The sequence below is a fragment of the Tetrao urogallus genome (genome assembly GCF_951394365.1).
Source record: "Tetrao urogallus genome assembly, chromosome: 3".
Classification (NCBI taxonomy): domain Eukaryota; kingdom Metazoa; phylum Chordata; class Aves; order Galliformes; family Phasianidae; genus Tetrao; species Tetrao urogallus.
Genome location: NC_136815.1, coordinates 63,470,585 through 63,614,763, shown reverse-complemented (window position 1 = coordinate 63,614,763; position 144,179 = coordinate 63,470,585). Strand labels below are relative to the sequence as shown.

General features: G+C 39.4%; 2 protein-coding genes across 2 annotated transcripts; both read right to left on the bottom strand.

The window, feature by feature from the left end:
* Positions 1-52,951: 52,951 nt before the first annotated feature.
* TMEM245 (transmembrane protein 245) lies at positions 52,952-123,130 on the bottom strand (the record flags this gene model as incomplete). Its single annotated transcript, XM_079533571.1, has 18 exons — positions 52,952-52,997; positions 53,927-54,121; positions 56,851-57,025; positions 58,692-58,792; positions 78,532-78,677; positions 82,506-82,628; positions 88,076-88,207; positions 91,117-91,215; positions 91,989-92,079; positions 94,492-94,574; positions 95,907-96,011; positions 102,188-102,211; positions 106,287-106,456; positions 110,843-111,052; positions 113,111-113,218; positions 114,153-114,254; positions 115,088-115,205; positions 122,528-123,130. 18 exons carry the CDS (start codon positions 123,128-123,130, stop codon positions 52,952-52,954), a joined length of 2,631 nt encoding a protein of 876 aa, XP_079389697.1.
* Positions 123,131-134,811: 11,681 nt separating this feature from the next.
* FRRS1L (ferric chelate reductase 1 like) lies at positions 134,812-141,971 on the bottom strand (the record flags this gene model as incomplete). Its single annotated transcript, XM_079533669.1, has 5 exons — positions 134,812-134,984; positions 135,443-135,689; positions 139,183-139,321; positions 139,797-139,881; positions 141,767-141,971. The coding sequence occupies 5 exons, from the start codon at positions 141,969-141,971 to the stop codon at positions 134,812-134,814; spliced, it is 849 nt and encodes a 282-aa protein (XP_079389795.1).
* Between the last annotated feature and the right edge of the window lie 2,208 nt (positions 141,972-144,179).

Genomic DNA, 144,179 nt, shown 5'->3' with positions numbered 1-144,179 from the left:
ATAATCGAAGCAGCAAAGATCTCAGCACCGTCATTATTATCGCAGATGGAAAGGAAATGAAGTGATTTAGTTTATGCCTGAGGGAAAACAGTAATTAATCAGCTCGATACAGGGGGAAAAAAGAAAAGGATCAAATTCAGTTTAGTGAGATTTACTACTTAGGGTAATTACACTTTCGAGAGCTGAACTCCTGTACAGTGAAGGATCTAAAGGAACCTAATGGAGAACTGAGAAAGAGAAGTTCACGTATTTCCTCTAGAAATGCTCAATATGACTTGAGGCCAGAGACACCCCCAAAATAAAGCAAACAGTGAAATATCTCGTACACCAACAGCTTCTGCCTTAGAGACTATGAGTTTCGCCAGTTATGGACTAAGCATAATATCCTCACAAGTCAGCAAATAGCTAAATAATTCATGATAGCATAAGCAGTTGACTCTGTGCCATTGACAAAGTTACACAATTACAAGGAGGCAGGATGGACACCTTGAATACACATTGTGATTGCAGGATTCAGGCTTAAACAAATCGGGGAAATGGAAAGCCACTTCAAAGCTAAACCTCAGAGGAAGCATTCCTGGGAAAAAAAGTAATATTTCTACCATACGTCATGGCAGTACAGCCAAGGAAAAAGCAACCAAAGGTCTACAGTCTGTTTGTTCCTGAATGTAGTTGAAGAGAAAAAGTTATTTTGCACTTAACACACAATTCACTTTGAGAATGATCATTTGAGAAAGCATTAATCAGATCTCTTTCTAGGTACACGCAGGCTACCTAACACTTCATGGTCAATTAACGCATTCTAAAAACCAGGAGGTTCAATAGCAGCAGTTCAATAGGTTCAATTTTAAATTTGCAACCTTTCCCCTCCTTCACCTAACAGCGTTTCAAAGGCATGCTGGTGTTCAGTACAAAAAAAAAAACAACACAGTGACCATCAGCAGCAGCTTTCTATAAGTGACTGAAAAACAGACTGAGATCAGAATGTCAGAAAGAGACCATTACCATTCTCTGGTCTTACCTTGTGCTCCTTCATGTGATTAAAACCAAGATGGTTTAGGTACTAAATAATCCCTAATTTGAAGATATGACTGCGGAGGAATTACACATTTCACTATAATTAAAGAAGCAGATATCTGGAGAATTTACTGCATCGCAAACAAAAGCTACTCTAAACTGAAAATAAAACAACAGATGGTGAGCAAGACATTAAGAAAGCTGCCTCCTTAAGCTAATGAATTTCACTGGAGATTATCAAAATAAGTGGAGTGGAAAGCATGTCAAAGCTGAGGAAAACGTAACAATAAATCCAGAGTAAAAACTGAGAGTAGAAACCCTCAATACAACCTCAGCTGAGCGTGAATGCAGTCCCTAATGCATGAAAGAAATATCCCATGGCAAATTGTCTAAAACAGAAACTGACTGTAAACCCTTTCCCACCATAATCTGAAGTGTTCAAAAACGAGAAGTAAAAGGAAGAAGAAATCAGTTAAGAAAACAAAATCCACACTGGTCCCCATTTAGTCACAAACACTACACACTGCACATTCCCCACACAATCTACCTGGTGATTATTTGCTGTTTTCTAGAAACAAACATCCATTTACATGGTATCTACTTGGCTGGACAAAGACCTCCTTTTATAAGCCAACGGCCAGTTTGGATCCCACTATTAGTGCTAACGGCTTCTGCCAATTAAGTTGAAATGATGAAAATGGAAAGAACACACAAGCAGGCACAAAGTTAAATCCAACTAAAACCACATTAGTAATAATCTCTGAGCATTTCACATTGTACATAACCATCGTTCACGTGCTGAAGTACATCTTGCAACCTCTGTGTGTCTTCGCTGCATCTTTTCATCCTCAGAGGATCTTGCTCATCTCCATGCCTGCACACAGTTTACACTGGGTGGCAACTGCTGAGCTGCTAACCCAACTCTATTGTTCTTAATGTCAAACAATACCTTTTTCTTAGATAACCTTCACTCATAGAAAAATGTGGAAAGAAGTCTCTGTTTAGAAAGTAGTCTCAACCATTTCCACACACCCGAAAGTCACAAAGAGAAATGAACAATCAATGGATTATCATCCTTACTTTGTCCTGGTAGCAAACCTCAGGCTGGACATTAGCAGGAAGTTGAGGTGTTGTTCGGCAGTGCACAAGTGTTGTGACATTGTACTTCAAGGACTGCTTTGTATTAGTAAGCTGACATTCATTTCCTACTCTGCCTATATGATGCCCAGTTTTGTAACCTGAGCCTTATTAATGGAACAGGTCAGGTTTGGTCCCTGCTGCCAAAGCAGGATTTGAATGCAACATATTTTTCATTCCTGGCATTTCAGGGAGGTTAGAAACAGACTTTTAATGTTCATCAAGGAATGATGAATGACATTACTCAGAGGCAGCACCGTGATATAAATTAGCCCAATCTATGATCTAGAAGCCAGGCTGTTTCAAATTACAAATTGTGACTGTTCATATCACAGCTGTGAATGTCTTACAAGCAGGGAACTATATTCATTTCAGTTATTTCTGATTCCATCCTTACTGGGAAGTAATAGTGAACTTCCTTAGCAACAAGTAACTGCACCTGGGGAGTAATTCAACTCTTCCTGAGGCAGAAAGAGGGATTCAGTCTATCTCACCCAGGCAGCTAAAAGGCATATAAACTTGAGCTATTTCCAAGCTTCTCTTTATAGCAAAAGGAGACAAAAACAAACAAACAAAAAACCCCACATCATAAAAGTTCTAAGAACAATCACTGAATCACGTTACTTCCAAGGTAACATCAGTGATGACACCACCCAGAAACAAAGAGCCATAAAAGATTTCTTGTGCAAATGCTGCCACTTCAGAGCATCTCAGAGGTTTCCAAAGCACTTTTTCCAACTTTGCTTCAAAGATTCCACTTCGATGACAGCACCAGTTGCTCAAAGCAAGTACTACTTAATTTATCATACTATAAATTATTTTAATCAGACCTTGTATATACGTGCATGTGTATGAAGTACATCAGAGTCAGTGTGGTGGAGTTACCAACCCTTGAGGTGTTCAAGAAAAGGGTGGACATGGCACTGAGGGACATGGTCTGAGTGGTCACAGATGCGGGTTGATGGTTGAACTAAATGACTGTGGTGGTCTTTCCAACCTATGAATTGCAAGGAAAAAAACAAACAAACAAACAAAAAAAAAAAAACAAAAACAAAAAAAAACAAAAACAAAAAAAACAAAAACAAAAAAACCCTCCTTTTCTTGCACTTTGCTTTAATGATGACTTGCTAATTCATAATATGCTTTAAAAAGCATATTATGTTTCAATTTGCTTGTTTCAAAATATTTCAAAAACAGTAAGATACAAAGAATGTGCTACATCAGTACTGCATGTAATTCCTTTGAAGTATTTATTTTGCTACTGTTTCTCTGCAACACAGTAATTGTTCACATTACTAGATCTCCTCAACAGTGCAACCACCGTCCTGAGCCAACCTCTAACTGAGAGTGAAAAAATAAATCAGAGACTAAGTATCTTGGACTTCAGAGAAGCAAAGCAGGATACTTTATGTTACCTGAGAACTTTGAGAACAAAACATCTTTAATTCTGCCAGAATATTTTAATGAAACTAAGCAGGCTCCAGACAACTTCTGCCACATTTTCTCCACTGAGAGTTTTTTATCTATAATCTGTAGCATCCCCATTCTTCAGTTAAAGAAGTTAAGAATCAAGCTTTTGTGATGTTTTTCAGGCATTTTTGAGACACACTCCCTATTAGCTTCCATACTCTGGCAACTACATGAGAATTACTTCTCACTTTATGGTGAGAGGGCTGAAAACCACGAATTTAAAGCTTACATATTTGTGAATATATTTTAAAAAAATCACAAACGTACAGAAGTTGGCTATAGATTTTGGCAAGCTTGAAGAAAGAAAAATTAAATGAATTATCCAAAAATCATATCAAATAGATGTGCAAAGTCCCCAGAGAAACCAGTTCTCCATTCCATTCTGCTCTTTAAAAAAGTTGTCCCAGGTCTGGGACTGAATCTTGCTAATTGAAAAAGCTTGAAGTCCCAGCCAAGGGACCAACAGAAGTAGTAGTCTATAAACACGGTGTGTTTTAGAGGCAACACCTTGAAAAAAATGATTATAACTCTGTTCTTTCCCTGTCACTCACAGACCATTCAAGAAGTTGCAGTTCAAGCTATTATACCACCCACTGGCATAGTTCTACAACACAGTGAGGAGTACATGCTACAGTTTTGCTTACAGGTGCCTCAGCCAGTTTGTAAGCGCTACTTCAAACAGCATGCAACCGGACAGCACAACTATTACAGCTGTATCTTTGAAAGGTTAAAAAGATGTATCGTAGAATCAGTCAGGAATAATGTTATGGAACCGTCACACTAAGCATAATGTTGTGAAGCTGTCACGCTAGAGAAACAAGTGCTTTCCAATCATAAGAATCAGTTGGAACAGACTCTGGTGAAGAATGTTTATCTCACAGATGCCCCACTCCTCTCCTTGTCTATTTTTGCTTCTCCACTAGCTGCAATAAGACCTCAAGAAAACAAAACCACCCAAACCAACCACAGCCTCTAACAACTGAACATTCACTACACTGATGCAGCACAACTTTTGTTCCGACCGTGCTATGTTTAAATAGCATAAGTGTGAAAACAACTCCCAAATCTTCCTTCCTGTAATAGCGACCAGCAAGCACTGCCTACACAAATAGTTCTCATAGTCACTACCTGTTCAGCCTGGAGAAAAGAAGGCTCCAGGGAGACCTGAGAGTTGCCTCTCAGTAACTAAAGGGGGGCTGTTAAAAAGAAGGGGACAGTCTCTTTAGCATGGTCTGTTGCGACAGGACAAGGGCAAACTAAAGGAGGAGTGATTTCATTCAGACACAAGGAAGAAATTCTTTATGATCAGGGTCTCTCCTGTTGGAGAGGTTGATAAGCAGGGATTATTGCAGAAAAGAGAGCTTCATTAGATTCTAGCATGCCAGAGTAATTGCATAATAAAAACCCAAGCTACATCCATTCAAGTATTCATCTTTGGTCCGATAAAACATATTTAGAGATTATGATTCTTAAAACTAGTTTGCTATATTCTGCATATCTCTTGATGCTGCAGCAAAGTTGATAGAATACTTACCAGCTCCAGAAGCCCTATAACTTTACAGCATTTAAGCAGCAGGTTTACACTGGAAACATCTATTTTTTTTAACAATTTTGACAATAACTGCAAAGAGCTACATCGTTGAAATAGCTACTGAAACTGGTCAACTGATTCCCCAATACACAACATCAATATTCTTTCATAAACTCGAAGAAAGTCAGGGGATTATGTATTAGGAAATGCAATTCAATCTCCTGCCACCATGTTATTAAATAGCTTCACAAAAGAACAGTGAAACATGGCACACAAAAGCAATTAACCAGTCCACTGTTTCTGAAAAATTAAGTGTTAGAAGTGGAGAAACTGCTCTCAGCACTTCCAAGTTTTTCCCTAATAGAAGTACTAGCATCAAATAAAGATGGTGAGGGTAAAGCATTCCCCATGCTGCTGTACAAAACAGAAACAGATTTCTGGGAATTATGCAGCATATTTGAGTGCAGATGTCAGAAGTACCAAGTCGCTGGCGTGACCACTAAAGGAGAGAGTGGGAGCAGAAGCACATCTTTGAAGGAGATGAATCACACACTGGAAGCTGTCTCTTATTACCATGTGCTATAAGGGATGTGACTGAACAGCTCCAACTTACATGTTTGACTTTGAAAATCATCTTTCCCTAGCTTGGCAAATGAACAGACAAAGGAGTGGTATGTGTCTTTTCTCAGAGTATCCACACTTTGTTCTGCTTCTCAGTTACTCTTCAAATAATTTTGGGTGGGATCCATCTGTCTCTATCTGCTTTAAGATTCCCAGGTTGAGCAAAAGTTAAGCACATGACCAATTAAAAATGAGATATGCAGGTTTAAGCTGTTCACCATCAGATCCTTCATAGACAGTGCGAAAAAAATATTCAACCAGCATATTTCATAAAACAAAGGCTGTCCTAATACAAAAATGCAAAATCATCACAGGCCAAATCAGAAAAATTAATTTGGCAGATACTGCTTGGTTCTGGCACATAAGAACTAGAAGTCCTATCCAGACACATGGAGAAGGAGATGTGAATTGTGATGCAGGCCTATTTTCTTCCTACAGGGTGGATGTAAATATTGAAATATTCAATAGATTGTGGAAAAATCTTACACTGAAAATAATGGATGTTGGCAGCAGGAATCCTCTCTGGCTATGGAAGGTTAAATAAAACCAAATTTGGCTCGGTAGCAAGTCTGGATGATGACTGAGAGAGACCAGAGAGCAACAAATCAGATTAAAAGTAGTGGAGGATTTACACAGCTCAAATACAGGTGGGGTAGATAGGACAGCTGGAAATTATCAGTAAAATTTTCAAAAGCACTTTTGAGCAGACACAGCTTCTTCAGTCATTTGCATGCTTACGTGGCCTCCATAAGAAGCAGCAATTTTAGTTAGAGAAGAGGAGCACCAGATAAAGATGTTCCAAATCAGGTGTAACACAGGTGGTACAAAGCACAGCCTACTTTCTCTGTAGATTAGGCAGATTTTTAAAGAGATATTCCTGAGGAATTGCTGCTGGACCTGAATTAACCCAGTGCTAGAAAGTTTTCAGTCACTCAGATAGTTTATCCTCTTTGAATCTTTCAAAAATAAACTGCAGGGACAATTTCTATTGTGTTTATCTGATATATCAAAGAAAAGAGGAGCCCTAAAGAATTTCAAATTGAGTAAGCGTGAAGTTATGCAAGCCAGCAAAATAATGCAGAGAATCCTCTCCTAGAACTCAGAAAACCTCTACAAAACAGACATGACTGCTGAAGACTAGAAACAAGACCAAGACAGCAACTGAGCCTGTGGTGTGTCACTGTCTACCCAAGGAGCAGAAACGTCGCAGCACAACAGGATACTTGTGGGCCTGAGCAGCACTGGGGTGCTTACAGAGATACAGAGGCACAGTAATAATTCCGAATGTGTACCTCAATTGGTCATAAGCAGATTCTTGGAGTGCTGGCTGAGGACTGGTGCTGATGAAAAGGATCCATAACTTAACACAGAAAAGTCATATACCCAAGCACGCTGAGGGCTAGATTTAATAGTCACGTGCAGATTAGAGATTGGCTTCCAAAGCAGGGCTTCGAGCAGGATACAGTTTGAGAAGGGACTTAGATTAACCCCAGATCACAACACTGCACAACACGCTGCCCTTCTGCCACCCTTCGCTAGGCCTCTCCTCTGCGCAGTCAGGCATTCATCAGGCACAGACCAGCTCATGAGAGAGCTGGCAAACCTGTGATTACAGTCACGTGAAAATTCACTCCCACTGCCATCTGTGATTTGATTTCTAGTCAAAACAGGGAGATAATTCTGCACACAGTAACATCACTGGCACCGCTATGAGAAGAGAAGAAGCAAAAACTCACCAATGCATTGTCAGGGAGGTGAGCCAAGGGTGACCGCGGTGCAGGCAGCAACCTCACCAAGCAGGGCAGCAGGCCCAGAGCGTCTCACTGGGCAGGCCGAGCCAGGTGCTAACAACAGATTGCACCAAGCAGAACCCAGCACAGCCAGGGAGCAAACCAAGCATGCTTCCTGGCAGCCCAGCCAAAGATGAGACAAAAATAAACCAGCTGTACCTGCAGCATAGCTCAGAAGAGGATCGACTCAGCGTGGGTACACTGGGTGAAGCTTCTGGTGGAGGCCGCAGGTGAGGCTGGTTAGGGAAATTAATGACTTGTGGTACACTGAGTGCCCTGACAGGGACTTCTGCAGGAAAAGAAGTTCTGATTCAATGTTCGGTTTTGTTTCTCACTACTCAGACCTATTTTAATTAGGAACATTATATGTTGTGTTTTTTTTTCTCAAGTTGAATATTTTGCCTAAGAAAGTGATTTTGCCATCCTTACTCTAGCTCACGAGCTTTCCCATCCAATTTTCTCCTCCATCCTACTGAGGAGGAGGATAAGGGAGCAGTGGGGCAGACGTTTGGCTACTAGCCAAGGCTAACCCAGCACAGCACAAAAATCAGTCACATAACCATCCCCAAATGCTTTTCAAATTTATCAGCCCTCTTCCCCCGATCCTACAGTTTGTACAAAAAAAGCTGAAAAAAGTTAGTTTATAGATAAACAGATGGTGGGAAAAAAAAAAAAAAAAACAACGATTCTGAATTCTCATTCCATTGGAAAATGAAAATTAAGTTGAACAAATGCAATTAATATTTTAATAATAATAATAACTAGTTAATGTAATTTAATGAATATATTAATTAGAATAAAATGAGGCAGTAGAACTGTATGCGTGAGCAAACATTTTTCCTCTCAATCTGTGAGTCCTAACTTCTCTCCTGCAAATGAGATATACCTACTCACTAAGGCAAAGGAAAACAAAAGAAAAGAAAGAAAGAAAAGAAAATAGAGCTAGAATGACTGTCTTTTGAGAAAGGAGAAAGAAGGTGTTGCAGTGAGCTACCTTTAAATTGCCTCCTTTTTAAAACAGTAAACCAGCAAATAGGAGAGTTGAGGTCAGTGCTGAACTGAGCCTGAAGGGATTATTATTAGGGATTATATAATTATTATTATTTTGTTTTTCTTCCACAGGGGAAACCTTAATCACTTGCTAAGCATGGTTAAATGGGGAAAGTTTCCATCCAGGCACTCTGGGCCACAGTGCAGAAGTTAAGTCAGTCTGTTAAGTCTTGCTGATTTCTGTTTCTTCCTCCTGTAAGAGTCACTGAAACAAACAGGAGGCACAGCTTCTTTTTGCCAGCTGAAGGTCTTGATCACTACAGAAAGGCTCCCCTTGTGCTCTCTCTCTTTTTAATCAAAGATTCTTGCCTTCTTAGTCATACACTAAGAAAGGAGCATGATTTAGGCTGGAAAAACAGCTTCCACTCAGCACTTAACTCTGGTATGGTAGGTTGGAAAGAACAGTTGAAACCCCTTCAGGCTGAGGAAGGAATTTATCCTGGTCACACACACTCTCAGTATGTGTTCAAGCCAATTAGGCTGTGATACAAAAGACATGTATAGGTAGAGTGTCACACTACTCTCACTGCTTTAAAAACGATGTGGTCAAATCTGCTTCTTGTGAACGATTCTCTGTAAGCAAGCATTAACTGAAATCTATTTAATCTGATTAAGCTCCTGGAAGTTGGAAGGATGAATGCACACTTTTTGAACCCTTACTACACTCAGGGGACATCAGTGCTAACAGATTCAGTCTGGTAAGAGCAAAGTTCAAACACAACTCCAAGTCTCTGCAACTACAACATCAGTAGGGAGCTACTCACATGGAATGATGCTTGAACTCCTAGTTCTCATGGACTGTGCTTGCTTTTGAAGAGGAACTGACCCTCATAATTCATGCTTCTTTAGCACTGAACTGAATGATCCTGGCCAATTTTCAAGCTGAAAAACAGTTTAACTTCTTTGTGTGGTTTATTAACCAACCTCATTTGCAGATTTACTCGAGTATGGCGATTGTTTATCAAATTTCTTATCTGTCATGTACTCATCCTTCTCCTAGGCAGTTTGACTTCTAATGTTCTTTTAAAAAATGCGGAGTCGCAGAGTCCTCAATCAGAAATTAAATTACACCATGTGTGCATTCATGATAAGCAGCACGCCCACCTGCGTGCAAGAAATCCCAGGGTTAAACAAACAATTCCTTTACTGAAAGAAAAGAAGTAACAACAAAAACTTGGCAAGGCCAAATAATAAATCAGATACTTCAGCAGCAGGACTGACCCCATCCTCTTCCTCAACATCTGCAAGTTGCTGCTAGGCCAGCATTAACAGTTCTTTTTTCCTAATTATATCCTATTAACCAGGCTTGAAAGAGTCTAATTGCAGATAGGTCTGTCCCTCCACTCAGTGGAGCCACATTTTGAAGTACTCCCTATCTCAGAAGAATCAATCACAGCTCTGACACTGAGCAGGGCCTTAAGGATGCCAGTTCTTAGTGATGCCAGTAAAGGCAGCAGGCTAAGGTCTTCAAAGTAACGCCAGACCCCTCATGCTATCCTCTGCTTTAATCAAAGCCCCTTCACTTCAGCTTGTCAATCACAGAGAACACCTTCTTTAGGGTCCCAGGCTTTCAGCTACGCAGAACTATCATTGGCTTTCAACTGTGTGTCCCTAAATTGTGGAAAGGTGCACTCCTTTGGTATTCCCAGCAGTTCTGACTCCCATAGCTGCATTTATCCTCTGCTCAAACTCACAACCAGAATGAGACCAGGATGCATATCCTTCCCTCCTGCTTCCTGGTATCCCTTGAAGGAACTCGCTAGCACAGGCAACAAAGGAGCCACATGCCTTCCAAGACCTCTCCCCCAGTCCCATGCAGTGTTTATAGGTCTGTCAGTGGTCAACCTTACACATGTTGCAGAAGACAGTCCAGGACACTACGTCTAACATGTCTACTGGCTTGGAAAGAAACTTCATCACACACTTCAGCCTGAGGCAAGAGAGCAGTGCCCTCCTCTTTGGTATGTATGGAAATGACAGAGTTGTACCAACCTTATTTTCTGAGTGAAATAAAGTTTTAACAGGAGTGTACCCAATTCTATCAGAATCTTGAAGGGGATCTGGTCTACCCACTCTGTTCCTAAGGTTGCTCCTTCAGTCTGTATTCATCTAGGAATCTCTCTTGCTCTTGCTCATATTCTCAACCATGTCTCAGGACAAGTTGCTGGTGAACTAAACATCCCTTTTTTCAATCAGAACTGAGATGTATAAATGTTCCTAGCTTTGCATTTCTTCAATTCAGGTTAACTTCTCAAGCATGCACGATCAAGTCCTCATTGGTTCAGTAAATTTTATATGGAAATCAAGGACCATAAAAACACGGAAATCCTGGGTAACACAAGACAGAAAAACACAGTGCAGACACTGTGATGTCAGCACATATGTCAGTAGGGTTTACTAGCCTGAGATGTGCACTGAATTCTCTCTTAGATCTAGACAAGCGAGGCTTGTCTGCACCACAGACTAATTCACCTCTCTGGTTTCTAACAAGATCTTCAGCTTATACACAGTAGTAGAAGAGACCCTTAGCTAACATGCCAACCAGACAGCCTACCTAAAGAAAAAGAAGAGCTCCTTTTAGTACTTATAGGCAAGAAATTCTGGTAACTGAACAGTTAACCCTGATAGTAACTCACTAACTAAAATTTGGGGGCACTTCTACATAGCTAAATATGAATACATAGGTTTTTTGCTTTTTTTCCCCAGGCTTTCTATTTAAAAAAAAAAAATTCATTATTTGGACAGCGTTCAGCAGAAATGAGTCTCTGTCTTTAATTAAAATTTAACAAAATACATTCCTCATGCTGGTTGTCTGTACTTCCCTAAACAGTCTCTTTATCCTTCCTAATGAAGTAAACAGCACAGCTACAATTTTCAGGAACAACTGAATATTTTTGTTTTTACCACTAAGCATGTCTTCATGTTCGTTTCCTAGGTTGGAACTAATGTCTGCATCAGGAAAACAACACAGCTTTCCTGTAATAAGGTTAGTAATGCCTGTGATTAATGACTTTCAGCATGAGGTTTATTTTCCTCTTGCTTCCCTGTCTGAAACATTTGAATTTTTTTCTTGTTCATCTTATGTCAAAAATCACCAGTTCGGTTCTTAATTAAAGCACTCAGTTGTTAAGCCAAATTTGTTCCTTGCCAAGGTGGGACTGGATAATGCTGGCCTGTTACTACATCTTTGTATTCTTTCCATCTCACACCTTCTAAGAAAGAACTCCCTCATTGCAGACCTTCATACTAGCAGATTTTTGTACTAGGGGTGGTTTTCTCATTTTATCACTTGCTCATTTAGTTATTCCAAGTGCATGGTCTAATCTGCTACCTGACACATCTCAATCCTCTATTCAAATCACTTCAAAAAGGATTCTAAGCAGACTACTCAATTAGCATGACATGAATGAAAAATAAAAATGAAAGTTTTGTGATCTAGTTATATTCCATGACTACCTTCATTGTATTATCTTCAGTTCTGATTTCATCAACAAATCTGTATTCAATCATTCTGGCCAGAAATATTCTTTGTTGCTGTCATCCCTCCATTAGGTAAATGTATATAGATATATAGAATGTATTTTTTTTAATATATATATAAATAAAAAGCAAGGTATTTGATTGTTCATCAGACAAGAGGCTGCCCAAGACAAGCAGCAGCACAGCCAGTTGTGAGAAATGACAATGACATAGAGAAGGGGACTTCACATCGATCAGTGTTTATGAAACAAATGAGAGTTAATTCCTCACTTTTCACTATACTGGCTCTTTTAAATCAGCACAAATGAATCGCTCAGTAGTCCCTGTCCTAGCCCATGACTTAAGAGTCACTGCCTGGCTTCTAGCTACCCTTAAGAATGCAAGGGACTGAAACACTGCTTGCCAAAATTCAAACAGATGGGCATCATCTCACAAATTATTTCCTTCTTGCAATCAGCAGCCTCAGAAGATGTAGCACACAGACACTCTGACCTGCTTATCACACAGACAGCTGACTGTCATCTTTCAAGGAGGTTATGATGATCTACCAGATTACACTCTGGCATCAAACTGGAATGTGAAGCTTCACATCTAAATGGCTTCTAGCAACACGGGTTGCAATGGGATCACTAGGAAAAATAAAAGCATGCAGAAATTAAAAAAGGAGGACTTTCTCCCAGGACTAACTGAATTTCTTACAAATATTATTGTGTGATTCTGTGATTCTGTGATTAATCTATAATTAGAAGATATCAATGTGAATACTCAAAACGAAAACAGAAGGGTTTAGTGCAAAACAAGAGAAAAAATTCTATTAAATGAGTTGGCTCTTTAGAGAACAGACGCAGTGAAGAAATACACGTGAAATGAGGGGAGAATTCATTAAACGCCTGAGACAGGAGAGTCGTCAAGTCTGTACTGTGTTTCTGAGGCTTCGTGTACAAGGTGGAAAAAGCCTCAGTTAATATGAAGTACTGCCAAGGCCTTTCGCCAAATACAACAAACAGTGAAGGCAACAGTGGGAAAATCATTCCTCAACAACAGGATATGTGCAAAATGTCCAGGGCATGATACCAAAAAGCTATGTGTGACCAGGAAAACCACAGGAAGTAAAACAATCTACCTTGCTAGATGGTGCTAAATGTCAGCCTTGACAGAAAGTGAGGGAGAATGGTTATCACTTAAGGGCATGAGAAATCGCCTGATTGGCTTTCTCCCAGTACAGGGACCCTACATAGCCTATTGAGTTTCTTCATTTTTGACACTAGTAATTCACAGCAAACTGGCAGAAATGCTGCTTAAGGCATTGCAAAGATTAGGATTAGAGGGGTCCAGTACATATACCAAGTCCAAACCACCAATGCTTTTACTAGAAGGGGTGTAGGACCATGCTGGGGAGCACTGAAGGTAGTGAGAAAGTACAAATGTAGAACAGTACTTTGCTGAGATGATAGCAGTAGTGTGATGAACTTATTTCTTCATTTGTTTATTTAAAACACTTATTTGAATGCTGTATGTTTGGACAAAAAACAGCTACATCACAAAAGTCAGAGAGAGGAAAGAAAAAATAATTTGAAAACTTTGTCATTCATGACAAAAATCAATTGGGATTAACTACATGTTTCTCTCAGAATATGTTCTCTCTGTGTTTCTGACAATACAGAAATGTGCACCATCACATCCAACAGCCATACACTGACTGGGACAATTCACCATCAGTTTGGGGATACAACAGTGTTTAATATACATTCAAGTCATTTTTTACAAGACAGTTTCCTGTCCACTTGAGTTTGAACCCCAAAATGCTACTTAGAAAGCAAGGATGGCAAAACAGTTTTCAAAAGCTCCTGCTGAATATGCAAAGTAATTTTGGCAGGGAGAGGGGGAGAAGTAGCTCATTCCGAGCTCAGTTTCTGCAACAACTTTGAGAAATCACAGCACAGACAAAACCTTGCTCAAAATAATCTTTGTTTTCCCTCACAGTAAGGTTTTGTGATTTCTATGTTACTGACACCCTGAAGTCAGTAAGGCTTTCAGAAATGAGCTGTTAATGTGTTAACATGTAGGCTACTTCTGTGTCTGCTAAATGACAGAATTTGAAATACAAATTTGATTTGTCCAGCTGTAGTTCTCTTGCTGGAATCTTTCTCCAATTGCTGCAAAGCAGAGGAAGTTCTCAGACATTGGTGAAATACCTCTGATTTTTACTAATACTTGCATTCAGAGGGGAGAGGTCACTCTGTAATGATAAAAATGAGCTATCACCTAGGAAGCCAGCTATGCTGGAATTAGAATTCATGCTCATCCTCTCTGGAACAATCCGATGGCTTTTCTTCTCCTTCATTAGCAGAGAGAGGCTGTGAATGTAAGTATGCAACAGTATAATTTAAATAGCAGATCTGAAGAGGAAGGAGGGTGATAAATGCAAGTAACCATTATAAAAGATGACTGTAAGGAAAATGCCAGCATTGAGTCCTTTCACTCTTAACATATTTCCCTGAAGAAAAACAATACAAAAATTAATGTTGAAAGAATCTGCAGTTACAGAGGGAAAAAAAAGTGCCTTTTGGAGTATTTGCTCAAATTTTTCTCTGTCCACACCTAAGGGAGACCTGGGAAAATAACAGTAGACTTTTTCCTGTGTAAATCACTTATTTAGAAACCAGCACAATGTGCCTAGTTAGCAGCCACAACAATATTTAGATGCCATCTCTCTTTCTAATGAGAGCTTTTCCATAAGAAAAAAGACATTTCTGAATTAGGTTTTACTGTGAGCTTGAGACATCTCTGATCTCTTTTGGTGTATAGTAGGCTGCTTACTAGGAGTAAAAAAGATTGCTTTCAAATGGAGAGAATAAAAAGAGTCTGTAAGCAGATCTGAACATAAAATGATGAAGTCCAAGAGGGGATGTATCCTTAAGAAATTCTTGAGGGTCTGCTAAAGAGTCAACATACCTGGCCTCCGCAAACCCTTATCCTTGACATTGGTAGGGAGCTCAGATGCTTCTGGCTCCAGTACAGCATTCTGACATTAAGTCTCACTGTCAGCTATGGGGTTCTCACAGAGCCATTAGAATTTGGCACGAAGCTTTCCAAGCACTGCACCAAAGGCCATCCATCAGCTGTCTTATCAGCAAATGGGTCACAGAGGCTTCTCATTTTGGAAAGAAAAGAATAAAATTGAATTTAAAATGTAATCTGCCACAAGGCTTTTGAGGAAACATCTCTGATCTGCAAATCAGAACTAGAAGGATAGCCCTTAAAAGTTCATCTTCTGCTCTGCTTATTCCCTGAGAGGACAAACTTGTATCTCTGTAATGTCACATTGGCGTGTCCCCATCTGTCACTAGTTTTCAACATCAGCAGTCCAGGTTAACTAAAAGGTGACCTTCTGAGCATTATTTGAATACACGTTTCAGGTGTGAGTATGTGTCATTTTCTCACTGGAAGAATGGCTACTTCCTTCAGAAATACCATGGATACAAAGAACTGAAACATCTACAGTAAGAGTTGAATAGTAGTATTTGCATATATACATTTTTAACATGAATTTAGATATCAGTGTGGTGTTGTCACTGAACAGCTACAGCCTTTTCAATTTCATAGTACTTCTCGGACAAGAAACGGGATCATTGTTTGTACTTCACATGCAAAGAGTTATAGCTAAGCATCTGCCCAAGGTCATGCACAAAGCCTGAGTCAGAGCTGAGAACTGAACTCTGAGCACAAAAATATCCTTTGTCTGTTGAGAGAAAACCCAGAAAATTCATTTTTCTAACTCTCAGTGAAAAACAGGTGTTTCGCTGATGTGGATTTGATAGCCCAGTCTACGCCAGGAATTACAATAAGATTCAGATCCAAGGCAGGACAAATCATGTTCTGCCTGCAGTTGTCAAGGCAACAGCAGCCCGAGGTGTTCTAGCTACAGAGGAGCTCAGTAGCTCCAAATCTCTCCCTTCAGGAAGCACTTCTTGGCTGCTTTATGGCCACTCTGTGACATTCTGACTAATCCTGCTGTGAAGAGACTAGATATGCTCAATTTGCCAAAGAATGGCAGCATCGCTTGAAAATAATTCACAGAACTTACAACACAGCTTGAATATCTGGCATGCTGAAGCCAGGAGTTACACATCCATTTGAACAGCAAAACAAAGGATTGCACTTTTTGGCCAAAATAGCCCTTGGCAGGGCCCTGGGTCCCTTCTATGTATGCAGTGCCACAGAAGGTTTGTGGAGCTGACAGAAAAACTTCCATTTTAAAGTTGGTCCCCTCTCAAGTCAAGAAGGATCAGAGACAGATTTCTTGAGAGTATTATTCAGAGGTGAAGGGAGACTAATGAAGTGGAGGAATCAAACAGCAGGTAATGATGCCGGGATACCAAGAACTGCCATTGCCTGCGTTTTTCTAACTCTATAGCTCTAAAATCGTTACCAAATGTTTCAGTACTTTGAAACTGAGTGCTGTGGCCCTGAGGTACTTCAAAGTTTTACTCACCTAAAAGTCATGGGACAATTTGTTAGAGCAGGAGACCATCAGGTAAGGGTGAGGTCATAAATTGGTAGAAGGGCTGCATCACTAGGTGGTGGCTGAGGTACTCTCTGAAGCCTCCAAGTCTTTCTGTTGCACCTGCATCTCCCTGTTACTAGCAATACCCACTGTGACCCAACCCTCAGCACATCTGCTCAGGAGAACCCCCCACAGGTCTGGACCACAGCACTGTGCTCACCTTGCAGCAGGATGAAGCAAGACCAGGGCTAACTGTGGCATGACACAAAATCTGCCCCATCCAAACCACATGGGGCATCTACACCACTGATAGGACAGTTTGCAGGAAACAGGTTTTTAATTCATAAAGGTGCTGTAATCTTGGCACCCATACAGTGATACAGGACTCAGATACTACTGCAGAGCAGCAGTGGTGCTCAAGGTGCACTATTCCCCTAAAGGAAGTATTATTTTTTTTTAATTGGACAGGAGGGGGGGGTTGTTATTTTGTTTCTTTTTAAATTCATTTCTACTAGCACAGAGAGCAATAAAGAAAAATTAAAAAAAAAAAAAAAAAAAAAAAAAAAAACAGAAAATGTCTTTCAGTTCTGTTTGCACTTATTGTCAAGATAGAATCAATTCTTTGAGCTTTGAAATATGGGTTTTCACACAGTCCAAGAAAACATCTCTGTATTCTGTATTTAAAAAGAAACAATTTTTTTTTTCTATCAGGTTTAGTATTTTTACAGTTTATTTATAAGATGTTAACGATAGGTAAGATTTAAGCTGACAGCGTCTCTTCAAGTTAAGACTAGTTAATTGTACAGTCTAATAAATGTAAACATTCCCACAAACATGAACTTCTTCACATCTGGACTATCTTAACATGGTTCTCTTTAAGAAAAGGTCATCAGATCTCTTTACAAAGCTGATACAGGAACGGAGAGCCATTCAAAAGCTGGAGCACACTTTGAACCTCATTATTATGATGGAAAGGAACTGGCTTTCCAATCAGCATAGTACATACATACACATACACATTCTCCCCATCTATTGCCAGTACAATGGCATTATTGCTAGAAATCAAATTCTTAAAATGGAGATACTAAAGAAGGTTAACGGGCAGACAAGCCCAAGAAACGTGGCTTACAATATATGGCGAGAGCATGACTGATTAGGCAAAGTTGCTAAAATAAAGTGATTTAAATAAGCCTGAAGTGAAACTTTGTGAAAGAGACAGGAGAATCCCTTTCAGCTGCTTTAACGTTAAAAAACTCTTTCAGTTGACTGCCATTATCACTTGCAACAATAGTATTGCATTCATCTTTCTTCCATGAATCTTTTGAAGGGAATCAATGCCATTTCTCACAGAGGAAGAAATAGAGAGATTGGTCATGCGAGGCCAGCATCAACAATGTAAAGATAGCCCAAGCACCTGGTGACCTCACTCTGTGCTCTGTCTGCCTGGTACACTCCATGCCCCAGGAAAAAGCAAAGAAGGGGCCTGAATAGCTCAGAGGGGTCATCATTCTCTACATCCTGTCACACAGAGCAGGAAAGCTGCATTGCCTGTTACTTCTTGCCAGCTAAATATTGAGTCACTATCCTTTGTTGTTTAGGTATAGACTGTTCAGGTGACGGTGCCCTTTGGCTAGTCCTAGTGTTTTTGCATGCAGAACCTCCATTCCAGCCTAAACCTTACACACAGCTGTCTACATCAGATTGAGCAGTCTATTTTAACTTTCCAAAAATAAGAACTCACATCCTTTAAAAACATTGACGTTATTTTCACTGCCAAGGTCTTTCCCTGCCTCCTTGACATCTCTTCCTGCATTGGGATGTAGGATGAAATTCCCTGCTCTTTTGAAGGGACTGGAAACAGCTATAATATACAAGGAGAGGAAGGGAAGTTGCTTCTTGCAGCTCTTAAAGAATGCCCTCCAACTGTCTGTAATTTGTCCTCAGAACTGTCCTTGCTCTTTGCTTCCAGTCCCCTCTGGCTTTAGCAGAGCTTTGCTGGAGAACATCCAGTCATTTACAGGAACAAAAAGTTTAAAAATAAAATAGGAGCTTTGATCAAGTAAAAAATTCAGCGAGGAAGGAAAAAGGGAAACACAAGTAATGACAACTCAGGCGGAAAGCAAAGCAAAAAGCAGATTCATTTTGAGCTGACAGACATTTCTATGCCTGCTTGCAAAGCCAAAACCTTCCCTGGTGCTCCTTCTACTCCCAAAATGTCCTGCAATAGCATTGAAAAATATGTTTTCTTTTCATCTCTGACTCCTCCAAGTTCGAGTATTCTTTGCTTTTTCATTTGCAAAATGTTTTTCTTTTTGTTGTTTTTTGCAGGAGCTTTCAACTGTACTAAATTGTGCACGCACAGACTCACATCAGAAGTATCAGTTCTTTAATTCCTGTTTACTGTCATCCAGTTCTCCCTCTCCCTCTGCCCATGTATTTACTGACGTCTTATAATGCAGTAGCCATTTCTAGCTGCTGCTAATGGCGAGATACTTCATTATTTTTCTATTATTAAGGAGATAAATAAGCTACAATACAGACTGGGCAAAGACCACAGTGGCTCTGGAGAGTGCATTTCAGCCAGCAATCTGGGTATTCATACAGACCTCAATATGTGGATGCTGCTTAAGCCAAAAAATTTGCAAATGAGTTCTGATCACCTCCTTTTGAGCCATTTACTAGATTTATAGAAAGTAACAGTAAAATCATTGCTACATCAGTGAAACGTAGAACTGAACAGGAAGAAGATTTCCCTCTAAAGAACTACAAAACTACAAGGCTGATGTGACTAATTCTTTTGCTTGATAAACTTTCAGATCGTGTTTCACTACTGAAAGGACAAAAAAGCACAAATAATCCAAAATCAACACGTGGCTCTGGAAGTGTCCCTGGGAGGACACCCTTTTTTCAGGTTCAAATATATTATTTCACCTGTGGTGATTGTGGGAAAGCAAAACTGTGGCAAAAATATCAATGAAAACAAATGCAGATGGTGGAAACACAGGTGCTTTTGAGCAAAACCGTTTCCATTTTGATAATTACCTTTATATCCAAAAGCAAACTCTTTTTAATCCACATGCCAATTATATCAAAAGAAGTTGCATGCCGGTTTGCTATTCAGTAATTTACAAAAATGTTCAGCAAAAAAGGTTCAGCCAAAATGTTTATTTTTTTAGAGCTATAATCTAGCGGCATAGATTAATACTTACTATTTAAAAATGTCTGCATACGTATGTATATATGGATGAAAAAATCCGTTCTGTCTGTAGAACTCTGTTTTATAAAACCAGAAATGACTACCAGATCATTTACTTCAATCTGCTATGCCATAAAAACCTGTCAAGCCTGCTTCAGCCCGACAACTTACATTTTGCTATGGCACATCTTCCAGTGAGGCATCACAGTCTTTACCTGCAAACTTCAAGAACCTGTCAGCTTGTCCCAATAGCTAATCACTCTCCCTGTTTAAAACACGTGCACTGTTTCTCTTATGAGTTTATCTACCTTTCAGTTCCACTTATCTTGAAGTTTCAGCCTTTCCTTCTCGTTATGATTCTCCTGCAAGATTAAAGGGCCTTTTCAGAACGCATCATTTTCTTCTTGTAAAATCACTTGCAAACTTCACTCACCTGGTTAACTCTCTGCAATAAAGCTCAGCAAATTAAGTTCTAGTGGTCTCCCATTGGAAGGCATACGTTACCATTTTTTGGTCTTGCTTTGAGACTCTTTCTCTATGTTTTCAACATAATTCTTGAAGTGTGCACAGGAGAACCATGTACGCCATAACCTTCCATATGCCAGTGAACTCCCATATACCTTACAAGTTACGAAACCAAGACACTGAACTTGGATTAGCCCAAAGAGCAAGAACTCGCATCAGGATATGAGTACATGGATTGCTCACAGACCTAATTCTCATGTCTCATACATGGTTAAAACTCACGACTTTACTATAGCAGCAACCAGGTAATCTGGTACAAAAACTATTTCCAACATTTGATGGATTTGTATTAAGGACAGTAGCAAAGGAATGATGGAACTAGTGTGCATGACTTTCTTCCTCCTTGCTAAGCTGTCCAACAGAAAAGTGCTACTGTTAGTGAGAGACAAGGTGCACTGGGATGGAGTTCAGGATCAGATTAAAAACAGCAGCCACTCATTCCAGCCTCCAGTAGGTTACCAGACACACAGCCTTCCCCCTTGAGCACTGCAGTTCCCCAGCAGTTCCCCCATATTCCTACCACTCAAAGAAGCTGGAGACATGCTACCCCTTCTCATTCATCTTCGCACTTAGACCTTGCCAGTGTCACTCATCTGTAGCAACAGACAACTTCAACACGCAATGAGAACAGACCATTTTCAAGTAGATTTCAGTGGCAGTGATTCAAATCTCACCCTTATCTGGACTTACACCCAGCACAGATAAAGTCTTTGCCTGTTTCTGTCTTTAATTCATAAGAAACATCTTCACCTTGACTTAAAACTCAAATGTCATAAAAATTTCAAGTATAAGCAAGGAATTAATCAACGAGGAAACACTGAATTTTCCACTGTATATATAAGTAAGGTGGCCACAAAATCTCACTGACTGTCATCATAAAATTCAAGATGAACGATATAAGACAAATGCGCCTATACAGGTGGGTCGTATGCAATCCTTTTTAGTGGCTGCATGCGCCCATCTAAGACCTGGCTATATTCACCTACTATTTCTATTCAGATCTGGTGGCTTTCACAGGAAACTGGAGGGCTGCTGAAGGATGCTTTCATAACTGAGGGGTATCACAGATTTCCTGCACAGTGAGAGTTAGAGGGTTACGAATGCTGCTGCTTTGTGCTGCACTTCAGAATCCTTGAGCAATCACTCCAGAAAACCACACTGCAAATAACAGTGCTCTAATGCTGGAACAGACAGTATGTCCACTCACAACAGCATTGCTCTCTAGTTATCTTACAGAAATGCTCATACTGAATCAAAATCAGTTGACAGCTAAGAACCTGTGTGCCAGTTACAATATATTAAGTTCTCAAGCTGAGCAACTCTAATTCAGTTTTTAAAAGCTCGGCCAAAATTTCATTCCATATCCAACAAAACAAGAATGTACATAGGCATTAGTTTCTCACCACCTTTTGCTACAGGCATTCACAGCTTGCATCGGTCTTGCTGGCTGCAGTCCAGGAATTGCTCCTACTGCATAACAACCATACAACTCCTTGGAGGGTTGATATTCAATTTTCTTTCAGCCCACTCTGTTGGATTCTTTACTCACAGCTATGTTAATTGTTGTACAAAATCTGGAATGGATCTTTGCTTCCCTAGATGTCTACCCCCTGCATCTCTCCCGGGTACATGCAAAGAACATGGCTGAATCCTGCAATTTAGAAAAGGTTATGAAGTGGGTTGTGGTTTGTGTTCCTTTTGTTGTACATTTGTTTTTGGTTTTGTGGAAGTGCATGTGGCAGCGGTGTGAAAGACATTTGTAACGTCATTAGCTACCTCTTCCCTTTAAAGCAAGAGGGTAAGAGCAAAGAATCTCATGAGTTCACTACCTATAACCCAGGGATGGGAAAAGCACTCCAGGACAATAACACAGTTCTTCGTAAGGCAGGAGAACCTAAGGCAATTCAACCTTCTGCCAAACATGACAAATATTTCCTCATGGGAATTTAGAGAGGAAGAGGAACCACAGAGAGAAAAAAAAATGTCACTGAAACATGTTAGTCAGCTTCTAAGAATCAAAAGAGAAGTTACAAAGATAATGTCATGACTATAATGATGTGTTAGAATGCCTCACTTTCAGTTGAAAGTTTCCCATTAAGACCTGACTCTGGAATGTTCAGGCTTCTTTTGTACTTGTCTGTAGGATTTGGTATCATTTCTAATTGTCTACAGGGCTTAGTAATCATAATGCTCAATGAAAGAGAACAACAATTTTCAGATATATGTTTGAAAATGCCTTCCCAAATAACTGCTTCCAACATAAGGAGGAAGCCACGTCTTCTTACCCAGTTTACACTACAGACCTATAAGGACTTTTGCTGTGAGAATGTCTATAAAGACATTCTCTTGGAATTTACATGAATTAGGGCTTGCATCCTATTCTCCAATAGGGTCTCACAGATTTTCTCACAAACATGCCAAGTGTTCTGTGTATAGATGCAGCTCTAGTCACCACACTACACATTTCTAGAAAGACAATCTACTGCTTATGATACAGTGCTGGCAAACTGGCACTTTGAGCCAAGGTTGAGAGACATGCCCTCTACAGGTCCTCACACATCAGTGACAGACCCTTTTCTCTTACTGTAATTATGTTAGCTCAATAGAGAGAAGACCAGGACAGCTACCCCAGGAAAAAAGTGCCACGATCTCCTACATCTACTGGCTATGACTATTCAAGTCCATGATTGAGTAAGGATAAGCAAGCTTTCCTTTTTACAGTTTTCAACTGCACAGTTTCAATATTTTCAAGAAGTAACTGTTTTTGTCCCTAAGCCATGGCTAATCAGCTCAAAATCAACAGTTTGTACTTTAACTGTTGGCCAGGATTAAACTCTATTTTGATTTAGGCCATGGGGTGCCATGTGGGTGCAGTAAACTTTCTGTCTTCTAGATTAGCTCATCACTGCACTTTTCAGTAATTAGCAGACTGAGGAACAGGCCAGATCTATATGGATTATGGAAATTAACCTAATTACAACTTCTAAGAAAATTCCTTAAACTTCCCCTCTCCAGAGGGCATGACTGTGCAATTATGTATGAGAGTTTTTACTCTAGTTAACTTTCCACAGAGTTTAGCTTTACATAGAATCACAGAATTGCTCAGGTTGGAAAAGACCTTAAAGATCATCGAGTCCAACCATGACCTAAGTTATACTACCCTAAGTTCAACAGCCCACTGCTAAATCACGTCCCTGTACTATAATAAAGAAAAAAGAAAAAAAAATACTATTCATGAACCACTCGTGGTTTTCTTTTTTTTTTTTTTTTTTTTTTTGGAATAGAGCCAAAGTAGCAGGATAATATTACAGAACACAGACACTGTTACAAATCACAGATGGACTGAAGCAACAGTAAGATGTATACAAACACCAGTTCGATAGCGCAGAAATTTCTGTACGCTTGGGATCTCCCTCTTCAGGGCAACACCTGAAAAATGTACAGAAAAGCAATTCCATGACCTCCTATAATGCTCACAATGTCAGTATCTTTAGGTATTTTCCCCAGTGGCACCTGCATCAAGACATCTTTTACCAGCATTACATTAATGCTGTTCTATAAAGAGGAGCAGATTGTTGTGTTTGTGAGCATTATGTTTAGAGCAAGACGGATATTATCTTCTGATCTGCATACATTTTCACCTTCATACAGACCTGTACAGTAGTTGACTGCCATATTATCCCAGGAGTATTATGTGGTTAGAATGGTCACAAACAGTTCTGAGACCCCTCTAAGCAGCTTTGGACAGGTTCTTGTGAGACTTAACCAATGAGAAACAAAATAGAGAGTTTGTTTTCTTCAGACTCCTCCAAATAAGAGTTCTCACCACACTACCCAAACTTAAGGTAAAGGCAAGGACTGGCATAATGAACCGCCCACTATAGGAAAATATCAGGTTTGAGACCATGTGTATGTGCATAAGTCCATGGGACCTGACAAAATTATAGAATGGCTTGGGTTGGAAGGGGCTATATGTTCATCTAGTTCCAGCCTACTGTGATGGGACCACTCACCAGATCAGGCTGCTCAGGGCCCCGTCCAGTTCAATGGGGCCCAGCTGGGGCATTGAACACCTCCAGGAACAGGGCATACACAGCTTCTCTGGACAACCTGTTCCTGTGCTTCATCACTGGAACAGAGATGCATCCAAGGAATCTAAGGGAGATGGCAGATTAAGTTGCTAAATTGTATCAATCTGATGAAGTTTCAACTAACTGGAAACAGGGAAGTTTAAGCTCTTATTTTTAAAACTAAAAAGGAAGATTTGGAGAACTACATGCAGTCAGTCTCATCTCTGTACCAGGCAAGATCATGGAGCAGATTGTTCTGGAAATTATGCTAAGGCACATAGAAAACAAAAAGGTGATTGATGATAGCCAACACGGCTCCACCAGGGCAAATTGTGCACGACAAAGTTGGTAGTCTTCTGTGACAGGGTTACAGCATTGTTGGATAAGGAAACAAAAACTGGTGTCATCTACCTGGACTTGTGCAAAGCATTTGATGCTGATCTGCAAAATATCCTTGTCCCCAAACTGAAGACAAAAGGATTTGATTGAAGGACCACTTCGTGGATGAAGAACTGTCTGGGTGGTTGCACCCTGTGACCGCAGTCAGAGGCTTGATGTCCAGGTGGAAATCAGTGACAAGTGGCATTCCTTAGGGGTCAGTATTCAGACCAGCATTACCTAACAGCTCTCTTTTTGTATGGATAATGGGATTGAGGGCATCTTCAGCAAGTTTGTCAATAACACCAAGCTAAGTAGCACATTTGGCACACTGGAGCAAAGAGGTGCTAACCAGAGGGACTTGCATAGGATTGAGAAGTGGACCATGTGAACCCAATGAAATTCAACACAGCCAAGGGCAAGGCCCTGCACCTTATCTGAGGCAAACCCAAACATGAATATAGTCTAGGAATGAATGGATTAAGAATACCCTTGCAGAGAAGGACTTAAAGATGTAAAGCAGCAGTGTGTGTTTGCAATCCAAAACGCCAGAAGTACCCTGGGCTGTATCAAAAGAACCGTAAGGGAGGAGATACTCCTCATCTACTTTGCCTTCACGTGAACCCATCTGGAATACTGTGTTTAGTTTTGAGGCCTGCATCATAAGAAAGACATGGAACATCTGGAACACGTCTGAGGAAGTTTATCACGGGGCTGAAGCACCTCTCTTACAAATAAAGTCTGAGAAGGTTGGCATCGTTCAGCCTAGAGAAGGTTCTGGGGAGACCTTGTTGCAGCATTTCAGTACTTAAATTAAGCCTATAGGAAAGTTGCAGAGGGACTCTTATCAGGGATTGCACTGTCAGGACAAGGGGTAATTGTTTTAATTTAAGAGAGTATATTTAGATTAGGTATTAGGAAGGAATCCTTTATTTAGACAGTGGTGAGATGCTAGAACATGTTGCCCAGAGAACTTCTGGTTGCCCCTTTCCTAGTGGTTAAAGGACAGGTTAGATAGGGCTTTGAGTAACCTGGTCTAGAGGAAGGTGTCCCTGGACATGGCAGGGGTTTGGAACTAGATGATCTTTAAGATCCTTTTCAACCCTAAATATTCCATGATAGTATGATATGAAAATCAGAAAATACATTGCCTGGTAAAGATATGCATGAGTACAGCAAGTTCACTTTTCCTGTAAAATCACTGTAAATAGCATGATCCATATCTTCATTTTTTTCCTCATAAGTTCAACAGGAGACAGATCTCAGCACTGCAAATATATTCATCCTTCTCTCCAGAAAGTAAGATGCAGTTAAAAAAAAAAAAAAAAAAAAAAGAAATGTGCAGATTGTAAAGAAAATTTTCAAGAACTATCACTTTTTTACCCAAATATTTTTCATCATCCCTAACCATGAGTTAGACTGTCTGCCATCTTATCAGTGATCTTTATTCAGTCTGAAGTATTCGAAGGACTCCAGGAATATATGGTTATTGTTTTGCATTTAGCGTGCTTTTTTTTATCATTTAAGCTTGAAAACAGAGAAGTTCTATTTTGACCTAGAGGTACAATTTGCTTAGAAATGTTGTAACATGTCAAATACAGACAGCTCTTAGGTAGACATGATTTAGAAGTAAAATTAGGTTCATTTTCTCACTTCACTTCTTCAAATGAATGTAAGTACATGAGAAAAATGAACATATTTCAATGACTGACTGGCAAGTGGTTCACTAAGAGTTGTTGTAATTTAACTGCAAAAGCTCAAAGTTAACTCAAATTTAGACGCAATAATTGAGAAAGTAAACAGTATTGATTTTAGCTCAGTATCTTCTTTCCATCAAGGACAGAGAGAAGTGAGTCTTGAAACTTTCTGACTGAATCAATTCAGTGGAACTAGCCTTGAAAGATCTCCTTTCAATCACAATCGTATACTGTTAGTGAGAAAATAATACTCTAAAACCAAAGCATATTATAGAAAAAGATGGCCATGTAACATATATTTATTTGTGGAAAAAAAACAAACCACATCACTCACGCATGCACTTTTTAATAATCACATTTCATCAATCTGTCAGTCCTGTCCAGAAGTGTGTCACAAATACCTCTACAAGTAGCACAAAAGTATCAACAGAAACTGTTTCAGACAATGGATGTCACACACGTGACATCTGCAAGTCTTATAAACAATCTCTTTAATACATGTACATACCTCTAAATACGAGACAGTAATTTATATTCAATTGTGACCTTGGGAGGAGGCCAGTGGTGTCACAGAGCATTTCTGTGGCAATCAGGGCTTACAGAAAAGTATGTGAGCAATTTTCTTTTTTAAAAAAGAAAAGGTCTTGTTCACCAGGGAAAATAATTTTCTAGTAGAACTTCTCAGAGGCAAATCAAAACTAATGGTCCCTGATCATTCCAAAATTTTTGTCTAAATAAAATCCTTCCAAGCCGGTGAACCAAATAACTAAGAAACATATAAACAGCTTCTGAGTCACCCATTATGTAACGAAACACAAAAAGGTGAATTTGGTAAAGGTGACATGGAGGAGAAATTATTTGGAGTTTCCAGAAGCTTTACATAATGACCCTCAGGGAAGGTTTATTTGGAAAAGTCAGTTAAACTACTTTTTGTTAGCTCACAGCAGGAACCAAAAACTGAAGAGTAACAGAAACCAAACAGACAAGCAACCAACTTCCTCAAGTTGAGCAAAAATCGATGGCAAGTCACACCAGGATATTTTCAGAGACAAGCAGCAGCTCATATGTTTATTAGTGAATCACAAAGAACATTAAACCAAGCTTCTGGACAAGATCAGTATTTTCTTGTCATTTATAACAGCTAGAAAGAAGTTTTGAGAAAATAATAAAAAAAAAAAAAACCAGAGTATTTGGGAATCCAGCAGCAAAACGGCAGAAAAAAATTGTGATTTTTTTTGTTGTTCTTACTGGTTGTGGTTTTTGTTGTTGATTTCATTTGAAGTAATTTGAGCAGCATCAAAAAAAATCAGCACTATTCTCACACATGTGCATACATTTGGATTTTTTTTTTTTTTTAAACTATCTCGTAGACAAGACTGTGATGGCAACAGTAAATCAGCAAGACAATTTTGTGGCAGCAGATGAAGATATTAGCCTGGAAACTACTGGATAGCTCCAGGTGGACAAGAACACAACCAATGCAGTGACAGAATCAAGGACATAAGCAATGAAATGGATGCCACGAAATGTATCTACAAGCCTGAAAATAGTGAACCAACATTCATTGAAACAGTGAAACAGATCATTCAACTAAATAGCACAGGTGGACAAGTACTGTCTTTAACACTTCTGGACTCACTGGACATGTTGGAAGGGCAGTGAATAAAAGAAAAAGATAAAGCCTGAAGAAGGTCTCTCAGCTGAAAGAAAAGCTTCTGACAGGGCACAGTACAAGTCTGAATAGCAGTAACAGTATCTGCCTCATGAGCTGCCGGCATTTCTTTCAGCAGGAAATAAGAATCTTGGGGTGGCAAGAAACATGTCAGGGCACTACAAGTAATTGAGGCAGAGATCAGCAAGACAAAGGCAAATCACTACAATTTGGAGTCCTCTGAGTTGCCAGCAAGTCGAGTAACGCCAAATATGACTTGGAGAGGGAGCAGCAATTGCAGAAATGAACTGAGCCACCCTGTAGATGTATCACCAAAAAGGTCTGGGGAATCCGGTAACAACCCAAGCTGAAAGACAGATCTAAGATTCATAAAGATCTCAAGCAACAGCCAGACCTCGTGAATATATAAACAAATAGGAGTAATGCTGCTGTTTTTAGAAGCCTACATGGAACACAGAGAAGCATGTGAGCCATGTTTCAATCTGTATACAGTGATTAATTTGAGGTCTGATCATTATAATTCCTGTATTTTATTAACATTAATGTTGCTTGTTATAATACCCATTATTATCACTGTTTAGGAAAGGAATTCACAGGACTGTGCTTAAAGATCCTCTTTGCAGTGACCTGGAAGCAACCATTATATTATATATATTCCCAAGATATATGTAAGTTGCTCCAAAAGTAATGCCTCCTGTTTACTTCCATGGAAACTACAGACACAAAGAGCACAATAACACCATTTGATAGAGAAAATTCTCAACTACAGAACACTATTTTTCAGCATAGCCACCACCTTTAGCTTTGCATTTTCACCATTGATGAAGACAAGCCTTCTTGCCATGCTTGCAAACATCTGCACCAGAGGAGGTGACCCACTACCACTGTCACCACTGCTGAAATACACCACCCACTGCCTCACCATGCTCACATCCATTAGTTGGTCTCCATTAACATTCAGGAAACGCTGATGAATATCAGCAGGTACAAAATTTTTCTGCGTAGAAGAGTTCAGTGGCAAACTTTAGCTTCATATGCACCTCAACTCAAATGCCATTTTGACAGACTACCCTTCTGCTGCCATCTCTCATATGATAACAAAATATAACAGAATATTGGCAGGAAGCTTCAGCCTCAACTGCCACATCACCAACATCCATCTCTGATGGGGTTGTGGGTCAACATAATGAAATAGGAGGCATTACTTATAGAGCAGCCCTCATAGATCAAACATGAAGGAGAAAGTAGACGGAATGACATACTTGTTAAAAAAAAAAAAAAAAAAAAGGGAACTATTACCTAGCATTCACCTAAATTCTCCAGATTCAACTAGTCATTGTTACACATACACTCAGTGTTTACACAGCATGCTACCAAAAACAGGAAGATTTATAAATCATAGGGATGCAGGCTACCTCTACACTTGTGAGAAAATTGGAACTAAAATTCATTTCCATTTTCCACCCTCATATCTAGATGCTTTTTCATCAGAAGGCCACAGGGCATTCCCAAGCTAGCCAAGTATCATTATTCTCATTTTGGAGATGAAAACAAACAAACCCTATGCAGAAAATTATTTCACTAGCATCATGTACCAAGGCAATGGCAAAAAATGGAAATTAAGTTAGAGGAATCTTGGGAAACCAACACTGTGTCCACAGAGCTATATGCCATGCTACCAACTTAAGTGCTTTAAATCATCATTAAAGAAATGTTGGATGGTTTTCCATCCCATGCATCATAAAGTTGGATTCTATTTCCAACTGTCATTACCCAGGTTTCCTAGGTCACTTAAAATATACTTTCAAACTTTTTTTTTTCCTGCTGCTGATGTTTTCAAAGAAACAGCCATTGCAACATAACCACAAAAATGGTTAGCAATACCTTCCTTAGTAACAGAAGGGACACAACTGCTTTGGTTGGATTTTTCTTCATTGAGTGCCTTTTAGCTTGGATCTGTTCTATTCTGTTTCCATGACTATCTGTATTTGTGTCAACTCTATTACAGAGATCTTGTACCTACCAGATTTTTTTCATTATAAGGTCACAAACTCAATCTGTTTCTGTGAACACAAAGAGCAGTTCAAAAACTGTCCAAGGCCTCACCCATTCTGAGCTGCTGCTGCCTCTGTATAGGTGTATCAAGTGACATTTCACAGCATTCCTCAAGGCACCCAAGTCCTTCTCTTGAACAGAAGTGGAAGGTTCAGGCACCGACCGCACTCTGCTGCAGCTATGATCTTGCAGGCAAGGACTAACTCAAACTCCCACCTCCTCCCTTGTTCTCCTTTCTCCATTAGCAGGTCTTAAACATTCTGAGTTGCAGGATATTGTAGCTTTTTGATGGGTCTACAGCATCTACCTTTCTCTCCTCAGCAGCAAGGTAGCTGGATCCTTCCCAGGATTTACTGAAATACCACAGTTTATGACAATTTTTGCTTGGGGCTCAGTATTGGCCCTAGCAGCTGATCTCAATGCAGCCAAGCATTTCTGACAATACTATCTCCTGTAGTTTATAACTAAGAAAACCTTTTAACACATAAAACAGAACTGCAAAATACAAGATTTTTTTTTTTAGTAAGGTGTTTTCTAGGTAATTGTCAGTTTACGCTGTTGCCTAAGTTATAAAGCAGCTGCTTTTCTAACAAGATGGGTGTTTACAACTATCCCAGACACAGTTTGTAAGCTATTCATGCTCAGCTCTACTTTTAAAGTTCTTTGACATTTCTTCTTTCCCTCTCTTTAAAGCACAGAACTGTTGAACTGATTCTGAACAAAGAGTTAATCATCACCTATCTTCCCCCCTTCCCTGTGAAATTCAGAAACCTGGAAAAGTTTACATTCATCATCCTGAAACTTGCTCTATACAAAACCTGAATTTCATTTTACTCATATCTGCATATCACCTACATTAAAAATACAGGTATCATAAAGGATATAAAACACCTCTGCAAGTTTTGTCTCAGAAGATTACTCCAAAACAAAAAAGATCTGGTATGACATTTCTCCATTTATAAATCCTTTGTCTCTTGCCCTGCATCTGCCTCATTTCTGATCTTCACACCTGTTCATCTTCTCTCCCATCTGCCTGGCATGCTGAAAATAATCACACACAGTCTCCTACCACTGCTGCCAACATCACTTCGTCCTTTGAATTTCCTTATCAAAGTGCTTTTGCAATGTATCTAGTGTTAGCTCCTCCTTCAAGGCTCTCCAGTTGCACCAAAATGGTATCAAAACTCATCTTCCAGAAATCTTCTTACACTACGTTCAGGTGTTGCTCACCTCTTTCAACCGTGACTCCTTATCTCCCTGCTGCACCCTTGTGCAGTGCTCCTACCAAAATCCAGTTCATCTTCCCTCACATCCCACATACTCAGGCTCTTCAGTCATCTCAATTGGGGTGGGTGTGATCACCACACCTGAACACACAATCAGTTTGATGTATTTTTGCTTTGCATTCCAAACAACAGCACACATGTTCAAGAATAGACAATGTATTTACGTAGCCTCAGCTATGTTTCGCATTTGTATTAAAATCCATCTGTGAAAAAAACCCACAACTTTTCATGAAAGACATACTGAGTAGTGATTTGCTCTTCTTCCACAAGCACCTCGTAAAAAAATCCATTTAATTCATCCACAAAAGGGTATCGGGAAATGCTTTGGGATAATGTTTCGCCCCACATTCTCTTTCAGTACAAGGATGGCACAATTCTTAAGAGCAGGACCGAAGCTGAGAGAAGTCCTTTTGTGCACTTGAAGAGCTACTGCACTTCATAGGCTCAGGACCACGGTTTGTTAGCTTTATTTCCCTCATGAGCATGATTTGTCTTAAGAAATCAATACCAGCTCCATCTCCCTTGCTCCTCGAATTGGAACATCAGTGCAGATAGCATTTACATAGCTGCTAGCCAGCACAGCATCTCTTAGCACCAGGCAATAATTAGTATTTCATCACTAACCAAAAACTTCTTTAATTCATTGCCTGCACCTTGGATTCCTCCCTTTCCTCAAAGTTGCTGACCCTCATTTGGAAACAAAGAAATTTATAGGTTCTGTTGTAACACAAGGCTAGTAAATTACTGTAAAAGGATCACTTGCATCACTGCAAGATGAGAGGCAGCTTTGGGCTCAACGGCTTGTGTTAATAGAAACCAAAGCAGCCGAGGGAAGAGGAAAGAGATTTGAGAGTTATACAAGTAATAGTATACACATATGTGTGTGTATATATATATATACACACACATATATATACACACACACACAATAGTTTTCAAAATATGCAGCAGTGGGGAAAAAATAAAGCAAGAGAATATGGAGCAGAGGAAATTCTATCATTTTATCTGTCCTTCATCAGCCCCATTATATAATATCTAGTGAAGGGGTATTTATTAATCAGCCTTGAAATTTTCTCAAAGAGCTAACACTGAAAATCTCAACACAAATTTCATTATTGAGATGCAACTTCAACAACTCAAAAATAGGAACAAAAGATTTTCCTTTAAATGCACTGATCTACTCCTTCGCTTCAAAACTCTTTCAAATACAGACTCAGGTTACATAGCAGATAGGTTAAGAGAATGTCATGGTCCCTATAGAGAAACAGTGGGGCTGAAGTAGTCATTGGTGAACATTTGATCAGGCAGCACATAACTCAGTTCCACAGTGGCAACCTGCATTCCTACACTGTAAAACATGCAGACCCATCATTACACTGATTCAGAGAAAAGATTACAAATTGGCAGTTGCATGCACCAGCTTTATTCACCAAAATAGAAAAATGTGCAGATGTTTGATCAACACACGGATGTAATTACAGCTTCAGATTTTTCAGCTACAGATGAAGAAATGATTTCACTCCCCACAGTACTTGCTGAGACAAAAACACAACACCTACAAAACTAGCTGGACAGAGAACTGCCCTCCAGTTCTTTGCTCATCCAATAAAGATGATTTTATTATTTTGGATAAATGTACTTGATATTAAAAAAAGCTTTTCTTATTCATTTCACTGCAAAGAATGCATAAATCATCTGAGTCTTGCTGCCCTTAGCTGTAGTGAAAGATGGCAACTGAAAACCAAGATAAAATAGCATACACCAGGTTGGTTCCCATCTCTCCTGCACCTCAGAGCACTCCTTTGTTAAAATACAGGCTGAATTACATCCTTCCTGCAACTGAAATCTCAAGATGATCATATGCTTATACCATAGCAACTCCATGTTGGCTCTCTTTTACTACACAATTTCTAAGAAGTATTGCCTTCTGGCTTCACGGGGAAGACTGCAAGTATGATTTAGAAAAGTGAGAATGACTTTTAGAACATGAAGTAGATGCAGTGGTTTCTTAACTTTTCCTCTTTTCTGCTGTTAAAACAAAGGTTATAATGGAAAGTTACAGCATGTAATATTTATACTTCTGTGCTTTATCATGCATGCAAAAAATTTCCTTATCTTTTCCAGAGGTGACACCTTAGGGCTCAGACATGCAACCAAGTTACCATGGATTAGATGAGCACTAAAAATAGCTGGTGGGCATGCTTTAGTAGCAGGGTGCAAGGTTAAGGCCATTCTGCTGAAGCAACCTTTATTAAATCAACGTCCCTTGCATTTGCCTCGGGCTGAGAGTACACAGAGAGATGTGCAGAAATGTCAGAACTCAGTCCCATACTGCAGTCCTCAGTTTTGAGGGTGTGACTGTCAGACAACTGCTTGTTAACTAGAGTCGGAGATCAAGGAAAAAGGCAAATATCTACAAACCTTCCTCTCCCCCTCAGCAAAGCCATCCAAAGGTTAATAGTGGTAGACCACTCAAAAAGACTGCTTCCTATACCGTATGAGCTACCAAGCAGTTCATGTCTTGTGTCCTTTGAGTCTCTTCATTCTTTTGGCCAAAGACAAGCAAGATGGTAGAAGAGAGCAGTAAAAAGTTACAGAAATGCCTGAAAAAAAACAATGAAAACTTGAACAGTTGTCTGTCCCATTTCATGTGAAAGCTGTAGTGTAGATTTTCATAATAATATTTTTACAAAGTCCAGAAATAAAAAATGAATCAAATGCATGTCAACTCTGCTAGATGCTGAAGTAAAGCTTTCAAGTGACCTTTACTTTTAAATGTTAATTATGCATCAGAAATCTTCCGAGTTCTGAATTTCTAGTAAGACCAAGCAAATCAATATAGATACTTTCCCTGAGAAATAACAGCCTTACTTCACAACAGCGTTACTCTGTTGATTGGACTGCATAGTAAATGCTGAAATAATCCACTGGAAGAAGTATTTTCTCCAGTATTGTTGGTTTAGGAGTTAACCAGTAATTGTATCTGATGAGCACACTGCTCCCAGGATGAAACTCTTTGCTCACACTGAAGATCATGAGATTATAATTGTTTATCAAGCGTCAGTGAAGTGTAACTGTAATATATGCAGATACAATACATTTGTCCCAAGGGATTTATGGTACACTTTAGAAAGATAATATGGTTTATCATGCCACAGTGAGAAATTAGATAATCTCAGTTCAAATCAGAGCTTTTTCTTGGAGTCACTATTTGTTCTAATGATAGAGTGAGACCAGTTTCACAAAGCTAGCTTCCAAAAACCAAAAAGAAACCAAAAGAACCAAAAGAAATATCTTTATTTGCCAAGGTTGTCAGTGGACCCCTATTACACAAAAGCTTTTAGAATAAAGAATATTAAATATATAGGAGAGCTGGAAACTCCTAGCTTGTTTAAACTACTACAATAGTTTATTTTAACCCATTCTTTCTTCCAAATCATCTAATTTCAAGCTAAAGATAGGACGTGTAGCAATGTCTTTACATTAAAATACTTCAGTTTGAAAAAATTCAAAGTCTACCTGTTGCTTTGGTTGTAGAGTGCATTTTTGACTCCAAGATGTTGGTGCCCCTGGCAGCACCATTCTGTTCAGGAAAAACATACTGCAATTGCAAACCAAGGGCAGCCTTTGGTTAAGGCTACCAGCAAGTGATTATATTGGCTGGTAGTGCATACTAGACACAATTCTTTAGAGAATTCTTATGACCTTACCTGTTATATTTTAATTTATTGAAGTCTGCTCACATTTCTCAAATATGTACTTCTGTAAATAATCATGTTGATGCAAAACTATACTTGTTCGAACTAATCTTCACACTAATCATATCCCAAGCCTACCTTTGCTTGTAAATAACTCACATAACTACTCATATTTAATTCCTAATTTATTTTATTTTAGTATAGTCTTCCCCAGTACTTATTTCAGCTACTATTCCAGGCTGGTTTGAAAAGGTAGTCTCCAATGAATTTTTGGGTCCTTAATAGGCAAGCATTCTCCTTACCATTCACTACATTCCAGAATACCACATTTAACTCTTCCTTTACCTGATCACACAGTATTAATCCAAGTCAAAGTTACCAAGATGAGTACACAAAGTTTAGAGTCTTGAAATTGCTACAGAGTTTGCTTTAGACTGCTGTTTAAAGACAAAATTGTATTCAGGTCACCTCTCCTGCAGTCAAAAGCCACTACAGCAGTATCTGCTAAAACTGCCTGAATTGGCGTCAATACTGTTCCCTTGGCTTACAGAAACATTTGTCTGACAGAATCATCATAAACACACACGAAGCCCAACAGTCCCAGAATAATCCTTACAATCTTCCTTACCAAAAAGGATTTTTCAGAGAAGAAAAAAAATATCTATTTTGACTTTTTTGCTTTCTGAAACAAGAATACTACTAAGAACATACCTCCACATTCCATTTTTGCCTATTACTGAAGATAACCCAAAATTTGTGTTTTAATCTAGCACAACATGCCAGCAATACTTTCTGTTCATGAATTTTTTCAGTTCTTTTTCTTCCTCTGAACCAAAAGCTTCCCAATTCTATCTCCCTAAAAGGAACAACCCAAAACTTTTCATAGGAAATTCTATTGGAAGTTTCTGAACCGATTTTGTTTTTTTTCCCTCAGAGAGGTGAAAATTCCACACCAACATTTCAGGTAACTGATGAGGAATATTCAAGTAAAAATTACTGGTTTGATATGAACATCGCTTATTTTCTGAAGTGATCAAGTTCTCTATGAGATGATTACCTTTCTAAGGAACTACAGCTCCTAGAAAGAACATTATTATTGGTACAGATGTAAACGACAAATAAAAAACACTGCTTTCACATTTTAATTTATCTAGGAACTGTTGAATTAACAAATGTACATTTAGAACAGCAGTGTGGTTAGGATGGTATTAAACGGGTTTATAATTAAAAAGATTATCATGGTGGAAAGAGACAGTGAAAAATGAAATGCTCACCCATGTCCTAGTCTGACAGCAAAAAAAATCCAAAGGAGGGATCTCCAGAAAGAGATCCTGCCCCAGTGGCAGTCAGCCCTTAAATGGGTTCTACGAGAGGTGCAGCCAGGCTCCACCCCTTCTGGTCACACAGCTGAATTGCCTCCACCCTTGCTCCCACAGCTGACTTAGTGCTTGCCTCAGGTGATCAATCAGATCCCATTACTCAGTTGATGTCCTGGAAACTAAAGAAGCACAAAATGGCTTGGGTTGGAAGGAGCCTCAAAGATCATCCATGGGCAGGACTGCCACCTAGCATCTCAGCACCCAGCCAACCTAGTCTTGAATATCTCCAGCTTCTCTGGGCAACCTGCTCTGGTGCCTTAACACCCTCACTCTAAAAACAATTCTTCCTAATACCCAATCTAAATCTATGCTTTTATTTTAAAGCTGTTACCCTTGTTCTATCACTACATGCCCTGATGAAAAGTCCTTCTCTGGCTTTCCTGTAGCTCTCCTGTAAGTACTAAAGTGCCTTTATAAGATCTCCTTCTCTTCTCCAGGCTGAAGAACCTCAACACTCTCCAGCTCTTTGACAGTAAGTTAAACTAAAAACTCCTACAAGTTTTTTCTCTCGTTCTCTTCCAGCAGACAGACAGGCATTCTTTGAGCACTACCCATAGGATATCTCTGGCGAAGATGTGTTTTACATCCATTTTCCCAAATGCTTGTCATTATTAGGGAAATACTATTTGGCTTAGAACTAAAAGCTGAGGACTCTGTCCTAGAATCAGGTTTCTGACAGAAGCCAGCAGGGAATTACTCTTTTCTTATAAATCAGACAATTAAGAGGGTTGCCTCCAGCATCTTTTTTATCTATCTGTTAGATATTTGAACACCTGCCTTGTACCTGAGTAGATTTGGCACTCTTTTCTGACACAACAGGGTAGGTCTCTTTCCTGCTCACTGCTTCCTCCATCTACAAAAGGGAATATAGCTTCCTTTTTCAGATTAATCCCCCTGTAGTAAATCATTAAGAGTGAGCAGCACTTTCTTTATATCAAACTGCCACCAGAGCAGGGTCTTCCTTCCATCCAGGCTTCATATATGGAAGAAGAGTAAACTGAACTTGTATCCCAGAGGAATATTTAAACCAACAGGATAGCATACAAGAGAAAAAGAAAACAAACATATAACTGATATTGGCTGTCCTTCCCACTAGAATGGCTCTCTTGGGCCAATAGACCAAATACACACACACAGAGTAAGCCTACTTTGAGTACATACACTTAGAGAGAATCCAAGGAGCAATACCGAGTTACAGACTTGGAAGAGCTCAGGTGCACATCTGTTACTGAGCTGCTTGTGTCTGCCAAGCCATTGGGCTTCTAGGCTCATCCAAGAACTAATTTAGGGAAATATAGAGGTATTAAAACCATCAACTCCTACAAATCTTAGCTGCCTCTTAAAATGATCTCAACAGTGAGACTGGGCATAAAAATCCTAATTCCCCTTCCAGATCTGACCTTTAGTCTACACCTCTATTCTGAATCTCTTGCTTGAACATAGACCAATGCACACAATTAACAACCTCCATTGCTTTTCAGTACCTTGTGCATGTCAAACAAAGCAAAGGGTCAACTGCAAAGGAAGAAAGAAATGAAAAATAAAAGAAAATTTAAACAATCAATGGGTTGGAATGAGAGCCCAAAATGTCAAGCATCTGTCATGACTTTGAGGAAACCCCGCTGCCACAGCACCACCATAACCACTAACAGAGCCATAGGTGATGTTTTAGCAGGTAAAAAAATGAATACAAACTGCAGCAGGCAACAACAGATGTTCAATAGTTCACAACCATCATGAGCATAACACCATCCTAGAGGAGTTACGAGGGTGCCCACTGTGCCACAAAACAGCACAAGCCCAGATCTGGGATGGCAACGTCTGCTCCCAGATGCTGCTCTCTCTTCAGGGCCCACAGCAACAAGGCCAAGGAGAAACATGGCGGTCAGGGAAGGCAAGGCAGATCCTTGCTGTGTCTCCACTGATGGTCTCATCCCTCCTGCAACACATTGGCTCCTTGTTGGCTGGCCCTGCCTAGTTAATTCAGGTAGCAAAACCTGACGGAAAGTCTTTGCCATCCTGCCCTGGTCCCTTCAGCTGGTGTGTTGCTGGGTTTCTTAGTTTTCGTGGATTACGAGAGAAACAATTGTTTTAAAGACAAAAATTATAAGAAGTCTTGATCCAAATATAGGCAGAGTTCATGAAAAAAGTCAGCCTCTTCTGAATAACAGCACCAGCACCTCTGTATCGCTTAAAGATGCTGCAGCCAGCAACAGTTTACCCTGTTCTTCTTCTGAACTAGATTTCGCAAGAAGAAAAAGAAAAGCCAACAGTTTGTTCCAGTAGGACTTTCCCACACATTAATTAATTTAATAAATTGACAAATTAAGTTGGCAAAGCTACAAGGTCGTCCCTGTGCATCCTATGGCACTAGATTAGACTATTCCTTCACTGATGGGCATTTTATACCAGGAGGAGAGATGGACACTACATGTCAAAAAATATTGACTCTAGTAGAAAATGAGGGAGCTCCTACACACGCCAGAAAACTTGACAGCATTTTCCAGAACCACAAGCGACAAATGTTCCTGTTAAGGGAGATCAGGGCATGGCATCGCTTTCTTGAAAACAAGACAAAAAAAGCAGAATGTTTTTCACTCAACATCCCAGATGCTTATTTGGAAAACATAAAAGTCAACAAGCTAACATCAAAGTAAAGCCACACAAAGCTGAAAAATATATCTTTCTTCAGCATGACTCATGAACCCATTTCCACTCCTAAATCCTTAGGTATAGTAAAAGGCCTTTTTGCAACCACCATTTTTATGTTACAATAAAAAGATACAATAAAGGACAAAGACCAGTACGATGCAAGGAGCTACAGTGAAATCAAAGGTGTTGATCTCACAGTTCCCGAGAGAGCAGGCATTTTTTTAGCTTTGCAGGAAACTACAGATGCTTTTAAGTATATGAGGAGGCTTAACTGAACAAAATTACAGTTTTCAGCAAACATTCCCCATACTGGAGCACTCACAGATTTTTGTGCCTTTTGTAAAGGGATTGCTCTAGCTCTTCTTTTCCATCCTATATAACAGAAGCTATATGTATTTATCATTCAGAAACTCAGTTGCCCTGGACACAGATTTTAGTTCCTCTGTGATAATTAATATCATAATCAGTGTGACTTTTGCATTTGTTAATTAGTGTTAAAACATGTGCTATAATTACAGTCCAAATTTATTTAGAAATAGAGTTTAGCCCTCTGATATTGCCATTTTTATACTACTTGAAAAGAAGACTCTTTGTATTTTAAATTTAATTTGTTTCCCTGCAGAACATTATCAACCTACTACCAATAACTCCCCTCCCCCTTTGTCATTTTTGCTTATCTCCAAAGATAGTGTTTTTTAATTGCACATTAGAAGGAAAATTTGCCAAGCCTGAATCATTCATTTATTTTGCTTCGAAACCTTTTCTACCAGCTAACATCCTTTTCAATGCATGAGCCTCAGGTCTAGCTCAATTTTCTCCATTCTCCTGTTAGTGTCAGAGACACGCACCCAATATTCTCATTTTTACATATTCAAAGATTGCATTTGTCTTAACTGTCATCCAACACCAGTTGAACCATCAGGTCAACAAAATCCTTTATAGTCAATCAAAATGGAAGTATTTCCAGAGACAAGACTTCTCGTGTGCATGACGGTTCAGACAACAGGAATATCCTTTAATCAAATGATCATTCCAGTTTAACCAATAATATCTTTCTTGTATTTTATTTAATACAATCACTTACAATCCACCTATTATAAAAGATAAAAATATAACTGTAGAAATAAGCTGATTTGTCCTGGAAGAAAAGAGCACTTTTGTCCTATGGCCATCCCTATGTTGAATTTTTCCCGTCTGGGAGAACTTAACCCCAGAATCCTTTCTTCAAATGTTTTTTTTGTTCCTGAGATGAAGAAAGCAATGGCATTTGAAACTGCAAAGGCAACCCCAATATTCTTGTTATGGTACTGAGAAATTTCCATTTAGCTACTTTATAAAGACCAGTGCAAGGCAGCTCATTCTGACCCCCAAGTTAAATATATTGGAATATATTTATTATCATATATATCAGTTATATATATATATAATTATATATATATATTATATATATATATTATGTATTATATATATTATATATAATATATCAGTTATAATATAACTGATATATATATACTATATATATAATATATATACTATATATATATATAATGTATATATATATATACACATTATAATGTATAAATATATATATTATATATATATATTATATAATGTATAAAATAATATATATACAATATAATATGTTATACTATATATATAATTATATATATATAATTATATATATATATTATATATATATAGTATATATAATATATCAGTTGCTAGAGGACATTCATTTACTCTCATAAGAGAGCAGAATGCTTTGAAGGCAAGCTTTTTGCTGCCTGCAAGTCAGGGGAGATGGCAAGCAAAGAGATAAAATTCACTCTGTAGCTTTATTAGGAATCCATAAGCATCAGGTTCACAACTCCTCAGATAAATCCAGCTAGAAAAACATACAAGACTTCATCAATTTGCAATAATTGGTAATAATCTGAAGAGAAAATTGAAGTTATTTCATCCTTGAGAAAAACATTCATTTAATTTAAATCTCATAAAGAAACTGGATTTATAGCATACAGGCTGCTCCTGGTCAGGATGTATGGAAAAATGAGAGAACAACCACAGCAATGACTTCAGTGGTACAGCAATGGCATCTCCCTATAGCTATCTATTGGTAGTATTTTATAAAGAAAGAAAGAAGTTCTTACATGTCAGTTACAGGCCACGGAGAAATACACAATAAAATATTTGACATTGATGGTGTGGAAGATGCTGTCTCAGTTCTTGAAAGTCTACAGCTAAACCACACTTGATGAAAACCAGCAGTTTGGATTTCAAAAAATGAATTAAAAACAAGAAAAAAAAGGCCCAAATTCTGTAAAATATTAACTGAAAGATGAAATCTATCTAAATAAAACCTGACATTGCTGCCTCCTGATGGTGCTACCTACATTTTATGGCCTCTTGTTCAGTAGGAGCAGGAAGCAATGGTTTTTTTTGTCTGCATGAATTGAAATGAGCTGAAACGAACTGTCAGAACAAAGAAAAACTGTTGGAATGTTTCATGGAAAGATGGTTTTCTGAGGACCCTTCTTTGAGAGGAATCTGAGTGAAAACTTCATTCGATGCAAATCAAATCTACATTTCCCTTCTTTTAGAGATACAAGGGCTGCTCCAAAAGCAATGCCTCCTATTTTATGATGTTGGTCCACAATGTCAAAGGCAGATGTTGGTGGTATGGCAGTAGGGGTTGAACCTTCTTACCAGCATTCATACATGTGGTTGCTGTGTGACAGATGGCAGCAGAGGGGCAGTTGACAAGACGGCATCTGACATGGAAGTGCGTACGAAGTGAAGGTGTGTCAGTGAATTCTGTCACGTGGAAAAAATGGTACCCACTGACATTCACCAGTGCTTGCTGAACGTTTGTGGAGAACAGTGGATGTGAGCACGGTGAGGTGCTGGGTTGTGTGTTTCAGCAGTGGCGACTGTGACAGTGAGTCAGCTTCACCGGTGTGAATTTTTACTAGTGTGGCATGCAGGCTCTTGCTCATTGCTGTTGAAAAGGAATAGCTAATGATGGCAAATATGTGGAAAAACAGTGTTCTGCATATGAGAATTTGCTTTATCAAATAGAGTCAGTTATACTCTTTGTATCTGCTGTAATTTCCAAGGAAATAAGTAGGAGGCATTACTTTTGGAGCAACCCACATGTTTTTTGCCAGAACATTTATGACAAAACTTACAACAGAATTCCACATGGTGCTTCAAGAGGGCTACGTGGTGTTTTTCTCCCCACAACACCAACATCTCATTGTCGCCAAATACTGCAGCGTACCTCCAATCCCAATCAGCAAACAAAATAACAGTCATCCTTTAATTATCAATCAATTATTCTACCACTTTTTTTGAGACCTCTCTTTCTGAGAGGTACAACCTGTATGTGGGCACTTCAGGGGACTGCTATGCCTTGCCACTTGCTGGGTACATGTTGTATTGATATATAGTCTATGAAGCCTTCATGTCATCATTCTGGTAAAAATCTTAACACAGTTCTGGCCAGCAGAGCTGCCACTGCCTAACTCTGCCAGTGTAAAGTTCAGCTCTAGAGTTATTGAGGACAGTTCTTTTACTGAAAATCAATGTAGTTAGACATATCTACCTGGATCAAGTCTCCCTTAGGTAATAATCATAAACCTGACTCTTTGTGGCATCTCAGAGAAGAACTATCTAAACTGCAACAGTTCAGTTTCCCTCATTGGTAAAGCAGAGAAAGAAGAGAATTACATATAAATACTTCTTTGTCATGATATTCCTTGTTAATCAGGTGATCAGTTACTTTCTTTCAAGTTTCCACAGGAAATGCGCTTAGCTTTTCAATTTGTAGTCTCAGATCAGGAGCAGCAAATTTAACTCAACATCACAAAGCTGAATGCCGCAAGAAATTCAGACAAGCCAAAATTACCAAAGGATGTCTTTTCTGAACAAAGCTCGACTACATTCACATCCCTGACAATGAAGACAAACGTGTTTCTTCTGAGAACTGAGAAACACAAAGATGCAAGATCAGCACCCTCACCTCTCTCCAGTTCTTAGAGCTGTCAGCAACAGCAGTGACACAAAAATGATGTGCCCAACAGGGTTACATCAAGGTTTTCCAACAAACGTTTTTTCTCATTAAAAAATAAATAAATAAATAAATAAATAAATAAAACAAAAGCCTTAAGTCAGCACAGCCAAAACTAAATGGGAGTTTTCCTAAAACTCGTCAGACAACTTCATCTGAAAGATGCATATCAACCATATCACCAAGATTTTTTTAATCACAGTGTGCTTTCCTCTGCTATTTATCTTCCTTCATAAACAGAGGCAGATGTTTGCCTGTCCAATAGCCTGCTTTACTCACCTCAGGCATGAAGATGAGATTCCAGCTGTGTACCAAAAACACAAATGTGTGCAGTGCTCTAGGTGCTCCAGAAACAAGCAAACAAAAACAATAATACAGGTGTTAGTGCACACTTGGACCCCAGCATTCACCTGCATGCACTGCAAGTGCCTTCAACCTCTGAAAACCAGTTACATTGAAGGAATGAAGGAATCATAGAATGGCTTGAGTTGGAACTTGAGGCTTGAGTTGGAACGAACCTCAAGGATCATGAATCTCCAACCTCCCTGCCTCATGCAGGTCCACCAACCTCCCCATTTAATACTAGACCAGGCTGCCCAGGGCCCCATCCAACTTGGCCTTGAACACCTCCAGGGATGGGGCGTCCAGAACTTCTCTGAGCAGCCTGTTTCAGCACCTCACCACTCTCATAGTAAAGAAGATACATATATATATATATACATATTCAGAACTTTAGGGAACTGCATCCTCAAATATTTGAGGCCCTCACCATGAAAATAGCGGCAGCATTACATTTCCAAAGATTATCTCATGCAAAGAAACAAAGAACCAGTTTCTGTGACACACAGTGTGAACTTCTTTGTGAATTTATGCAGGAAAGTAGTTAGCATGGAGTTCTTTCTGATTTGGATGGAGGAAGAGAGCTACTAACTTTTGACACAAAGCTATGGCAAAGGAATTAAACATCCTTCAATCAAAGGGAAGAATAAACTTAATATTTAATATGCAAGCTCAATTATTTTTACAAGTTATGTTAGGATTACATTACATATTTCAGTCACCTTGTGAAATTTTAAATGGCAGCATGAGATACCAGTTCAGTGGTTTCCCAAACTGTTTTCATTCTTTGTACAATCTTCTCTGTTATCATTCACTGTGTGCTTGGATTTATGTCAACCAGACATAAATACTTGAGTCTCTGGGGTATTTTTTTCTCAGAATGATAATTGCTATTTTTACGAGTGGTAAAGCCAAAAGACTGCAATTGCATTGTGAACAAGGGACTTTAATGTTCTCAAGATGGAAAAATAATCTTACCGACTATTTGCTTTCAGCGCTGCTCAATTGAAAAAACGTAACTGCATTGTGTGCATCACTGAAGTCTTCTAAAAAGGTAAGGGTGAGAACAGTTGAAAGTAATCTTCAGAAAAATTTACCAACATTCAGTAAAACTTGTTCAGTAAAGCAATTGCATGGTTTGGCCTCACTCAGCAGGAAGAGGTAATTCTAATGCCCACTTGAACTCAATGTCAACTAGAAGAGAGTTTTGGGGCAAGGGTTAGAAACCAACTGGTAGTAAAAGCAACTCTTTGGAGCTTCTGGAGCTCTAATGGGAGCTTTAGCTCCCATTAACCTATCTGCTGCAGATGTCCCTGTTCATTGCAGGAGAGTTGGACTAGAAGATCTTTAAAGGTCCCATCCAACTCAAACCATTCCATGAATCCCTAAGAAACAATGGATTCATCTTTGCTAGTAGCAATCAGCTGCTTGCCACAGATTTCCTGCCACTTTTCAATTAAATGCTATCAGTTTAAACTCTTGGACACAGAAGCTTTTATTCCCTCTTCCCCAGCAATTAATGTTTAATGCTAACCAAATTGCAACAAGCAGAACTGAGGAGACAATGGAGGTGGTAAGGCCCTCTGAGGCTCACACACTCAATGCATGACCTCCTCAAGAGTGTAAGGGGAGTTGTAACAAACACTGTGTAGGCAAAGCTGACTCTGTTCTGAAGTTAAAAGACTAATTAAAAAAAATAAAAATAAATAGGGAATCAGTATGGGCCAAATTAACTACAGTATAAATGACTGTACCAGAGAATCTTAACTTGCATTAACAATCCAATTGAATTCTGCAAGAAATACATTTATAGTTTGAAAATGATGAGAGCTTCTTACAATGAAACCATTACGTTTTAAATGGTTTCTCTGGTCAAGCTCAACATACATTGATAACATATTTCTTTCAGCACTGTTTCAGCTTTTCTATCTACCTGATCATTCTTTCGTATCATCTAGCTTCCCACACCATGGAGTTAGCAAGTCATATTGCACCTACACCTCCTGATGCAACCTGAGGGAATAGCTAAGACTAAGCAAACTGGTCCCTTCACCAGTGCTAAGGGTGCTGAACATGAGAAAAATCAGTCATTTGCTCTTAATCTGCGCACTAAAACTATTTAAAGAAATAGAGAAAAAAAAGAAAGTGAAAACAAAGGAGTTCTTTCAGAAGTGCATGAGCTCTGCACGGTGGGCTACAGGTTTGCAGGTACGTTTGTCTTACTTCCAACTTACCGAATTCTGAGTATCTTGGAAGCCCTGGTTTTCAAACAGAATAAAGTAACATTAAAAAAAAACATTATTACATTGCTAGCAAAAGTCGCCCCAAATCCCTGCCCACACTGAAATAAATAACGTCTGACTCCTTCAGAGAACTAAATATCATTCATCTTTCTTTAAAGAGACATTAACTAAAATGGGCTGTGCTATATGAGTTACTTGAGGGCAATGAGTCTGGCCACAGCACAGTGAGAAGGCTGAGTGGAACATCAGCCATACCTCTTTCTAAACGAAGAGAGCAGTCATGCGAAAAGGATTTGATCACTTTTGCTTTATAGTCAATAGAACGAGCTAAAATTATGCTCAGACACTGCCATTTCACAGAGTAAGCCACAATGAAAGTAACTTGAACTACCTTCAACTGCTGAATGCAAGCTTTCACAGGGTCTGGACACATGGTCACACCACTGCAGGCAGCCAAGCCAACCAGTTACTGCTGAGGCACACACCTGACAGTGGGAAAAGTGAAGAAGAAAGGGAAGTATGGAAGTGAAGGAAGTGATGTTCAGTGATGCACTGCCATATCTGCGCTTCACCTAAGGCAAGCCTCAGATATCACCAGATTAACTGCTTTTGTAGACCAAGGGCTCCATCATTAAAATCCAACTCCGTTTTCTTCAACAGCATTTTATTTCAAAATATATTAAACATTTTGTGTTTACAAAGGACTGCAGTGTGAACACAATATTAAGTTAAAAGCTTCTTACACCAGCTACGAAAAAAAAAAAAAAGAAAACCCTTTATTAGGAAGAGGACTGGTGCATACAATCAAAATTAACGAAATTAACGAATTAACCTCTGCAGTCTATACGAGTACTTCTCAACCTTAAACCACATTCTGTGTTCCACCACCAACGGACACAGTGATCATTTTTCCAATACTACACATGCAAAAACAGGCACTGACCAAAACCAACTATGGAAACATTAGTCACAAACATAGTTCCATTCTGGAATTGTATCATGTGTACATTTACAGACAAATTTGAGTCAACAGACAGAAGTTATTGCTCCAAATCCACCCAAGTTCTGGTTAGAAATGCACACATCAGAACAACCTGCGCTCTGTAACACAACAGATCTGCTTCTAGATTGCAGCAGGATCTAGCCAGTCTTTGCACACAATGTCACAAGTTCCTCTGGATTTGGTTTGGTGAAATTTACCAAAGAGAAAAAACAAAACTTCCCTACTCTTCTGACCAAAACATCAAAAACTAGTTAACTAATGTGTAGGTAAGCATCTTGTATTAGTAAAGAAAGCTTATTTCCAGCCATCACTGAAACATAGTCTTTATTTTTAAAGGTAACAATCTGAACAACTTATCTGCTTGCAGAATATACCAGCGATGAAAGTGGAAACTGAAAACACTGAACTATCCAGCCAGCCAAACAACATGAAGTTGTTGTTTTACTGATACTTCCTCACAAAGCGTCAGTCTGAGGCTATGACTGGCAGAAAGGAAGGCAAAAATTTGGATGATGTTTTCCCAAAAGCACAGTCTGGATGGCAGTTCTTAAGCTTAATGAAATTCTGTTCTGCGGCTACTTTTTAGCTTTGTGACGCCTCTTACACTTAATCCACAACAAACCATGAGAAGTGACCACGACTTAAGGTTCTCATTGAAAGTCAAGAAGCAAAAAGTGAGGCTAGGAAAGTAAATCAGTATTTTTATTCTAAAATCGTGATGCTGAAAATCTTTCAGATATGTATGCGGATGCCTGAACGCTCAAGCTGCATTTATTAGCTAGCAAATGCATCCTGCTGCAAGCAAATATGCCCTGCTTCTGACTCAAACCTACTTCTGGAATCGCTGCATAATTCTATATTTAAAAAACAACCTCTAACTTATTAAAACACCAATTATGTTCGTTTGGACTCATCCATACGCAGAGCACAATAAAGATATTTTCACACAGAGGGTGGTGATGCACTGGAACAGGTTGCCCAAGGAGGCTGTGGATGCCCCATCCCTGGAGGCATTCAAGGCCAGGCTGGATGTGGCTCTGGGCAGCCTGGTCTGCTGGTTGGCACCCCTGCACATAGCAGGGGGCTGAAACTGGATGATCATTGTGGTCATTTTCAACCCAGGTCATTCTATGATTCTATGATGCACTTACTTGCCAACTAGCTATTCCTTCCTGAATTGGACATGCTATTTCAGCAGGGATATGCAAAGCATGCCCTTCAGGGAATCTACCCCAAAACTGCACATGTGCAAATTCTTCCAGGACCAGTGATCTCTCAGCAATGGCTCACCAGACAGAAGAGCAGTCTTTCCCAACTTCACATCAACTGCAGCAAAACAGTTCTACTCATCCCACCAGCATCTGCTTGGCTCCCCTCCAACTTCCTTTAAAGTAAACATTAATTCTAGAAAATGGTGCTTGTTTTCACTACATACAGGCACTGCTTTCTTCTCAGATATCTTTAAAAAGACCCCTCTCCTCTCCCCGTCTCCCCCAAAAAAGACAATTTCAGTTCAAGTCCGATTATGAGAAAGATTGCTCCTATTTATATAATGGTGCATATAAATACATACATTTTTAAACCCACATGGAATCCCTGAATATGATCAACACTTCTGTCACTGCTTCTGGTTTCAAAATATCAAGCTCGTTTTCCACATTCCAATTGTTTTTTTGTTTTTTTGTTTTTAATTTTCCAATTTTCTTACTTAAAAGCTATTTTGGAGATTTTGATCATAAAGCACTAAGGGCTTTTAATAAAAAGGACAGATAAATAGCAACAGGTTAAGGACCCAACCTCCACGAGATTTGTTATTAGGTAAATTTAGTTTTGTAGTAGTGTAAACTAGAAATAAGAAGGGAACTGATCTGCCAAAGCATGCTTCACCAAAAAGTGTTAAGACATAAATAGTAATAAAATTGAAATAAAAGCCCCAAAAGGGCTTTTATTTCACTTTGAAAGATGATCTGTGTGTATGATTAAGAGGCACCAGGTTTCAATGAAGAGTATTTATTTGGAAAAGTAATCTTTCCATGCCAAGTTGCAAACTGCAAGGAAAACAACTGCACCTTTAGAACGCCTCTTCCATTATGAAACCTAATGAATGCTAACTCCAATTCCAACAGTTTTCAGCACCTTCTGAAGAAAGCTTGGCTGTTTCCAGAAGCGATTTACATAAAGGTAGCACTACATATATTGAGAAAATTAAGCTGATACAATAGGAACACAATGTCTGAATAAAAGCATCTGTGGAGGCACCTTCTACCACTGATGCAAAGCCACAGAGTCTCTGAAGAATGCTATTTTCCCATCCTTTGTATGGGTCCACAGGGAAGGCAACACTGTACAGAATTCTGCCACTAGTATTCAGCATCAGTAATTTAGTTCTGCTACTGCTTTTACAGGGGTTCTGGGCTTTTGTATATTCAGACTTCCTGAAAAACACTGAACATTACAGCCAAACACCTATTTCAGAAGTTACCGATAGTCGCTATGTTTAATATTGGAAACAGCACCCAACCTTCCCTTCACAGTCAATGCTCTTTTTTGTGTTTTATTCAGATTTTGGATTTCCTAACTCAATAACCACTGATGGAATACATGAAAGTACATCTTCCTCTCCAAAGTCTTGAAACAAATCCATACATTCCTTGAAATGAGGCAAGCTTCAAGGCACCTTAGTTGAAACAAACTTGTATACTACCGTGTACACGAAGATCAGACTTATTCCAATTATGAGACAAATGGGCATAAATTTGATTTCTAAAAGGGCATACTGTATGTATGTATTGCATATTGTATGACTATAATAATAAACTTCTTTCTTTTTTTTTTTTTTTTTTTTTTTTAAGTAGTTTCAAAATAAGCCATTACTGCTCCCAGCTGGTCACAGCGCACAGCCATCAGTGCACAGTGCTGGAAGTCACTGTCTCGTGCTACAGCTGGCAAAACAAGTGTATGCCAGATTCTCATCCTTTGCAACTTGCTGTATTGTGCTCAATTAAGCCACTACCTACAGTGACCTGAAGCTAACAAGCTGGGCTGTAAATGGGCACACACGAACTTCTGCAAGTGCTGCTGCAGTACAGTAACGTTCAGCTAAGGTAAAGGAAGGAGAGAAAGGGCTAACTTTGGCACTGTGCAAAAACAGTTAAGCAATTATCACCAGCCCTTTGACACTGTGCTTACTTGCAATGAGCCTGATCAGCTAGCAGAGAATGGTAACAAACATTATCAGTGTACTTTGCAATACCATGACACAGTACCACCCAGGTTTATTACTACAAGCATTCCCTTCTGAACTCTAAATCACTGTCTTTGTTCTAAATTGAATACTAACTATACCAAATACACCTAAGTACCCGCCCCTGGAATGGCTGCTTACAGCAAAGCTAAAGAACATCAACTTCTCACCTACAAGGCATTAAGAAAGAGACTGTCACTGCTAAAGTATGCTTTTTAGTATACATATATATATACATATATATATATTTAAATATGTCAGAATTCAGTGAATATTTCCTATCCTAAGAAGGTCTCATTGGAGATTTGCTTTACCATTTTCTTTTCCTTTTGGCAGCGTACCGTTGCTGAATTACCAAGTCACACAACTTATTTCTGTATCAGACACAGCACGTAGCATGAGGCCCTTAAGCTATATTACCTGAGAAAGACTATACTACAGAAAGTTCTCCTTGGCAAGTCCTTGTGGAATTTGAAACAGGAAGCATCGAGTATGAAGATTCATTTCAAAGAAGGACAAGCTAACAGACTCTGTGAGAATTTCATCCTCCCTACAAAATGATTTCTCTTCAAACTGGGAAAGGAACATTTCAAAACTGCAATGCACATCCTCAGCTGATTTCACTAATTTGCCATTACCGAAGATAACTGAAAAACTGAAAGTTTTAATCTTTGTAGTAGAGACCCTTGTTTGATCTAACACAAATGATCACACACAAATGGGAGGGAGGAGAGGAGAACTTAAAAACAAGCAAACAAAAGATTGCCTTATGACGACTCTCTACAACGACTACGTTGCCTTAGGATTCAAAAAGGTTGTCTCAGAAATAACTGGGATAAAAAATGCTGGCAATTTAAATGTCTTGACCAGTGAGCAAAGAGAAGCAACAGAAAACCAGAAATACATTAAGAATGCATTTTTCTTGCTAGTAATCTTTAAATGCTCACTAGATGAAGTTAGAATGTGAAGAAAGTATTTCAGTGCAAAATTCTGAACAATAACAAGAAGAATAAAGAAGTTTCCCAAGTGTCATGGTGGTCTCATTTAAACTGGTTAGAATGCTGCAGGAATATTTAGGGGCAGCCTCAGGTTGTCATCCTCTTCCTTACCCAGCAACAATTACAAAGGATCTTAGTAAAGATGAAGCAATCCACAAACCCAAGGAAATTAAAACACGGGATGGTTACATAATTCAAGCAATACACTCCCCATGTTAAGTTAATTGGAATTGATCTCTCAGAATTTCAAATATTAAATAGGATGCTTCCATACTTCGAAGAACCACCAAACCAGCAGTCAAACCACTAACTCAAGCCCGAGCCTGTCCTCCAAACACATACCTGGAAGTCTGCAAGCCCCAAACCAGCACACGTGAAACCTCACGTTTTGGCATAACATTTCACCACTAAAACCACAGTAGCTAAGTTAGAGAATTATGTTGTGTATCAACAGTTGCATTATGGTAAACAATAAATGCGAGGCATGCCTGTATTCTGCATAAACCTTGTCAATCAAACTGAATTAAATTCAAGAGAAGTTACTAGAGACTGAAAGGTGGTTCTTTGGTTAAGCATGTGCAACTGCTACTTTGTATGAAGAGCCTCAGTGCATTTGTGGAAGCTTTGACCAAAAAAACACTTTGTATTCGCAAAAGTATAAAGATCCATTGTGTCAAAATATTTCAACCAACAATACAAAAGGCCTTAAACTTCACCAAACTTGCAGTTTCAGCAGAATTACACATGAAAGAAAAACACTGAAGCAGTTTGTTTCTGTGATCGAGGCAATATACCACTTCAAGAATTTAAGAACTCTGCATAAATCACTAAGATATTTGGCCAGAGGCTTACAAGGAGAAAAACAAAAACAAAAAAACACAACCCTACAACATAACAAAATCTCTACTCTTTCCGTTTCCTCTTTTGAAATACACTATTTGTTTGAAAAGTAAACGCTACTTGGTCACAGCATTTGAAAACTGATATAAAACAATCCCACTCAAGCTCTTTTTATTATTGGAAGAAGATGTGATAACTGTGCATTACCTTAGGTTTAAAGTATTTAAGGCCTTTAATCAAAGTTAGCTGATACTGTGACCCCACTGGACAGTGAATAGACATCCGAATATCACCAGATCTGACCAGAAATAAGGACAAGATTTAAACTACTTACACAAGTCCTATTTCTAAACGACAAAAATTCACATTTCTCAATTTGTTCATCTACTAATTGCAGGAAGATACCAGAAATACTTGTCTTCAACAACACTAATTTTCAGTGCTCATAAAGGGATAACATTTATTTGTTCTTATGAGTTAGAGATGATGGTCAAAACCTCTAAAGAAATACTTCAAGGAACAGCAAACAATTGCATTCAATCTTCATTTAACAATGAGTGGTTTACACCTCTGTTGCCATCAGATTAACAGAGAATAAATATTTTGGATTTAGTTTTCTTTAAAAATACTACAAATTAATAACACAAATAACCCAATAAATAAAAGCCAAGTAAGTCATTTCAGCAGATAACAACTCCAGTGGATACATCTCTCCACTTAGCCATTCTTTTTAAGAAGACAGAAGGTATACAAAGTGGCTGTGGAACTGTTGGCTAGTACACAAAGCCATGGGAAGTTGACATTCTCTCTCAAAGAGGTGAAGTGCACAGTAATGTAAGGCCAGCAGATGTTCGAGGAGTGGTGTCTCCTAACACTCAAACGATGCATCCCTGTGAACTGCCCCGAGCAGAGCAGCAGAGCGGCAAAAGGCCATGGCTGTTGGGAGCTCAAGAAAGACCAAGTGTGATTCTCTCATCTTGAACAGGTGCAGCATAGCTCCTTCATCATTCAGCAGCCATTTTTGTCTCCTCGGGACTTTCTCTAGCTGACCTGCAAAAAAACCAAAAGGACTCAAATTTGTTGAGTGACTTCAAATGTCTCGTTCCCTATGAATTAAACAGGAAAAAACCAGACGTAAAATTCTGTATGTACTGCCAGAAGCTCTATGTATAGTGTATGTGGAAAGTCTAGGAACATAACATCCACAAGTCAGAGTGTACAGACAGGTTCATTAGTGTTTTTTTCCTAAATTACCCATATGAAAGATGACAACATTATTCATGTGAATGAAGAAAAGGATTATTGCTCACAAGCATATAATCTCTAAGATATATGTATAATGAGCTAACCTATGTAATTAAACAAAACAGTAGAGACATTACAATGCCTACTGTCATTAATAATTTTACAACATGATTTCCAACTCTAATTAAATATTCAATGAGGAATTTATTCATCCCATCCCTTAACTGTACAGATTAAAAATACATTTCTATATTCCACATTTGGTAACTTCAATAAAGAGATTTATCAAGACCATACTTTAATGGAATAACGGCATGCTTTGTAGTTTCATGCAGTCACACAAAGTGCAGTATCTGCAGACAGGTCTCTTTCTCAGACCAATAAACACTGTCTGGTATCCATGAATAATAGTTATGAACAGGGAAACAGGGATGGTCAGTTATTTTCTAGCACAAAGGCAGTGCATGTAATACAAAGCTATTATTAATGAATTCTCTTAAGGAGCCTTCTGTAAGAAGCTCAGAGATATTAAACAAACATTTCAAGTTTACTTATTTTACAGTAAATATTTTTCTAGAATAAAAGCTGATCATTCTCTGAATATTTCCACACACGCGTAGGTGTGCAGATGCACAAATATACACAAACTCATGCTTACATTCCCTACACCGATGTGGGCATACGCTGATCCACTTGAAAACTGCAATATGTAACGTAAGACATTCAACGCTTACTGGTAAATCTGTAGTGGACATGCTGCTTGTGATGGAGTGGGCACTGAATTTGTTGGACTAACCAACATGGCACTATATATGTTGGAGGCAACCACAAGTATACAAAGTAGAATTGGTCCTATGATGGCTCCTTCCAGTCCCAGGTAATATGCTCCACCAGCTACTGCAAGACCCGTTAGGTAAGGATGACCACCTCTGGAATTACAGCACAAGCAGAATAAAGTTAAAACAAGAATGACAAACAACAACACTACTGACTGCGGATCTGAAATGCAGATTAATCACACCATTTCATTAAGCTTATAAAGCGATCTACTTATAGATACCCATATTCAGACTAAACTGCTGTTTGAATGACTGCATAAATGCCCTAAGCTGCATCTTGTACGACATTCACGCAACACAACAAACATTATCTTCATTAGTTCCACTCCACGTCCCGTGGGCAGACACCTTCCACTACTACATCAGTTACCCCAGGCACCATCCAATCTGACTGTGAACACCTTCGGGGATCTGAAGGAGTTAACAGCACAAATATTTCCATTCTGAAAATGGAAAGATGATTCCTTATGAAGACTATTCATGCTTCACAGACAAGAACTCTTACATTTCAAGATAGCTAGCAGTATTTACTATGAGCATTCCTCAGCAGAGACATTACTTTATACAATGATCAGAATATTTAGTCTTTTGATCAAAAGGCAGGATACATCATTTATGAATTGTAGAATGGTCTGGGTTGGAAGGGACCTTAAAGATCATCTGTTTCCATAATACTGCCATGCGCAGAGTTGCCACACACAAGATCATGCATTGGACCTGGTTGCCCAGGGCCTCATCCAACCTGGCCGTGAACATCTCCAGGATGGGGCATTCACAGTTTCTCTGGTCAACCTGTTCCTGCACCTCATCAACTCTGAGTGAAAAATTTTCCCCAAATATCCAATCTGTATTTTCCCTCTCTGCTTATGATCTCATAAGATCATGATAGAATCTGAGCTGGGAGGGACCTCTGAAGGTCATATAGTCCAACTCCCCTGCAATGAACAAGGACACAGACTAGATCAGGTTGCTCAGAGCTCTGTCCAGCCTGACCCTGCACGTCTCCAAGGACCAGTCATCCACACCTTCCTGGAAAACCTGTTCCAGTGCTTCACTATCCTTACTGTAAAAAACTTCTTCCTTATATCCATTCTAAATCTCCCCCGTTTTAATCTGAAAGCATTTTCCATCATCCTATCACAACAGATCCTACTAAAGAGCCTATCCTCTTCTTTCTTATGGCTGCTATCAGGTCTTAGAAAGAGACTTACCACATCATACACACCTATTAATCATGTCTTTCTTGGACCAAATTCAACATACTGGAAGTGTCAAGTACAATACTTTTTGAGAAGACAGACTCGACCTTAACATCTTATACTTCTCCAGCAGAAGACACACAATTAGTTTATAAACCTTTACAAATTTGGAACAATTTTTTCCAACAGTTGCATCACTTCCAAGTTTTTTTCTGGCTAGTTTGCCAATTCAGACCACGTATCACCTGATGAAGTAGGACTGCAATATATATTTAATACATTTGGAAAACCTTGCATAACGTAATTATAGTGATTTCAAATAGAATTAACCCAATTTGCAAGACAGCAGATTTATGTAATGGTAAAATACAATTTTTCTCCACTGTTAGAAAATCTATTCTTGCCACATATATTTTCTGAATGGTGAACAGAGCCTGCAACCCTACAGTCAAAAATTTATTTCAATAAGTAGAAGAATTATTGGCTAGTTAAATAGCTATTGGCCTTAAATTTATCTGTGGTTTGTTGTTGAAAACAAATGTAATTTGATTATACTTCACCTGTTAGCTTTCACTCCTGGAAAATAACTATTGCTACAGTCTATGAAAGATTTTTAATATCGATCTCACTATCACGAGGTTGTCTGTTTAGTTTAACTATACTTAAAAGTTATAGGAGAAAAAAAAATAATCAAACTTAATGCTGAACTTAAACATTTAATGTTCTTACTCTACGTTAATTTACTACAATACAAATTAACACAAATGTGTTCCAGCACACAACCGTACCTGGAGCACGAATTACAGCAAAGACTGGATCAGCACTCACAGTCTGTCAAAGTTCTCAATTCACATAGTTTACTACTAGGCTAGCTCCTGATGACCAAGATGGAAGCAGTGACTTTAAAGAGCACATTTTTTTATCTATAATGTACATGGCTGTGTACACATCTTGCACATATGAACTTTGACAGTTCGTATCTTTGTCGGGTCTGTAGAACTCCAGCATTTTCTCATTTGAATTCCATGAAGGGATTCATGAGGTGTTTCAGCAGCATTACGTGTCAGTCGACATTTCAGCAGCATTTCTAGTACTCTAGATACAACTGCAGATGTTGATTCTCTGTCTCTATAGTTTGGAGTTCGCTTTTCTTTATTCAAAGCTGAAATCAGGAAGCATTCCAAACACCCAGCAAGATGCAGCCAAACACCTAGCAAGATTTTTCCAGAAACCTTCTGTGCTTATCTATCAGAAGAGGAAAGCAAAACCAAATGCTGTCTCGTTATAAGCCTCTCCCTGCATTCAGATTTTCAACACATTTAAAGATCAATTGATAATCAACAGATTTTTACGCAGGGGTACAGCGGCACAACATGAAAACTGGCTTCAAAACAATTTTCTGACTGAGAACAAGCTCAAGACATTTGAAACAACAAATCTGACAGAAAAGAGGTCTGCAAAAGTAATGGCACTTAGGCCAGTTTTACTACGAGATGGTACCACTGCATGTCCTTCTGTGCTTCAAGGCACTGCTCTGCAGATTCACAGAGGTAAGTTCAAAGGCATCACTGCTAAGCATTTTTACAGTATGTAAACTTAAAAAGTTTTCAATATACTTACCCTGATATATCTGAATAAATGGCTGTATCTACAAAATAGGTTGGCAGCAGGTGAAAAACCAAGAGCAAAATGGCTTTGCATCCCTCTCCTTGCACAAGCCACAAGTCTAGGACTGCAGGGATGGCTGCCCAGTACGTCCCCAGAAATGGAACCGCTCCAAGGATTGCTGCTAACGCTAAAGAACACAGGAGGAGGAGTGAGAAAAAGACCAGGGAAACATACTTCACAAAAATTCTGACTTTTGCCACACCAGTAGTCTCACTTCTATCAGCTGCTGTAAATAAGATACTGAAAAGACAGCACATAAGGCTCTTGTTGTTTTATAACTGTGATTAAGGAAAAAGAGAACCACATTCAGGAAAATGGAACTATTCCCCATACAGAAAAGCCTTACCAGCTGTCAGTCACAGTTACTTCCAATTAAGAAAAAATGAAAGACACCAATCATTTGCATTTCAAGCTTTTACGTAACCACAGACCTAGCAAATGTGGACAAGAAAGTATACACTGAGAAATTCTTAGTGAAGCACTGTAACTTACCAGACCTCAGACATTACAACGTCAGCTGTACTGTGAGAAACCAAGCGTAAAACCCCTGACTTCAAGTATTTATATCTGCACATCTTTATGCATGCATACAAGTCTCCACCAGGCATACTGCCTTCTGTTTATACAAATGCTCCTTGTAATCTCAAATTACGTAGTACTGCTGTCATCTTAATTAAATCCAATATGAGTGACTGCAGTAGAGAAAAAAGTTTAATTTTTTTCTTTCTTTTTAGCCTCATTAGCCAGAATACAAAACAAGATTTTCCAAGTTGCCAAAACAAAAGTAATGATTATGTAAATATGTCTAACAACAACCAATATCTTCAGGGTAGCTGGAATTTGTGATACAGCTACTGGCTGCATTTCTTGTTTCGTTTTTTGTTTGCAGGTCCCTTTTTGTTGCTCTGTACATGAAGGTGCAAGTGGCTTGCTGTTTGGGTTTTTTTAGAGGAATAGAGGGAAAACAGGAACAGAGAGATTTTCAGTGGAAATTGTGCAGCCATTTTCATAGCTAAAATTTGTGGAGGCTGGTAAAACCAGAGGCTGGTAATGCTGTCAGGAAACAGCACTGAGAATAGAAAGCATGCCTCTATTGAGCATTTCCATGATACCAGTACTTGCTCTGTTTAGGTATCCCAGAAACATAGCACATACAAATTATGGAAAGATCCGGATTAAACAGAATGGAAAAAAATTACAACCAGTAAAAGAAACAGAAGTAAAATATTTTTCTGGGGCTATGCTATGAAGACAGAAAAAAGTATGGCTAAGAGATAAGACAGCAATCAGCAACTGACTAATTTGATCTGTGGTAGTTTAATTCAAACTTGGAGGAATCAGTTAATGATCAGGAGCTCTACAGAATCCCTACATATCACACAAAAGTATTAAACTTGTCACAGTACTTCCTACATCTGTTTGAATAATAAACAGGAAATAAAAATGAAGTTACGTACTGAATGGGTATAATAAAGATAAAAATTTGGAGCAGCTACTCACTAAGTTCAGATCATATACTGAGTCCACTGACTCGGCTGTCATGGTTAAAAAAAGTGAAAAATAAAAACCAACCCAATTCTGTAGTCAGAAACTACATTGAGACATCTGCACAAATCAATAACATTACGGTTGCATACACAACTCCAATTCTGATAGTTGCCAGTTTCTGATAGAACATTCACTAAAAATAACTTCAGGACTAATCCTGTCAGCAGCATTTAATCCTACTGCTCTTGTACAATAAAATTATATAATGCTATGTATAAATAGATTACGATTGTTCAAATTCTTACCAGATGGTATGAAGACTATGTTAATCCCAAATATTGTGTGAGTCAGCCAAGTGTAGAGTCCATAGAACCCAGCCATTTTGAGGGAAGCATCAAATACACCTCTAAAACAATCACAGAAACTCTGTTAACTCTTATTGGCAGTACCATTGTGGGAACAGTGAAGGTATCTTTACATGCATCTTTAACTATAAGGCGCTCTGATAAACTGCAAAGCCATCAGTGCCATAAATCACACAACTCAAAATGTATACCTTAGGTCTGTCCTATGAAAAGGACAAACATTCATCATATTTATCAATCGTCATCTGCAGGAGAAAATAAACAAACAAAAAAACAACATACCAGACAGTTTTTTTTACTACACAGCCTGGGTTTCTGGGATAAATTCCTTGACAAAAGTTGCTCAGGAATCAGAGCACATTCTCTAGAAAAAGTAATCTTTTATCTATGAGAAACAGTACAGTTCTATTTATGAGCTACTTTTTCTTTGTCCTTTTCCATTTCTATCTCTCAATTCATTTTCTTTATCTTCTTGTATTTCTATACTTGCTCACTCTTGTTGGAATAAAACAAAGGACCCAGAAGTGATACAGGCTGCCTAAACTCTCACTTTCTTACTCATATACACAGTTTTCTACATGGAAATAACTGAGCACTTGGCATTTATTACTGGTCTTGAACCTTAGCATCTTTATATTCCTAGATTTTAGGCCACTTGTTATGTCACACTACTGAAAAGAAAATAAAAAGCCTTGCAATGTAATTAACTCCTGGTGAACTTACATCCAACTTGCTGGCCACAAAATGAAGTATTCCTCTGTTAAGTATCAGCATAGCTTCATGAGACAGCAAGCAGGCAGCTCAGTGCTGTGTCATTTTTACAGCGCTGGCACATTCACTAAAGTGAAATATTCTGTAACCGAAAACTCAAATATCTCACGATTGTATTATGCTCATTTTTCACTCCTATTGAGGAAGACACTGCCTCTCTTGAAAACACTATTCCAGCTTGGATCTAAGTAACTAAAGTCCCTCTGTTATCTCTAAGTTCCTTCCCTCAAAGAAGTCATAAAAGTTACACAGAATCACAGAATGGCTTGAGTTGGAAGGGACCTCAAGGATCATGAATCTCCAACCCCCCTGCTGCAGGCAGGGCCACCAATCTCCATATCAAATACTAGACCAGGCTGCCCAGGGCTGCATCCAACCTGGCCTTGAACCCCTCCGTTGGAGCATCCAACGGGACATCACTGCCCTAGTGGTGTCACACACATCCTTCCTAGCAGCAACTATAAACATAGTTGGCTGATGTTAAGTTCCCATCTTACATTTAACACAACAGAAGTGATGAAGTCAGATCATAAGCTAGAAGATTGTCACTGCAGCTTGAGCAATAACAGTCTGCCTGGGAAACAGCCCCTTCTGGAAACAACCACCCCTAAGAACACAATTTCAATCCTTTGTTGAATTGATAAAACCTTCCCTGCTTCCCAACCACCAAACAGAATCTTCTTTTTCAGCCATCAGCAAGACTTCCAAGATTGGCATCTTTGGGCTGTATTCTCATTATTAGCCCCAGGAACAGTGTATAATTTTTTTGCAACTCTTTCCCACCTAAAAGCACACATGGATTCCCAAGTGAATGCTGAACCAAATTACCTTGTTTAAAATTCATCCACTGGAATTTAGGAGTGCATAGTAAGCCCTACAAATCCACATGGTCTTAGAATGTGAGATTCTCTTGATAGACTAACAAGAAACAGCTGCTGTCAGCCATTTTCCCAGCAAAAAAAAACAAAGGTGGGAAAAGAAAAAGAAAGCCTTAAGCAATTACTTGAAATAACAGACCCAGTACTTGAAGATGATAGAGAAGAAGTGCTTAAGCATTTGTGAGGCCTCAGCAAAGACAGCCAGAATACCTCACAGATTGAAAAAGCTTCAATAACATCACAATGGGAAATTACACACCTATATGCACATATAATCTGCACGTTTTGACTAGTGAAATACTTCACATTTTAGTCATACATGAAGCAAGCTTCTGGTGTAGTAAGAACTATCAAGGAGAGAAGGATCCCAAAACCCAAAACCACAGAAAGAATGCTCAGTGTGAATTTGCACTAAAAACTCACGCTTCAGCTGCTCAAAGTCTGATTTTTCTGTGTTTTCTGTGACATTTATGCTCCTTCAGAGGCTATCAAAAAATGGCTGGATTGTAAGAGCTCAAAAGATGAACAGTTTCAATGGAGATTTTGGCCATGGAAAACGCAAGGTAGCTGGTGCGATTAAGTGCAAGCTGAGCTGCACTGATCACAAGACGGCAGCAAAAACACTTCTGGCTGCAGTAAGGATACATTTGTTCCCTTACGCTTTTGTCCAGCCAACCTCCACAGCCCTGTCGATCTCTTAAATCTTAGGTCTGTCCCACAGAAACACCTGCCCGATACAAAGAAGGTTGGTTACCTCATGATCACTGAAGCCCCTCATTGGTGATGCAAAAGTGTAATTTTTTAATACAGTTTTCCACATTCTTCCAAAAGCAAATCAAGCAACCAGAAAGAAAAAAAGATAGAGAAAAAAAAACCCACCAAAACAAAACAACAAAGCCAGAAAAATTTGTATTGTCAGAAGAAAATACTAAATCTAAATATTTAATAGCACTGATGAGAACTCAGATATCAGCACACTATAATTAAATCCTCAAGTAAATCCTTTTCCTTTCAAACAGAAGTTGTGGCACAAATACATTTCAGTTATTAAATATGCTTTAAGGCTGCCCTTGAAGTATCTCCTTATTTTGCCTGTAAAAACATTTCCTGTAAGGTAGAAGAAGAAACAAAGTCTTAACTTCTATGAGCATGGCTCTAAAATACATTTCACCATACAGGATGCAATGCAAAGCCCTGACAGATATCCGAAATACCCTGAAACAAGCAGTCACTTTAGGTTTTCCTCCAGAGACCTCAGAAAAAAGAGTGGGCAGTCTCTTATTATTCTAATTACAAATAAATAAATAAACAGGAAAATTATCCCAATGGCCCAAAATAATAGCTGTGAATTTAACCATGTCAAGGAACAGCTACAGAACTATTCAAAACCAATCCAAGACTAAAACTAATCTGCCCTTCCACCCAGGCACTTTTTCTGAACTTTTCAGTTCAGGCAAGCTTCATTTTTATCTTCAGATAGATTTTATTCAAGTCTAAATTCCAGTTCAGACATGTTTTCTGCTGACGTAATCATGCAGTTTGTAGGAAAACTTTACATTGTAAATCCACAACACACAGATGCAGCAGCAAAATAACTGAAAAGTTAATTCCAGACAACAGCTATGGCTAAACCTGATGTCATTCTGCAACCTTCATTAGTTACTGAAGTTTGTAAACCATTCTGCAAAGATGGGAGGAGCTGTGGTAATTTATGGGCACAGATCACAAATCAAAGTGGGCTTGAAAAGGTCACCTTAAAAAAAAATGCAGTTCAAACAACGAAAAAAAATAGCGTATTTCAGCAGCAAAAATAAAAAATAAAAAGTGTGCAATAAATGGAATCACCAGCAGCTCTATGTAAAGAGCTAATGATTGCAATAGATTACAGGCAAGTCAATATCACATTAATGCAAAAATAGGAAACACTGTATGACCTGCACATACACTAGCATTGTCTATGAGACACATCTCTAGTACCAATTTTACTTAGCAATGTCCAGGCATCATCTGAGACTGCTGTCCAGACTGATTTACTAATGCTTCAAGAAAAATGCATGGGTGCAATCTACGGTGAAAAGCAGAAAGAATGATGGGCAGTCCAGAACAGGTGATCTCTGAGCAAAGATATCACCAGAGAGGGAAATCTGAGGAAAGGACAAAAGATACCAAAGACAGCTGCAATGATGAAGTAAATGCTGCTTCTTCCCCACTGTGGGTTGGACAAGAAGGAGGATATCTGAACTAGAAAAAGAAACGCTTCCGTTAGATGTTGGTTTAAACTTCTTAACATGTAAGCCAGGGCTGTCCACCTCTGACCTTTCAACACCAAGTTAGAGTAAGGTGCTAGCTGCTGTGATATGAGACACAAATCCACATGTCCCATGTAATATGTCACAGCAGGTCTGCAATGCATGCTCATGGCTGGCAAGAAGTATACATCTCTAAAAGGCCATAGTATGTATCTCTCCAGATAGTACAGTATGGCATCTCTCCAGATCCTTGCATCAAACTAATAAGCTAAAAGGAGAAGGCATCACTCAGTGCAGAAGACCTGTGAGGTGCCAGCGGTGAAGTGCAAAGTGAGAGGAGACTGCATTTGATTTCATTCTCCTTCTCTATTTCTTTATGCCTGCCTCCTCCCTCAATTGCAGAAAAAAAGTGGATCCAACCCTGTGGCTCGGGGGAACTCCAAAGTCTCTTCAAGACTCATGTTTTTTACTTCTATCAGGAACACTAAGAATTGAATTTTGAAGACTCTAGAAATTCACATTCATTTGACCTCAGGGTTATGGCAGCGTAAAACGCTGAACAGAACGTTTACAAACAGCGCAGTTTCACTATTTTGCATCTGGGATACCTGTGGCATGCGAGCGCCAAACGCTGAATGAATTCATTACCATCTGTACAAAGAGTAACTTCCTGATGAAACTAGGACAGTAAATAAACTTTGGTTCTTAGCACCTTTGGGCATACACACAGATTCCTTTCATACATAAAAATAATTCTACGTTTCAGAAATCAGATAATCCAATTACATTTCACATCTCATACAGGTACTGTATTTGGATGAGCCGCTCCAGCTATGAGCTATCATCTGCCAACACCTACTTTATAAGCACTTCAGGCAACTTAGTGTAAGGCACACTTAAGACATACGTGTTTTTATAGAGTTCTGAAAAGTAGGTAAAACTGGGGGAAAAAAAAATCAGAGGAACATGAGTCACACTTCACATTATTGAGATTAGAAATGAATTAACTTCTGTCAAGTTGTCAGATGTTTCTGCATAATTGGCCTAAACTTTATTTCACCGAAAAACTAAGGAACCGCTTTTAAATTTCACAAGGAAAAATGAGACCAATGTATGGGTTTAGAGGGGGGCAGGCGTAGAAGTTCTCAGAGAATTCTGGTCGTTCATTTTTACTGATTTATTGTAAAAAGTCTACAGCTTTCCCTTTGCTTCTACTGCAGTTTACGTTAAATGGATGCTGGTCTCCTAAAATACACAGGTGAATCCAGGTGCACTTCACAGAGCCTACACGTAAGGCCTGTTCTCCATTAGTTACATGTGAACTGGCTCCCATATGAAGATCTCCAAACTTTTCAAACTTCTGCTGCAATAATCCCAGTTTGAAGGAAACAAGATGAAGGCTCCTGGGATGCAGTGCATGCCTCAAGTCTCAATTCAGAGCATTCACAGTTTTGACCTCTGAATTCCCTTTTCTCCATCTTCCCAGAGCATTGGAGGAAAGAACGCATGGGTGAAATGATGAAAATCAGACTAAAAAGGTTAGAGAAAGAATTTGGTAACTTCAGAAGACAGCTATGCTAGTTACTATTATAAGGGACTAAAAGTTGGACAGAAGTGGCATTTGCTTAAGAAAAATGAAAAGAATTAGTGTTTCTCTAAATACCTAACGAAACATGCGGCAAGCCATAAAATGGTTTACAGCGATAAGAATACCCCAAGTAAAGAATATTATTAGAAAAAGTCAAATTCATTCTTGAGTGCCAGGACTGAAAGAAGTCTGTTCACAAAATACTCTTAAGCCCATTTTTTTTTTTTTTATCTGTTTAAGGGTTCTGCTCTCTTAGGGAGACAAAAAAATCCTGATTATTTTTCAGCTTCAAATTACACATGAAAACAAGTGGCAAGATAGACTCCAGCTGCGAATAAAGCAGAAGTGGCAGTAAGTGTTTTTTTTTGACAGAGTTTCATCTCTGGAGCAATATAAATGTGCAAATGATTTTCATAGATGACTCTATGAGATGATTTTAACAATTCTGCTGTTGAAATAAATTTCTCTGTAGGAATGATGCAACATAAAAATAAAAAAAGAGAGGAACTGAATCTAACATAGCGGTTCTAGACATCCCACTAATCAGATAAAGACATAGAGTCTTGAACAAAGCATAGGTCCTTCAGCTTAGGTCTTGGGCTGCTGGATGGAAAGTATCAAGGGAATTCCTTGTTCTGCTTTGCTTGAGCATGAAGCTTCCACTTCACCCTGAACACTGTCATCTCAGCCCAGGAATTCTCACAGGTTTACGTTTCCTACTTTCTCCCCACCTCCAGGGAGAGGCTGAGCATAGAGCTGTGTGCTACTGAGCCACCTGCTGGGGTTAAAGCACAACAATCCTGGTGGCACTGAATTCTGTCTGTACTTCCTCAGTTCCCCTTTTTAATTCCATCTTTCAGCTTTCTGCGCTGCATAGCATACATTCTTAGCAATTTGCTACTGCTCACTTTGTACACTCCTGTCACAACACCATCTACAGCCGTTCTGATTTCTGAGAGACTCTTCTGCTGTTCCCATCTAAGAACGGCTTTACAAGGTGACTTCCTCCTCTTATCTTCACAATAAAGAACAATGCAGCATCATTCAACAAAAGCCCACATAAATCTTGTTACCGCTGTGTACTCCTTGCCTACCCCTCACCAGCCCTAGGCCCTCTGAGCACTTCCAAGTCTTAATGCATGCATTAATCAAACTCTTTTCCCACATCCCACCATTTTTTGGCTTATTTGGAGGAGGCGCAGGGGAGACCCCATCACTCTCTAGAACTGCCTGAAAGGGAGTTGTATAGAGGTGAGGGTCAGTCTCTTCTCCCAGGTAACAGTCAGGTTGAGAGGTAACAGCCTCAGAGTTGTGCCACGAGAGGTTCAGGCAGGCTATTAGGAACAGTTTCTCCTCAGAAAGCACGGTGAGGCAGTGACACAGGCGGCCCAGGAAGGTGGTGGAGTCACCATCCCTGGAGGTGTTCGAGAACCGTGGAATGTGGTACTGAGGGACAGGGTAGGGATGGATTGGTGGCTGGATGAGATGAACTTAAGAGGTATTTTCCAACCTTAACGATTCTATTTCCATCTGCCAGAGTTTTGTCCATTCAGCTAGAACTTCAGTTTTTTCCAAGTACTTTCTCATTTCCAGTGACCCTCGTTAATTGCTTACCTGCACAGGCTTCCTTTAACCTTACTCAAGCCTTTCTTAGCAGTTAGCACTCGCTGGCACTGCACATTGATTACTCACCCCACAACTTGAAAGAATTTAATCATTTTAGACACCTCTTTTAGCTTCAGAAGTTTAATGCATGAGAGAAATGGCCAATTGGACTCAGTATAAAAAGATCAAGATCAGCTCCAGTCTTATATTAAGACACTTCCTTCTAGTCTGCTCTGATCACTACCATTATAAACTTCTGAATCAGAAGCATCAAAGCAAGTATTCTGACTGCTTATGTAGAGAATAAATAATAGATTAACCTAGTAATTCAATCTAAAATGACAATAAAGCAGAAAGGCAAAAGTCAATGTTAAATCTTAAAAGTGTCAGGAAATCCTGACAATATACAGCAGTTTTAATGCTTCCTTCTTGTATTACTATGAATTTTTAAGTTGAACAGCAGAAATCTGTCCTAGGTTACAATAATACATACTGCAGCCTTAAATACAGAGATAAAGAACTATTAAACATGCGAGCACGGAAACTTGCAGTACGTTACACTAAAAAAATAATTATCATAGTAGCACTTCATTCCTAGAGATGCCTAATAAAAGTTACAACACGTAAGTAATGTGTTTTTTTTGTTTGTTTGTTTTTAATTTCTGGTGTGGAAAAAAAGCAGTGCGCATGTGTAACTGTATAGTTAAAATCTGATTACTTTGTGCAAGACAAAATTAAAGGATTAATATCTAAGATGCTATGCAGTTACATTATTCTTAAAGGTTGTGTGCAAATGCAAGAGTTTAAACACACACATACACACACAATAACAGATTCCCTCTGCTTGCTTATAGATATCCTCAGACTTAAATAGGCCGGACAGTCACAGAACCACAAACTACAAAAACACATTAAAATAAATATGTTTGGAGCATTCAGAATACACCATCTGGAAAATGGAAGAAGCAAATGTCAGAATGATGACACTGCCCAATACAAAAAAGGAAGCTCTTCAATATCTAGCCAACGTGCTTGAAAATACAGTATTGCTGTCTGCCCAGTCTAGAAAAAAAGAACTGCTTTATTTCTAGTATCAGACTGTACATCTACATCATCTCATGAATTAAGCCTAAAACACCGTAAAATTTCTACAGATTATGTGATGCGTTCGGCCCAAATTATGTGTGTAAAATAATTTTTTTACAGTTTTGGATGTGTTTTTGGAAATAAAACAAGTAACAGTTAAGCAGGAGCAAAACGATTCCTTTATTTTTTTCCTTTGTGTTTTTCCTTGAATAATTATTTAAAATCGTGTGTATGTAAAATTACAGACAGCTGTACTTAATGAGAACAAGTATTAGGAACACATAAAAAGGAAATACAAGAAAAGACATGTAATTTATTTTTATTTCTTGCTTATAGGACAATATTTAAGAGTATTCAAAATTGTGGTATAAGTGAGTCAAAACTCTCAGCAGATAAAAACTGCTATCTATCCTAGTAGGATAATCAGATTACAATTACTGTCAGCTTGTTCTACAAACATACAGAAACAGAACAGCATCTCTTCTGGATTTAAAGATAATATCACTCTTTCCCCCTCCCCCCCCCATAGTAACTCAATTGGTTTCCTTTCCTCCATCAATTTTTTGAGAAATCTGTTACTCCAGTTTTAGACGAGGAAATCATTTAGTTAAAGCAGAATCATTTTTAGATCTATTTTCATCCCTTGACACACACCGTTAAGTAGAGCTTATTTCAGTAGGATCCTTTTAATGACAAAACAGATTTTTGCAAGAGATACTCCTGTTACTAAGAAACACAGAACGCATGCAGAAATTCAGTCAAAACACAATCAGTTAACAGTTGGCTCTGAAAAATTACTCCGAAAGACATTATTAATGTTGCAATAAAATAAAGACATTTTAGCTTTTCTAAGCATTAGCATAACATGCTGGAAGATTATTGTTTTCTGTGGGAATTGTATCACCATTTCATTTTCTTCATCATTACTGCCTTGATGCCACAATAAATAAGCCAGGTACCTTTAAACAGTCACTTTTCTTTTTCTCCTCACTTCTGACCACTCTAGATGTTAAGAAATAGAGTCTTAATGGTTTTAAGCTTCTATTTCAGCTATCCAGGTACACAGGTTATCTTCATATCAAATCTCCCTTTGGCTTTTTGGCAAATTTCAATTAAGAATGTGATTACTTCTGGACTGAAATACTTCCTTCTTTAGAAATGCCTGAGATTTTAAGAAAATTTATTGAGTCCATGAAAAAATCTGATCAAATTTGAAGCGTACATGACAGATGAAGAAAATGAAGCAAATAATGATAACCCTTCTCAAATTGAAAACAGTGCTCATCTTCCTAGTAGTACAAACCAAAATTCTACAAACAAGTATTTCAAGACATCACTCAAAATACTGATCTGGGTTTTAGATCATTTTACGATGTAATTTAGGCCCCACCAAAATTGAAAGCTGCAGAAACTTTAAGCTACAGCCATACCCGTGTGCATGCACTCATGTGAAAGTATCGCACACACTAAATTGCACTGAGGCCGTGACAACATGCAACTTAGTAATGTGCAATATCTCCACCAGAGCAAGCAGAATGGGAGCTTCAGGGAAGAAGGGTATGGTGCATTCAGGAAGAGAACGACATGCTGCTCAGGGAAAGGAAAATGGTTCAGGCAAAGGTGTGCATGCTACTACTTAGGAGACCTGTGAATTGGAGAGTTGCTACTTTAGAATAAAGTCCAGACAGAAGCACCACCTCCTTCTTTCAGGGTTGAAGTTTGAAGGACATAATTTTCCTGCTTACATGGGAGCTGGGTGACTTACAAACTAACTTAATTTTACAGAAGCTTTTTGAGGAAAGTAAATCTCACAATCTGTTATGTGCAGGTTATTTCCTCTAAGCCTCAACACAATTCACTGTCAAACACTGAAAACAAAAATATCTAAATCCAATAAACCAGTCTTATTGGGTCTCACATTCCTAAAGTAAATCATGTTCCTAACTCTGACTGAAAGTGCTGCCAACAGAAACGGTGCACAGCAGCCCAGGGAAGGTCCACCCCTCCCCTCTCCCTCAGGGCTCAGGACACAAGGCATGGCACTTTCACGCTCCAAGGAGATAGGCAGGAGAAGGGGACAGCAAAAAAGGGCTCAGCAGCACCTTTACAGACCGCTGGAAGAGCTTGCACAGACCAGCTGTGCCTCTGTCTCCTGCTCGTGGGTCACCTGGGTGCTTCATCCTCTAGCTTCTGCCAAATAGAGGGAGCTGCAACACTTGCAGAGAGCTGGGTCAGCGGCAGCAGGGTAATGGCAGACATTCCAGAAACACTGCTGCTACCATCTTGTGGTACATGCATCCCAAACACGGGATGAGGAGGGGGATCAAGGACAGAGCACAGCAGCAGAGGTGGAGGGCTGTCCCTGTGCCTGATGGGCAGCCTTCTTCTGTGGCAAGCCAAATAGCACTAAGGAGCCATCCTGGGAAAAGGGTCTTCAGCCCCTCCAACCATCCTCCTCTTCACACAAAGGGCATCTTTCAGGCCACCCAGCACCACTCCCTCCATCACAGTGGACATCACAGAATCTTCCTAATGTCACAGTAGTCACCACTATCCCACCCTTTGTTCCAGATCCTATAAAAACTCTGTGTCTGTCCCACCACTCACTGAGCTTCCAGGCCACAGGCAATTGCCAGTGATGACTGGAACGAAAAGGACTTGGGGCAGCAACTCCTCACTTTTATACAGGAATGAAGAGAAGTGGTTCCTGGAACAAAAGAGATGGAGGAGGCCCACAGTGGAGGAGGAGGAGGATGAAGAGCACACCTTCGATAAATGGCCAGTGTTGTCACCACTGCTGTGGAGCCCATGGAGATGTATCCGCCTCCAGATGAAGAACCAATGGAAGTAGATTGAGCTCCAGATAAAAAAGCAAGAGAGGTGAATCCGTGTCCAAAACAGCCAACCTGACACAATACCAGCATGCCAGGGCTCCCTTTGGTGTGCTTACAGAAGCATCATTAAAAGGTTCAGGTGCCCATCACTATACCATCTGCGTGCAGTCTCCAGACAAATTAGCTGGGCCATCCATTAACATCTGCAGGCTTGCCTGCAGGATAGCTTTCTTTCCCATCCCTGTCTCTCATGAAGAGGTAGCATCTCTTCTGCATGGATTCCCAAGAAGGCAGACAGATGTGAATCTGGCTTCCTCTTGGCAGCTCCAACAGTGACAGGAAGCCTCCCTCACATGCCACTATAGGCCTTGGGTCCTGGAGACAGGGGTGTCTCAGCCTGAAGATAAGAATGCTACCTAGCGGGTGCTTGAAGACAAAGACAAGACACAAAGGCAGTCCTTGCGCCCAAGGAGTAGCCTTTGTCTCTGTCAAGCAAAACAACACAGAGAAACTATCTTCAGGAAAGGGGCACTCAGACTTTCTAACCCTCTTCCTCCTTCCACACAAAGGGCATCTTTCAAGCCACGAAACACCACTCCCAACAGTTATGTCTTGCCATGTGTGGGGGGTTACTGTCACAATGACCTCCACCAAACAACTTCTGTTTTGGGCTCTTATCACCTTCATCCCTACAGCTGGTCCAACATTCATGAGCTTCCAGGCCCCTGGCAATAGCTAATGATAGTCAAAACCAAGAGGACTTGGAGTAGCGGCTGCCCACTTTTATGTGGGAACAAGAAGTATCCATGGAACCAAGGAGTTTGAAGAGGACTATGTGGAAGAAGAAGATGAAGAAGAGTCACAGAATCAGAGAATCACCAAGGTTAGAAAAGACCTTCAAGATCATCCACAGTCCAAACATCACCTATCACCAACAGTACTCACTAAACCATGTCCCTCAACACAAAATCCAAACGTTCCTTGAACACCTCCGGGTTGGTGACTCCACCACCTCCCTGGGCAGCCCATTCCAGTGCTTGACCACTCTTTCAGAAAAGTAGTATTTCCTAACATCCAGCCTAAATCTCCCTGAAGCAAGTCTGAGGCCTTCAAGCAACAGCCAGCTCTGTGACCACTACTGTGGAGTCTATGGAAGTTTATTCATCTCCAGATGAAGAACCAATGGAAGTAGATTGAGCTCCAGATAAAAAAGCAAGAGAGGTGAATCCGTGTCCAAAACAGCCAACCTGACACAATACCAGCATGCCAGGGCTCCCTTTGGTGTGCTCACAGCAACATCACTAAAAGGCTCAGGTGCCTACCACTATATCATCTGTGTGTAGTCCCCAGACAAATTAGCTGGGCTATCCATTAACACCTTGCAGGCTTGCCTGCAGGATAGCCTCCTTTCCCATCCCTATCTCTCATGAAGAGGTAGTATCTCTTCTGCATGGATTCCCAAGAAAGCAGACAAATGTGAACTTGGCCTCCTTTCAGCAGCTGAGTTTGGGAGACAAGAGGGCCCCACAGAAGGCCACTATAGGCCTTGGGTCCTGGAGGTGGGGGTGTCTCAGCCTGAGGATTACGAGGCTACTCAGTGGATGTTTGAAAACCAAGGCCACTCTCTCTGTGCAGGCACAGAAAGAACAGCAGCAGATCAGTGAAAAAAGTTAGAACTGTTCCTCTGGAGAAGCAGAGGACTTCAAGTCAGGTAGCACGGAGTGCTAGAGTGCAGCATTAAGGTCTGTTCAAGATGATTCATTAGGAATTCTTTCCTAATGGTAATTTCCAGGAAATAGTATTTCCAGGAAATGGTATTTCCAGGTAATAGTAAACAGAACAGAAAATATGCTGTCCTCTCTTACTTGGTACTTTCTGCACCTGGACTCCTGCATCTCCTTTTGGTCTCCTCGGTACAGGAAATATATTGATGCATGTGACGTGAGGACTTTCCAGACGGTGAAAGGCTGGGGTATGTGGCATACAGGGCATGCTGAAGGAACACTTTTGATCAGCATGAAGATGATGAGGCTTAGGAGAGGACCTGATTGCTGACTAAAGCTGACTACTGGAAGATGAAGCTTGAGTCTTCTCAGAGGTGCTCTGTTGTGTAAGGACGAGCGGCACCAGGCCCATGCTGGTACGGCCGATGAAGATTCCCAGCTAAATAAAAGGAAAAAAATGTAACCATGAGGTTGCTCAAACACACAACAGGTGCCCACAGAGGATGTAGAGAATCTGTCTTTCAAGGTGTTCCAACCGGACTGAACAAGTCCTCAAGCAATCTGATTTGACTAGGGTTGCTTTGAGCAGGAGCCTGGACTGGAGACCTCTAAGAGTCTCTCCAACACTGCTTCTGCATTTTATCTCACAGACTTCCCCTATCTTCACAACTTTTGCAAAATTCTTAGAGATGCATCTTTTTGTCTTTCTACCACTTCCACTACTCAAGCAGGAATTTGGTGCTTGAGGCATTGTGGCAGAAACAGACAGATTCACCATCTGGCTCAAAATAGGCCGGAAAGCTGTTCTTAGCCAAATGATACACAGTTCAATCCGTGTCACTGGACAATTATTACTGTTTTTTGCAAATTCATCACCAAAGGAATTAGAAAAGTAATTCTAAAATCTACAGGTACTTAATAGAAAGATGAAATTGCAACACAACTCTGAAGAGACAAACTGCCATGGAAAAGATCTTGGTTTGATCCGGTGCTTGCTAGGTAATAACTCAAAGCTCAGCGATGCTTCAAGCTATAGAAATTATTTCCTGATCTCCCAGCTTTTCCCTAACCTTAGATTGGAGACAGATAGGAAAGGACACAAAGCAAGAGAATTTACAGGAGTATCCCTGGTCCCTCACAGTGGACTAGTTACATGCACTTCTAGCTCTGTGCGTGTGCTATGTCCTGTTGGATAGTGATGGAGCTGAAGAGTTGTTGACTTTTGACTAAATCACATCAAACACACAAGTATTTTGAGACTGTATTCACATTTGTGTAATGTTATCAGAGCCTAATGAGGAAAGCAACTACAAAGGGCTAATTGTTTGGTAATTCATAATACAAATGCAGCCCCTTGTTCCCAACCTACCACCAAGCATTACGTACACATTTGTATGCCTTTTCTATATGAGCTGAACAAGCCATTATTAGGATCCTACACCTCTAACAACAACTAATCTTAAAAAGGAAGAAAGGATAGCTGCTACGTTCTAACAAAGGAATAGACCTCCAGTGGCAACTGCTTTTCACAATGGCAAACAAATCAGTCCTGCAAAAAGGACTTGAGAGTTTTGGAGGATGAATCTGGCTCTATAATTCTAAATTCTGCATGCATCCACACAGAAAACTGCTGGTTACAACCTTCATCTACATACTGAAAATAACATTAAGTATTCAATGGAATACAAGCTAATCCAGAACAATTATGAAAAATAATTTGGTAAAACTAAGAAAAAAAAAAAAAAAAGATTAAAAACAAAAATTCTCAGAAGCTCTTCAAATAATTCATATAAGGTATCAAGCACAACCCATTCCAAATGAAAAAATACAAGAGACTGATTCAAGTTATGCTGGTGAACACACAGACTCAGCACCCTCTCAGTTTTTTAAAAATAAAAACACGTGAAAAATAGCTTCATATCCCACATTCTGCAGACCTTACCTCCCATCACATTATCAATTACTGATGTACACTCTTTCCTGCTCCTTTTCTTTCTGCTTCTCTAACATCTTTTTTTCTTCCCACCAATTCTCAGCACTGACAAATATTTTTGGTCATCTGTGTAACAGACCCATAACCTTAAATCCCCTTTAATACAATCTTCTTTGCAGAATACCCTCGCCTAGGGAAGTTACAATCTATTTTTTGACACTGTTCCCATCCACCCAGAGACACAGTAAAAAGAACAATTTGTGAGACAAGGAAGTTTCAGCTTATAAATCTGCCAACACCTTTCAGAAAAACAGAGATGTTAACCACATGATCAATGAAAACTCAACAGCAGTTTCTCAAGAGAACGGCTAATAATTCTCTGGCAGAATTATTATTTGTTTTTTCCATGGAGGTCTCTCCAAAAGTAATGCCTCCTTTTTATTTCCATGAAAACTATGATGAAGAGCACAGCAACAGTATTTGCTAGAGCAAATTCTCAGCTACAAAACACTATTTTTCAACACAGTCACAGTGCATTTTTGCGAGTGACGAGCAAGAGCCTGCTCATAAATATCTGCACGGCCATCTGGAACACGGCTTGTCTTTCATGTCACTGTTACCCCTGCTGAAACACTCCACTAGCCATCTCACTGTGCTCACATCCACTTTATGGTTTCCATCAATGTTCAGCAATCGTTGATGAATGTCAACGGGCACAATTTTTTCTACATGAGGAATTCAGTGACGCACCTTTGCTTCATATACACTTCCATGTCAGACGCCATTCTGCTAGAATGCCCCTCTGCTGCCATCTGTCACACAGCAACAAAATATAATGGAATATTGGTGGGAACGTTCAACCTCTACTGCCTTATCACTAACATCTACCTCTGACATTGTGGGCCAACATAATAAAATAGGAGGCACTGCTTTCGAAGCAGTCCTCATACCTAGGCTGCTCCTTCATTTCAAACTGCTAAAGCACTATCACTGTTCAGCGTCTTACATGATCTAACCTTTAATTGCACAGCACACCTAGAAATAGCTTAACTTCAGTAACAAAAAACAACATTCACTTTTGTGGTACATAAAATCATGGAATTGCTCAGGGTGGAAAAGACCTTAAAGATCATCGAGTCCAACCACAACCTAACAATACTACCCTAACCCTAACAACCCTCCACTAAACCATGTCCCCGAGCACCACATCCAAATGGTTTTTACACACATCCATCACCTCCCTGGGAGCCTATTCCAGCGCTCAACAACCCCTTCTGTAAAGAAGTTTTCCCTCATATCCAACCTAAACTTACCCTGGCATAACTTGAGGCAGTGAGTTTAATACACCAACGGTTTAAAGTCTATTCATGTTTTGTATATATAACACTGTAAGAGATAGTTGTATAGAACTTAAAACAGAGACTGTTGGCTTTGTCTAGTCCATCAATGTTTTGCAAAATGGAGCTATGATATAAAAAAATGGATTTACATAAAGTATTTATGCTACTAATGTTAGAATTTCACACTGCACGTGAATGTATTCTGCAGAATACAAAAACACAAAAAATATTTCTTCAGTATAGAATCATAGAATCATAGAATCACTAAGGTTGGAAAAGACCTAAAAGATCACCCAGTCCAACCGTTCACCTATTCCCAATAGCTCCTACTAAACCATGTCCCTCAACGCAACATCCAGTCTTTCCTTGAACACCCCCAGGGTCGGTGATTCCACCACCTCCCTGGGCAGTCCATTCCAGTGCCTGACCACCCTTTCTGAAAAGTAATACTTCCTCATGTCCAGCCTGAATTTCCCCTGGTGTAGCTTGAAACCATTCCCCCTGGTCCTATCACTAATGACACGAGAGAAGAGGCCGACCCCCAGCTCACTACAACCTCCCTTCAGGAAGTTATAGAGAGCAATCAGGTCTCCCCTGAGCCTCCTCTTCTCCAGGCTGAACATTCCCAGCTCCTTCAGCCTCTCCTCATATGGCCTGTGCTCCAGACCCCTCACCAGCTTCGTTGCCCTTCTTTGAACACGCTCCAGGGCCTCAATATCTTTCTTGCAGTGAGGGGCCCAAAACTGGACACAGTACTCGAGGTGCGGCCTGACGAGTGCTGAATATAGGGGAACAATCACCTCTCTGCTCCTGCTTGCAACACTGTTTCTGATGCAAGCCAGGATGCCATTGGCCTTCTTGGCCACCTGGGCACACTGTCGGCTCATGTTCAGCCGAGCATCAATCAATACCCCCAGGTCCATTTCCTCTACGCAGTCCTCCAGCCACACCGCCCCAAGCCTGTAGCGTCGCCTGGGGTTGTTGTGGCCGAAGTGCAGGACCCGGCATTTGGCCTTGTTGAAACTCATCCCATTGGCTCCAGCCCAGCTCTCCAGCCTGTCCAGATCCCTCTGTAGGGCGTCGCTACCCCCAGGCAGATCCACGCTTCCAGCCAATTTGGTGTCATCTGCGAATTTACTGAGGGTGCACTCGATGCCCTCATCGAGGTCATCTATAAAGATATTGAAGAGGACAGGCCCCAGCACCGACCCCTGCGGAACACCACTCACGACCGGTCGCCAGCTGGATTTGACTCCATTCACCACCACTCTCTGCGCCCGGCCCTCCAGCCAGCTCCTTACCCAGCCAAGAGTGTACCCATCCAAGCCTCTGACTGCCAGCTTCTGCAGGAGAATGCTGTGGGAGACAGTGTCAAAGGCTTTGCTGAAGTCTAGGTAGACCACATCAACAGCCTTTCCTTCATCCACCAGATGGGTCACTAGATCATAGAAGGAGATCAGGTTGGTCAAACAGGACCTGCCCTTCATGAACCCATGCTGGCTAGGCCTGATCCCCCGGTCACCCTGCACATGCCGCATGATCTCCCTCAAGACGATCTGCTCCATAACCTTCCCTGGCACCGAGGTCAGGCTGACAGGCCTGTAGTTCCCCGGATCCTCCTTACGACCTTTCTTGTAAATGGGAGTCACATTGGCAAGCCTCCAGTCATCTGGGACCTCACCAGTCAACAAGGAGCGCTGACAGATGATGGAAAGCGGCTCGGCTATCACCTCCGCCAGTTCCCTCGGCACTCTTGGGTGGATCTCATCTGGCCCCATCGACTTGTGACAGTCCAGCTGGAGCAGTAGGTCTCTGACTGTTTCTTTCAGAATCGCAGGGGGGTTAGTGTGCTCCCCGGCCGAGATTACCAGGTCAGAGAGAGGGGTATCCTGAGGATAACTGGTCTGACTTTTAAAGACAGACGTAAAGAAGGCATTCAGAACCTCCGCCTTTTCCTTATCCTCAGTGGTCACATTCCCAGCCTCATCCAGCAAAGAGTGGATATTCTCCTTTGTCCTCCTCTTACTGTTAATGTATTTATAAAAGAGTTTCTTATTCCTTTTCACACCAGCAGCTAGGTTAAATTCAAGCTGGGCTTTTGCCTTTCTGATTTCACCTCTACACATCCTAACAACTTCCCTGTATTCATTTTGAGTGGCCTGTCCCTCTTTCCACAGGCGGTAGATTCTCTTTTTCTCCCGGAGCCTCAGGAATAGCTCCCTATTCATCCACGCCGGTCTTCTTCCCCGCCGGCTCATTTTGCAGCTCAGGGGGACTGCCTGCTCCTGCGCCCTTAAGACTTCCTTTTTGAAGAGCAACCAGCTCTCTTGGACCCCTTTGCTTGCTAGGACTGAATGCCAGGGGACTCCCCCTATTAGTCCCCTGAACAATTCAAAGTCCGCCCTCCTGAAGTCCAAGGTAGCAGTATTACTATTCCCCCTCCAGGCTCCACCGTGAATCACGAAGTCTATCATTTCATGATCACTCTGTCCAAGACAGCCTCCAACCTCCACATCTCCCACCAAACCTTCCCTGTTTGTGAACAGCAGGTCTAGTGGGGCAGTTCCTCTCGTGGGCTCTCCGACCAGCTGTATCAGGAAGTTGTCCTCTACGCATTCCAGAAACCTCCTAGACTGCTTCCTTTGTGCTGTGCTGTACTCCCAGCATACGTCAGGGAAGTTAAAGTCCCCCATGAGGACAAGGGCAGGCGACTGTGCAGCTTGTGCCAGCTGCTTATAGAATACCTCGTCTGTTTCTTCATCTTGATTTGGGGGTCTATAACAGACGCCCACCAGGGTGCCTGTCTTGTCAGCCCTTCCTCTGATCTTTACCCATAGGGATTCAACATTATCGTCCCCAGTCATAATCTCAGTAGCGTAAAAGCATTCCCTAACATAGAGAGCTACACCTCCACCCCGCCTTCCTTGCCTATCTTTCCTGAAGAGTTTATAGCCATCCATTGCAGCACTCCAATCGTGGGAGCAATCCCACCACGTTTCCGTTATGGCTACTAGGTCATAGTTTGCCTGCTGCACAATGGCTTCCAACTCTTCTTGTTTGTTGCCCATGCTGCGTGTAGTAGTAATAGTTTGTAGTAATTTAGAATGGTAGTAACGTAAGAAGGATAACTAAGCATGAAATGATGTGGATGCACTCCACAGGTACAGCAAAATAGTGTTTCAAGTGAGGTAAGGATAATGCTCCCCACTTTTCCACTTTGCTGTAGTTTGGTAGACACAGTGGAGAAGTCTTGAGGAGATTATGAACTGGGTCCCTATCAGACAAAATTGAACTGGAAAATGCACACCAGGAGCCAATCTCACACAGTCCAGCTGCACATGGGTACTTAGTCCTCAAGATTAGACTAAAAATAGTTGCAAGTAACTCACTCCAAAATGAGCACTGTCCTCTATTTCAGCTGTATTACTGTATGAGTCTGCTCATACAGAGCTATACTAGCTGTTAACACCATCACAGCTGCTGTCACCATGCTCACAGATGAGTTTGGACTGTGATGAGTGGATTAGTTTGCTTAATAAAATATTAGCATTCACTACAGCATCAACCTCTACATTTTTGTTTCAGGTAAATCCAATCGAACTGCTCTTAACAATCAAGGTGGGAAAAATGATCAATTCTAAATTCTTGAAAAGAGGAGATCAGTAACTCGTGTCTTTGAAAAACGAGCTGCTGTAAGTAACAAGTACTTGCAGTTGAACACTTTTTTTTTCTTAAAGAATTATCCAGAAAGGGCAACAGATCAGAAGCATACCTTATTGCTTCCTCCACAGATTGGCCAACTATATTTGAGGAAGGACCTGGTTGAGACAGAGGCGTCAGGCTTATCACCCACTTCACCGGCTTGTAGTACTCATCACTAGAACTCAATAGGTAGAACAGCGTGGTCAGGAAAATCACCTGCAAAACAAACAGGAGTTGTAAACTGAAAGACAGTAAATACTTTAAGAACTACAACATGCACATATTTTTCAGAACAGTGAACTTGACTGAGAAGGTACAAACTACTATTCCACAAGCTTGGAACACAAAGAGCTAGAAGAGTAATTCCACTCCTACTCCACTAAGGACTTAACTAAACAGCAAACATATTTTAGCCCTTTTCATCCTCTTCACAAAGTCAAAGTCTAGATCAAACAACCAGATGTTGATCTATATTGATCAACCATCTAGACTGTTTTTGTTTTTCCAGCAGAGACCTATACAGCAGATCACAATATTACTAAATATGAACACCTATTCTTAAAAACACCTATTCTTAAAAACACCTATTCTTAAAAACACCTATTCTTAAAAACACCTATTCTTAAAAACACCTATTCTTAAAAACACCTATTCTTAAAAACACCTATTCTTAAAAACAAAGCCAAATAAACTGAGTTGTTTGGGGAGTTACTGTGTGGCTGGTTATGGGATATAAATTAACCAAAAGCCCATAAATAGAACATATACAGTTTTTATTTGCTGAGTATCCTCTCCTATGAGTTTGAAGATAATTTTGGCAGAAGCCACAGCAGTTGTACTCTTTCAATTTAAAGACCAAACTATACCATGAAATCATATTAGTTCCTTGGTATCTTGCAGTTCACAATGTTTTACTTATTTTCCTGTCAGTGGGCTCAGCAACTTCTTCAGGTAAAGAAATATACATAATATACAAAAATACAACCAGCCTGAAATAGAAAACCTGAAACAAAAAAAATCCATTCTACTATATGCCACTGGTAAAGTATGGCTCATATTTGCTTCATCTGCAAGCCTTACTTCTTTTGTCTGTCTCCAAGATTTAAAAAAAAACTCTCACTTTTCTTATTCCAGCACGCTGGAATAAATAAAATCCTCATCTTCTCATAAACCAAATTGTCTGACCAACAGAATTCTCTTAACTTTCAACATTTTATTCTGTCTGCAGACATCTCATGCATTTCCTCTGCACTCTCTTTGAACGTCTTCAGTAAAAAAAAAAAATGCAAGCAGTATAACGTGCAGTGTTAAGTTGCTAGCCTCAACAAATCCATCCATTTATCATCTCTGTTCCTAATTCATTTCTACTCAGTAAAATGTTATTGTTTTTCCCCTCACCATAACCTTTAACTTGGAAGTCACATTCAACTGTTCACCCAATATAACCTCTTTCCAAAACATCATGTGCAGACAGGGACCGTACTTCATCTTCCCGAGTATTTAACTTCGGCCTTGATGATAAATCAATCTATCAACTAAAGCAAGTCACTATTTCAGCCCATTTGATCAGCATACTGTTAATATTGATTTTGAGATCATAAAAAACAAACTAAATCAGGCCCTGATTTAGTGGGAAATAACCGATCACCAGTAACAACATCAGCTATATTTTCTTACAACTGCAAGTAAAACCTAAAACTTGAAACACGTTTTAGCATCCTCAGTAATGCTGTAAACATGGTTGTTTTCTCCTTGGTAAGACATGCCATTTCTCCTGAGCTACTACAGTGTTTTCTTATGTAACTACAAAACTCCCTATCCTGAAGGAGGCACCCAGATATTGGTTAGTCTTCCTTCAGGTGGGATCCGGCTGCAGATCCTCATGGCAGTGAAACTTGCAACAGAAAAAGCCGAGTATTTCTATATGAACAATAACCTCTCATCTTGACACTCACAAAAAGTACACTGAAAAATGGCTCAATTAAATCTTGTTTTATTAGTACAGCTACAGTTAAATTCTTAGAATGCTACGCCTTGAGCAGCTTAGTGCATTCAGGGAATGAGGAAATTAACAGCAGCAATCAGACAAAGCTTGATTATCTATGATGTGAGAAGAAAGCCTAATTTAAGGCAGGCAATGAACAAGAGCTGGAGATCAGTTAAAGTGTCAACAAGCACAGCACCAGTACTGACAGGAAAAGTTATTCTTTCCTAGTGTCCACGAAAGAAACCTGCTTCCTGAAGGAGCAATGGATCACCAATACAGACACACCCACTTCAACTGCACAACCCAAAGAAGGCATCTGGGATGAACAGCAGTAGAATAAAATCACGTTAAAGCAAACTAAAAGCTATGAAAAGATAGGAAACCTAACTCAAACCTTTTTAAGACAAGATGCATGTAAAAGCATCATACAAAATAAAATTAATTTTAGATCAGTTAGTTTTTGGTAGATAAATGTATTGGCTTTAGCACAGAAGTACTGACATGACAAGAAGGAGCAGCCACAGAATATAATTTAACATGAGCAGCTCGCTGACTTTTCTTAAAATGGTTTCAGTAGAACATTCAGCAGTAAAACTGTATGTCCCTCCTCTACCTCTACAGGCATTTGAAAATGTTGACATCTGTTTGACAAGGTCTCTAATATTTTAGGCATATTCTAACCAGAAAGGCTAAGGCCCTCATCCTTCCTGGTGTGACAGAGGGGACACCTGCGCCATTACAGAGGAAGGATGACCACTCAGTGCTGGTTAGATAACTATATTGTTCACAGATATGTGTTGCTAGCTACTGTAGATTTGAGTTTTAAGAGTTGCAATTTACGAAGCTGAAAATTTGTGAATTAGAAATCTCACAGGTTGAAGTGAAGAATGAGTGAAATCACATGTTAAGAGTAGTCTATACATAGGGGATTGTACGTTTATATTTTCCTAATAAGCTCATAAAATGAAGCTTATTTTACAGAATATGTTGTCTTGTAAATTTCAGAGATCCGAAAGGGACTGTTACTCAGATTCAGCCCACAACACAATTAGAAGTAACTGAGTAGGCTTTAAGGCATCCAGTCTTTAAAAGAGCAGCATATAATGAATCTGATAAAAGCCACTGGACAGCTGATGTTAAATTTTGCATCTGAGCAATGACTGCATTAAGATGATCCGCAATTTGAATTTATCCTTTTCTCAGATACCATTTCCAATGCGTCACCACAAGTGAAGCTGTAAATGAAGGAAGAAATGAAACACTGCCATGGAATCTTGCTGTTCTCCTCACTAACTAAAGAAGAGGTAATTAGAAAACAACAATAGTGATTCTCTTTAGTTTCAGGCAGTCGTTAAATTAAGTCTTGCTGCTATTTGTTCTTTCTTAAATATTGAAAAGAACTCACACAACTGCCTTGAAATATCGTTAAACATTACTTTGATTTTACAACACTGTCTAGAAAGGCCTCCTTTCCTGAACAAGCATCATGACGGTAGTGCAGTTAAACTGGCAAAACATCTATTTTTCTAACAAACGTTTTTCAGTGTTGAACTAGTAACTAGGACATGGATTTCAGTGAGGCCTTCAAGATCTGTATTTATTTAGTTAAAATGGAATAAGTTGTAGGTCAGAGTTCTTAATATCACACACTGAGATCAAGATGTTCATAAGCTTTCAGCAAAGTTCCATTTAACTTATTTTTTCCCCACTTCTAAAGGCATTACTTTGTTTAAGGATATGCTTACAAGAATACGCCATAAGATTTCAGCAGTTATTTTGGGTATAACAAGTTACAGCTCAATATCTACATGGCCAGAAACAAAGAGCTTTCAATGAATAGAACGATGGGAAGACTGCCCTGTCCTCAACATGGAAATTACAGTGTGGATTTAGGGTTCCTTTGCCTAGGATGTTCCCTGAATAACGGATTTGAAGGTTGCAACATCTCAATTCGGTAACGTTAGAGAACACTTTAGGTTTGATTTTCAATGTTACAATATGTGCAATTTGGTCCCTTCAGTAAAACCAATCATATAAACACATAGCATAGTACTTACCACTGAAAGCACAAAATTGAGAAGAGCTGTCCCACTATGGAAAAGGATCGTCACCAATGTTGTAACTGTAGTGAACAAGAGGCTCACATTCCGACTCATCACTATCCAGAGAGACTCTAGGATCTAGAAAAAAAGCAAGGAGTGCAAAAATCAAGCATCAGACTGAATTAGTTAACATACAGAATTGCATTCAGAGTCATTCTCTTACCAAAAAAAAAAAAAAAAAAAAAAAAAAAAATCAATCATCTTCCCTTACCCCCATATTGCAACAGGTAACATTTAACTGGCTGTTGCCTTTGCTTCGGCAACCTCTGATTAATGTCCCGTCGTGAAGTGCTCAGACAGCCACGGCCAAATCACACGCTTTTATGACACCAACGTGGTGAGCGGCAAATGGCACTTATTGCAAGCAACACACTCTTCTTATAGTTGTCCCTTATTTCACAGTGCTACCAATCATCCTTGCTACGGTTATCTGTGCCCAATAGATGTGTGACTTGTCTTGTCTTGCCATGTCTCATCATGGTTTCTCATGAGTCAAGGAGCCCCCGCAGAGCCTGATGACTGTTACAGCCCCCCTTTCACGTATTGGCTAACCACGCAAGGGGCCCACACAGATTACGCCTGGTTACGCCTGATGACCTTGACAGCCCCCGCTTTACGTATTTCGTTGACTACATCTCTAACTTGCGTATTTTGTTAACTACAACTGGCCAAAGACAAGACCCTAAGTAGATATTTACAAAGTTTTGGGGAATTCTTCTTCCAGCGCTCAAAATAATTTCATCATGTAAAACCGCATAAAATCTAGACTATGTGACATTGTTTACTGTGACTTGTGTCACCACCAATCGAAAGTAGATCGCATCTTGGGAGAGAAAACTCATCTTTTCAAAAGCGGAAATGCTAAAGCACAAAGAACATCACAAAGTAGAAATGAAGCTGAAGGCAGCTTCAAATCAAGTAATACAATTACTACTTTAATATATTTGTTCTAGATGTATGTAAATAAGTTGCATAATTTTCATAATGTCTGTAGACAACTATACAGGAGATGATTTTGCACAGGGATGCAATAATTAGTCAAGTAGTTATGGAAAACGAATCAATCAATGCAGGACAACCTATTAAATCTTTTAGGGGCTTGGGAAACTGACTGCTTATTAATTACAGATACTACAGAGTAGTTTTGAGATATGCCTTTAAATAAAGGATATCCAGTATAGCCAAATTAGTTTATGTCTGGATGCACATGCAACAAGCTAATTAAGGCAGTAACTTCAGGAAACAGATTATCTGGCTGGGAGGTTTTCTTCCAGGATAGTAAACTCCTCAGCATAGGCTATAGCTGTGTAACAGTTTCACTACAAATTTTAGGCTAAGGAGCTCAGAATCTGGAGTAAACAACTGCAATTAATTCAAATGCAGGAATCAGGTGGTTCAATCAATACTGAGAACATTTCTTCTATGAGAACTTTCTTGTTATGTAGAGTCATTCATCAGAGCTGCTGAGCTAAGTTACCACTACCACATACTTTGAAATATGCACAAACAGCGCCTCTCAGTGATCTTCAGTTTGACCTATGAAAGAAGGGCATGTTTTGAGACTATATTCATCTGTAGAGTAAGTTCCCCCTAACATAAATTCACAATTACTTATTTCAAAATGTCTCATGAGAAAACAGACACTGCAGACACTAGTCATTGCTGAATATGTTATCAAAAAGCACTCAAAAAATCAACTAACAGTAAAAAAGCAAAACACAAGCCCTTACACTTCTGATTTCACAGTGATGTTTGATTCCTAAACTTCTTTTACTAAAAGGAATACATGGGACTGGAATCATTATGAAGAACAGATGGTATTAGCTATATGCTTATGTAATTACTAGAAGAAAATCTGAGGGACAGAAAATAATGTTACAATATGAGAAAACATTACGATACAAAATTGAGCATCTGAAATTGGATATCAGTCCAACTCGATTTGGAATATACATTTATCAGTCACTGCTAAAGGAACAGACAGAAAAGCCTAACTGAGCTAAAGCCTTCTGTATATATTTTAATGGAAGGTCTTCTGTCTTCTTGTCTGAGAAATCTCTGAATGAAAAACTGCTGGTAGAATGATGAATACTCTTGTGAAAGAAGCAAGATCAATTTAAGGAAACATGAGCAATTTCTCATATAACATTGAGGGAGTTTTAAGTGATCATTCACAGATTTGGTCAGCAACAATTTGCTTTTTCAAGGTTTCAAATATTACAGAAATGGAGTAAAAGTTACAGATGGAAAAACAAGCAACTGAGGAAGGATTCTCATCTCAGGATACAGTGTGAGGTCAAAAATTTGAGGCAGATGAGAGAACCTACTCTAGTTCTCCCCTAAACTGAGAATAGGACAGAACAAATCCACCCTGGAAATACATCACTGGAAGACCAGTTTAGTACTCTACTGCTTCTACTTAATACTGAAAAAATTCAAAGAGGAAACACATCAGGAAACACCCTTGGAAAAACCAAAGCTATTAAGAAAGGAAAATGATGATTTGGAAAAGCTTACCTTTATATTAAATCTTAAGGCAATTTAATGTTTATATGGCAAATTGCTTCAAAATGATAAGATCTACCTACATCAAACTAAAGCTACTAGAGGTACTACAACAAACAGCACATTCTGAGGGAAGTACAGAAGTCTTCTGTGCTTTTATCTGATGATCATAGTTCAACTCCTGAATCAGTGCATACCGTTATGGACAAAATGAGTGCCACTAATTCCCCTGCACAGGTATACCAGTGATTTAACTGTATGCTTTCAACTCTAATATTCAAGTTTCTTCCACTATGGGAAGTGAAACTTTTTAATTTTATTTTATTTTTTAAGTTTTTCACCTAGCAGATACTCCTCTTTTTCAAGAAGAAGAACACTTCCTATTATTTCCATAAATGGGAAAGAGCTTATCTGCTTATAATTGCAAGATGACATTGTCTAACAGCTGTGTTTTAAAAGAACATACAGTGATCAGTACTATTCTGAAATATTTCAGAAAGTCATGGGACTAGCAAGAGTTATTCTATGGCAAGCTCTAGCCACAGTCTATGTATAGGTACGCATTACATACGAGCAGTATAAACTTATTCTTTTTAGAAGTGAAGGAAGTCTCCCTATAGCTGCATATTCTTTACAGTTACCACTTTCAATAGTCTGTGTTTAAAAACAACGCCGAAGCAGTTTCAGGAATTTACATCTTGCTGTATGCTTAAGAATTACAGGTTAACACTGATTTTAAGTGTCCAAAAGCAGAAACATCCTATAGTTTCAATTATAGCCAAGACACTTAAAAACTCCTCCAGCCTGTAAAGCATAACCAAAACCTAAAGGAACAAAGAACCTTACTAAACAACAATATCCACAAAAGTGCAAGAAAAAAATCCAAAGAAAAAAAACAAACAGCAAAACAAAAATAACCTGCCTAAACTATTCTCCAAAAAATCCCCACATCGTTTAAAATATTGATCCTTTCCAGTTCAATATGCTGTTCTATAAACTCACTGCTCCTTTTCTAAGCATCAAGAGAAAGACTGTCACTCTCTCACAAAACACAAATCTGGGAAGCAGTAAGCATCTGTTGTATCCAAGGATAAGTGAAAACCTTGCCATCAAATACCAGACTTAAGTTAGAACTATGATTATTTTTATCATCGCCAAGACTTAATGGTCTGGACAAATACACATCAGATCTTTATTGATTTTCATTTGAAACAGTGGGATTAATATTTATGCAGTGGATTTTTTATGAGCTAGCCAGTAAAGAAAATGCTACCCAATAAGGAGTGAAATCAGGATTTAGCATTATACACTAGTGCTGACTGGTTTACAATCTGTCATGACAAATCTATGTGTATGGAGAAAAAGGACAGGTGCCTCCCCAGAGATGATTAATAATGAGTTCATGGACGTAAACAGCAAAGCAAGCCAACTGCTGGCATTTTTCCTTTATTTCTAAAACCAAACTTCAAGATAATGTAAAGCATACTAGATTGAGAAAAAATTTTAATATTGACCTACCTCAAACTTAAATATTTATTCTCTTTTCACTATTTCTCCATTATTTTAGCCTACTTAGACTACTGATACATGCACACTATGGTTTCTAAGCACAATGAAGCAATGAGGTAAAGGAAATGGCTAGCACCTGTTGCGTAGTTCTGTTTCACTTACTCTTTCTTACCTAAAAGCAACACTGATTTTAAATAATGATTTGCTACACATTTTTGTAACGTTTCTTCAGGTACGTACAGTCAACTTTGAGAAAGAATTCAGCAAATTTTCTGTATTAGCTGAAAAGGTTTCATTACTGTAAAAAGTTCCTCTCAACTTCTTGACTCCTTATTTTTTAAATGATAGAAACTGTAACCATTTAAACAGGAGTTGAAGGAAAACAAGGCACACACACTCATCACTCAAGATCAACAACTGGCTCAAGGCAAATAATAGCTTAAACTGCATCCACAAAAGATTCAAGTTAGGTATAATTAACACTCTTTCAAAATGGATAAATATTAATCTTTAGATATTTCTCAATTACAAGAAATGTAACAATAGTTCAGGTCAAAGATGAACTGTGCAGGGAATGAAAGCATGTTACACGCTTCAGATTCAACATCGTTTGTTAGACAAATGTAGTTGCTTCCCCTCTTTTCACTTCCCATGTTTCTTCTCTTCATAAGGTGAAAAGGTCCAGTGCATTAATCCAGGGACTCATACAGTGTAAAATATTAATTTCATTCTCCACAGAACTTTCATAAAAGAGAAATAAAGTTGCTATCAACCAAACGAATAATAATTTCAGGAAAAAAAGACTGTACAACACTTGCATTTACATATGTATTTTACATATTTGTGTATGCATGTCACAAACTTATTGGTCAATATATTTAATTCATAATCCAGACAGATTACATATTTAAAACAAATTTAAACACCACCAAATCTACACTTGGCATACATTTCACATAAAAATAACACTGAATCAAACTAATACTTGGCACGCAACAAATTCCTAGAACAGACAGATGAAGTAAGAACAATTCCAACCAAATGATCTCTAAGAAACAGAAAAGTAAACTACAGAATATGAAGAATTTAAACCAACTTGCAGGTGACACAGGTAATACTACAACAATCTCAACTAGGAATAGGTTTGAAGCTCGTATCACAGAATCACAGAACCACAGAATCCCAGGAGTTGATGATCTCCAGAGGTCCCTTCCAAGCCCAACCCCTGTGCTAAAAGCAAGCTCCCTACAGTAGGTTGAGCAGGAAAATGTCTGGGAAGGTCTTGAACAACTCTAGAGAAGGAGATATCAGTGAAGACACTGAAATCAGGAGCTTTTCATCACAATTAATTCTTCTTTGTAGTATGAATACTTCCAAAGGAAGACAAAAATTACTGCAAAGGCACTTATAAACTCTACCAGAGTTTTCATGTACCTGCATGCCATATCCTTAGCAAGAGGAGTAGGAATTAAAACAAGACCAAATTGGTAAAAAGGGCAAACAATACCTACCGAAAGAAATGTTTCAATGTTATCATGAACAAATGAAGCAACATCTTGCCAGTCCAGAATATCTCCAAGCCAGCTGTTCTGACGGTTTATGTGCCATTTGTGTCCTTTGTGTCTTCCAGAATGCGTTACATTCTTAAAGAGAGAGATAAAGATACAAAGGTACCATATATTTGAATAATTAAGACAAACATGAAAAGCTAAAGACTAAGAATTTCTTATAACATGTCCTCTGTGTACCTAAACTGTTAGGTCTGCTTTAACTGATATCTTCAAAAATCACTGGAACCAAGGAAGTATTTTTCTGTACAACTGGAAAAATAAGAGCTGACAAAAAAAACTATAGTTAATTATCTGATGTAATTACAGTTATATTGTACTAATGCATCTCACTTCAACATTAGTGTGACAGCTTGACAAAGACAGTGGTATCTATTTTGCTCTTTAGGAAAGCAGAGAACAAAGAAGTAACAATTTCAGTTACTGCATATATAATTTGCTGATGGCAACACATAACTTCTTCCATAATCCATAAAGAATAATAAAAGAAGACACAAGAAGAACTATTTTTCTCACACTGTGTCTTCCATTGGAAACATTCACTCATTCAAAAGCTACAAACTAAACCAGAAGTATGTAGGATTTCTTTTGACTACACAGCTTTGTAGCTGCAAAACAACAAAACAACAGGAACTGATCGTAACAGTCATAAATACAGCAGGCAGTTGCTCAGGTGGCTACATCCGAATTATGAAGTAGATTCTGAGCAACAGAACCAAACAAAAAACCTCACAACTGAACGGGCTAAAAGGAGAGGTTCTCCTTGAAGATGACACTTTAATTGCAGTTGCCATCATCTTCCAAGTGATTTCTTCTTCCATTATTATACATAAGCTCAATAGCAATTAATCTTTTACAACATCTCCAGAACTTTTTAAAATATATACTATTTGCTATCTGCTGATCTTTTCTCAAAGTGGAAGTTAATGACTGAATCCACATTTTGTTGGCAATTCTTCCTCAACTCTGCAGCTTTCGTGTAAGAATATTACCTTACAGCCTAGAACAGGACTATGCAGGCCTCAGAATAAAGCATAATTATGCTTGTACTAATGGAGAACTTGAAAGCTCCACTGAGATACCATTAGATTTGATACAGATGTCTTAGCATGCTGGAAATATCATATGGTTTACTAGTTTTCAGTTACTCTGAAAGGCTCCATGAGGTAACTGCAATACTACAGGAGGAAACAGCCAGGAAGTCACCCAAGTTTAACTTGTAAATGGACATGGAGCATGACAGAAGGAGCAAGATTACAAATCAATTTTGGGACAGTTACCTGCAGCCCTCAGATGAGTGACAGCCCATCATGCCCCTGCTAACTTAAGGTCTCTAATGTGCAACTAGTAACTGGAGAAAAAAAACCTAAGACCACAAGTAGCATCAATCTACTCCTGCAGATCTTTTTCATGTTTTGATTGCTAGGGAAGCTACTTGCCACTGTGCTCTACTACAGCATTTACAAGATCAAAACCTCGTAGTCTCCCCCCAAATAACAATCTGCAGAAAAGAAATAATATAATGTAACTCAGAGATTCAACATACTGACGCAACAATGTACTTCTGTGGCACATGCCCAATTGAACCATACAGAGCCGCTGCACATCTAGTTACAACACCAAAAGCATTAGCATTTGGCTAAATATACAACATCGACTAGTCCTACGTTCTTTTCTTCCAGCAAAATCTCTTGTAAAATGGAACAGCTTAGGTAGGAAGAGACTTTAAAGCCTTGGTTGCAATCCCACTGCCATCAGCAGGGCTGCCACCCACTAGATCAGGCTGCCCAGGACCCCATCCATCCTAGCCTCAAATGCCTCCTGGGGCATCCACAGCTTCTCTGGGAAACTGTGCCAGTGCCTCATCGCCCTCCAAGTAAAAAACTAACACCTAACATAAATATTACCTGTTTTAATTTAAAGCCATTCCCCCTTGTCCTGTCACAGTTTGCCCATGTAAAAATCGGTCTTCCTCCTGTTTATACGCTCCCTTCAAGGACTGCAATATCGCAACAAGGTCTTCCTGGAGCCTTCTCTTCTCCAAGCTAAACAAGCTCAACTCCATCAATCATTTTTCACAGAAGAGACACTCCAGCCCTCCAGTCATCCTGAGGACCCACTCCAATAGCTCTACATGCTTCCTGTACTGGGGGCCCCAGGCCTAGACACTGTATTCCAGATAAGGTGTCATGAGGGCAGAGCAGAAGGGGACAGTCACAGCCTTTGCCCTGCAGGCCACCTGTCTTCTGATGCAGCCTTCCAGACTGTGAGCACACTCTACCAGCTCGTGTCCTTTCACACCAGCCATCTCTTTGCTGCATGACTTTGCTTTTTATTCTGCCAGCATCTGTCCATTCTTCCCCACAGCAGGCAGAGAAGAGAGTGGGAATGAAAGAACAGCTTCCTACTTTCAGTTCTTCTGTAGATATAGTTTTCTCTCTTTTACATTTTGCTATTTCAAATGCATCACAGCTAATGAATTGCTTTCTTCTTCCTTTACTGGCAAGAAGCATTGACATCACAAAAATTTAATTTTTATCAACTTTTCAAGATTCAGTGTGCAGAATCAGAATTCAGAGAACCCACTACTGGAATTCACAAAAAATGCATTTAAAGAACAACTTTTTCATTTAAAATTCAAATCAATGAAAGATACACAAATCACACAGAATACCAGCTTTTTCCCAACCCCTTAGTATAACAAAAATTCAAAAGAAAGTTCTGAACTAGGAGTGACTAAATATGAATAATGAACAAAGAACATATTAAATGGCAGGCATAAAAACACGTTGAAGGGCATAATTCTGGATATACTCAAACTTATGCACTTGGGATTTTGCTTTGTTTCTTTGTAAAATCAATTTTGTATCATTATGATATTTATTCAGCAGTTCAAGCTTCTTGCTAATCTTATATGCTTAGCATAATTGTCTCAAGACAGTAAGTGATAGTTTATATAAATATAATTTAAACAAGCTACCCACCTTCACAAACCAACAATGATAAAGCCTGTCCCAAAGCTCCAGCACTTGTTTTTCAATCACAGCGGTGTTGTTCACTTTTTCTCCTAAAATTTTATGAAGCTGAAACATATACAACTCTTATTACACAGGACAGAAGGTAGCTGGCATCTACTGACAAACTCAAACGTAGACAAATCACACAGAATTATCAGAATAAAGGCATAATCCAATCCCAAATAATTAGAAGACCTGAGTCTCAGTATGGAATATACTCTTGAAATCGATATGATTCAAAACAAAGATTTTTTTGATAAAACATTCTGCTACACTAAGCTGAAGGCTTCTATCTGCACTGAAAAACTACTGCTGCCTCTAAAATGCTTAATCCAATTTATCCCTGATCTTATTCAGAGTAAACATTTCAAACTATGTGAGATGCATGCAATCTTGGCAAATTCTCCTGAAGAATGTTAATTTAAAAGTAAACAAATGAAATATAAATTTACCACATGCAGTCCATGTAGAAATTAGAATACACGTGGTTAAAAAAAAGCACATTTTCTAAAATTGGACAGTTAAAGTCAAATGAAAAATTAGTCATCTTTATTTGATATATTTTCACTGGCAATCTTACTAAAATGAAGATAGATTTTTCAGCTCTTATAAACAGACATTTCTCTAATTAGAAAATCTATTGAAATCACTCCCACCGCCTTCCTTCACTCACAGACTGAAATTAGAAAGAATAGATCTGCTAACAAAACAGTTAATCACATGAAAAACAGGGTCACAGAGAAAAACCTTTTTATTTCATTTTTACTTATACGAAATACAGGAGTCCAAAACGTAATTTAAAAAAAACAAAAAAAAAAACCAAGGGAACTGTTTCTCACCTTGTGTGTAATCCATTCTCTGCCATATTGGTACACATTATTTGCTGCTGAGTTGAGCGCCTTCTGAAAAACCTGGGCTTCTGGAAGCCAGCTGTTGTATTTCATTTTTTTTTTTTTTTTTTAAGAAGAAAACAAAGTTATCTGCTACATATTTTACCCATTTCATTACACCTGAAACATATTACCAATTAACATACAGAAACAACAAAAAATAGCTAAGAACAAATGAATGCATTACAGCTAGAGTACTTTGTTCTTATGTGTCAAAGAGACAATTTTTTGTTAAGCGGAGCACAATTCAACATATCATATGCCATTACATTTGTAATTCACTACGGTACCCACAACCTTAGCTCAATTGCTATCTCAACGTTTTCAAAAGAGCCTTATTCATATTTCACCCTTATAATTTTTTCTAGTGTTCTAGTTTTCTGAAAATATTACATGAAGCAGTCTTTTCTAGTTACAAAGACATCCTTCTCAATTATGAGCTGAATGCAAATTGTCAGTTAATGTGATTCTCTGCATAAGCAAGATGAATTAACAGGTTACAATACCACTTATTTCTAAGACTCCAGCAAGTTATCTGCTTACAAGAATCTTCATGTCACTTCCATGTCATGTCACAAATCACAACATGACTCATGTCACTTTCAAATAACAGACTTATTGAGCTGCCAACATTTCAACAATTCTGAATACAGGGAGTGCATTCCCTAACTTTTTTTTGACACTGTCATTCAATTAGTGATGTTAAAGCCCTTCAAATAAAAAAAAACAAAAGGAAAAAAAAAACGTTTGGGAATTGAAACTGCTGCATTTCTTGAGTTAACTCAATATGGAATCCTTCCTGTGCATATAACTCTTCAGAAATGTCGTCAAATTCCAGCGCAGAACATTTCAGTAACTCATTTCTAAACATAATCTACGTATTAAGTATCAAGCTCTGAAATCTAAGCTTGTTAGATTTGACAGAAGGTGTATTTATTCCTAGTGAATTAATATATGGTGTTTTGAATGCTTCTAATTTGGAGGCAGAAACTGCAAGTAAACATCCTAAATAAAATTCTGCTAATTACTCAGCTAATACTCCAGAATCCTCAGCATGTGAGTAAGCTTTGGACTTTCAAACTTCCATTTTCATTACTCCTACTTATTTTCATCCTGTGGCAAAATGGGAAGGCTAAATGATACAGCAGATGTCACAAAGGAATAAACAGATGCATTTAAGTGGTCTCTTTTAACCGAGATTACTTCAGTTTTGCTCAAACGTTATCACAGCATTTCTCAACAACACCATTTTAGTTATATTTTTGAGAATTCCCCTTGCTCCTACAATACAGTTTCTTTCAACCTTATTAAACCATTGCCACTTCTGTGAGAAGGTGCCCTTGACAATGTCACCAATTCTCATCTAGGAGATGATTTTTTCCCCATGAAGTGCCCTGACTTATTTTCACTCAAGGTCTGTTTAGCCAAAGCAGAACAAAAGCAAATCTGAATAATCTACCTTTATTACCTATTCCCTCTCCACTGTTAACACAATCAGTTTGCTCACCACTGCACTCTTATTATTCATCTATGTTCATTTACTTCATAATATTCTCCCTTCCTTAATATTTACCTTGTTTTAGCTGTAATCGTTACGTATATTGTATCTAGAGTCTTTCCAGTGTACATAATATCTGCTCTAAATAGGAATATCCTTTCCTAAATGATTCATACCAAACTTTCACTATCCACCACTCTTTCTATCCCTGAACTCTTTTTTGGTTTGATCCAGAAACATTTCTTTCAAATTCAACTCTATCAAAGGCAAATTCAACTCTGTTCTGCAGTCAGCTCCCTACATGGAAAATATAATTCAGCTTTCAGCTCGGTCTTTTAGAGCATTCTTCACCATTACTTTTCTTTTCTGGGCAAAAGTGGAAGAAATTTTGACCACTATTCTCTGTATTATGCAAGTTTTTTTCCTCCAAAATTTTAACTACAGAGGTTTATTCAGCAGTCCTTCTCCACCAAAGCTCAAACAGTTCTCAGATGAGATACCACATGCCTCTCCTGCAGAATAATGGATAAACATTGCTACTTCCTGACACTTCAGCTTTTACATCTGCCTGCAACAGTCACTCCCATTTCTGTTCACCTACAGAATTAAGCTAAAAACAAAAAAAACAACAAAGGAAAAGGAAAAAGGAAAAAGGAAAAAGGAAAAAGGAAAAAGGAAAAAGGAAAAAGGAAAAAGGAAAAAGGAAAAAGGAAAAAGGAAAAAGGAAAAAGGAAAACGGAAAAAGGAAAAAAAGGAAAAAGGAAAAAAAGGAAAAAGGAAAAAAAGGAAAAAGGAAAAAAAGGAAAAAGGAAAAAAAGGAAAAAGGAAAAGGAAAAGGAAAAAACCCTCCCCCCAGAAAAAGAAACAAACAACAGAACAACCAAACTATCTGTAAGAGCACCTGGAATCTTGTTCATCCACCCTATACTATTCGCTTAACTTCAGCATTCTTACTTTGCCCATTCTGGGTGACTGGCTACTGTCTCATTGATCAAGCTGCTCGTGACTTGAATCATGTGAACACTCTCTTGATGTACCTAAATTAAATACAGAGAGAAGAAATGTCAGGTAATGCAAACTCGAACTCTACCTACTTTGAGAGTCTTTTTGTTTTTTTTGGACTGGGTGGGGATGGGCTAGTAGCCCGTTTTTGACAGACTGAAAGAGTAATTCCTAAAACTCAGAAGACCCACTGTGAGCCATGAAGTAGCATTAACTCAGAAAAGAAATCAATGTAATAAACGACAGTCTGTTCTGATAGTTTTGGTCACGCGCTGTTTAATTAACAATGGCAAATGGAAATTTAAACCCCATCTCATCAACTAGAAAAATAATACCTGGGGATATTATAGCAAAATAATATCTAACTACAGCTGTGCTGTCAGAGAAGTACTAAAATATGAAACATTTAAGTTTCAGGTAGGACTTTCCAAGGTATGGATCAAAGAACCGTAAAAATTAATCAATGCTCAGTTCTAATATGATCAACCACACTAAGAAGTGCCTCACCAAATTAATTCTTCAATAAGAAAATAAAAGACATCATATATAAATATCTTACTGTTTCTTTTCTGACTGTAAAAAAGCTTTAGGCTGGAATATTTGCACAGCTTTTAAAGCCTTCAATTTTAAGCACTCAATATTATGCAAGTTTACTTTTCGGAGAAATGAGACTGACATCAGAATCAATCTGATATTTGTTTCACAGCTCTATTCAGGCAAACCATTCAGATTCCACTGACTGCGCCAAGTAAGAATACAGCTCCATAAAAAAAAAAAAGGGGAGGAAAATAAAAGGAAAAAGCAAAACAGAACAAAACAGAAAATATGGGTGACCTCTTCTGGTGAAAAAAAGAAAATCAACCACAATTCAAAAATGAATTGCAAAGAGCATCTGAATCTCAGCACATTTTAACTTCGAATGGGATACTATGGGGTTATTACAGACAATCACACAAACAGACAAATACACCTTAAGCGTTTTACAAATACGGTTTTGATGCAAAGTAAATTAAAAAAAAAAAAAAAACAAAATAAAATTCTAAGCAACTCTACGACTGACATGAAAGCTGTAACCAGATGCAAAACAAAACTGTTACATTAATACATAAGCTAACAACTGCACTTCTAGAATGAATTTCAAATATCCAAATGTCTACAGATTGGTTTTGTTACATATAAATATATAAATAAATACATGTGCATTTCTCCTCAGAAATCTTGGAATGGTAATAAATTTGACTACAGAACATTTCATTCCTCAATACTTCAAAAGGTTCTTTAAGCTACACAATTTTGCATAAACATCAGTAACTTTCATTCAGCTTTTAAACATGAGCTCTGTGACAATGTTCTTCAGCGCACCGTACCTTTGCAGTAAGGAGCAGGGCTAGGAGAAGGGTTCCTATCACTAGCAAAAATATTATGAAAATGCTGATTATTTTATCTAGCATTTTCTCCAACCACACGATCATCTGTGCAGAAAAAAAAAAAGAAAAAAATCATGGCATATAAACTAATCTCCAATGAAAGCAACGTTAGATGCTATCTGGCAGCACTGTTATCTTTACTTACAACAGGAATGCAAAATTAGGCTCTAATCAAACTGCATTAATGCTCAAGCTTTGAGATGGACAATTAACAAGCAATGTTAGGATGATTAAGGCCATGGTATGACATGTGGTTTTGCAAACAACATTTACACGTTACCACAAGACACAGCAAGCTCTCTGCAATGCAAATAATAATTCAACATTTACTTAGCCGACCTAAAGAGGCTGCATTCACTTCAACTACCAACCTAGAAACTGACTTTGTTTCCTGTCCTTCACCAACTTGGAAACTTACGGGTACTATTTGCACAGAAGTTAACAAGGCATGCTGTTAAGTATGACCATGACTTTGGAACCTGAATAGCTAGTAGCTATCCAAATGACTACTGAGATATTTCTGCAAATAACCAAACGTTTAAAGCTGCTGATCACCTTCTGAACTTAAGCTGAAGGCTTTCTAAATTACTAAATTTCTAGTCAATTATTCTGTACTGAATACTTTCATCACATTTCAAACTGGAAAGGATTCTCAGTACTATATATGAATCAGATAAAACTACTCATACATGGAACAAGCATGTTTGTTGTTCCGTTGGTTTATGGGAAGGCACATTCTGTACATGTCTACAGGTGACAATGATACCACTTCAGATTAGAAAAATTTTGCTGATGTCATTCAAAACATGAGAACTGCTGAACTACATGACTATTCACAGTGCAAGCTAAGCTTTCTCATACATCAATTGACTATCCACACAAAAAGTTGAGAAAGCTCATGCAAGTATGACCAAGCACATTTTTCTAGCTTTTATATATAGTTCAAGTACCAAATTTTATTTTTATTCCATCTGGCATCAAAAAATACAATTGTAAAATCTGAGCTTTAAGAGAACCAAAGTTAATGACAATATGCAGGAGAAGAAAGTATTTCCAAGTGAGTATAAGTTACGTATCCAGAGATTAGGATGATAACTCTTTGCACAGAGTTCTTCCCAAACTACTGAGCTTACCAATGGTTTACATTTGTAAACCACTTCTTCCCTCACTATTTACCCCACTCCTACATAGGAAATCAACAACCAGTAACTACTATGGACTGCTGTATGTCTGAATTTCTTAACACAGAAGTTATATCTCCTGCTTGAAAAGGAACAGAAGCTCATCCTGTAACATTTAAGCAGTTAATACACATAAAGCTTTGAGAGGGAAAAAAAAAAAAAGCTTAAAGTTTTTACAACCAATTCCTTGTTTGATCTGAATCACGACAAGGATTACATTCAGCATTTTAGAACTGTTATTAAAAATACTGAAAAAAAGCTGGAAGAAAGCAAACAGGAACTAATGCTGAGCCAGCAAGTTTCTATGGCAAGATCTACATGACCTGCAGAAAGGAATTCTGTAGAACTGGAAGGAATCTGCAAAACCTTACGCCTTGGATATTTTTAACATTTTCCCCCCATTGCTGAAATATCTCTGCCATCAGAAATACCATATGCTGGGGGGAGAGGTTACTTGCCTGTGGCAATAGCGCAATTTTCAAAAAAATTCTGACTAATTTCTACTTGGGGCTGTTAACTCTTTGGAAACAAGACAGAAAACAGGATTTGCTGTGCCCTTCCACATTTCACATGAATTAAGCAAGAGAAGCAAAAATGAAAGCCCCTCTTTTGAAGGTGAGAATCAAAAACTATCCCTGAAAACAATCAGTGGCCAGGAAGGGAAAATTTATGGCATGCGTTTTAAACTGAAGTTATAGAAAAAGACAATAAAGCTTCCCTTGCTGTTCCTTAGTCAAAGTAAAAAATAATTCTTATTTACTTTCTAAGTTTGAGACTAAGTAATGAGCTGATTTTGTCTCTTCTAGAACTCGAACCTGTCTCACTGCTAACATCTCTAGCTGCGTGAGAATACCCAACAGGAAGAATCTCATCCAGCAGCATAGGCTGGACTTTCTACGTGTTTTACCACCATAGCGACTACTGGAAAAAGAAAAAGCTCTAAAAAAAATCAGGATGAGGACCCTCTGAACATCACCAGCAAGGATCTTTACTTGATGCTTCTCACTGCAGGTTGGAATTATAATGCCTTTGAAGTGCAGCTGCAACATGTGTGAAGCCTCAATTACTTTTAATCTAGTTAGCAAAGTAATGGCCATGCTGATGCTGCACTAGCATAGACAGCAACCTCAGGCATGCAAGCCCACTTTGTGTTTATTTCTTGGGCAGGTAGCCTATGCAATCTACACGGACGCCAAGTGCAGCATGCCTATGGGTACCTCAATCACATCTCTCACAGCCTTAAGAAGATCAACATTACACAACTGTTACAAGCAAATCAGAGTAGAGATCCAAATTGGATTCAGTATACTCATAATAAAAGCAAATGCACAACATTATCTTAAGGTTATATTTATTCTGCCTCCTTTAATTTGCTTGCTATTAAGCTTCCCTCCCTTCCTCTACATTTACCTGCAATCCTTCAGCAGGAAGCGCTCACCCTGGCACACTCACATTAAATAATTCATTGGTACTAGCTTAGTACTGCATGTAAGTTAGAATGCTAAATTCCTGCGTGCTTGTACTTACCACTGAATCAGGCCATCCCTTTACATCTCTTCTGTAAATCACAGACACACACACAAATACAAACACACTGACTAAACACTAGTCATCAGCCAGAGATCATGAAGTTCTAAATTCAGTTCTGAGCTTCTTCATCTAAAAATCAGTTAACAACAAGAAGCTGATGCTGCCACAACATCCAAAATTATGCAACGGTAAGCAAAGCCAGGCTCCTAAGCTACAGAAGGTCACACTTTTAAAACCAAACTGAGAGGTTAAAAAGTTGTGATAGACTGACTGCAAAAAGCTATCTTAAATTTTCAAGGTTTTAAAAGAAAAGGCATCAACTTTAAAAACACTTTTTTTAGAATATATCTCAAGGTAGAAGTAAGTTTCTAAGCCAAGTTGCACTCTTTTAAAATGCCTCTCAAATATCTTCAAGTACGCCCTGCTTACAACTTTCATATCATGATACAAACCCCATTACAGTGAGCTGCAAGAAGACTTCTGATCACATTTACCAATCACGAATCACACTATCTAGACAAGTTACGCAGTAAGATCCATAATTTATGAATTCATATTTTAGTGTCCTCAAACTGCAAAGCCATCAGAACATTTTTTTAAACCATTTTATGAACTGCACTTCACACACAGTGACACATACCTGGACATCCGTTCCACTTTCATTAACTGTACATGAAATTACCAACAAGGGTGATTTCTTTCTAAACACTATTTCACCACCTATCAGGATTCTTTTTTTCCCCATACCTTTTTAGACAGCAGACTTGATAACATTTTCCTCTGGTTCAATTAATATTAGATATCATCTTATTAATATCATCCGGTGAGAATAAGGGAAGGTTATAACTGTAACACAACTCACACTATGAGGAAATGAATCATATGAACAGCTAAGTTAACACTGGAGAACAATCTAGATGAGCCCACTCATACTTATGTCCGTCCAACAACAACAGTATTTAGTAATCCTAAAGATTCCTGCCATGTACAATGTCACAGAACAAATCATGCAAACCCTACCTATTCTCCACTTTGGGCGGTATCTGCACATTAAACACAATTATACATCATTCTTGTCTGCTAAAGAAAAATTCAAGCAGCTCTTTGACAGCTCTTGGAACAAGAAGGAAAAAAAGCTAAGGTTTATCACCAGCAGCCCCAGACAGTCATCACTTCAGACTCTGTCATTTGTGCGACTGTCAGTGGATTATCGGTAACTTATGTTAGCATTCCCAAACATAATTCCCTGCAAAGTAGCAAAAAAAGAGAAAGGCCCAGAGGAAGTAACTTTTCAAGTGACTGCAGCTGTTCTGTGTTGTAAGTCTCCTCCATTCTTTGCCTCTGGTAGAGCATTTTTTTTAAAATTAAGAGGAAAAAAAACAAAACAACCCTCAAGAACCTGATATATTTCTTGTGTCTTCTTGTTTTGCTTTTTTCTTTACCTTGACTATAATGCTATCATTACTTGCTTATCATGCACAGAAGTCAACATTATATGCAACACTACAAGACTACAAAGATCTCATCCTATAAAAATATGAAGTCAAACATTAGTTTCAAAATCATCTCCTGGGAACTACATAATCCTCTTCTAAGAAACTGTATCTGTAGGTTTTTGACCAATAATTCACTTTTCTAATATAAAAAACACCAAAAACTCAGAGTTCAAAGTAATAGCAAGTAAATTATTCTTACAGCATATCGATATTTAAAAAAAATAAATCCATATGACTGAGTTTTCAAAAAAGCAAGTAAAATTCAGAGACACGAGTAGTGAAAACTGAGCTTTTACTGGTGATTCACTGAACTCAGCAGCTCACCTCAAGCGTGCAAACAAACCAATCACTTATCCAAATTTTTATGAAGGGTTACGGTACAACGTGTTTATTGATCACAAACCACCTAGAGAGAAGAAACACTGCAAAAACAGGAAGTAAAAGCACAGCTTGAAAACAGCCAAATTATATTAAAAGGCAAAAGAAAATTTGAAATTTGCCCTTTTAGTGGGCAGTTATAACTGAAGCATAAAACAAGCAACTCTACCCTCTTGTTTACAAACACAGAAGCCCTCCCAAATACACAATCCTAGCTCAATGATTAAATACTTGTGATTAAACATACTGAATTCATTATAACTGCTCAACCTACACACTACTTGCAGCAACACTCCTCATCTGTCATCCAGCAGATGTCAGCTATCTAACTACCTTCAATTGTTTAAAAGAACCTTGTGGAGGGTTGTCTAAGTGCCCTTCATGGCCTACATGATCTACTATTCTGCTCCATTTGTTTTCATTATCACTTACAACAAAGGTATTTCAGGTACCTTTCACAACATGCAAGGTAGATCTACGGTTTCTTCTTCAGTTGTTACTAAATAGAATTGGTAAGTGGTTGATAAAAAATTAAAAGCGTTTATAAACCTAGAAAGCACTCTGATTAGCCCAGTAGTACTGAAGTGATAAGTAAGGACAGAAGTTATGTCCTTAATAATAATGTTATGCTGAGAGCGTACCTAATTTCTACACATGATACTTAATCTATTTCCTCTCTCTCAGTTACCTAGTTTTCACGTTTTATCACATTCTAAATTTTCCTTGCCATAACTCTAGAGTTCTTCACGTACACATCCAACAATGACACTGCCCAGGTCTCAGACATATCACCACACTGAGTTTCCCAGATTTCAGTCACACCTGAGACCAAACAGAGACTGATTCGGTTTCAATTTTTCTTGGGTTGATGATTTCCCAAAGAGCAATAGTCCACTGGGACTGATCAAGATGAACCACATCTACCGAGGAGTAAATTTCATATATAACACATGACATACTTTTATAAGCCAAATACGCACTAATATTTTAGCTATACCAACATTTTTGTTGTTTTTGTGTATTGTTTTTTTTTTCCTCTAACTAGCAATCAGTTCTCTTTAGAGTGTCACTGGATTCAGCAGGTACTCTCATTTCACTTGTGCTACACTATCACTGAATATACAGGCCAGTTTTGCACTTCAAAGGGAAACATTAATAGCATAGACCAAAACCAGGCAATGCACTGTGTGCAAGCATCTATTTTCCCAGCTTCAAGACTGCACTTCAAGCCCTAACCCTCACCACTCCCACATTAATTCATATAACTAATGCTTTCCCTGAGCAGAGAACAGATGTCTAGTCAGGGAATTAACTCATTTTGTCAAGCATACAAGTCAGGAGTAGGAGTAGATCAACCATTTTGAAATACAAGTGCTACTAAATCAAACTACCACTTGAAAAGCTAACGCAATATTCTGTTGTACAAAATGTGTAACTATATGCATTTACTTTAGTAGAAGACAAGAGATCAGGTATAATTATATGACCTTCCGTAGCTTATGTCAAGAGCTGGAAAATTAACACTTGGGAGAGAAAACTAAGAAGCAAAGCATGTTAAGGAGTGTTCATGCTGCAAAAAACCTCCCCAAAACCGCAGAACTGATTAGTTGGAATCACAATTTTGCTGTTTATTTACCTTCTTATTAAGCCAGTGCCACAGCTTGTCAGTGGCAGAGGGAGATGGAAGAAAAGGGAAAAAAAGACAAGAACACAGTGGAAAATTATTGAAAAATGCAGTAATAGAGGGAGGGTAAAGCAATGAGAGGCAGGCAGTCACCCACAGAATGAGAATGAAATTGTTTCAGACACAAAATCAACTTGTAATAGGAAGAAAAGAGCATAAGAACTTCAACAGTAAAACATATTCTTGCATTTAGCATGCATTTTTTTTAAAACAAAGGGAGATATAACAAGTAAAAACAAACAATGATATTAACAGAGCAATCAGCATAACCTGGTAATTATTCTGAGTGTTAACATTTCAGATTTCAGAATAGGATTTGCACTCCAAGAAGGACGTTACCGAAACACCAAAACTTAACATGAGATACTTAATGATAACATTTATATTCCCACCCAGGCAGTTTCATTTGTTATAACACCAGAAATAATAGTGATGTTTTGAAATATTTTTTTAGTTCCACATTCGTTTTATTACAACATTCACATTCAATGTCTCAATGGAAAGAAATCTGACATACACACAAAAACAAACTGTAGATGAAATCAACGCATGGCCTTCATTTAATTCCATCAGTTGCACAAAAGGCTCTTCATTTCTTAACAGACCATTTCCTCTCCTGTACAACTGTGCTGTTTTAATTATTTTTTATCTTTTACTAATACACACACAAAGCACTAAAGTACACTCACTTAAAGTCTAGTTTCAATCGGACTATACTCTTAACTCTTGCTATTAGTAATCAGCAGCATAACAACAAAGTGAAAAGCTTTAAGCCTATTACTCATCTATGTGAGAAGTTAAGATAAAATAAGTTAGGTTTGCTCCTCCTTGAACACAAGAAAGGTTATTATACTCTTAATTAATCCAGAGTGAGTTTTCAACAACTACCTGAACTTGCATTAGCTCCCAATGAAAACAAAACATTCCTAATTTAAAAAAAAAAAACAACAAACAACAGAAAACAACACTCAATGTTAATTAATTTTTTTATCAGAAGCAAGATTTACAAGGAAATATGAACACCAGGAAATCTGAAAATAAAAGACATCACAAAGCACCCAGTTGTTTTCCTCTGTAGTTGTATGGCTTTAATATGCTCAAAGAAAGCAGAACAGTAGTGGAAAAAGGGACAGCAAAGCTTCAAAAGCTTCATACTGATAATGTACAATTTCTTTCTATTTTCCTTCTTCACCTACAGCATAATTTATAGCAAAGGTTAGAGCTCCAGTCTCAGCCAGAGCTTTTAGCAGAATGTTTTGTTTTATTTACAAAATGTATGCCTCCTGTAATTAGTTGATCAATACATTAACAAGGACATATTGCATGCTAAAAATAAATGTTAATTAATAAAACAATTGTTAAGAGAAAATCTGGGGGGCTCTACTTGCCTATTATCTTACCAATATCTGTATTTCAGTAGTTCTATAAGTAGGATAAACATACATTTAAGAATAGGTTATTAAGCTTAAAATTAACATTCTGGTCATTCAAAACAAATCAGGCTACAGTAACTTTTCCAGTTAATTACTGGAAAACCATTTATACAATATCTTATATTTCTATGAAACTAATTTCTAGAATAACAAATGCACTGGTAGAGATTCTGTCTGGCTTCTTCTTGCTTTAACTGTATGCTACAGTTCGTACCTGGGGAACCAAACCTCAACTTTATTCAAAGTCCAAACACCTTACTGTAGTCCTCCAGTTATAAAATTCTAGTATGCTCTATCTAGAAGCCCTGTGCAATAATCATGTGATTTGCTGGTCTATAAGAAAGGATGCATGCAACAGCACACCAAAAATAGAGAAATGAGTGCAGATCCTCTGATTATGCTGCCTAACTACCCAGAGAATTCAATGAAGCAAAACTACAGTCACCATGCTAAAAGACAAAGGTGTTCTTCTTTTTTCAATTTTATCAGACTGAAGCAAACTATTAGTTCTTGACTGTTAATGAGAACATGCACGATTCTACTGAGTTGGAAGGTGAATAAACAGATGACAACAGAAACTTTTTCTCCTCCTCCTTTCTCCAGCAAACCCCTACATTTGAATCACTGAGTTCATCAGCTCCAGGGGCCAAATCTATAACTAGGGACTAATGAATAACAACACTGTTTCTATAGTCCATATTTAAACCAGATCTGCATGTACGGGCACATCCTGACCTATTGTTTAGAATGAAAATAAAAAACAATGCCCAACTTATCTCTGATAAGATCTTCAATTCAAATTTTGTCTGCGTTGCCAATAAGATAACCAGGAGCTGATGAGCAATGAACAAGAACAGCCTGTCTTTTTAAAACAAACAAACAAACAACTTTATTTTAGTTAAGAAATAGATCTAACCCTACTGGCATTGCTGCCCAAATTCTTGGAGACAGGATGCATTCTTGATCCCATGTGGCACAGAACAAGCATACCCAGCAGAACTTAAAGATTACGAAAGCATTAGTGTGACAAATACTGGAAGCCCAGACATAACTCCAGTCACTCATGAGACAAGTGAATGACAACAGGCACAAACAAGGACAATACAATCATGCAGAATACCAAATGCATTTCTTTTAATGGCTAAAAGAGCTTGGATTGTTTTAACATACAGCACAGACACAAAAGTATGACTGTTAGCTAAAAAACAAGGGAGGGAAGATGAAGTAGTGTATTTTGTTCAAACTGTTCATTTGCTTAGACAAGAACAATATGAGTATAAACTGACCTTCAGACATTTAAGCTGAAGAGTGGGAAGTTCTGGTGCACATTAGGACAAAAACCCTACCTTTTTCAAGGAAAAAAAGGCTTAATAGAATTAGGAAACATCCTTTATCATGTAGATCTGTGATATGAAAACACTAAACTCAACAACACAGGAAAGACAATACATTACTATTCTGACAATACAGTACTATTCTGTCTAGACAGCCTTCTTACTTTCAAAGTAAAGGCTTTTAGTAAAAATCTTCGTACACTGTAAACTTTTTTCCTCTTTAACATGTTACATTTTCCCACTGTCTTCTGAAAACCCCTTCAACTTGTTCATAGCTGTATTTTGAAAAGGCTTTCCTTTTTCTATTTATTCCTCAACTCCATGGAACTATTATTTATTTCCTACACCCATTAACTCTTTCGTTGACCTATTGGCATCCATTTATCCATTAGATCTGGGCTCAAATGTCTCCTTTTCTTGTAGGAATTCAGAGGTATTATCTGCAGATATCGGTCCAGATGCAAATGCTTTGACAAATTTACTTACAGGGTGCAGACCTTATGTTACTGAAATTCTGACATAACAGCTTTTTCTAAAGCAAGAATAATTCAACACAACTGTCACAAAAAGTACATAAAATTCTTAAAAACTAGCAAAACTTACAAACAAAATAATTCATCAGGTTAAGTGAAAACTTATAATTCTGAAAGGAGGAGCCTTCATAAGTTTTCTGAGCTTTTTGACTTTGCCATTTGCAATGCACGTGGGGACGCATTTTGAAGGGGATGAGGGGAACTGAGAGGATCTCAGAAGTCTTACTCCACAGGTCTTCCCAAGTATTTTATCTATCATATTGCTTCTCCTACAAAAGAAAGCCTCCATTCTTTACCATACCACCATGTTCAACAACTTCTTGTCCATGTGGTTAGTATAAACAAATACATTCAAGCTAGCTCAGACCCTTCAGTCTGCACAACAGAAGAAGAAACATTTCATCTTTCACTTCCAGGCTCAGTAAGTTTAACTTCAAAATCTTTGCAACCAGATAAGGAGACTGAACTTCAGAAGTTTGCAGGACTCAGATAAGGAATCTTCTAAAGCTAACTCAACTTTCGTAAGTGACTTCTGTCAGGCTCTGTGTACACTGAACAAAAGTTAAATACTTCAGTGTGAATGGTGATAGAAGAGACAAAGTCTAAATTACACTGTAAGACAAATATACTTCTACACGACAGACATTTCTATTAGTGACAGACGTTCATTTTGGAGTTAAAGCGCCTCAGCAAACAGTTAACATAGAACAAAACAGATTTTTCAGTTGCTTAAGAAAGTAAGCAGAAATACCTTACTGTCAAGCTTCAGCATGACTCTTCCAAGCCCTCTGATGGGACGCGGTGCAAGAGCTTCCTGACGTTCTTTCACAAAGTTTTCAACAAGTTGCCACCAACTTTTGCAACGTTTTGCCATGAAACTCAGAACTCCAAAATGAACCACAAGTTTTTTAAGTGCCCAAGCTGCAACCACAAGAAGGAAATAAAAGGATTAGTGATTTTCAGAGGAGCACCACAAAACTATGCGAGTATGGAAGATCGACGAAAAAGAAAGAAAAGGTTTTATTTTGCGTTAGAAACCACCCTGAGAATTTTGAAGTGATTTTACTACTAATCTCCTCACTCACTTAACAGACACTTATCTACACTGAATTCAAACTGCACAAGAACAGAAGTGCCCATGCACTGCATACTTAGGCATCTAACATTTCAGCAAGGCCTAAGATAAGCAGGTGCCAATCTATGATTCCAGTACAGTGGGTTTATCATATGTTCATATGTACATACACAGCACAGATATCACGCTTAGAACTTATTAAAAGATTATATGTAAGAGAAGTTCTTCACTCATTCCTCGAGTTCCAGGCCTTCTATTCTGCTAAACCTACCTCTTCTATCAAGAGACTGACAACAGATCACAAAGTGAGTATACAAACCTTCAACTGAAATACAGCTACTGATGATTTTTGCTTTTGAACATTTAAAACATTATCTTGAGATCAGCTCTGTATCTTGGTTTGAAGATCATCACAAAAAGCTTCAGAAAAATCTACACTGCTCCTCAAAACCAGATAAAAGAAATAGGTCACAGAATGGTTTGGGTTGGAAGGGACCTTTAAGATCATCTAGTTCCAGCCCCCTGCAACAGGCAGGGACACCTCCCACTAGACTAGGTTGCTCACAGCACCATCCAGCCTGGCTTTCAATGCTTCCAGGGAGGGGGCATCCACAGCTGCTCCAGGCAACCTGCTCCAGTGCCTCACCACCCTCACAGTATTTTCTCCTAATATCTACCCTCTGCCACTTTAAAATCATTTCCCCTTGCTCTGTCGCTGCCTGCCCTTCTAAAAAGTCCCTCTCCAGCTTTCTTGCAGGCCCCCTTCAAGTACTGGAAGGCCACTATAAAGCCCACTCAGAGCCTTCTCCAGGCTGAAGAGCCCCAGCTCCCTCAGCCTGCCCTTGTAGGAGACGTGCTCCACCCCTCTGATCATTTCCATGACCCTCATCTGGACCCACTCGATGAACAACTCTTTCCTTTTGAAAAGAAGCGTTTTGCTATCACAGATCGCTTCTCTCCCATATTCCTAACGTGGATCCACTGTACTTAACAACATTAGAAGTCTAGCATTACAGTTAAGGAAAAAAACCACACAGGTATCTGTTTACCTCCAATAAGATACTGCCTAGAAACTTCCACATAAGTTTTTTTCTAAGACATCTCTGTTCTCCTTGCTTACTGAGTATTTACTCAAAAACTAGTAAAAAAATCACGATAAAGAATGTGAAAGCAAAGAAAGAATGCTACATACAAAACTTTCCTCAGAAGCTAATGGGCCTTTAATATCCTGATATTTTTTTTTGCCACATTTTTTTTTATTCAACCTCTGTAATACAACTGATTTTACTGGAGTATCAGTGAGAACATACAAGTCGCTAAAAACATAACATGATCCTATATATCATATTTACTGCAATATTTGATACTGAACTCCCCATCACTAGATTCAAACACAGTTTTAAATAAGATTTTCTTTCTCCAAATTAGATGCATTACTTATGCCACACTTCCATACTACAACAATCCTCCCATCATGCAAAACACTCCTTATGCTTCTACTTGGAGATATCCAAAATGACATCTGTGGCCCCAAAGGCAAACTTCTAACACCCAGAGTGTATTTATCAAGGTTCCACAAAAGCCTATTATTTTAAAGCAACTCAAGTATATGAAGAGCTCGCTCAACAATTCACTGAGATTTGGTTTGCTTGCCTCTGGCACCATCATGTGGCAAATACAGGATTTAGCCTCTTAAATTAAATAATCTAGTAAGCTTTCTTACAGAGATCATCAGGTGAACAAACAGGAGAAAAGCGCAAGTGCCAACCTACAGCACTTAACTTGTAGGTTGAAGCTTTGTATGACAGAATGCCACTGATGGTAAATACACTGATGGCAAACCAGGGAAAGTTTGCATTTTCAAGAAGCAAGTGACACATTTGAAACGGCGTTCTAAACTTTTGCTGTTATTTAAATACAAACATTTGAACAGTATCTTCTAAAGTAACTGACTGCACACTTTCTGCAAATGGGATATCAACAAGTCTAACAGTCAGTCACACAGCTGAAATTACAGTAGGATAAAGAGTTGAGAGAAAAAGTGAAATATATATTTGACAGAACAAGCAAGCAAATGAAAGACCTTAAGGCAAGACAATACCAGGCTGACTTCACTGAGCAAATGCTACAGAGTGTTCCACAATTTGGTTTATTGCTTAGCTTTTGAATTCAAAAGTCATCCTTTCACCTTTTCATTTTGTGGAATAATTACTTTCTGCCCTCTACATCAAGCAATTTTAAGAGCATCTCATTCCACTGAATGAAGAATTATTTCAAGGAAAAACATTAATGGTTGCAAGATAATACTAACAATCTAAATCCTGTTTCACATGCATCCTTTCTACTAGTGTGAGTAATGCTATCAAAAGTAACCCCTTCGAACTTCAAGATTTGTTGTTGATGACGTTTGTTTTTAAACACACTAGAAGCAATCTCCTCCAGGTCTCTGAATTTAAGTATATTTATCAGCCTTAAACTTGGAAAGTTGCAAGAAAACTTGCTTTATATGCTCTGCTATTTTCCACTACTACGTATTTTTAATACCACTTCTCTTTTATTAAACTGGGTTTATTCTCATCTGCTTTCTCACACTTGATGTGATCCACTGGTACAATTTCAGCTCTGTTCATCATTATACTGCCTTCTCATAACATTTTTGTGGTGATAGAGTTACATTCATTGTCTACGGCTAAGAAAAAGCACTTACTGCCCAGTGTTTCTCATAAGACAGCAGGTCACAAAACATTCTCAAAATTAATTTCTATTTTGGCTTGAATTTATTGCTCAGGTAGCTGATTTAACCTTAGGGACTGGCAACAGCAGTATTCATCCATTTCAATTACAGATTCGCACACTCATCTAAATTTGTCTGGATCAAGCTTACAACCAACCACCGTTGTCTGCCTAACTGCAAAATTATTGTGCCCATTTTCCCCTCCCACACAAGCAGTTATTTCCAACTATTACACCACCCTTGAGATTTTTAGGAAACTGGAGAGTCTATAATGTCTTTGTGTACCAGGTATCAGAGTGGCCTCCACAGAAAGAGACCAGGGAAGAGTACGAGGTGGTTCTAGCCAGCTCCTCAAAGCCTACAGCAGACCACAGCTGAGCCACATGTGCAGCCTCCATGAAAGCGTTTTTAAGAAAGAGCAGAAAATGCTACAGAAGAGGAGGAAGGAACATAGAAGAGAACAGGGAGGAAATGAACAGGGAGGAGGAAGGAACAAGAAGGGCAGAGGAGCAGAAGTGCCCCATTAGAGAGCAGGTGCACCAGAGGGACTGCGGTGCTAGCCTACATGCCTCAGTGGGGGCAATACAGCCTACAGATAAGCCTACACTGAAGCACAGGGAAAGAGCAAGCAGCTTTGTGGTACTTCTGCTGCTTGCTGGACCCACTCACAAAACATGGAAAAGGGGTAAATAGTATTAGATACATTAAAAATGCTGATAGTTAATGTTTAGAGAAAAGCCAAAAGAAATCAGGGAACTCACTTTGTTTACAGTTAGGAGAAAGGACAATTCAGATTTACAACAGGCCAAACTTATTTCTAGAGATCCTATCTTCCCTATCTACCCTCCAAGAAAGGCTACTGGAGTGGCATTCAGCTTTTAAATCACTTCCCCAGACAGCTATCAAATATTCCATTCTTCTTGACATGTAACAGAACAGATGCACAGACGTGAAGTGACAAAGCCAACTAGCCCGAGAGCTAGAATTAGAATCAAATTTATCTTGTGATTTGTTCACAGAATTTAGCAACATATTTTTAATGGAAATTAAAATAGATGTATGAGTTGTACTTCAACAGTGAATAACAGCAAAAATATTTTCTGTGAATACGTACAGAAACATTAAAGAGAAGACATCAAAAGGAAGAAAACAAAAGTACTCCAAACCAAAAGCATTCCTACAATCTAAGGTGTGGCACTAAATTGTTCCAGGTAACATACATAGTAACAACAGTCAACAGACAAAGCAATTTTACAGTGACAGCTGTCCACTACACGGCAACAGACAGCCCACATTAATCCTATTAGAAACTACAGTTCATAGATAACATTGATGTTTTTGAACTCTGAACACCTGAAAATAGAAAGTCATTAAAAAGCTTTAAATTTTAAAAAGCTGTATAAGCCTATAGACCTTTTCTTTTACTTCACTTTACACAAAGTCTACAGCTATCCAAAGTCATCATTTAAAAAAATACATACAGTAATTATATTACTACCTGCAAAAGGCACTGGCAATAGCTGCATAATCCATAAATTTAGCCAGATCTGGACAATAACAATTGCCCACACAAGTGTAACGAAGTAAACATCACTAGTCTTCTTTTTTTTAAGAAAAGAACCAATCTCAGGTCTTTGTCTGTTCCCAGAAGAGGACGCAGAGGAGAAAGATGACGAAGCTTGTGGAGGTGGATCACCTTCTGTGGCAGCTAAAACAAACAAAAGCAAAGAAGTGGAAGTTATCACATTAATCTCCACCGCAGAACAGAATATTGCTCCCTACGGCCAGCTTATCCAGTTGATGATTTTGTGTTGTTGCTATTTTTATTTCTTTGTAATTTCACTAGATGACAGGAACAGCTTTCACACCGATCTGTGACTTGAAAAGCTAGAACAGGGCTGCATAGGCTTTCCCAAATCACGCATCACCATATCAGACAGTACAGGGAGGAACAGAAAAGAGATGCTACAGCCTCTAAGAGGCCTCTTATTGCCACACATTAATTGCAAACTCGATGTACTTTAGCAAATAACCACAAAACTCTGGAAACCTCAGGAAAACAGAAATTTTTGTATTAATCTTTTCAAGGACTCCTTTAAAAGAAACTCCTTTAAACAAAATGCACAAACAAAATGAGAATCTTAAAGAGTGTCTTCAGGTTCTATAAAACCTTATTAAATGCAGTCCATAACGTCTTTGTAGATGAGAAGATAGGAAACTCTGTATTTGTCCTTTTTCTATTGTGAAGGGAAAGAACAGCAGCATTCACAAGAAATACAAAACTGGCTAACTGCCTCAATAACAAAAAACAGAACAAAACAAAGAAAAAAAATAAAAATAAAAATAAAAATAAAAAAGACACCTTTGTGAAACCGCTGTAGTTTGCTTCCAGCTAAGAGGGAACTTAACAATTTGAAAACAGAAAAGAAGTTGTCTTGAAGAGGAAAAGAAATTAAAACTAACGCGTAAGTCAAAAAAGAAAAAAAAAAAGCAATAAAGAAAACCACAACCATTTACACTATAGATCTGTGGGAGACTGACTCTTAACTGTATGTTCAAAATCCAGGCAAAAAAACACCACCCACTTCCAAAATTAAATGTAAGAAAGAGCAATAAAAGAAGGCTGCCACACAATGCTCCATTCTGAAATTTCAGGATATGTCCATGGTGTTCTGTGCTTATTTTCATAATAGTCTTGTAAAATGTAGAAATAAAGATGAGAAAAGAGTAAATTGTCCACAGTCATTTCCATATTTAAAAAACAAGTTTGTTTTCAAGTACAGTTTACACTGACATATTTAAAATTTGGAAGGGTGTTTATTTCAACAACAGATTTCTGAAGAGATTGCTCTACATCAACTGTTTTTTACCCAACTGCTGAAGTAACATCTTAGCTTCACAAAAGGCACTCTTTAGACATTCTTAACATAACATGCTCAAAGGATTCTCTCTTGCACACTCACTATGTTTCCTCCTCTTCACAACTCCCTCATTACAGAGGATATAAAGAACATCCTGTGTTCAAGTAGACCACTCAGACACAACCAATTTCAAGCAGATGTTTTGGAAGCTTATATTCTGTCAAGTTGAATAACCTGTTTCACAGGAAATTGATGAAACCTTTTGGTTGTCAGGTCTCCATAATAGCTTATTTTTCAAGTATCCCACGCCATTCCATAAAGGCGTACTCAGAAAAATGATGGTAAAGCTCAAAACCAGTGATGGATATCTGAACATCCTCTTTGCAACATTTTGAAGCCACTTCTTATAGACTTCTGTTGTTGCAAGTGAAATGTCATGACTCAAGCTACATCCTCAAGTAAACTCACTAAAGGAAAGATATTCATCATGCCAGCTGAAAAAGACAGTGAAGTCTTTTTGTCACTGTGATGTACAGAAATTTTATTCTTCTCTGCCTGTACCTGCTCCAGTTATATCTTGTAACAGACAACAAATCAAAGAGAAGAGTAAACAAAGTAAATAAAATAATAAAGGCAAGGAAAAAATGTCCTCATTCTGAAAATAAAATTTGCTGGTTAGGTTTTCAAGATGCACAGACAGCCACATACTATAACTTGAAAGCTGTTTTTTATATATCGCCTTCTTAGCATTTTTTTCAAAACAGATAAATCACTTTGATAAAGTACAAATGTGCTATTTTGATACAAATGAAAAAGAGGGCCCACTTTGAAATTTGTTCTTTATTCCCCCTAATTTCATGCTGTCAGAGCAAATTTAAATGTCTTCTTACAGAGAATTCAGTCACCTGAGGGTTGTGAGGAACGTTCACTACTGAATTCATCTTCTGTCACGGAAATTGCCATGGCAATTGTTGAAGCAGCAATGGAAATCATCTGACCAGGAAGCTCTGCCCCTGTAAAATATATGCGTATGTAATTTAAGAAAAAAGAAAAACAAACAAAAAACTCAAGTCTTAAGATGTTTTATGTGTTTCTTGATATCCACTGAAGCTGTCAAATAACACAAATTATACGAACAGATACTGTTAGTTTTTAATATGTCTTATCTATAGTCAATGTTATCAAACACGAATGAATGCTATTAATTTTAGTACTACAACTGGAGGCAAAACACAAAAGCAGTTATTTACACTTCCCTTGCTAGAGAGCTGCTACTGATGAAGTCATTTGCAGTTGCTGACAGTTCAGCTAATCTAAGATAGTTTTACTAACCAAGATGATGATGACGTTCAGGAAAGCAGTAACAGCAAAACAGGAAAGAAGTTTCCTAAAGCAGCCATACAACTACTACTGGATAGGAACAGATGACATTTCATTATATCCAAAACTGATTTGCAACAGGAGAAAGTTATTTTTTCTCGAAGTCTAAACACAAACCATAAAACACACATTAACCAGAAACAATTAGATAGGAGAAGCTTGCTGGATGGAGTTGTCTCAATTTCTCTCACACACAGTATTATAAGAGCTATTAAACCCACACTGATCCTTTCCTTCAAGATTAGCCTTTGATTCCCTTTTTCCTGGGCTTTCTTTATGCTTGAGGCTTTATATAGGATTCTCTAGTGTTAAATTATAGAAGTATATTCTCAGCTGTAGTTAATGGGGATGGAACTTGATAACGAGTCGCTACTTTGCTATGAAAAGGAAACTATCCATTTCAAAGATTTTCTGTAAAAAACTGAAGATTCACTTCCGTCCACATAAACCACCTTGTTATAAATGTGCTAAAATCTTCCAGTAAATTCTTCCAATCGACATGATATTGAATTTACAGTAATATAATCCCTATTCTCAACTTCACAGAGATAGAGATTCATTTCTTACCAGAAGATTCCTTTCCATTCTGCTGGTCATGCAACATGCCTACAGTCATCAGAACAACTATAACCAGGAACACAGGAATTCTCCAGCAGCCTGCCACAGAAGCTGAAAAGGACGGTATTTTTAAACAACAAAAATTAGACTATTAATAATCACTACATTTAGGAAAACCAAGGTAAGCACCCCACTAACGAATAAAAAACTAGGCAGAAACTGTCATAAAATAATGACAGTTAAAACAAATAAAACATGATTCTTGCATTCCCATGGAGGAATAAGAAAAGCAGGTGAGCAAGTTTCTCTATTAATAAGCCAAGCTGTTACCGTGCTGTGACTCTAAACTATGCTGATACATCTAAAATTACATTAAGATATACATGAAGTAAAAACATTTCAGAAATCAGAGGCAAACCAAATCCCCCTTCCTAAAAAGAAATGGATCTATTTTAGATCTCTAGAGTGGTTATCAAGCAGTGCCTTCTTGGGTTTCAACTTTTCATCTAGTATTTCCAGAAAATACAAGACTACAAAACATAAGCTAATGCAAAATTGCTATGTGCAGCTACAAGCCTCAGCAAAGCATGTCTATGTGTTCATCACAATCCCTGAAACTTGCTGCTAAAGCAAAGTAAATCACGAATACGTTCTGAAATCCTTCATCATTATAGTCTTTTATTATTTGCTCAACACTGTAACCATAAACTCATATGATAGTGTAATCTGACATTCTTAAACATGTAAAATCAATTACTACAGTCATATTCTATTATAATCTTATATTTGCATCACAGATTACACAGACTACTGATAAATTTATTTGCTACTTTTGATATAGACTTGCTTAATGACTGCTGACACAGATGGGCTTTCTTTCTTCTAGTACTACTATTACATGTATTTTACATACGGACACAATAGAAAAATAATTTGTTACTCACCTAAGTGAAAGAGCAGCATGATCCACACAGGGACAGAGACTGCTTTCAGGTAACGCTCGGTGCTTATATTCCACTTGAATGAAACCATCAACAGGTAACCAACTACCAACGTCCATATCTGTAAGAAAAAGACACACAGGTATGTACACGTACACACAGTACAGCTGCAATTGTGCACACACACCTCTAGCTGCTGTAGTGAGCAGCTTGATGTCAGGTTCCAATTCTGAAATGTAGACTTCTCAAAGAAGGATCAAGCACAGGACATCAGCCTGCATGCAAGAGGAGTGCAAAGTCGGTGCTAAGTGAAAGGAGATAAGGCCACACATGCCTTTGGCCTGACATCAGTACGGTCTGAACGTGAGAGGGAATACACTCTTTGCTTGACAGAAATCCTGAAGGAGGTTATCCAGCAGAATCCAAGCACCTGCTCTGGAACTACTAGGGAAAGATCAAGTACAGGACCAGAAGCAGCACCAGTGAGGCTTTAGGGGACACAGAGCCAGCAGAGCTCCACTCAGTCCACCACAGCACAACTTGCCAGCTTCTGTGCTCCAGCTCAAAGAAATAACGGGACTTTATATCAAAGACTGTCATTAGGAAGGACAAAAAAACAACAAAAAAACACGCTTCTCCCCAGCAGCTTTCATTCACAAAAGTCATGACTTTAAAACTCGTCACATGAAATTTTATTAAAACTCATTTTACTGAAGCCATAAAATGGTTCTGCAGTAAAAAATTAAGTACCACTACTTCGGTTATGCTACATGTAAAAAGCAGGTATAAATCTGCTTATCAGATTAATGACGTGAGAGAGAGAATTCTATAATTAAATCTTGAAGAATTTAAGCTTAAAAATGATGAAAAGAAGAAGGCAGAAACCATAAAAGGCTGCAGGAGATAGCTGATGCGCAGTAGAAAGATGAAATAAGTATGAAAACCTGCAGAAAGTTTCAATAATGCGTTCTCCTTAAATATACCTCATATGTGTGAGATACTTCTGCCTCAAATTCAACAAACATTCTCTGACTCCCTATCCATAACCGGCTAAGAAAACCTTTGAATTCCCATTCATAAATTCATAAATCCCAACAAAGCTTGAACAGAGCAGCCTTTAACTGCATTTGCTGAATCAGACTTCACTGCAAAAGCTAAGAATGCACTGGCAGAGAACAAGCAATTAGGCAGAAAAGCAGAACACAGTGAATGAATGAGCATTCACCTCTATTCTGCTTTATGACACGGAAGGGGCAGACCCTCAGTGAAGGAGTCTGTGTGACTATTCCAACAAAGACTAAAGCCTAAAACTTATTAAAAGTCCTAGGCATGAAGATTTGAAATAAAAAAATAAATAAATCAGGTTTGACCCACAGCAGAATGCTAAAGGCAATACAGGTTTTCAATCAAATTCATCCAGAAGTCATATTGCAGCACAACTGCAAGAGATAACTCAGTTCCAAGACAACGCCCTTCTCCTAAATGCCAGCCACACAACATCTGTGTGCACATGCCATTGGAGACAATCTTTAACTTTTAGTGACAAATTACCAACAACAGACACGATAAGTTCAATCAATTAGATTTTCTAATGAAAAATAAACCAAGAGTGGGAGGCCAGATATGAGCCTATGGTTAACAGCCAACAAACCAAAACATGCTCCACTGCCTCTGGCTGGTTCAAGAGGTTTCACCTCAGTGATATGGTGGTGCGATCAACTCACCATCAGTTTACCTTACAGCGAAGCACCTCTCAAAACTCAGTAGTGCTGGGGGCACACTGAATGGGAACTACCCCAGCCTCCTTCCAACAATTCATGGCTGAAAGCAGCTGACAGAGCAAATTAACTCACATTGACAAAGAACAGGATTTTATCCCTTTCTAACTTGGCAACAGCTTAGTTCTGATTTTTGGAATTTTTTGTTTCTTTAACTCTTTAAGTGCCTTCGTTATATAATTTTTCCCTCTTTTTTTTTTTTTCTTTCCCCCAAATGGTCTCTAAACATTTTGGCTACGAGAACAGTAACATGACCATTGCAACAACTGTCTCCATGGAAATGAAGAATAACAGACACTGTGCTTTCACTGAAATTAAGTTTAACTGTGGATACACAAGCCACCCTAACCCACAATGCACACAGATGTGATTTATGCAGGCACAGTTAACCAGGTAACTAATGCACACTCTTCAGATACTGCAAAATACAGTAGCTACCGTTAACCGTTTATTAAACAGAAGTCAGTCGTAGATGCCTTTCACCATCTACTCTACATTTTAAATGCTTATTTGATCTCAATATTTACACTAATGAACAACTCCCATATATCAGCATTTAAAAGCTTTCCCTCTTCCTTCCTTCATTTATTCTCAATGTCTGAGCAGACATTGACCTCCTTCCTCAAATCTTTCTTGCCTTTTCCAGCATCTTTGCTAAATGAACAATAAAGTTGCTTTGCTTTCAGACATATTAAAACCAAACATATAAATAAGCTGTATACTTCTCTGAACAAACAGTTCTATTACTGCAGAGCAATTTCTGTTATTTCAGCATCCACTTTTGGGTTACAGCAGTAACTTTGAAACAGCAGATCTTTAGTTGCCTAAGCAAGTCTGAGGGGCTTCAGTTCTCTTTTAATCGCCACCTGGAGTCAAAACTACACCATAAAAAGGCTGCAGCTTTTACATTAAGCATCTCCTTTGGTGTTTTGATTTCTCTTTTTAATCTTACTGTCAGAAAGCGTAAGATTTATTAGCACGTTTCAACCAATGTTAGCAAAAGACTGTTTTCAGTTCCAGTTAAAGATGGAAGAATTTAAAAATACGAGAAATGGTTTGGCTCTGGCATCTGTTTTCAATGAGAATGAGCTCTCTTTCTCCTCAACTCTATACAATAAATTCCACTACTTATTTACACAGCGCACTCTTGGTATCAGCAGGTTAATCTTTAAGGGAGAGGCTTTACAACTGAGCTCATTTAATACTTCACTGCTAGTGAAAGCAGCACTTCCCTTCTCTCCAACTGAGGGAGATGCAGCCTCACCTCTCCTAGAGACCATACGATTATTACTTACTTTCAAAATCAAATTATAAATCGACAGGGGGATGTTTCCAAGCAAGCTGTCTCGAGTATATGCATATCTAGATTTCATACAAATCCCTATAAAAACAAGGGAATTTCATCATTTTAGGCTTTTGCAATCATCAGCAGTCATTCCCCACGCACGGAGTCTTCTCAGGCACTCCATGCTTCTTTCGCAAACTTTAAAGCAGTGTTACACCAGATGATGCCAGCCAAAAAAGAGATCTTGTGACATTTCTAACCTCTTCCTCCTCACTGGCAAAGGAATGAATGACGGCAAAAGCTGAGCAGAAAAGTACATTCTTAAAAATTGAATCCACGTAAGGCATTACATGTGTCAATAAAAGCCAACTCTCTGCCATGACAAACATCACAATGTTTTCTTCATCTAATTGAAAATGTTTTTCTAAACAAAAAAAAAAAGATAACAAGGTAAGTGAGGAATTATGGACCCATCATTTTTATTCCAGTTTTCAGAACTGAAATTGCCCCTTTCAGCCCAAACCATTCTGTGATAACAATGGATATTTTAAATATTATCTAAGCAAGTAAATGACATTGTGATTTTTTCTAAAAAAAGTGCAAGCAAGTGTACACCTGTGTTATTTATTCCCTGTACTACCCTCACAAGAATGGAAATTTGCATCTGTTCTGCTTCTAGAACCTCCAGTTATGATATATAACCATTTAAACACATTGGATTTTAACATGCCATGACTTTCAAACCAGATGAAGCAGAAGCCTGGTGCTCAGCAAAATTCCAACTTTCTGAGGTGACTAAACTAGGAACTTACAGTTGGAATTCTGAGTCAGGAAGGAACTGACCTTCAAAATCAATACTGTCACGCACGAGTTAAAAGCATTTTCCATGTCTTCTGCAACATTTCCTGTGTTATGAATGTAAGGAAATACACTACACTAAGATACAGAAATCTGCAGCTCTGGGTGCTAACACTTCCCTCCTACAATTCACGTTTCCTATTTCAGTGGAAAAATTACTTATGAGAATCTTTGATAATAAAAAGCTATTCAGGAATCAAACTTTTTCCCCAGATAGAGAGTGTCTCGTGATGCCACTGTAACCAAAGATGTAGCTTTGATTTATATTTATGTTAACAACTTCTTGTTTTATTCCACAGAGCGCAGCTAAACTTGGTCAGCTCTATGCCAACATTCCTTTCAGAAGTGGAATAAAATAAATACTATTGTGTTCAAATAATAAATACAAAGAAATATCCATCTTTACGTGGCGTTCATCACTAGGCTCAAGACTTGCATCAGCTTCAGGCCTGTAAATCACTTCAGGCATGTAAATCTAAACAGACTAATATGTCTTTTCAGAATAGGCAAGTCCTGGAACATTCTCCCAAAGCTGAGGTGGATATGGAGGAAAAGGTGGAAAACACTATGAACAGCCTAGTTTTTTCCTGCTCCTCTCTATCTTGTTTTAAATAGGACACTACAAAGTTATCTCTACCATGTTTTGATAACAAACCTGAACTTTGGTTTTGGAAGCACGCGTTTACAGTCACTTCCTGACTGGCTGACTTCACAGGTTGTCACACCAAAATACCAAAAGGATGATTACAAACGGCAAAAAGAATACTTCAAAAATCAGAACTGCATTTTTCTCACTTATAGTTATGCCAACATTCTAGTCAGATTTAACCCTCTCCTTTGCTAAAAGAGAAATTGCCCAGTAGGTGAACTCTGCAAAATACAGACGCTCTTTCTTCTCTGCAAGTGATCCCCAACAGCACTACAGAAGCAGAACATTATAGATGCCTGCAACCCCAAATGTTTGTCAGGAAGCACATTTGAGTATTTCAGTCTGACACGGATGCCTTAAGGACTGCTGACACCTAGCGCCAGCACAATGGTGTTAGCCCTGGTGGATGTCTTTGACAGTTCCTTGACAGACAGAATTAGAGAATCGACAGGCTAAGACATACAGCACCTTCTTAGGCAATACGCCGTCCAACGTACTAGTCACAGAAAACCTTATTTCCAGATTTACCCAGCACTGTAGTGAGGAAAAGACCAATTAGGTCCTCTTACTGCATGCTACTAGCATAAAATGAGTTGTACCCAGTGTGTTCAGATACAGCCCAGCTAACAGTTTCAGACACCTACAGTTACACACACACAGAAGACAGACAAGACATATTTCTGAACCTCATCAATAACATCAAAATAACAGGAATGCAACCATTTCTCAATCTTCATTCATCAACACTGTGAATGGCTTTTCCAGATATGAGGACAACAGCACTAGAAATCTCTGCAGTGTACTGGTGCCAAGATGCAGTTTTCTATGTCACTATCACATGCTACTCCTGCATTTGGAGAACACTGTTCTGGAAATAAGAAATTTCATCTCTGTACCATGGCTTAGTAGGTATCATACTTTTAGAACACTAAATGGTACCCAAATAAACCATAATTTTCTCAGTGAAATTCTAACAACAGACACTTCTCACTGCCCCAGTACAGCAGAGGGAACCAGAAAGGTAGGAGAGAACAGTGGACGTTCATCCTCTCTGCAACTAGCAGGGGCAGTCAGGTGGTGCAAAGCTCCCAGTGAAAATAACTTTACACCTTCGCTGGACAGAATTGCACCTGGAGCACAAACAATCACAGTTTGTAAGATAAAAGCTGTCATAAACAACTGCACACTGCTACCCAGATGCAGCTCTCACTGTCAAAAACCAGCCACACTGCAACAGGCATTCACAGAATCACAGAATTGTAGGGGTTGGAAGGGACCTCCACAGATCATCGAGTCCAACCCCCCTGCCAAAGCAGGTTCCCTACACCAAACATTACTACACCATTACTGTATCTTTTTTAAGCTTTTACTAAATTATTTATACATTATGTTTCTGGCAAAAAAAAAAAAAAAAAAAAGTGTTCCCTACTGGATAAGAGAAAAAAAATTATTTATTCTATATTAAGTTGTGTACTGAAGTATTTCCAAACACGGAAATCTGGATTGGCTTAGCAGGCTGCTAAAATTAAGGGCAAAAAATGAAATGACCATCCCTTTTGCTTATCACAGAGTATCTACTAACAAATTTTCATGCACAATAATATAGAGAAAGAACCATTCAAATCCCAGAGAACAATGGAGCAAACTGACTTGCAATATGCAAAACTCCTGTGTAGCTAGCAAGCAGGCCATGCACATGCAAACATGGTCCTGCGATCCAACATGGAAATGAAAACTGGAATAGGAAAACACTATAAAATGTATAGAAGATGCCTGGCTGAGCAGAGGAAATTTACAAAGGGGAGTGCTGGGGTTCTCTCGTGTACAGTGTCTCAGGAAGAGAATCAGGCAGTGTCACACCTCCACATTTCTCGAGCACCTTCAGGAACAGTGACTCCACCACCTCCCTGGGCAGCCTGTTCCAATGCCTCACCACTCCTGCAAAGGTATGTTTCTTAATTACCCAACTTGAACCTCCTCTGGCACAACTTAAAGCCATCACCTTGAGTCCTATCACTAGCTAGCTTAGCTGGCTAACTGGTTTGCTTAAGGAAGACCACACTTAGCTCTTCTGACATGAACCCCATGTCCTCCCAAGGAACTTGAGGCTTTGTAAGTTCTGGGAACTTCTTTTTTCTTCCAGTTAAAATCTTACAGCACTTCATTGAACAGGAATGTCACTTCAGAAGCACCAGCACAAAGCAGAAGAATCAGATGCAGCCGAACAAGACTGTAGAGAGCAGGCACAGCCATGGGGTAGTGCACTACTTAACTTCTTGCAGCCTTCCCACACCAGCCATCGTTACAGTGTGATTAACCAAGTCCAAATAAGGGACTGGACTTAGCCAAGTCACACAGCCTAGCAACAACACATCTACATAAGACGTTTGCCAATCCAGAGGGAAATCTGAAGCTTAGCAAGGCAATGGCACAGCAACTAACCAAAACTTCCAGTCAGTACTGACAAGTCATGCTTGTGTTCCTTCACCACTTCACCGCAGGTAAATGGAAACGCTCGTAACTCGTCTCCTTATAAAAAAGAGAACGCCTGCCTGTCCTGCCTACTCAGTCTTAACCACACTCATGAGGACTAAACACATCTCCCCGACACTTTCCAGCACACGACAGTAATTCGGAGCAGAAAGCCACGCGCATCCCTTCCTCCCATTTTCACACGCTCTCCAGCCCACCAGCTATCAACACCACAAACGCACTGGTGTAAGCGGCTCAAACCAGCCGGCGGGACACCTGGCAGTACATGCGCTCCCGCCTTACGGCTCCCACGACCTCCGCCGCGCAACAAGTGAGATGGCGCCGGGCCGCGCCCAGCCCCGCCGCCGCCCCTTCCTCCTTCCCTGCGGCCCCGCACTCACCCACTGGCTGCTGAAGTAGTCCAGCCCCTGGCAGATGAGGCGGGCGGCCTGGGCCAGCAGTACCTGCACGCCCAGGGAGCTCCCCAGGCAGTACAGCCCGTAAAGCAGCGGCCCGCCGGCGCCCAGCAGCAGCAGGAGCCGCCGGCGTCGCAGCACCTGCTCGCCCAGCGCCTCCACGCCGTAGTTGGCGAAGCAGAGAGGCAGCAGCAGCGCGGCCAGCAGCACGGGTGTGCGGGAGCGCTGCAGGCGGCCCAGCCAGCGGCGGCCCAGCGCCGTCAGCGAGCTCTTGAAGGGGTGCAGGAAGGTGCCGCACAGCACGGCCCACAGCAGCGGCCGCAGGAAGGCCTCCAGAATAAAGTAGACCAGCACGGCGGCCCCGCAACACAGCCCCGCGAACAGCAGCGCGCCCGTGTTGTAAAAGGCCTGCTTGATCGGCTTCTCCAGCCGCGGCAGCGACATCCCCGCCGCCCCGGCCGGGCCGCCCAGCGGCAGCCGCGGCGCAACCGGCGCCGCGCCCTCCGCCCCGCCGGGGCAGCCGCCCGGCCGCCGCCCCGCCGCCGGAGAGCCCGGAGGGGCCGCCGCGGACTCTCCGCCGTCAGCCATGGCGCCCGCCCCGCGGCTCCGCTCCGGCCGCCGGTGCCAGGGGGCGAGGCCGCCGCGGGAGGCGAGGGCGCGGCGAGGCGGCGGGGCCTCTAGTGCCGCCGCGCGGCTCCGGGCCCGGGCGGGGAAGGGAGTTGCCGGCGGGGAAGGGTGCCGGGAAATGTAGTTTTCCTACGGAGGAGCCCGCGGCCGCGCCCCACCGAAACGCGGCCTGACGGAGCGGCGAGGCGAAGGGGAGGGCGGGAGCCCGGCGCGCCTTCTTTCCCTCTTGGGAAATCGCCGGGCGAGGGCTGAGGCTGCCCGGCTCGGCCGCGGCTGTTACTGAAGAATCAGAGAGGAGTGAGGTGCAGTGCAGCCCAGCGCACCTGGGCTCGGCAACTTGTCCTCGGCCCGTGTCCTGCAGCTGCCTCGCAGCTCCGTTAAGCTCTCTTCCATTCCCAGCATTGCACGCTTTGGGAGCAGGTAATGTTTCACAGTGCAGTGTCATAGCAAAGGTGGAGAGCAAGACAGGTCAGAGCTATTAGAGAACTGTTCTTACCTGAGACCGCTCTAGCAGCAGGCTGTTTGACTGTCATCTGTGCTTTTACTGAACATTAAACTCACCAGAAGTAGTAATGAGGGGATGTTTAGACCTGACATTTGTGATTTTGTGTTGCATATCATTTTATTTATTTGTGAATAATATAAGGAGGAACTATTTCCCTTCATCAGTCGTACACCAGACAATACATGAGGTGCCAGCTAGCGTTGTAGAGACAGTCTAAATGCCTCTATTAATGTGATTGATCTGAAGGAGCCTTTTTGAGGGCAGGGATCCACTACTTTTGTAGCAGGTGGATGTTGTCCAGCTGCTTGCCTGTCACAGCTTTGAGCAACCTTCAGCAGGTAATGAACCTATTGGCAGTGCCACCATAAAGCCTCTGTAGCAATCCTTCTGAAAGTGAAATGCAGCAAGGTCCCAGGCTGGAACAAGTCAGGATTTGCTCAAAATGCAACAGTCACAGAAACAAAGGAAAGGATCTGCTTACCTTTAAAAGGCCTCAAGGTGTTCAGGGATCTCCAGCAAGATACCCTTGCCTCCACTGCCAACACTTAAATGAGGTCTGAGAAGGGGTGGATCCTGGTTTCACCCCTTCCCGTCACTCAGATGCATTGCATGCACCTGAACTCCTCTGGATTGGCCCTGCCTTCTCACCAGGTGCTCAATCACTGCTTCAAGATTTTACTTAACATTTCCACTACACCTCTAAAACATAGAGTTTGCATGCTTCTGAGTGTATGAAAAGTGCATGCCAACTGGAATTTGATTTTGTTCTAGACTTTTTAGGATTTGCATACAAATGTAATGTTATGTAACATGATGATAGATTTGCAACCACCAGGACTTTGGAATGTTTCTTGTGCAATGCAGGCTGCAATTACCTTGAGAACAATTGTTTTTAAATCATAAAATGGAAATACATCTGATCATAACCCAGTTTTGAAAGGCAGAACAATATAAAGAATCACAGAATCATAAAGATTGGAAAAGACCATTAAGATCATCTAGCCCAACCACCAACCCATCCTCACCATGTCCACACATCATGTCCCTCAGTGCCACATCCATGCAGTTCTTGAATGCCTCCAGGGACAGTGACTGTACCCCCTCCCTGCCCAGCCTGTGCCAATGCCTCATAACTTTTTCTGAGTTGCTGTTTTTACTGATATCCAACCTGACAGCAGACTATTGCAGAAACCTACCTGTGTCATCAGCCAGGGGAGGAAAGTCGGGACTTTTTCCACACTTCATGTAACTATAGTGCATTTTACAGCTGCGGGTGGGGCAAGGCCTGCTAGTTTCCCGGAGCTTTTGGCTTTACGATCCTACTCTTCCATGCCACAAAGGCTTTGCTGCCAGTTACATATCCGTTACTGCTTACAGAGGTCCCTCTTGGCTCATGCAGCACCTCATTCTTGTTTGCCAAACAGACCCCATGCAGGTTCAAATGGTTTAACTTCATGCAGTGGAGGCATTTAGAGACCTACGGGCACTTTGTTTAGTCATGATGGTGCATTACAAGCAGCTGTCCATGTGAGAGAGAAGCTCTTATTGCACTTTGAAATGATACGCACAAAGCAGTCTAAGGTGACAGCTCGGGGAGGATCTTCACAACTACTACTGAAGGTCTGAAAACTTAATTCGAGAACAGACTTCAGGCAGTGATTGCAGCCTTAGCACCCGATTTTGTTGAACAGTGTGGTGCAATGCGGTTTTAGATTAGACAGCAATTTAGATACAGATTGCCCTGGCACTTTGTGTTTTAAGGACTTTTATGGCCATAGGTGTGTAGTGCACCTCAGGGACCTATATTACCAGAAATTCTCCAGCACTGCCTTTGGATATGAAGGGTGAAGAGGACGGAAAAGGAGTGCTTTTTGGCCATACAGAAAACGTGTGTGCCTAAAAGTATGTATGTGGTAAACACTGACAGTCCTTGATGCTCTCCTGCAGACAGTAATATAAAATGAAATATTATCTCATGAACAGATAAACTTGTAACTTCTGTCTGCTGCAGCATTAGTGACTACGTGTGTTGAACTGAAGCTTTCTGAGTGCCCTTTGAAGAAATCCATAGTTCTCATTCACTTGGCATGCAGTCAACACAGCTGCAATTGCCAGGCAGTCTCAGATACGATACCAAAATACTGGGTACTGAGGTGGCTGAGAAGCAGAGGAGACAGACAACATTGGCAACAGCAAGTTGATCACGATTCATACCTGTAATAAATGCACAAAATTATGAAATCACTCAGAAATAAAGCCAGCAGGTGTCAGTACTGGTCTGCACATGTGGAAAATAAATCTATCCCTGCTTGGGAAGCTGTTCTTTATTTTTATTTTTAAACCTGTATAGCTGAATAGATGTGTACATGCAGTTGGGGATAATTTCACTTCATTAGCTCAGTTTACTGGAAAAGTAATATCTTGTTCAGATGAAAAAAATACTTAATGTAAACGATGACCAGTTCAGCAAGAGCTGGACTAAAGAAATAAAATATATTACAGTTTATGTTACAGTTCATCATTCAGACATAAACTTTGTATTTATAGGTCACTTTGTATTTTAGCTAAAGGAAAAAAAAATTTTTACACTGATCAAAACTGAAGCATTTCTTCAAACATTCTAGAGCCGATTTTTCTTGGTGACTAATACAGGACCCTCTCCTTTCCCTTTCCAATCTCCAGCTTTATTTTAACATTATGTTTTGGCACTGCTTTAGGAGCTGTTCCGTTTGACCACGCAGCAAGGCAGTGATGAAAATCAAACACCCGTATCTGAAATATTGGTATCTTGATTATACTTGTATCAAATACATTACAAACATAACAGAGAGGTCACCACAGAAACATCTACATTCTATTTAGTTACACCAAATGTCAGCTGGGTTGATTCGTTAAAATATAGCTAATGTCTTTTACTTACAGCTTCACAGTGATTCTGATGGTGGAAAAGAAAAATGTAAGTAGTCTCTCACATCTGTTATTTTGTTATTGTGACCAGGCTCACTGAATGAAATGGAATTACTCAGGGTAATAAATTGAAACCCATGGAACAAGAAGGAATTATTAACACAATTAAGGGCAGAGAACTTTTTTTTTTTTTTTTTAACCTTTTATAAATGCCATACCACACACTTATTAGACTAAAAAAAGCATTTATTATAACAGATTTATAAATATTGTATGTCACTGTCAAATAGCTAACAAGGCTCACTTTAACACCAACGTTTAGTATAAAACAGATGTTACAAAGCAATCCTTTAGGGCATGCATTGATTGTAAAATAATCCCATAAGTCACTATCATTCCATTATGTATTTATCCACTGTTATTTTTATTGAAGAAGACTGATGCATTAATATAAATAAGTTTAAATGCTCACTGTCTTCAAATGGATTCTGGGTATTGGCATACAGAACTGAGTCTAGTAAAAGAAAAAAAAAAAAAAACGCCAAAAAAAACAGAACACCACTTAGCACTATACTTACAAAGTGCTTCTGTGTATTAGACCTAATTTTCATCTTGAGAATGCTGAATGAAATCAAAAGGTGCAGATGACATTTCAGCTTCAACCATTACAATTTATGTAACACAAATCCAAGTGGCAAGTGTTAATGTAGTTATGACAGTCTGTTTAAGTGCTAAGAAGTTAAAGCAAAGCAGATCTCAGACTATATTAATCAGAAATGCCAAGACATATCTAGCATCTGACTTCACCTAAACAGAACTCACAGTGCTTCAAATATGTTGACAAAATTTATCTTTCTAAATGAAGGCTGGGGACATCACTGAGAACTACAATCCCATTTTTCTAATGAAGTTAATAGGTTTGGGATTCCACCTTTGACTCTCAGTCAAGACTTGAATGATACTGCCAGCTTTAGTGAAATCTGGTCATTCTTACAATTTCAGCTTTTGTCATGGGGTTCATATCACCATGAAAAAACAGAAGACCATTGTTTTATTATTAGGTGAGCAATTTAACATTTCAGTTGCAGATATGGAATTTGGGGTTTAAACAATACGGGTTTTGCCTCCTACATTTTAAGTATGACATCCATTGTTTCCTCTGCAGTTATCCTGACAGTCTACATGAAAATATTTCCTTGATTCTTTAGTATCTTTTTTTCATCTTGTTTGGGAAAAAACAAAAAACAAAAACCCAAAACAATAATAATGTGAGACTAATTTTTTTCCACTGAAGAAGGCAAGAAGTTAATATATTAAAAGAGCAAATGTGATCCTGTAACAGGCAACATCACCGTTTTCATATATATTCTTCTGTATCACTGTCCAAAAATACCAGCTAGGAGTAAGGGAACATGGAAGATTTTCTGTTTTGTTTTAGGTTTTCATTTGTTTGTTTTTATTTCCAAAATACAGTCTAACCTTGTGTTTTTAAGCCATCTTATATAATTTTTTCACATCCCTTCAACACATTTAGTGTGCCTAAATATTGATTCTGGGAAGAATATTTTTCATTCATCTGGTTGTGAAAAATCAATAATATTTTCGTTCCTTTGCATGGAATCTAGGTGACTTTTCCCCATATTTAGTCTTCTACTATTAGCAGCTTACAAAATTGCAACTGAATGATTTAACAGAGAGCTCTGAGATTAAATTAGGTAACAGACTGCAATCACTTTGCCATGAGTAGGCATTGAAGCCATAAAAGATTTGCAGCTGCTTAGCACATTTGAAAAATCCAGTTCCTTCCTTAAAAATGTAAACATGAATTTGCATTAAGCAGCATTTAGAAACAACTCAGAAGATTACTGCTAACAGGCAATTCTGTAATGACCAAGCCTATATAAATAATAGCACAGTACTTTTAAAGAATGTTTCTTAAAAGTGTCATATAAAAATTCCCCTTGTAAGGACACTTTTAAGTGGTCTCTAATGCACATCAGAACTGGTCTATACTGAGCAGTAGCTTTTATACAAACATGGTCTGTGAAGTTCTCCCCGTGCTCCCACCTCACATCAATATGAGCAAGCATCCCTGCCTCTGTAACAAACATGGAAGCAAATTAGGAATGAAAGCTATTGAAATTACTCGGCAATTCAAGGGGGAAAAAATCTGCCCTTTTCCTTATAGCAGTTCCTTTGCTATTGCCAATGCAATCACAGATTTTCAAAGTAACATTTGTTCAGTCTGCTTTTTCACATCTACAAATTCCACAAGATGCATAAGCCCTCCAAAATTAAACTGGTTTTACCTCACTACCTGTACCCAGATGGGAGAAATTTAAAAATGGAATATAAATATACATAGTTTTATCAAAACTCACCATAAGATAAACTTCTGAGAGTTACTTTGGTGATTATTTTAATAACAGGTGTAGAAAAGGAAGGTTTATCTAGATCTTATTGTATCTGCAAAAAAATCAGACACTCAGACATATGAACTCCACAGAATAGTTAGCAAAAGATAGAATAGTTGGCATATGGTAAATAAATAAATAAGTTTACACATTAATTTTTATATTCAGAAAATAGAGATTTTCTTTAGATTGCCAACAGGCTTACAGTTAGACCCCTGTCTGTGCTGGGCAAGCTGTGGAAGAACTATATTAGGCCCTAACACAATGCTACAGAAACCTTGATAATGCAATTTCAATTAGGGGAAACAGAAAATGGGCAAATAAAGCTGTTAAGATTTAGAACCTCCCCTCTTCTGAGACTCAAGCAGTCTGTGACAGAGCCAGTGAGCAGGTACACACAGCATCCAACTGCTACAGTCATACACAGGATCCTGGCCTTTCTTCATATACCTCTAAGGGCAAGATCAAGCCTCCCACTCAAATCTTGGAGCTTTTTGGGAGCACACATCTCAAGGCATAAATTGGACTTTTTGCCCTTACAACAGCTAGGACTGCAAAATAGTTAAATTCCTGTTCAAGTTAGATTCTGTTGCTTCTTTGTATATCAAGTAAAATTTCCATGTGATTTACATGCATTTTTGCCACATGGAAAGTCATGCAAAAATAGGAAGTACGACAAAACCATGAGCTCTTCTTCATCCTGCAGTCTTAATTACAAAGTCTACACTCATCTGTCCTGAAGTATTTGAGGTTGCCTCCACATCATCATACATTACCCACGCAGACTGTTCCACCTGCTCACCACATGCTGTGGCTCAGGTGCCATTTCACGCAGGGTGGGCACATACGCATCTCTGTGAAGCACCAGAACAACTGTATTACTGAAATATGTTTCTACTTCTACTATAAGTGTAAGGCTCTTCACCAGCTGCACTTTGTGTAAAATATTCACATTTTCACAGTAGGCATCTCTGAAAAAGAGTGATGCTAAACTTTTTGTAATTCTGCCTGTGAAAGAAGTTTCCTTCTCCTAAAGCTGTTACTGAGTACTTTTCACTGGGAAACCGTTTGGAGAAAAAGTGTAAAAACAACATATCAGTGTGCAATGTATCGGTATGGCAGGGAGTCACAACGTTAATTTACACGCTAGTAAAATGAGCAGGTTTGTAAATGAGCTCCAGTTCTGCCTCTGGAGTGCCAACAGCTAATGTTCCCAGAAGAAATCAAAGACCACAGGTCTATGCTCTAAAAGGAGGATAATTTACTTCTTTTTAAATGTCTGATGCAGTATAAGGACAGGAAAATAAGGGGAATAAAGACTAAAAAGAGTACCGCCTCTTCCCTTCCCCCTCGACTCACAACAGTAGAGAGAAGTGGAGTATCATCTACAATGCAGACTTCTAACTCTGACCTGGCTGTTCGGGAAAGCAGCTTTCAGTCCTCCTTGCCTAATAACTCCTCTTCACAGCTGGGCTAAGACCTCTCAGGATCATCAGATGTGAACACAGGGGCAGGACATAGGCTAGTGACAAGGAGCACAATACTTCTCAAAAGAAGACATTAACAGTCATAACACCATTTCACAGTAGTCACTGAGCACAAGGAGAGCTTTTCTTCTTGGTCCAGTCTTAGGATATGGCAACCCAATCAAGCTTCAAAGCTACTACCCAGGCAGTTTGCTAATGCATGCATTGCTTCAGTTACTCTCTAATCTTTGCAGTGAAGACTGAATAAGTCAGTGCAAAAAAAAACTTTTAACCAATTTGGGGAGTTCGATTAGGGTAGCTGCAAGTACTTATTTTCCTGCTACCCAAATATTGCAGTGCCCATCAATAAAGACAAGGGAGCCTCAGAGGGGTTTCACAATATCTATTTAAAACATTATCTTCCAGAAGCAGAATAATTCACTTATAATGCTATAACTGTAGATGAAAGCATCATCCCGTACCCAATGACATTCTAAAATCAGTTAAGCTTTTATTTGGGAAAAAATAAATAGCATCTAGAAGTGTCTCAACTATCCATAAAGTTATTTGATTCCATTGAAGGAAAGCAAACTTTATAGAGGTCTTTATTCTCTGTTTCTTTCTCCTGTGCCAAAATTATGGTTAAATTAAATTATGCCTAAATTATTTCAGGCCAAACTTGGTATTTGTAGTGGAGTACCTGTCACACACTACAGTCAAAACACAAGGTCCCCTTGTGATAGGCACCATCATAAAGAAGCTGACTGCTCCTTCAAATAGCTTATGAACTTTAAGTATACAAAGTTATAGATAAGACAGACTGCGTGAGCAGAAGGTGTTATGGTTAACGTAACAAGCTATGGTCAGAGCTGAATATGGTTCTGCATGGAAAGAATATATTCAAGATTGCTAATTAATGCCTTATGGTCCTTTCCTGTCTTATCTTTCTAATTAATTATCTTTGTAATTAGCAACCAAATCAAATTTCCAAAGACCACTGTACTGTAAAGCTTTCTAAAGCCTCTGCTTCTGTGTTATGTTACCCTGCAGCAAGTTATTCTCACTCTCAAAATTAAAGTGCTTTGGAAATGTGTTATTTAATAGCTGCTTATTGGTAGTCACCATAAAGAATCTAAAAATGATCCAATTTTCAATTGCTTTGAAGAGAGCTACTTTGTAGTAACTGTACAGTAGGGATCAATCCTACTTTTAAGCATTAGGAAAGAAAACATGAAAAACAAAATACTTGCCATGTTCACTTAAATGTTAATAATTATTAGTTATCATATTAAGCTAAGCACCAATGAATTAAAGCCTTTTCATATCTCTCATAGCCTTTTTGTTCTCGTATTTACTCCCAACTACCCATATCCAAGTGCTTGTACCTTGTTTGTGTTCCTGAATTTGGAAAGCTCACAGTCCTGCTTTTCCTACAACTCCCAAAGTGCCATAATACAATAAACTTTCTTCTCTGAAGAAAAAACAAACAAACAAACAAAAAAACCACCACTTATCCTACTTCCTGATTCTAATTTATCATCATTATTTTCAGCGTTCAGTTCTCCTTAAACATTCTGCTGAACACTTAGAGAATGCACAGTTGCTTTTCTAATACCTGTGAAGCAGTATACAAAATCTTAGAACAGTTTAGCAGGGAGTAATAATAGCTCAGCCATAAATGTAAATGCCAAATAATAGATTGCTTGGCTGCTTGTTGTGGACTTTTATTTCCTCCCAGTTAATCAGAAATGCTTAATTAGTGCTAATTAAGTATTTTGAAGCTCAAGGATCAAGGTCATTTAGAAGAGCATATCTCTGCTAATATTTCAAAAAGAGAAAAATACAACAACAAAAACACCAGACAGAATGCTTAAAAGTAACCTGGGAGGGGAAAAAAAAAAGGAACTGTATTTCTACCCTAATTTAGAACGTGGGTACATCTGTGGCCTGAAGCAGTTTATGCTTTGCACTGGGCATTCCCATAAGTGGCTGTGCTTCAGCTCTGACCTCACTATTGCTTTAGAGCCTGAACTTTCAACCTTTACACAGCTCTGACTCCCTGCAGCGTGCTTTACAGCGCAAAGCAGCAATACCTGTGTTGTACATTTACCTTGGTATTAGTACTGCCATATTTAACATATGTCTCTGCCTAGGTTTAACCAGGCTATCCCTAAGTGCAGCACTGTATTAAAGGAGCCCAAATGGGTTTCTATCACACTTCAGTATGCTTCAGTTATTAGATTAGCCTTTTAGTGGGTAATCAGGGAAATGCAGTAAATAAGGCCATAAACTAAAGTAGCCCTGAGGCTACTTTGAGTAGCTGTAATTTCAGAAAAGGGGCTGTGGTATCTCAGCTCCCTGAACTGCCTATGCTTTAACACAGGAGAGAAGGAATTAGCATTAATAACTTCCTCACTTCACCTGGCTGCTTACTATAAAACTCATTATCCAAGACTTCAGCTCTCTGTTTCTGCTAATCTTAGACCTCTGTTTTACAATCATGAATGTCCAAAGCTGACCTTCCTTATCAGGTGGCTTCCACTACATATTTTATCAGATAGTGAGTTGGCTGTTCAACTTGTGGGAGGTAATTTACACGAAAGAAGCTACTATATGCACCTTCAGAGTTCACTTCAATTTGCATTATTTTCACCCCTATTTAACCTTAGTCCAGCAATTTTAAGCAAGCATATCCTTAAAGACATCAATGCAAATGTTACATGTCTCTGAGAAATCTTTCTCTAAAAATGGTAATAAAGGATTTGTGATAGAGTTTGCTATTCTTTTTCAAGCCTGTTTCACATACTTGAAGAATTGCTTTCAAGAATGTAGAGCCTAAAAAAAAACTATTAACTTCATTCCATGAAGAATGATGCAAATCCAACAAAGCTTGTTACTTTTTTTGACACTATACAGGAATGAAAATACAAAGAATGTCTAACACATATTTTAGCAGATCCTACATTACAGAGTCCTTAAGTGCATCACATTAGAGAGAAATTTGGTGCAATAATGCAAGTTGGGAAACAAATGAGCAGCTGTACCCAAACACACTCAAATGCTACACCTATACATGTCACGTGAATGACAGAAATTCTCTACACAAATTCAGTTTTCAGAACATTCTATGGCTCAAATGTATTTTGACACTTTACAGTTTGATAATATTTAGCATTCATCTTTGTATAATTTATCGGTGATAAAAAATTGAAGTGCATTTCCTCTTTAACCCATCTTTTCCACTGTAGCTATGTTTCAGCAATGATTTGATGAAACAAAAGATGCTGATCTTTTTATTAATTCCTATCTCTCCTTACAAATAATCTCAGTTATATTTCCATTTCTTTGTAAGCAAATATCTGCTGCCCATATTCACCTTTAACATGAACAGGATATACAAGAATACAACACAGAAAAACAGATTTCTTGGTACTACTGCACAACTATTTAAAAACATATTTACACATCACCAACATTACTACTTTTAAATTAAAAAAAAATCTTCATTGATTGGGAGGATGTGCTATGGCTTATTAGAAACTTCAGTGTACTCTGTGGCTTACACTTGCTTTTCCTATGTATGGAGAATTCAAATGACTGCATTCTCCTTTCCCTTTGTTTACATAATGTAATATCTCACACAAGCAGATATCTCACACAAAACAAGCAGGTATTTCTTTCAAGAAGGTTGTTGAAACACTATTGTTATAAAGACATTGATCATTTCTTTCCATTAAAAAAATCCTGTTCATGCTTGATTATGCAAGGCTAGTTTTTGAAAGTATCAGAGCAAATAAACCTTGATCAATATTAGTTAGAAAAAAACATCCAATATCCATTATGGAAGGGGAGCTTTTTTACTGCAGTGTCAGCATCCTGATCCTAAGTTCAGAAACCACACTTGGACTTTCTCTGCACCAGAAGTACCAAATGGCATTATAACATTTTCCCAAATTTGCTTTCTAGAAGCGATCTGGAAGGCATTTTTTTGTTATTTGATAAGATGTGCATCACGAAACTCTCCTAACCACACATACAGACACACCTCCCAAACACACCTACACACACACACACACACACGCACTTATTTTACAAAAGTCTTCGTTAAGCAAGTAGTCACAACACTGAATATCGTCTCCTATTTGTTCATTCATTATTCTTAAATGATTTGTCACCACTCAGCCACTCAAAAGATGGTGATTTCATTCTTCTGAGAAGCTAACTATGTTCAAAAGCAGCTAGATGACAATGGTGGTGTGATATAAATTCCAATAGAAATATGCATCATCCATCATATATCCAACCATCCTGAGAAACTTTCACTGGCAAATTCTCGTTACTTTCCAGAGGTCAAGGGGTTCCCATCAATAAATAGAAGGTCAGTGCAACAATGAGGAGCAAACAGAATGGAGAAGAGAAGGTCTGATAGGCAGCTGATGGCATGAAAATATCTTCATACTTGTAAATACTGACCACACGCTCTGATACAGGTGGTGAGTCTATATCGTGACGAGTTATAGAACCTTTAATAGGCAAGGGCAGAAAGAAATAACATCAGCTGCATTTGATTTCTAAAGATTTATCAGACAAATAGGTAGAAAGACTTAATTTTCATACACAGAAGAGCATGCAACATTACAATGTCAGTGAGTAGTTATTGCTCTGATTTCTGAAATTAAACTTCTGAATAAAACAAATGACATTCAAGTAAACAATAATCATCCTTCAGAGGAATTCAGAACTTCCAGTTATGATCTGTCCTAACTTAAATTTAGCTTTGGAGAGCAGGAACAATAGCTGCATAACCAAGAAAATATGATATGTAGGACTCTGCTAGCTATCTCACCTTCCTGTTTCTATATTCTTAAGACTGATGCTGCCAAAATTTTAATTCATTAAATATATAAGTAAGAATAATGTCACTGAAAAACATTTATCTATTTTGATACCTAAGTTGTCAGTAGCACAGACATCAACTTACCCTGAATTGCTGGACCCCAGGCAAACAGATAGTACCAATTCAAGTGCAGATCTACAATAGTTTCCTCTCGGGGAACATATACAGGACGCTTGAATCGACAAGTTACACGATTGTTTTCAAAAACCCCCTCTTCATCTCTAGCAGGATTTCTCTGGATTTCTTTAGCCCACTGACCAACGTTGTAAAAGTGCTGTATTCGGACTCTTCCGTTATCATCATGAACACAAGCCATGACATCATCTCCTCCCTACATGGTAAAAACATTTTCACAGAAGGAAAACAAGTGTCACAAAGCATTTCCTCATTTATTTATACAACTTCAACTTTTAGAAACAATCAAGACTTGGGTCTCTCACTCCCTTCTTCTAAGTTACAAATACACAGATATTCTTTTCCCTAGAAATGTTTCTTCATTCAGATGGAACAGCACGGACTAAATACTAGCAATTACTTATTCTCTCTGCATTCTTGTTTGGATCTAAGATCCAAAACAACCTAACATACACTACACATTTATAAGGCATAATAATATCACCCTGACATCACACAGTGGATGAGTAGAAGGCTATTTTCTTTCATAATGTGTGATTTTCTGGGATCTTGCTTCAGTAAAATTGGTGGTCTTGATTCCTTTATGTGTGCAAAATCTACTGTATCAGAATTGCAGACAGAAAAGCAATATAACTTAATAAGTTAGAGAAGATTAATCTACTAAATCTGTGTAGCTATTATCATAAACTACAGCCTGTCTTTTCTGATCTCATGTTCACTTATGATAATATAACTTCTCATTTATCTTAAGAGAAAATGATCAGCAAACAGTAACAATACAGAATATTGTAGAATACAAGAAAAGATTAATCTACTTGTGCCCCTTCCCATCGTATAAACTACCAATCAAAGAAACAAGGGATAGAAAGAAGTGTGAGGCAATTGTTTGTGTAAGTCATTTACAGAAACATTAAAACAGTTGTTAGAATAGTTTATTTGAGGTAACTCAAAGTTGCAGAGCATCACTCAGGTATTAATTTTAGGAGCACTGTCTTGTAGATGCCTTGCTGTCATGAACCATTAAAACACTGCAAGTTTGATGCATGGCATTTTGTTGAACGCCATGCTACTACTGGGTATCACTGCTATGTTAGACACAGGTCCCACTCTTCCAATACAAGTCCTTCTGATAGGTCACACTGATGCCACAAGCAGTGCTCACTAGCGTGACCATCTGTCAGTTTGCTGTTATGGGGAAAGGAATGAAAAAGGGCACAGTGCATCTCTTAGGACTATGCCTATGAAGGCCTTTCTGTACCTAGTATTATTGCAGGCTAACCTTCCAGCTTTGGTCTTGAGCCTATCATTGCTTTCCAACACTTATTTTCGAAGTTTAATTTTTTCTTTACCTCTGAGTACCAATCTCTCATTTTTAAGTACAAAGAGGCAAAACAAACAAGCAAACAAAATAACCAACAAAAAAAACTGTTTCCACATTCAGAAAAAAAATTAATTCTGCACCTCATTTAACAGAATGACATTACAAAATCCTAAGTAGGCACAAAAGCTTATGAGTGGAAAACTGTAATGTTATCTGAGACAAAAAAATAGGTCACAGGAGTTAAAAAAAATCTGACAACCCAATAACACTTTTTTTCCCTTGAACTTTTTGGCTATCCAGGCCACAATGTTTTCATCAGGGCCTCCACGGTACAGCCCCTTTCTCACAGCAAAGCTTTTGTGATGTAAAGTCATTTTATCATTAAAGTATCCCAGATTCCACAACATCTTCAAGCTACAACAAGGGATAAGGTCAGCAGGGGAACAAGAGAGAAAGGCAAACACCAGCTGTTTTAGTCCAGCTGACGGTAGTTCTCATATCAAATTTATAATGAAAATCTTTCAGCTTCCATTCTTATTACTGGAAGCTGTGACTTTACATGCAGTTTGGTCCACCCACCTGGGCTGAAAGGTAACGTATGCTTTAAAGCATATGTTAGTCCCAGGAACAATCATACTGTACAGACCTTCCAGCCACCAAGCACAAGCACAACTCTGTCTGCTCAGGCAAGCTCATGGGCTACAGCACACATCCTCATGGTTGGGAATTGTGCTTATGCCACCTGCCCTGCAGAAAGTCATGTTTCTGACTGAGGGCTATCATGCAGGCAGGCTGAGTAGTTTATCTGCGCTCCTGAGTAAAATGGGAGGGAGGAACTCAGAGAATATGATGGGGTCAGGGGTGGGAACACAAATGGGGCTGCATTGGATGAACTGCACTCACAGGCTGAATGGACCTGAAGTCATGGGACAGGTTGGACTGAGTGGGCTTGCAAGGGAGCACGGGGAGGGGAAGTGATAGTGCAGTGCAGAGGATGGTTGAGGGGTGTGGCAGAAAGTCTGGCAAGATCACATTGAGAAGGTTTAACTGTACTTGAAAGCAGTTATTTCTCCAAAGTCTGACTAACCATTGAAATTCAATGTCTTTGCTTTGAGTGGTAGTACAGGTACACAGGTACAGGTAGTAAAGGAGTTATAAACTACTAACATAATCTCTAATAGCTTAGGGCCAAGTATTTAAAGTTACTGACCTGCTTTGAAAATCCTATTGACTACTTGTACTTTCTAGCATCCAAACTCCTCCTGGTATTTGGCTGTAAAACCATACCTCACAACACTCTTTATGACACAAAAGATTGCTCTCTCCATTGTGTTTATTTGCAGCATCATACTCAAGACATAGTTACCGATGAGAGAAAGGCACCTGCCCTCATATTTTCTTTCTGATTCTCATTTTGGTCTGATAAAATGTTGCTAAGTTAGTGTGAGTCTTCCCATTGCCTCTCCCAGCTCTACAGCAGGATTTCCACGTTTTATACTTTTTCTGACTACTGCTTACCACTGAACAAGAAAGTACTCTCCTCTAACTAGCAATATAGAACACAGATTCAGTATTCTTCATGTACTCAGGAATATCTCTGCATGTGAAGACCAGTGTTATAAACTACATTTTAATCCTAAGCGTGTTACAAGGATCACAAAAAAAACATTTGCAGAAGTTGTCTATTGCTCAGTTTTTTTTTTATGTCCAAACAGTATATGTGCCTCTTTGCCCAGTGAAACACAACAACAAATAAGGCTCTTCACTGAACAACCAAGTAGATGAATGACCATAAAACAAAACTCAGTAAAATCCAGGAGAGATAGAAGAAGAAATCCTAACAGGATTGCTTTCTAGAGTATGTATCTAAGTGACCAGTAGTCATTTTGTCACATATTTGTGGCTTTCCTGGAATAAAACACAGAGATGAAAGAAACAAGAGGATTCCCAGAGTTCTTAAATGAAAGCCATATTTGTATCAGCAAAAGACAGATGATTTACTTAAGAATGGAACTATGTGATATTTAGTTCCTGATGTGCCTTTTGTCCAAGTAACACCAACATGAAAAACTCAACAGGATATTATAATAAAAAGACAAAAAGCTAATAATATTCAAACAGTCAAAGATAAACCAAAACACTGCTGTACTATTTAGCAAAGAAGGGAAAGGACATGCTACTAAGGATGAGGCAGTTCTGAGGAGACAGCAGACCTAGCTTCTGCTCCCCGGTGACTATTGGGTACTTTGCTTTCAGCAAGTCAGTTTTTACATACGTGCTCTGCTTCTGACAGATAAAACATAAAATATTGATATTCTGGCATGCAAAAGTGTTCACATATCAACGTGAAGAACTTTAAGAACCTTACCATTTTCTTGTCTGAGGAAAATCCCACTGCTACCCAGCCATCGGTATCAGCACTCAACTCAAATTCAACATCAGCTCCTATTCTACGATAACTTAGGAAGTAGTCACAGGTCTCTGCATTACAGCCAGGTTTGCCGTACCTAAATGGAAATGGAAAAACATGCAAACTTTGCCTTTCAATTTCTTGCTGTAGATATTATGTTTCTACAAGAAACACTAAAAGAATGTACTTTGGTAGAGTGGTGGTAAAACACAAATCACACTAAAGTAGTACTGTTAATTGCTTGCAAATATTACCTTTTTAGAATAAGAACATATTATGTTTAATCATAATGACAAGCAATTACATACGCACAGTGTTACTGTGTTGAAATGCCGAGTCCCTGTTCTGTAAGTTAGCGCTTCAAGAAAATGCAAAGATCATAAATTAATCTAGTCCACAACTCTGATGTCCTTAAATAATCTCATTTACTTAAACAAAACAGTCCTACACTATAGAGTAGGTTCCCAAATAATATGGATCCCAAATGAATATGGAACATTGATCAAACTCTTGAATGCAATCAGTCAACATTTGCGAATGTAAAGGTACCTGCATTTTTATCAAAGACTGACCTGAAGCATCCCTTCGTTTTTCCACAGTCATCCACTCTGATTTTTGCAAATGGATCCACAGGAGGTGCAGTAGGGAAAGGGTAACCTGTAGAATGAGAATAAAGCATAACCAGAAAGATACGAGGAGAAAAAAGAAGTAACACTGAAGAGAAAGAGTTCCAATAGTGTTTACTTTGACTGGTGATAACTGAGCTGTACTGATGAGGGACTACCTTGTCACAGACACAGGCCCTCTATCAGTAGGTCCAGGATTGAGATACTAAAATAACATAGAGAAATGAAAACATTTCCTCAGGTTTGCAACATTCTTCAGGTGGGGGAGAACAGCGCTGGAGCACAACTTTGCTACAATGAGAGCAGGAAGCCTTCCACTGACCATGTAAGCTTTGGCAGCACGAACATGGAGCAGGGCATTCAGCTAAGGCTTGGGGCTCTCCGCTCGGCTGGCTCTTCGTGCATGCTTGGATCCCTCGGAATATCTGAAAGGGAGAGAATTCTGACTTCTCAGCTTTAGGAATGGATACTGAAGGGATACTTTCTCCTTTAAGAAGTACAGAAAACATGCATTGAGTGTGGAAGGGAAGAGTATCAAAACAGGCAATGCCTGCAGCAATGACCTACAACCACTTGTGAGGTAAGGCACAGAGGAGACAGATAAGGAAGGATCTATGACTCCAGGCAATAGCTTATCTGCTCTACTGTAATACACTGAAGACATGGCATGAACATCTGCAAGCAGACCTTTCCTCTCATAGAATCACAGAATCATTAAGGTTGGAAAGAACTTCTAGGATTATCAAGTCCATCCCCACCATGCCTACTATGTCCCTCAGTGCCACATATATATATTTCTCAAATACCTCCAGGGACTTCACCACATCCCTGGGCAGCCTGTGCCACTGCTTCTACACTCTTTCTGAGAAGAAATCTTTCCTAATATTCAACCTGAATCTCCCCTGGCACAACTTGAGGCCATCACTTCTCATCTTATTACACAGATTTTACAAATAGCCACCTTCAGTTTTGGTTCATCTAACCTGCAAGAGGGAAGGTTCTGTGTTCTTTTCATCATGTCAACAATGCACACCATAGGTTTTACTGTGAAAAACTTTCAATATTAAATATATGTTTTTCTCTGCAGATTAGTTTTGGCTTGCAGAGGTTCAGTTTCGTTCTATGAACATTGGTATTTTAATGTGATTTTAGTCTGCCACCTTAAAAACAAAGCATTAAGTTGTGAAGCCAGAAAGTGCTCTGAAAGTTGCAGGCTGCAGCATCTCCAAACAAACAGGAGCATGTGCCCTGCCCCCCAGGCACTGGGCTCCACGAGCCCCGATTCACCTTCTAGGTGAATCTGATAGTGCTAAAGGAGAGAGGAAATAGGCCATAACCCGCAAATTACAGCTTCCATTGGCCACACCATGAGCTAGGTAAAGCAGTCAGCTGGTTTAAGCATACAAAGCTAGCAACATTTCACAGCAGTTCATAGTGGAGCATCAGCACGAGACTGACTGTAGTACATCCCACCTTCTCACTGCTTCATTTTTTCCCACTCTATCCAAAATCTGTTTCGAAAAAGAAAAACGCGGCCGAATTTCTTGCCAGTCACGCCATCACACGGCTTTTTAACAATCCGACAAACCCCTCCATCACTCTTCCGTGCCGTCTCCCACACGACCGAGCGGCCGAGCATCGCACGCCGGCCGCCGCCTCCCACTGCCCTCGGCCAGGCCCTGAGCCCGTGCCCCGCCGCCCTTCGCTGCCTATGTGCCCGCAGACCCGAGGCGGGGAGCCCGCCGAGCCTGGTGCGGCGCGCGGCGGCCCGCACGGCGGTGGCTGCGGGCAGAAGATGGCGGCAGGCGCTGGCCTTCGTCCTGAACGCCGCCGCCGCCGCCGCCCGCCCGCCCCGGCTCCGCGCGGCCCCCGCCGCCCGCCTGCCCGCCCTCCCGCACGGCCGCCCCGCGGCGCACCCTCCTCGGAGAGGTAGCGCAGGTCGTAGAACTCGCTGGCGAAGGTGCCGTACGAGGAGTCGTGGTGCGGCCGCGCCGCCTCCTCGCCCTGCTCCCCGCCGCCCGCCTCCCGCCGCCCGCCGCCCTCCTCCGCCGGGCTGGCGGCGGAGCCGGCCAGGAGCAGCAGCAGCAGCAGCCGCCGAGCGCCGGCGCTCCGCACCGCCATGGCGGCGGCGGCGGCGGGGTGGGGAGGCGGCGGCGCCGAGCGCGCCCGCCCCGGGCTGCTGCGCCGCCGGCAGCGCGGGGGCGGCGGGGAAGGAGCCGCAGCGGAGAGGAGAGACCGCCCCGGGGTCGGCGGGGGCGCGGGGAGGGAACATAGGACGGGGCGTGGGACGGCCCCGCGTGGCGGCCCCGCAAAAGGTCTCGGCGCCCCGGGAGCGGCGGAGCCGTCCCGCCCGCCTGCTGCACGCCGGGTCCGTGTGGGGTTGGAAGAGTTGTGAGGTGGGACCGAGTTACGTTCATCGCAGGTAAAGCAGCCGCTCGCTGGCAGCCGCTCGTTCGTTCTCGCATGGTGTGCGGCTTACCCGCGGGTGTGCGTGCGCCCACCTGACGGGGCGGCGGGCTTCGCCAAGCCACCAGAGCCGCGTTGCGCGCAGGTAAGCCCGGGCTGGCCAGCGGGACGGCGCGGCCCGCGTGTGCTTCTGCTGCGTGGTGCCCGCGGGTAGCACTAAGGCAGCGGCCTCGCACACTACTTCAGGGCTTGGTTGTGCCTTCTGGTCAGAACTCCTCGCTTTTTAGTGGGGTTTTGCGTGGTTGCACTTCCTCTACTCGGCCAAACTTCGGGGGGTGGTGGTGGGACAGCTGAACGACGGGCTGCAGTTGGCAGTACCCTAACAATTACAGTGACACCTTTCATTTCTGATCGCTGACGACTGCCTGGAGTTACTCTCAGATGGGGCTGCTTTTGGGGTGAGTCCATGCCCCTGGGCTGTCAGAGGCACTGACTGCTGCAGTGCTCCCAGCGAGCACCAAGTGCTCACTCCAAACAGAGCAGCATTCACTCAGGGCTAAAAAGTGCAAGAGTAATTTTGATCACATGCAAATTCAATGTGTTCTGAGGCAACCTATGTAAGAAGCTGTGGGAGAGCAGCACCATGCTCAGATACAAAATAATGAGTCTCTTCTTCCCCTTGAAATGCAGTTTGGCAAACTTTGCAGGGCCAATGGAAAACAAGCAAACAGCAATAGAAAAACCCTTACAAATCAGGCTAATGGGAAAATAAGGCTGTGGCTTATTCTTTCCAGCACTAATCAGCTCTGATGAAGGCCCCCCATCTCCTTTTGGAAATAGCCACCCAACTGCCATACTGCCTGTGAATAAGCATTTGCTCAGCACTGGAACAGCTGTCAGCTGTGTGCATTCTCTCCTCACTGGAAGCAGGCTTGAGAGCACTGTGCAATGCTTCACAGCAACAGTAAATATGTGGGATGTTTATCTGCATTGCACGCACTTACATGAGAGCTATCATTTAAATCTGACAGCTGAGATACTGTCAGTGATCGCACTGGAGCTGTGCTCATTTACAAAGTTGAAGATACTGCTTCTGACCCTATTGTGTTTGCCTCCTTCCTGTTAAATTCTTTAAATTAAAAATTAAAACAACTATTGACATTTTTTTTTCTTTTTTTCTTTTTTTCCTAAAACCTCACCTAAGCGTTGTCCCTGTTACCAAAACGGCTTGCTTGTAGAAAGCAGTGCCATAGTTCCACTGCTGGAGCACTTATGAGGACCCTTGTTATTTCACAGAGAAGAGTGTAGTGGCATTTGCAGCAAACAGGAGAATCCACAGTGCAACTAACAGCAATGCCTGTGTGGCAGCACTTCTGCAGGGAAGATCCCAATGTAATTGAGTAGTTAAGGCTGCCAACCAAAAATTATTAGCAAGAGTCTGTGGCTCTGTGGCGAGGTGGAGTCTGGCAAGTAGTAGCCCAGGTCTGGGGCCCTGTCCTGTAAAGAAAGGCTGAGGGAGTTGGGCTTGTTCAGCCTGGAGAAGGCTCTGGGGAGACCTCATTGTGTCCTTCCAGTACTTGAAGGGAACTTATAATCAAGAGGGAGACCAACTTCTTACGTGGTCTGACTGTGAAAGGATAAGGGAGAGTGGCTTTAAACTAAAAGAGGTGAGATGTATGTCAGATGGTATGAAGAAATTCTTTACGCAGTGTAATGGGACGCTGGAACAAGTTGCCAAGAGAAGCAGTAGATACCCTAACTGGAAGCATTCAAGTCTAGGTTGGATGGTGTCCTGGGCACCCTGGTTTGTTGGGTGGCAACCCTGTCCATTGCAGCAGAGTTGGAACTACATGGTCTTTAAGATCCCTTCCAACCTAAGCCATTCTGTGATTCTATGAAACTGGTTTCATGAGCAGTGTTAAT